This window comes from Cervus canadensis, chromosome 2 (genome assembly GCF_019320065.1).
Source record: "Cervus canadensis isolate Bull #8, Minnesota chromosome 2, ASM1932006v1, whole genome shotgun sequence".
In the NCBI taxonomy this organism is placed as follows: domain Eukaryota; kingdom Metazoa; phylum Chordata; class Mammalia; order Artiodactyla; family Cervidae; genus Cervus; species Cervus canadensis.
In genome coordinates this window covers 84,347,688-84,484,881 of record NC_057387.1, presented here as the reverse complement: position 1 = coordinate 84,484,881, position 137,194 = coordinate 84,347,688, and the positions used below count along the sequence as shown (strand labels likewise).

Below are 137,194 nucleotides of genomic sequence, written 5' to 3'. Positions count from 1 at the left end.
AGTAAAGGTAAGGAAGTAAATAAAGAAAGAATCGATATGCAAATTAAATAGAGGTAGATAAAGAAGATTTATATACACTAAAGATTAACTGCAAGGGGAAAAGAACAGTAGGAAAAGCAAACAAAGGAATAAATGTAGAAAGATAATAATAGGTTTAAAAGGTCAAAAATTAAAATTAAAAAAGAGAAAATTTTAAAAAAGGAAAACTCCACAGAACTGTGAAAGCTCAACATAGAGACAAAGGTTTATAACATCAATAAAAAGTGTAACTGAGAAAAAAAAAAAAGCTCAAAAGCTTAATTAGATTTCATAGTGCCAATAAAATAAACAACTACAACAGAAAGGGGAATAAAAGAAAAAAAAATCCAAAAGAAGCTATAGAACAAATCAAAACACAAGAATAATAAATGTTTTTCCTGAATCACTGCTGTCTGAGTCTCTCCCCTCATTGGGAGTCACAGTCCACCTCACCTCTGGAGGATGCCCTCCAACACTGTGCTGATCTTTGAACCTGCTGTGGGGGCAACTCAGATTCTAATCTAAGCTCCTCGCAAGCACCCCATGTCTTGCTGATGTGCTCAGGAGAAGCAGTCAATGTGAATGGCCTCTTTTGCTTTTTTGATGATCCAACAGTTGTTGGCAATTTGATCTCTGGTTCCTCTGTCTTTTCTAAATCCATCTTGAACATCTGGAAGTTCTTGGTTCACATACTATTGAAGCCTCACTTGGAGAATTTTGAGCATTACTTTGCTGGTGTGTGAGATGAGTGCAATTGTGCAGTAGTTTGACATTCTTTGGCATTGCCTTTCTGAGGCATTGGAATGAGAACTGACCTTTTCCAGTCCTATGACCATGGCTGAGTTTTCCAAATTTGCTGACATACTGAGTGCAGCACTTTAACAGCATCATTTTTTAGGAGTTGAAATGGCTCAACTGGAATTCCATCACCTCCAGTAGCTTTGTTATTAGTAATACTTCCTAAGGCCCACTTGACATCACATTCCAGGATGTCTGGCTCTATGTGAGTGATCACACCATCATGGTTATCTGGGTCATGAAGATCTTTTTTGTATAGTTCTTCTGCATATTCTTGCCACCTCTTCTTAATATCTTCTGCTTCTGTTATGTCCATACCATTTCTGTCCTTTATTGTGCCCATCTTTGCGTGAAATGTTCCCATGGTATCTTTAATTTTCTTGAGGAGATCTCTAGTCTTTCCCATTCTATTGTTTTCCTCTATTTCTTTGCACTGATCACATAGGAAGGCTTTCTTATCTCTCCTTGCTGTTCTTTGGAACTCTGTGTTCAGATGGATATATCTTTCCTTTTCTCCTTTACATTTAGCCTCTTTTCTTTTCTCAGCTATTTGTAAGCCCTCCTCAGACAACCATTTTACCTTTTTGCATTTCCTTTTCTTGATCACCTCCTCCTATACAATGTCATGAACCTCATCCATAGTTCTTCAGGCACTCTATCAGATCTAATCCCTTGAATCTATTTGCTACTTGCACTGTATAATCGTAAGGTATTTGATTTGGGTCATACCTGAATGGTCTAGTGGTTTTCCTTACTTTCTTCAACTGAGGTCTTAGGAAAGCCCAAATACTGCCTTTTCAGTCTAATCTCTATGCTTTGCCCATATATGAAAGACCTTTACACAGTATGAAAAAGAAGCATTGTTTCATTAATACCCATACCAAAGTCCAGTCCATTACCCTTTTCCCAGTTCCCCAGTGCAGAGCACAAGCGAACATGAGTCAGATGCCAAAGGTTAGCCTCAAGTGGAGGACTTTTGCCTTCCTCCATCCTCCCTATTTCATGCACTTTCAAATGTTACTTGTAAGATGCATGGAAAAGGCCAAATAGGTTATATGTCCTTTAAAATAGTAAGCCCTCTGGTTAATACTCATCACTGCATCAGTGTCATCATTTTTGACTCATTTTCAACTCTTGCAGTTGAAATAACTGTGCATTTTTCTCTGCCTCCTATTTCACTTTATTATTATACCATTAATACATGCATTGATTTCTCCTGAGAGGAGGAGATTTCACTTGTTATAAGGTGTGCAGGTGTGCAACCACACACAGAGGAACACGGACACTTTGAAGCTTCTGTAGGGAGCTGGTGAAGATGCTAAAGTGCCATGAGGAATGTCTGTTGGAATCAGGGAATTTTAACCTAAAAGGAGGATGTTAATGGGAAATTATGAACACTGTTGTACTTCAGAGAAATTCATTGTATTCTTTATGATAACAGTACAAACATTTGTTGAGGATTTCTTATATGACCTTTCCATCTCACATAGTTCATCATGCCAATTGAGGGATGAGTATTGAACATAGTTTGAAAGGTTTAGTAACTTGGTCAAGTCATACATGTAGTGAATGGTGTGGCTAGTATTGGAACCCAAATATTATTATATTTCCAATATAATAATATACTATTATAATAAATAATAGATTCTCCCAAAATGTGGAAGCAAAGAGGATGTCTCAAATTTCACCCATCCAAGGTGACAAGAGATTCCAACACTTGAGGAAGGAGTATGCTAATGATACTGCAATAATAACCCTCTGCGTGCTGAGATGGTCAAAGGAAAAGTCATTTCTCTTGGGGGAATCTCTCCTCCCATGTTCTCACTAGGATGAAGCCTCCTATGTTGTGGCAACTAAGAACCATCTGGATAAACCAATAATCACTGTATTTTCTAGCATAAGGGCGATGCTGCTTCAAGTTTCTGTGAAGAAAACCTTATCTACAACACCCTGGACCTCTTCTTTGCTGGAACAGAGACAACTTCAACCACCCTGCGCTGGGGGCTGCTCTACATGGCCCTGAACCCCGAAATCCAAGGTGAGCTCATTAGTGGATGGGCCTAGGCCAGGTCAGTATGCTTCCATAAATTAGTTCATCTATGTCTCAATATTCCTAAAGGGAAAGTTGGATCACCCTCACTAATAAGAGGAACCTGAGGCTCACACAGCTTTAGGAACTCGCAGCAGGAATGTTGTTGAGCAAGAGTTTTCCGCCTAATTTGTCTCACACCAGGGCCCACTTCCCACTCTCAACCTCCATGAGAAGCTAGTCTGGAGAGCCTAAGATAGCCATTTTGATGCTGGTTATTTCATTCCTTAACTCAACCAGACTCAAGGAGAGTTATGGGAAAACAGAATAATAGAACCACCTCTGCTTTTTTCAGAAAAAGTCCAAGCTGAGATTGACAGGGTGCTCGGCCAGTCACAACAGCCAAGCACAGCCGCGCGAGAGTCCATGCCCTACACCAACGCTGTCATCCACGAGGTGCTGCGAATGGGGAACATCATCCCTCTGAACGTGCCCCGGGAAGTGGCAGTGGACACCACCCTGGCCGGATACCACCTGCCCAAGGTAATAAGGCCCCACTCGTAGCCTCAGGTCCCCAAGCTCATATTTTAAATGGTGGGTTTCTCACCTGGACAAGTGACGTGTTTTCTTGTCTTAGCGAAACACTTCCATGGGGAGAGAGATATATAATTACTAACCTAATACTGGATATTTTTCTTCATGTGGGGTCTTCAGAACATTATCAAATCAATGGTAATTGGTGTTCTGAAGGAGAATGGAAATTCCTCCGTCAAGCACGTTCAGGCAAAGGCTGAATTTTCTCTGCTGTGAAATTTCTTATTTTTTTACTGCGTGATGTGCAGGCAGCAATTCTCCGTCAGCCTTTGCCATGAAGTCCTTTTCTTTGTCATGGGAGGGCTTCTGATAGGATAGTGACTTGCCAGATTTATTTTTGGAAAATTCTGCTTCACAATCCTGGGGCTATAGAATGTTAAAAGATGAGGGAGAGTTGAGACCTCCTGGGCCATCACGTTAAACAGATGTTTCTAACGTAATATCCCCACAGGTATTGACTTGACTTACAGTCCCTTGATGGGACTACCTCACAAGAGGATCAATCCAAGTCTGTGCACATTAAATATCACAAAAGGAGAGAAGTAATGAATGCTTTTTAAGGAGCGGTTATGTACTATGAACTATATAGATTCTTTCAAAATGTCTTAATTCTCAATCATTCTCATTTTACGAATTTACTTCGAGGCTCAGAGCTGTTTGATCTTGTATAAAATCCCTTGGCTACAAAGATCCCAACAAGAGTTGGGTTAAAGAACTAGAAGTGTTCTGATGCCCAGGTTCATCTTTTTTGTACTACACCATGTTCTCGCACAGGAGTTGCTTCATTTCACTTGTTTCCAAGAGTCTTCCTGCAACTGTTCTCAGCAGGGCCCTGTTAAATTCCCTCTCCTCAAAAGGCAGTCCTGCTCTCTCTCTGCCCATCACTCTTACGATCTCAGCAAACAGCTGTCCTCTGCCAGATACTGTCTCAGCTGAACACTGCAGATATACAGGACCTTGCTTTCTCGCCACCTTGGTCTATTTCTGTGGATCCATTCCAATCTGAGTCCTTCTGTGTATTGAACCTGGTGTTGATCTCAAGGCAAAACTGGAAGAAAAGAGCCCCTTTGGGCTCGCCTTGGTCATGATCCCTGCAGCCCTAGGAGAAAAAGCGATTCCTGCAGCAATTGCATTTACTATTTTCTTGCTGATTGGCCATTTTATGGGTGAAGTCTGAGGTCTAAATGATATTACAGGTGATCTTCACATATTCATAGCAATTCAGTTAGCTACAGAGAACCATGGGAGCTCAACAGACTGGTTCTGCAAGACTTTTTTTTCTGATGTAGTATTCTGTGAGGACTAGAACAAATCCCTGGGTGGGGAACTTGCAACTGGAAAACAATTACAATATAGAAATTCTGCCCACAAGAGTGAAAGTCCTGAGCCCCAAGGCAGTCTTCCCAGCCAGGGAGTCTGGCAACAGGAGGAGGAGCGCCCAGGAATCTGGCTTTGAATGCCAGCAGCTTTTGATTGCATGAATTCCACAGTGCTAGAGGAAACATCAACTCCACTCTTGGGTCATATGCACACTAGCACCCAGGGACAAATAGCAGTGACCTCATAAGAGACTGGACCAGACCTACGTACTAATATTGGAAGGTCTTCTGCAGAGGCAAGGGGCAACTGGGGCTCATGGCAGGGACAAATACCCTGGCACCAGCAGGTCTAATGAGGATCCCAGAGGCCACCATGCAGAAAGGTATGGGAACAAGTGGTATGACCGAAAAACTGAAAGAGGCTTGATATAGTGGGAGTGCAGGCAGAAGGACCATGACTCAGATAGACGGCAGGTGATGTGCCCTTAATATAAGAGTGCTGGGAAATATTGGAGTATATCCATCAAATGCCAGATGCAATGGGTGGATAGCAGTGACATAACCAAATCATGTCCAAAGCTAACTCTGCTTTCTGTGTGTGAAGCACTTTGAAGGTGGGAGAGGATATAGAGTTGTAGTTAGGCCTACTGTAGGAGTGTGGACAACCAAGGTAGTACCTTGGACCACGAAGTGGAGGACATAACATGGAGGTGATAGAATCAAGAGGAATTTCAAGGAAACTTGGCCAGCCTGGTTGAAGGATGGGAGACACTAAGGGAGGACTCCTGGGTTTCTTGCTGTGTACTGGGAAGGACAGTGGTTCCTTCCACTGGGTGACCTGATTCTATCATTAAATCTTCTGTGGAATGTGCTCGATAATGAAGGTAAGAGAGTTGGAGAATCTTAGATGAATGAGACATGTTTCATGTTGGAGAAGCTGCCATGTCACTGAGCAACTGGGTTGATTTTGGTCCAGAACTGCCTGCCCACTGTCACATTCTTCTCTTACTGATGCATACACCTTCCCTCCCATGTTCTGCACTGACAAGTGCCTGAAGAGACCCATTCTGCACTCGAGTAGTCACACTTCCCTGATACAGTTCCCAGCAGACAGTTTCAGTCCACCAGTGTAAGCTGTCCCGTGGCAGAGAGCATGGCTGGCCCCAGAAGGTGGTGAGCTGGGGAGGCTGAGGGAGTTCAGAATGCTGTCAGCCCTGGACCCCAGGCTGTGGGAGCTGGGGGACTGCCGCCCCTCTGCACACATGTGTTCAGTGATGTCTTGCATGAGTCACTTCTGTCTTCTCCAGGGCACCATGGTCATGACTAACCTGACTGCACTGCACAAAGACCCTGCAGAATGGGCCACCCCTGACACCTTCAATCCAGAGCATTTTCTGGAGAATGGACAGTTTAAGAAAAGGGAATCCTTTATGCCTTTTTCAATAGGTGAGTAACAAGAAATAGGAGCATGGGGATCGAGTTCCTCTCTCTGCCCTCCCCTACTCTTGTGCTTGTGATGCTTTGCTTTAGTTGGAATGTCTCCAGATAGCCCTGCCCAGCATGACTCACTCTTGCATTGTTTGCATCTCAAGGTTCCCTAGGCTGTGCCTCACCAAGTCTCATGCCCTTACTTCCTAAGCCCTGGCTTGGCTCTGATGGAGATTTCAGCTTCAAGTTGTTCTCTCACCAGAAACTTGGGGATAGGAGTTTAGCCTCTGCCTGTTACCCACAAAGAAGATTGGACACTCACCACCTTTATTGAGCTTTAAATGTTCTGAGATCTTTTAGGGCTTCCCACTCACAAAAACATAAAGCTAATTGCTGAGAAAGGGATGGGGGCGGCTGCTTCCTTAGCATTGTAGGCATCACAAGTGATTCTAAGTACCATGGACTTAAGTAGATGAGATTCTACTCTGTTAAGTTCTTCCTGAAGAGGTCCTTTTGCCTTTTTAAATGAGATGGTTAGATAAGCATCACTGACTCAAGGGACGTGAGTTTGAGCAAACTCCCAGAGATAGTGAAAGACAGGGAAGCCTGGTGTACTGCAGTATGTAGGGTCGCAAAGAGTCAGACACAACTTAGTGACTGAACAACAACCACCCTTTACAAATCTAAGTGATATATTGATGTGGTGCATAACTTGAAATATGAATGAGAATGCAGAGAAAACTCTTTCTTTCTTGTTTCTCAGCCAGCCAGTTGGGTGCAGTTGGGTGTTTTACTCATAAACTTGTGAAATGAGTAAGAAAAATTATTTTTGTATACCAGATAAAGAGTTAGTTATGTTGCTGAGATCATTTCAAATTGTTTCCTCAGTCCTTATATCTATAAATGTTTCCTGAGCACCTGTTATGTCTCAATTATGCAACCTTGTGAATATGACAATGATTAGGTAGGAAAAAAAAACCAGTGCAACTCTCATGGACCCTGTGTTCTAGTTTAACGTTACAAGGTTCAAATTCCAATCACCACACTGGGGATAAGGCTCAAAAGTGGAGCTTAGCAGGGCCAACTATGGGATCTACAGTCTTAAAGCTCACAAGACACAACTAGAACTCAGGGTTGACCAGGTTTATCAAATACAAAAGCCTGTGCTGTTCCTAGCAGTGTCTCCCCAAAAAAGTAACTAAATGCTACAGTAAGTTGACACTTGAAATTCATAATAGTTTTCTTATCATTGCTCCTGCTGCTGCTAAGTCCCTTCAGTCGCGTCCGACTCTCTGTGTCCCCATAGATGGCAGCCCACCAGGCTCCTCTGTCCCTGGGATTCTCCAGGCAAGAATACTGGAGTGGGTTGCCATTTCCTTCTCCTTTTCTTATCATTGTTAAATTAAATATAGACTGACTTTCTGTGACAGTATAGTTTTGCTGATCATGCCACAAAGGCACAGAAAGGGAGGGACTGGAATTTGAACCCATGTAGGAGTGATTCACAGCCCAGGCTTTCCTGCTTTAGAACACTGTCCTGGGTGTATCTGAACTCAGTCTGATTAGATCTTCTGTGTCTTTCTTTTTTTGTTGTTGTTTTTTCATTTATTTTTATTAGTTGGAGGCTAATTACTTTACAATATTGTAGTGGGTTTTGTCATACATTGACATGAATCAGCCATGGAGTTACATGTATTCCCCATCCCAATCCCCCCTCCCACCTCCCTCTCCACCCGATTCCTCTGGGTCTTCCCAGTGCACCAGGCCTGAGCACTTGTCTCATGCATCCAACCTGGGCTGGTGATCTGTTTCACCCTAGATAATATACATGTTTCAGTGCTGTTCTCTCGAAACATCCCACCCTCGCCTTCTCCCACAGAGTCCAAAAGTCTGTTCTGTACATCTGTGTCTCTTTGTCTTTCTTCCTCTGGTTCTATGCTACCTTTGCTCACACTGGACAAGTAACTTTCTAATATGAAAACAGACGTGAGATGTAGGAAAACCTTCCAGTCTTCCTGTGTGCAAGAGCTTTATATTTCCTATCACAGTACAAGTTTCAGCTGCTTTATTTTAACTATTATAATTATTCTTGCTTCACTGTTTTGTTGTTGTTGTTACTGAGAGTTATAACACGTCCTTTTAATTACATATTTCATTTGCAAGCAAATTATTGTATTTTATACTTAAAGCAACCCAGCTATTAAGTTGGGAAAGCAATTACTAGCTCCTTTCTCAGTGAAATGAAGTAAGAATTAAGAAAGTTTTTTCTCATCCAAGGTCATGTGCCCAAGGAATCTGCTTCAAAGGGCCAAAAACTCAACTTTCTGGTTTCTCTTCTTAAATTTTTGTTGAAGTATAGTTGATTTACAGTATTGTATTAGTTTTAGGTATACTGCAAAGTGATTCAATTATACATACATATATACATCTTTGCTTTCTAGGTTTTTTGCCCGTATAAAGAAAGAGAGTGAAGTCGCTCAGTCATATCTGACTCTTTGTGACTCCATGGACTGTAGCCTACCAGGCTCCTCTGTCCATAGAATTTTCCAGCAAGAGTACTGGGGTGGGTTGCCATTTCCTTCTCCAGGGGATCTTCCTGACACAGGGATCAAACCCAGGTCTCCCGCATTGCAGGCAGACGCTTTACCAATGGAGTCACCATTACAAAATATTGAGCATAGTTCGCTGTGCTCTATAGTAGGTCCTTGTTGGTTATATAGTAAGTTCTAATCTAGTGCTCTTGCTAACATAATTAGAACGTTATTCATTTTCCTACTTAATGGCCCTTCCATTTAAAGATTCACCAAGTTTAGAGCGTATGTATCTACTGTTATGTTGCAACATTACAAAGATAGAAAACTCAGTGACTTAAAATAATAAGTGTATATTATTGCTCACAAGTCTACAGTTGAGCTGAGGGCTTCATGTTTCTCTGCTGGGCCTCTTGCCCATTTGGGAGGTCAGTTGGCTGAAGGCTGATCTAGGATGACCTCAGCTGGGACAATAGAACTCCTTCCCAAGTTTCCTCCTCCCACAGTCTAGTATAGCTGGTGTACATGTGGAAGATAAGGCCGCAGGAGGGAAAAAAGCACACAGTGCCTCCCAAGGGCCAGGCTGGGAACTGGCGACCCTTGCTCCCACTGCATTCCTGTGTCCATGCAGGTCATACTGTGAGCCCCAGTTCCAGGGGAAGGGAAAATATCACAGTTTTTATGGAAGAGCTATGAAGTCACATTGCCAGGGATGTAGGTTCAGGGAAAGGGGGGGGGATTGGAGCCAGTGTTGCAATCAAGTGATCTACCTGTCTTTCTGCCGGAGAAGACTGATTCAGACAAAGTAAACAATTTGGGGATTCCCTCAGCTGTGACTAAATGAAGGCTAGCTAAAAACAGGAAACAGAAACTAGAAAAATCCACTGACTTAAAATGTCAACACTGCTGTCAAGTTTACTCCCACCATACTCCTGTCTTTGGGGCACCATTTCTTTGCCTCATTCTTGATCCAGCACTTTGTAAAGAAAGCTTCTTTAAAAAGGAATGGGGTGTGGAGAGCTGCCTCCCTTCTCTTGGAAAGGTGATCAGATGTGGAATAGGATACACACACAGTCCCTGGTGGCACGTATGGAAAAGAATCCACCTTCAATGTGGTAGACCTGGATTTGATCCCTGGGTCGGGAAGATCTCCTGGAGAAGGGCATGGTGACCCACTCCAGTATTCTTGCCTGGAGAATCCCCTGGACAGAGGAGTCTGGTGGGCTACAGTTCATGGGATCACACAGAGTTGGACACAACTGAGCCACTAACAGTCAGGGCAGATGACAAAGGTATTATTACAAACTTATTTTCTTATCTTCATTTAAGTTCTTCTCTTTTGATTCAACAAAGCAGCAGGCATATTCATGAAAGGCAAGAGGCTGAGTCCTCAATTTTCAAAAACATCACTGAATCATGGAGATAAGATAGAGAGATGTTTTCTCAAAAACTCTAGGTCAATTCTTTCATTTCTAGTGGGGTAACTGACCTGATTAGTTAGTGATTTCCAGTTAGTGCAAGCACCAAAGAGAAGGTCCACGTTTCCAGGATGAAGCCTTGAAATAAGGTAGCCCTCCTTTTCATGATTTATAAATCAAATTCATATCTCCTGTTTTACTGGTATCATTGACCAGCCATGCAGTATAGTTCAGAAAGAAATTATTTCACAGCTTGGCAAGAAAGAACTGTTTAGATCAGGGAGAATAATCTATTTACTCAGAGCCCAGAGCTGGTTACTGATGTAATAAATACTGTAACCCTGGATCCTGACTCTATGGGTCCAACTTTATCCCAATACCTGGATTCTTCTAGGAGAATCCTGGGTATTTCCAAAATAGCTTATGGTGCTGTTTGAACAAATTTCCTCATTTGCTGCAATTTTAGCCAATTTCCCCATTTTTCTATTAGCGATGGGTAAGAGATCAGAATGAGGGGAACAGAGATTATTCGACATGTAGTGGTAAGAAACACAGGCACAATTATATAAAAATTACATAATTCTGAAGCATATTTTGATTTATTAAATACATTTGCAGATATTCTCTAATCTTATTTCCTCAACAACTTATTTAATCACTAAGTCATGTCCAACTCTTGTGACTCCATGGACTATAACCTGACAGGCTCCTCTGTCCATGGGATTTCCCAGGCAAGAATACTCCAGTGAGTTGCCATTTTCTTCTCTAGGGGACCTTCCCCACCCAGAGGTCGAACTTGCATCACTTATGTCTCCTGTCTCTCCTACATTGCAGGCTGATTCTTTACAGCTGAGCCCAAAGAAGCACAACTGTAATTGCACTGGGAAATACAAAGTAGCAAAAGTTACACCCAGAATTAACTACAGAGGGTCATGTCAGTGACAGTGTGCAAGAGAATCTTTACAGAGATAGTGAGGAACTATGTCAAATGCTAACAAGGGTTTTTTCTGGATTTGGGGATTACAAAAATCTTATAATGTCTTTATACTTTTTACACATTTTTTTTTCATTTTTGCAGTTAAATATGTATCACTTAGGGAGAAAGTAAGTTATTAAAACACCCCCAAGAGAGATGATGGTAGAGACCAGTGTGGGGTGTTGTAGCCCAAGTCGGGGCAGAGGGCATCATGAAGCGGGGGGGCGGTGCTGGGGGAAGCCTGAAGCAGCTGATGCACAGCTGGGATGAGATGGGGTCGGCCCCGCACGGGGAGCCCTGGCAGGGAGGTTGCCAGTCATGAAGGAGGGAAACAACACAGGGAAAAGGTGCCTCATACTTGAGAAACCTGCTTTGACACATACTTTCTTTTTCTTTTCAATAATTTTTTTGAAAATTGAAAGAGGTAAACACAGAGTTTTGCTTTTGTCTGCTTTTGCCCTTTGCTAATGGATTTTTCTAAGACTTCTGGCGCGACCACATTTATAGGTCAACCTTGGCCCTCACTTGTTTCATCTGTACCCTGCACCTTCACCCTTGCTCACCTGTCTGACCCCTGAAGGCACTGAATGTGTGATTGTAGAATGAGCTTGGAGGGCTTCTGTTACCCCAGGTGGTTGTGATCAACTAAGCTAAATACATAGAGGCCCAGGGCCAGGCAGGCCTGCCCTTGGCTCAGGTTTTGCAAGACGTGGTGGAAGATTTCCGTCCTTGCTGGCGCAGACCACCTAAGCAGGTAACTCATATTTTTGTCTTTCAGGAAAGCGGATGTGCCTTGGAGAACAGTTGGCCAGGACTGAGTTGTTTATTTTTTTTACCTCACTTCTGCAAAAATTTACCTTTAGGCCACCAGAGAATGAGAAGTTGAGCCTGAAGTTCAGGGTTAGCTTGACCCTTGCCCCAGCCAGCCACCGGCTCTGTGCTGTTCCTCGAGGCTGAAGGTGTTGGGGCGGGGAGAGTGAAGGAAAGCAGGAAGAATAGGCCTCCCCCCTCAAGGCACGGGGCCTGCTCAGAAGTGAGGGAACAGCAGCCAGTGCCTCCAGGACAGATCATAGGAACCACACACAGAGGAAACTGCATTCAAGCTTTACCGTCTCCAGTGGGACCTTGAAGAAACAAGTTCCATTGTGAGTGATTCCATTTTCATCCAGAAGATTTAAAGTGGACAATGATTCCTTCTCCAAAGGAAAAATTGCTGTAAATATCAGAGGAAAGAATGGATTTTAAGTGGTTCGGAAATCATAAAGCACATCATAAAAGTCACAGCTCTGATCTGCCTCCTTCTGTGTCCTTCCTTAGACGAGGACTTGCGTCTGGCCTGTTGAGATGGCCTGGGTCAAAGTGGTGCCAAATGGTGGTAAGAGTTAGAAGTTGGGCCTGGGGCAGCCACTGACCTAGGCCAGAAAGGCCCTCACACTTGGTAGCACTGAGCAAGCTTATCCTGCTTCTCCCTCAGACTGGCTCCTAGGAAGTCAGCAGGGCAGGTAAATTCCTGATTGACATACAGGGTCCTATGGAGAAGCAATTTCTCTGGTTTACCCAAGGAAACACTGCCTTGGCCTTTGACACTAGAGCTAAGAGGAATATGACCAAAATAAACTAAACCTGGAAGGCAGGTTTGGGGAACAAATGTGGAAATGTTTTCTGTCTTTTATGTGCCTCTTTACCTTAAATCCCCTCTTGGGTATTTATTCCCAAGCCCCATGTTGGGTTAATGATGTGGTGGGTGTGATCTTTTCTTGAAAACTGATTGTCAGCTTTTGATTAAGTGGTCCCAGCCTTAACACAATTGATGAGCATTTTGCAGTGTGTGTTATAGGAAGAACCTTTTTTTAAATGTGTATATCTATGATAAATTTTTGCTTTGCCATTACCATCTATGGACAGAGGAGCCTGGCAGGCTACAATCTGTGGGGTCGCAGAGAGTCGGACACGACTGAGCGATTAATACACACACACACTACCATAAAGTTTTTGTATAGCAGCCGATATAGCTGTAGATCATCAACTTAGAGCAATCATATATATTGCTTGCTGATCTCTTAATTCCAAATGCATTTTAAACACCATGCATTTCTACTCTCTTCCCCTCCTTACTGTTTTTGCAATATATTTTACATCTAATTGCTTATGTATCTCTACACTGCTTTTTGTGGATGCAAGTGATTTTACTACCTTGTGAGAGTCACTCAGTTGTGTCCGATTCTTTGCAACCCCATGGACTGTGCGATCCAGGGAATTCTCCAGGCCAGAATACTGGAGTGGGTAGCCTTTCCTTTCTCCAGGGCATCTTCCCAACCCAGGGATCGAACTCAGGTCCCCCGCTTTGCAGGCGGATTCTTTACCAGCTGAGCTACCAGGGAAGCCCAATCATGAACTTTTTTCTTTACTATCTTAGTCTTTTAACCTACTCACCAGTTTAAGATTGGATAGTTTCCGACCTTTACTCTGTTTGCCTTTACCATACTTTATTGTTTCTGTTTTCTTTTTATTCTGCCTACAGAAGTTCCTTTAGGATTTGCTGTAAAGTTAGTTTGGTGCTAAATTCTTTTAAATTTTGCTTTTCATTTCTCCATTAAATCTGAACATGAGCCTTTCTGAGTATTCTTGGTTGCAGGTTTTCCCCTCTCATCACCTTAAATGTAACATGCCACTCCCTTCTGACCTGCAGTTTCTGCTGAAAAATCAACTGATGATTTTATGGGAATTTCCTTGTATTTTATTTGTTGCTTTCCCCTTGTTGCTCTTAATATTCTTTTTTTTTTTTTCATTTTGATTACAATGTGTGTGTGTGTTCCTCCTTGAGTTAACCCTGTATAGGACTCTCTGGAATTTCTGAACTTGTTGACTGTTTGCTTTCCCAGGCTAGGGAATATTTTCAGTTATTATCTTTTCAAATATTTTCTGAGGTTCTTTCTCTCTTCTGTTACCTTTATGGGACCCCTATAATGTGAATATTACAGTTGATGTTGTCCCAGAGGTCTCTTAAATTGCTCTTCTTTATTCTGTTCCATAGCAGTGATTTCCACTACTCTGTCTTACAGCTCACTGATCCATTCTTTTGCATCATCTGGCCAGCTATTCATTCCTTGTAGTGTTTTTTTTTCACTTCAGTTATTATATTCTTCAACTCTGCTTTTTTGTTCTTTATATTTTCTAAGTATTTTTTAAACCTCTAAGTTCTCATTCTGAATGTGAGAATGTGCATACATTCTCTTCCTGAGTTCTTTGATCACCTTTACGCTCGTTACTCTGAACTTTTTCTCAGGTAGGCTGCCTGTCTCTACATCACTTGGTTCTTCTGTGATTTTATCTTGTTCCTTTGTCCCATATGTATTCCCCTGCCACCACTTTAGTTTTTATTTTTATGCGGTAGCTTTGTTATGCTTTTCAGTCTTGGAGATGTGACCCTCTGTAAGAGATGTCCTATGCATCTGAGCAGAGCCCTCCCCTCTCATCACCCAAGGGTCAGGGACAAATTGGTCCCAGGATAGGGTATGGTGTACATGGTGGTTAACATGGGGCTTATAGAAAATATAGTTGTAACAGTCTATTTAAGATGATAACAGCTTCACTTACAAACAAAGCTTTTTTCTCTCCTGCCCCATTATATGGTAATGGCGCAACTTACATCTGTTTATATTGTGTATCCATTAATTAATCTTTTATACTGGAATGAAAAATGATTTCCCACCACTGTAATAGTAATATGGAATTCTGTTTTTGTCTATATATTTACATTTATCAATGAGTTTCATAATTTCTTATGCTCTTATGTTGTTTAATATCCTTCAGCTTTTATCTGAGAAAGTCTTTTGTTTCCTCTTTATTTTTGAAGGACAGCTTTGTCAGATACAGTATTCTTGGCTAGCAGTTTCCCGCCCCCCCCGCCCCCCGCCCCGCACAGCATTTTAAATATATTATCACACTCCATTCTAGAGGACAAGATTTCTGATGAAAAATCTGCTTCTAGTTTCATGGGGCTTCCCTTGTACGTAACAAGTCACTTTCTCTTTTGTTTCATAATTCTGTGCTTAATAATTTGATTATAATGTGTCTTGGTGTGGGGCTTATTTTATTTGGTATCCTTTAGGATTCATGGACCTGAATAGCGGTTTCTTCTCCCAGGTGTGTGAAGTTTTCAGCTATTCTTTCTTTGAATAAACTTTCCTCCCCTTTCTCTCCCCTCCTGTGCAGCTCCACTGTGTTTAGTTGCTCAGTCATGTCTGACTCTTTGAGACCCATAGACTGTAGCCCGCCAGGCACCTCTGTCCATGGGGATTCTCCAGGCAAGAACACTGGTGTGGGTTTCCATACCCTCTTCCAGGGAATCTTCCCGACCCAGGAATCAAACCGGGGTCTTCCACGTTGCAGGGAGATTCTTTACCAACTGAGGTACCAGGGAAGCCAGAGATATCTAGAGTAGAACTGTCCAATAGGATTTTCTTTGATGATGGAAATGTTCTTAATCTGCACTGTCCCTCAGGCACATGGCATTCGAGATAAGGAGTGGAGGGGGAAGAACTAGGGAAAGCATGCCCTTTCTTTTACTAGGCACCCATCACTATTATTCACATCTCTTTGGCCAGAACATAGTTAAATGGCCCACCCAGTTTTACAAGGTAATCTGCTGTGCTGTGCCAAGTCGCGTCCGACTCTTTGTGACCCCACAGACTGCAGCCCTCCACAGGCTCCTCTGTCCATAGAATTTCCCAGGCAAGAAGACTGGAGTGGGTTGCCCTTTCCTCCTCCAGAAGATCTTCCTGATCCAGGGATCAAACCAGCACTCCTGCATTAACAGGCAGATTCTTTACCACTGCCCCTGGAAAGCCCCACAAAGGAATTTGGCAAGTAGTTAATCCATACCTCCTTCCCATGCCTCCCCAGGCAGATTCTTTACCACTGCCCCTGGAAAGCCCCACAAAGGAATTTGGCAAGTAGTTAATCCATACCTCCTTCCCATGCCTCCCCCTTGGTAAATGTAACAAGCTAAAGTATGGGGTTCTGTGACTAAAGAAAGAAGAGAGGAATGAATATTAAACGACAGTATCAGATTTGGAAAAAAAAAAAAATTCTAGAGTCCATGATAATGCAAATTGGGGACAAAAATGATACATCAAAAATCACTTTTACACATCTTCTCATTCACCAAAAAAATTCAAATGAAAAACAAAATTAGAATTAATGCAATTATTTTTTTCTTTACCAGTCTAAATATTTAAGTTTTTTATTTAAAGCAGCAAATAAATGTGCACTTGTACCCACTAAAAATACACATCAGACACAGAATCAGAAAGTTTATTTACTTAAAACATCTGACAACTATCATATTGGACAATCATTTATTTAAAATAATATCTTAAATACTTACAAAAATAAATCCAGTATCACTTCAATTTTTTAAGTGTCAAAGTCTTTGCCATAGAAAATAGAAAAGAACCTTTTACAAACTAAAAATTACATTTAAGATACATCAAGTTTAATAACTGCACACTATTTTCTTTTATGTTTGTGCTTTACAAATTTACTTCTTTGCAATGTACAGGTTCACAATATGAATGTATGCATAAAACCACATACACACATTTTTACATAGGAATGTTATTCATTAAATACACATACAGAGAACCTAACACAGATAATATTGTGGCCTAAAAGCCATCCCATAGGGCCAGAGGAGTAGAAACAGGTATAGAAGTAGAAGTATTATTTGACATTCAACTTAGCACTCCAGTTATCAAAGATGATGATATCTTAGCAAGGGATTCTCAGTTTAATGTTTCTAGACAAGACATTAATTCTTAATGTATCTTAAATCGTTAGTTCAACAGTCTTTCTTCATTGAAAAAATACAATGAATTTCAAATATTTTGCATTACGTTAAGCAGAGGATAAACACTGTCATATGTGTACACACTTTTATTTTAAAAAGGTAAAGGAATTATTAATCTTAGAGAAAATGCTGAAAATTAAAGATCCTTCCCAAAGTGGTTTTACTTTATAATCACTGGGACATTCACTTCCTTATCAAATAGATAAATGCTGAATTTCTCTTCCCTGGTAATATGCACTCAAGCCTCACAACACAAACATGTAAAAATCATGGTTCAAGATGAATATTTATAATGCTTTACCACCCACAGGGTGTCAATCTCACTATATTAACCAGATGTGGAAAAGACTCTCACTTCTGATCAGTTCCTGGATTTCCATATGATAATCACAATAATACAGAACTTTAAATTATGTTAGTAAGTTATTAGTATAAATACATATCGAGCATGTTAAATTCTATCAACTAGAAAAGTGATAAAACAAAATTTGCTTTCTCTCTATTTAGGAAAAAGAATCTAGTCTTACACCCTTATTTAGAAATTGCATGAATTATTTAGAAATTTCAAATATAATAACTGGAAAATTATAAGCAATTGAACTGTGAAAATTCTAATTTATTGAAGTTGATATTTTACAACAGATTTCATTAAAAGGGAGCCTGAAGAGCTTCTGAAATCTCAATTACAAGCAAGTAGTAAACACTAAAGGAGCAGATGTCTTACATTGACCAAAATATACCAAAATGCCATAATAACTGGAAAATTTTAATTAGCATGCTAAAATAGTTTCAAAGACATATTTCATTTCACTAAAAGTCACAGGCAAGCAGAGACTGTAAAAATATAGGAAAATGCAACCCAACAACATAATTGCACCAGTAAAGAACACCAAAATCTAAGAGGTAGTAAAAAGAAGTAACCCTGTTAAAACAAAATATCCTGGCAGATGCTCCCTAATCTCAGAGACCCAAATAGAGTATGAAATTCTTATATTTTCACTGATTAGAAACATTTACTGGTATAGAATCTAAAAACCAAGTATCTGAATAATACCATAAATGGAACAATACTCGTAATTTAAAAAAAAAAAAAAAAGGCTAAGAGGCTAAGAATAAAATCTTTACCAGAGGTCTATAAGCCTACCAAGTCTGGCCTACTCTGGCCAGTTTCTGCAAAGTTCTACTGAAATACAACCACACCTATTTTATTTACATATTGTGTATGGCTGCTGCTTTTATACTTTCAGCTGAGATGAATATTTGCAAAAGATCATATGGCCCACAAACATTTACTGAAATATCGACCATCTGTCCCTTTATGGAAAGTTTGCTGACCCCTGGTCTAGACATGTGCTGATCGGTATTGTAACTGTTGAACAGTTCTGGTAAAATTAACTGTGAATGTCACAACACAAGGTATTCAACTAAAAGGAATGTAAGACGCTGCTTACATCACAATTCAATTCCTTTTCATATTTGATATCGTCCTAACATTTTTTTTTTTTCATTTTTCTTCTAACATTGAGTATTTCCAGACTTTTATAAAAAGATTTAGTACTGTACTGTCCAACAGAGGTTTCTGCATTTTATATCTGCACTGTCCAGTACTGTAGCCACTAGCCACATGTGACTATTGAGCACTTGAAATGTGTCTAGTGCAACCAAGGACCTGAATTTTTAATTTTAATCAATTTGCCACATGTGGCTTTTGGTTACATTATTGGACAGCACAGATTTTACTCAAATTAAAATTCTAAAGTGTGACTCTTAAAAATGACTAAAAATAATGGAGTAACACCTTTGAGAAAAAGAGCTTTGGGCAGAAAAGAACTAAATATGATAAACTCAGCCCAAGACAGGTTTCTTAATTAGTAAACAAGGTAAAACTTATTCCAAATTGACCCTTCACTGTATACTCTCTTTTCAGTGAAGAGGTAAACTACTCTTTTTTTTTTTTTTTTTAGTAGAAGCCCTCTAATTGCTTAAAAACAATAATAATTTTATGCTTAAAAGCAATAATAATTGTAATCTTCATTAATTATATTAAAATAGTGTGGGCATGTCACACAAAGTATATTTTTCAGCTTGCCTCCCATCAGAAAGTCATCTCTTAAAGTCCAAAGTCCATACCCTTAACATTTCAACCATACTATACAGAAGCCTTTGTTTATAGTAGGTACATATGAGAACTATGACCTTGTCTAAATCTGCAACATTTCCAAATAGTCACTTCTACTATGGAGAAGTCATTTCAATACAGTCAAATCTTCCAAATGTTATTTTCCACTACATGATAAAAATATACCCATTCAATGACAGAAAGGGGTCAGAGGTAATATCTGTGTATTTTTGTCAAAAAATATAACTCTTGTATAGTTCTCCATGTGCCTACCTGTCCACTATTTTTATATGGACCAGAACAGTAGTTTTAAATTGCATATAACTGATAACACATTGCAAATTAGTTACTGCTACAACTGAGAACATTAAAATATACAAAGTCAATTTGAAATAATATAATACTCTCCAAAGACAAATGTTTGAGATGTTTACCTTATTATATCTTCCAATTATTCACACGTCCTCCCCCAGATAGCTACTTCCAAATTCTGTTTCCATATTAATCTGGCAAGATTAATTGCATACATTTGATTTTTAAAAAGCTGCTATCCAGAAACATACACTTCTTTTCAACCTTGCAGTTAGTTGACAGATACAAAATATTTTAAGGGCACTTCTGTTTATGTGTTCTTTTGCAGTTTAATCAGCTGTCGCAGCAGGAACTTTAACAGAGAGATTTCTTCTGGTGCTGGTGATGTGCCGCTGCTGTGCTAGAAAAGACCGGGCGGGAGCACAGGCCCCCGTGTCTTTGCAAGCACCACTGCTGCTCACAAGTCTAGATTCCATCCCCAATTTCTGGAATGCTAGACTCTGAACAAAAATAAACAAACAACATGACTATTTAGAGTTTGCAAAGTGCTTTCCACCTATACAAAGTCATTTAATCCTCAAAACAATCCTCTAAAGCGGGTGTTTTCCTCACTTTATTTATAGAGAAAAATAAGAGTTCAGAAGCTAATCTGCACGTGATAATACCCATTAAGATAGGAGAAAACCAGGGCATAAAACCCAGTTTCTCTATTTTAATCCATTACATTTGAAATCTTTAAAAACAATAGCTTAAAATAATGTCCTAGAATTAAGCTTAATTATAACAACAACAACAAAAATTCCAAGCAAATGTTCATGTCGGGCCATTATTCCAGCCACTGTGAGCAGACACAGCACAAGAGAATAGCTCAGGTCAATGGTTCTTGAAATGTGGCCTGTGGATTAACACCTGCACCACTGGGAATTTAAAAGTGCGAATTATACTTATGGATTCTACCTAGACTGACTAAGAACCTCTGCAGGTAAGTCCAATAGTGTATTTTAACAAGTCTTCTGATGCATGCTGAAGTTTGAGAACCATAGAATACTTCAAATTTACTATGGTCTAGTTGTAAATCTGTAAATGACAAATTACTGTAGTCGTGGGCTGTTGTGTTCCTTACTAAGGAAAGTCATTACTCCTCTCTCAACTAGACCACATACCACAGTTACAGCTTCAGTAGTAACCAGTACATAGTGTTACCACAAGTGTTAGTCACTCAGTCGTGCCCGACTCTTTGCGACCCCATGGACTGCAGCCCACCAGGCTCCTCTGTCCATGAGATTTTCCAGGAAAGGATACTGGAGTGGGTTGCCATTTAAATGCTCAAAAAACACAGGCTGAGAAATGACTAAATAATGCATTATTTGGCTCTAGTATCTTCGCTAATTTATTATGTGTCAAGAGGCCACAGAGCAACAAGGAAAATAATAAATTGTCTCTGATCTTAACTAGGATGGATAACTCATGAGGGAAGGTGCTGGGAACATCTACACAATTTCTTTCCAGGTCTTGCTAAATTAAGGCAGACTTTATCAAACAGAGGAGGGAGGGAAAGAATACAGACAAAAAGTACAATGGCATGAGAGAAGAAGGCATGTTTGAGGAAGGATAACCAGTTCCACGTGATGAAGTACAGGGTTCACAGGTGGAGAGTCCAAAATTCTCTCATACTATCTATAAATACACAGATACACAGTAGCTAAGGTCGATAATGGCTATGTTATCATCTATGCTAGCTGGTTAGAATACCCAAAAGAACCATATACATCAAGAAATGCTACTCTTGAAAACATCCCACTAAGGATGACAAAATAAAATGCGTTTCAAATTATTTTATACTATTTTCTTTGTTAGGACAGACAGACAATTCTTGAAGAGCAGTGTCTGGACTACAAAAAATAAATACAATAAAGGACATACTGAGATCAGCTTTACGGATATTAAATGCTGAGCACTAGTAACACTTAATTTTGCATTATACAGATATTTGTATTTCCACAGAAACCCTTTATGAAGAACATATTAACTGCTTTAGCTCAAATGAGGCAATTTTAAAAATGTTTATGAATTGCACGAATGCTTCATGTACATTAATTTAAAGGTTGCCGGGTAATGAAATCGATTTAGTGGTTTTGAAAAAGTCAGAATCAACTAAAGACATTAAAATAAAATATAAAGTAAATCTGGATTATGACCAGTTTTTTTTTTTTTTTTAATAAAAGAGCATACGACAAAATACCTGAGTGCGACACACAGTCAGGGTAACTGTTCAATTATGCATAAACGTGAACATGTACTAACTTGTACAAGTTCTAATTTGTACTAATTCCTTCCACAGTTCATGGTCAAAATGTTTGATCAGCATGGTTCAGGACATCTAATCACTGGCTAAATTTCAACTCACCTTATTATACCAGGCAGAAACAATGAGTTTTTCTTCATAATCACGGAATTTTGCTACTTTACATTCACTCTGGAAAAAGATACAAGGGCTATTTAAAATCCCAGAAATAAACCCAAACTGCTAAAAATGGATACTTTTTTCATTATGCTTATGACCAAGAGAATGTGAATAATGTGCTGGGAGGCACATACAGCAGACAAAATGTAAAGCTGACTCAGGAACAGTACATGCCCAACCCCTTTAGGAAAGAGTAAGACTGACTAATAAAATCTAGGAACTTTACTAGGAGAACTGGTATTGAACAATAACAACAAAAACTGAGTGATTCTATCTAGAGAAAAAAGTAACCACTGGCTTCAGTGACAAAACAGAGCTGCACCTGTGGAGGAGTCAAAACTAAGGAGAAAAGGGATGCAGGGAAAAACAACCCAAAAAATCTTTTAAAATTTCCTGTAAAGCTTAAGCCTCAATTGCTCTGTCTCAGTCCTTGGTGACTGTATACTAGACTGGCTGTGGCCCTATCTGTGTGCCACCCTAGAGACTGACATTCATTTCTTAATTATTCTGGTACAGTGGATTTTGTAATTTTGTTGAGCACCAGATATAGCTGACTCACATAAAATGTTATAATCTAAAACATCTGAATGTTCCTACAGATGCTCATGAAACAAAAAGCGTACAGGAAACAAAGGAGATAAGATGCTCTTCTGGATCACATGCACTCCAGAACTGCCCAAGGAGGATGCAGATAGACTAACCTCTGCTATAAACACTAGCTTTCTCCTCTTTACTTCTGCAGTGTGTATACAGATATGCATCCATAAATTACAAGTCCATATGCAGGGTCTTAACTGAAGACTTCCTCAGAGCCCTGTATTAGAGGCGCAGTTTTATCATCACAGCTGTTAGGGAGCAGCATGTCAAGCAACGACACTGGTGTACCTGCTCATTGGCTTTCACTGGGACGTGAATAATCAGAGTGACTTAGAGTTCAGCAATCATTCAGTTCAAGTCCCATTATTTTACAGATGAAGAGACTGATGATCAGAGAGGAAGGTGATAACTTTAACACACATTAACACTAAAGCTGTAACCTTGGCCTCTGATTTGTGTGATACTGAATGCCGCAGTACAGAGATATAAGATACAGCCCCTGTCCTCAAGACACTCTAACACACGTCACAAAGAAAGGTGCTATTATGGAATGAATTCATGAGTTCAAAGTACATGGAGTCACTATGGAGAGATCACTAACTGTGCCTGAGACATACATGGAGAGCTTTATAAAAGAGGAGATATTGAAACTGGATCCTGAAGAAGGAAGAGTTATTTCTCCTGAGAGATACCTCTATCCAGTACTTTTTACAATGCCTGACATGGCCTGGACAAGCATTTATAGCAAGTGCCACCATAAGGCTGGTGTACATGCAGGATATTAAAGTCTTCAAGACTTTAAATATTTTTACCACACTCTAACGGCTCAGAAATAACGTGAAGAAAATGATGAATATACTTCCCTAAAACACAACCTTCCTAGTTGACTTACAGGGAGAAGAAAAGGGAAGAAGAATCTGGTTAACTGAGTACAGTACCTGTTTAAAAAGATAAGCTTTGTTTCTTTTTTTTTTAAAAGTCAACTCTCATCCATCCTTTGACATTTTAAAAGGAGCATGATAGCAGAACTCTACTAGAAAGAAGGACGGTCTATATGACTGGCTGTTACAGACGGAGAGACATACAACGCGGCGGGGCACACAGGCTTGGAAAGGCCCGCCTCGTGGGCCAGTGAGATGCTCTGTCATAACCACACTGAGGGCTGAAGTGTGCTACTCTCCTAAGTTCTTGTGAAACTTGGTCATTAATGGAAAACGCTGGCAGCAGTTAATTATCAGGATTATACAGAATTAAGAGGAGATGTATGAATATGGAAATTTTACCTCCAGAATCTCAATTCTTCTCTCTTTCTCTGCCAACTGCTTTCTAAGTAGCATTATTTCAGCTGATGCTGGATTTAATTTGGGATCTAAAGTTTTTATTACCTGTTTAAAGGAAAAAAACCAAATCTCTTATGTTTACTTTGTCAAATACTGAAATATGAACACAGTCTATAAAATCAGTGTAAATAAAGTGAAACATTATCCAGAAAGTGATCCGAGTTAACTGTAGCTTATTTTATAGTCTAACTTGAATAATAAATAACATTCTAAAGAAATTCAATATTAAAAATATGAAGATACATATTCCCAAATCAAATTTCCTTTCTTCAAGACACAGCACTCAGAAATAGTTACTTAGCTTTATAAAGCTTTGAGCACTCAAGCCTTGAAATAACCCTTTTAAACATTTATCTGACTTAGATAAATTAAAAAATTTTTTTAAAGTTTAAATCAATTCAATAATTATACAATCTGCTGAATGTACATGGTTAAGAGTAACAGAAATTTCTTAGCAATAATCTTTTTTATCACCATTATCTAGTTAAATGTAATTCAATACATAAGATCAATATAATAGACATTGATGATTTTGTGTGTAAATTCTAGAGTACTCAATTATATCTATGTAAATTACTATAAGTTGAGTAAAAACAGTTTGACCAGATGTTGCTCAGAGTGAACCAACTAGGCGGTCACCTAGTTTACAAGGTGGTTTCCTACTATGGCGGGAAATCAACTCAGAAATATCAGGTGTAAATTACAAGCAAAAACAAGTTTCCAATAATAAGGTCATCTGTTTGATCTAATTACAAAACTATTTTAAAGGATTTAAAATTTACTGAAATTCCAATACTTTGGCCACCTGATGCAAAGAACTGACTCACTGGAAAAGACCCTGATGCTGGGAAAGACTGAAGGCAGGAGAAGGGGACGACAGAGGATGAGATGGTTGGATGGCATCACTGACTTGATGGACATGAGTTTGAGCAAGCTCCAAGAGTTGGTGATGGACAGGGAAGCCTGCTGTGCTGTAGTCCATGGGGTTGCAAAGAGTTGGACACGACTAAGCAATTGAACTGAAAATTTAATGAATTCAGAAAATTTCATCTATGTTTACAGAAGTTACGGAAAACAAGACTAGAAGGTAATATCCCTAAAAATTACTGTGGTTCATTCAAAACAATTTAATAAGCACTAAATGCGGCAGGCACTATGGCAGATGGGACTACAACAGTTCACCAGAGTCAGGGGACACTCCCATATGAAGTACACATTATAAAAGTAGACATATTAGTGTTTAAATCACAATTTAATTACAAAGAACACATAAGAGTTTATTGCCTCTAAGTGCTAAAAGTATGGTTATGACTTTTTTATATTTTCTGAGTTTCCTATTATATACACATGGTACTACTTTAACCTCTGCCCTGAAGTAGCATAAGGGGAAAAAACAAAATCATATTTACCAAAAAAGAAGCTGTTTTTTAAATGACAATATTTGATGATGGCAAGAACATGGGATTCATTGTCACTGCTTTGTCTAAGTAGTTATAATACTTTTGGAATATCATTTCCAGCATCTTAACAATGTTCTTATACTTTGACCTAATAATTTTGTTTGATAGATAAACCTAGGATTGAGATTAAGACAATAAACCAAAATAAGGGGGAAAACTTTCTATATAAATATGCTCTCTGTAGCCTTATTTTTAGGAGCAAAAAAGAAAAAGACATGGAAACAAAATTTTCCCAACAATAGGACGTCGACTAGGTAAACTATGACACATCTACTCAACTGAAAGAATATCACCTAGCAAGTCTTTTATTTTGTAGTCTGCTTCATATACAAAGTGTCTTCTTTGCTGCTGCATTCCCAGTACTTAGCATAACATTAAATATTAAATTACATCTATATAACATGAGAACATCAAGTTTAAAAATACAAACCATATGATCACAACTCATATGTTTTATGATCATACAAACTAAGTGTGTGTCTGTATTATGGTAAACAATCACAGAGATAATAGGCATTGAAAAAAATGCACTGTTAAGAAAATATACCAAAAAGTTATGAGCAGTTGTCTCTGGGAACCTTACAATATATTTTCACCGAAAGCATTTATACTTTTGTAAAGGAGACACTGAACTGTGGCAGTCTGCCTGGATGTTTCACAAGCCTACCTCCCTAGAAGTTGGGAGCAGCCATATGCCTGAGTTCTGCCCAATGAAATGAGAGGAAAGTGGTTTACACCTGATCCATTGAGTATCTCCCATGAAATCTTGGCTGTCTTCCCCAATACACAGTTGGACAATGTCCAGTGAGTCTGAGAACTCCATACTGAAGAAGGCAGAGCCTCCATCAGCTTGGGACTCTGCATGATTGCGTGGAGTAGAGCCCCTCCTGTACTGATCAAGAAGTAAACCTTTACCTTGTTAAGCCTTGAGGTCATGGGGTTTACCTGCTGCTGCAGGTACAATAACATTCTTTGAAAATACTTATAGTTAATGAAGAATATATATTCATGGAAATAAAAGATTTTATGAAAACAGTACTTACAAATATTTAAGAAAAAGTATGAAATAAGGAAAAGAATAGTCTGGTGGACAGTAGACAAGTCTTTAGTTGTCTAATACAGACAATGCTAAAACAATTTAAACAAGTTTTCAAAACAGCAAATGTTAATTGTAAGAGCTAAAGATTACATTACTTACAGTAGTCATTTTCTCCAGTGAGGTTACTACAACATTTAAACTGTCCCTATGAAGTCATGTGCAGTTATTGCACCTGTTTCTATTTACTGAATAAAAGAAGAGAATTTTATGCAGAGCCTTAAAATACTGCTAATATGTCTGCCCTGGAAATAGGGACCTGACTGGCAAGGCAGGGTGGTAAGGAGCAAAGCAATGTGACATAGATCCATGAAGGTGGGTATGGATCCCATTAGAACCCAAGTCACAAAGACTAAAATGCTGGAAGACAAGCCACTCACATTTCTTGCTTTCTCTAAGTACATTTTGTATCTTTCCTCCATTGCTTTCATATCTTCATCTTTCTTCTGAAGAGCAGCTTCAAGCTCATTGATCTTTTGTACTATTGTTGAAAAAAAAAAAGAGACACGACCAATTTGAAATACTCCCTCCTCACATAAAAAGATTACATGTATTTTCTAAAGACTGATAAAGAGAAATATTTTATTCCTTCTTTATAGTGATTTCTTCTCTAAAACTTTTGAACTACACACAAGACATCTCTGTTCATTCTGTATTATTTTTTCTTAAAAATATCAATAATCTGCATTACCAAGCTATGTTTCTCCTTTCTAGCAAGTATTTCAATGAGCAAATATAGCTTATAATTTAAGCACAACCATCACAAAATAAAATGTTCTTTCTACATATTTGAAGTTCATTTTAAACTGATTACAAATTTTATTTACACTTCCATATTACTAATTCTATTACATTTTACAATGTTTGATACTCCTATATATCATTCAGTTTATTTTGTAGATTTACTTTTTGCTATAAGATATACTCATTTATTAATTACTTAAATCACTGAAAATTATTAATGATTTTTATTTGCAACGTATTTATCTTTGCATTGCCCAAAGACTAATATGCACAGTTCTAGCATCCTTCAACTAAAAAGGTATTTTTTTGTTTTTTTTTAAGGCAAGTCTTTAGATAAAGTCTGATTCAGGTTTTTACAGATACCTACCATTCTGGTTTACATCTGGCTGGAGGTCTTCAATGAGCTCTTGTTTCTTCTGTAGTTCTTCGTGGACCTCTGTTAGTTTTTCCCTAAGTAATGGAAAGAGCATGGAGGTTTGGAGTCAAAGAGACCTAAGAATGAAAACTGGTTTCTGCCATATCACATTTGTGGACTATGGACAAGTCACTTTCTGATCCATAGTTTCCTCATCTGTGAAATGGTAATAATACCTGGCAAGTATTCTAAGGGTTGGTTGTGAGGATGTAAACTGCCTGACACATGGTGAATGGCAAAAATTGTAGTTTTTTTCCCCCGGCCACCCTAACTTACCTAAGAAAGTTAAAATAAATATTTCACAGGTTAAACACCCCACACTGCCTGGCAGGCTACAGTCCGTGGGGTCACAAAGAGTTGGACATGACTGAGAGACTAACACTTTCACTTTTCCTTTCCACATAATCTAGTTATGATAATTGTCTATTTTGTAAATTCTTCAAATGACACTAGCAATTGAAAAATGTAGGAGTTCGGGATCGTGAGCAGGCAGGTTGATTCTTTTACCATGTTTTTCTTTTCACATTTTGGTGACAGTGCTGAACATCCAGTTGCATCAGGGTTTTTATTTTTTATAATAAACAAAATCAGAAAATGGTATTAATAACCTTTTACAATAAAATCCTTCCCCTCTCACATTTGAAATGAAGTTATCAGTTTTACTTACATATGAGCTTCCAACTTCTGCTTTAGTTTGCTGGACTATAAAAATTAGAAAAAGTTGCTGTAAGATAACTATTGTGACACAGGGAAGTCTTCCAGACATCAAAATCTCTTTACCTCCTTTTGAAGATGGATTATATAAAATAACAAATGTTTTAAAAACTTTTATTTCTAATAACATACTTTCAAAACATAAAATTTTAGGTACATTTTTACTTCAAAGAAGAAAGGAAAGAGAACAGAAAATTAAATTAGGCATAGTGCAAGAGTAGAACGAAAAATGCTCTGTATTTCTAAATATAATGAAAGTAAAATTTGAAGTGGAAGAAAAATAGCAAATGCAAGCTGAATGTGATATATTGAGGAGTATCAAACATTTAAACATCTAAAGAATTATCCATCTAAAATATAAAATTTAAGATTTTAGACCTTCACTGAAGAACAGACTTAAAAAACTAAATTATCTTTCTAATAAAACCTTACCGTTGAATGCAAGCACTTCTAATATTAACATCAAAATGAAGCAACTGGATTTCGTTTAAAAAATTTTTTTTAAAACACAAAATTTCCTCTTTAAAAGAACAGGAATTTAAGTGGCAATAGTAGTTCGGTATCATCTACCAAATAGACAGAAAAGTTTACAATATATAATCTGAAATGTATTTTTGATACCAATAATTTTTGTGGTTGTTTTTGGCTGAACCACACAGCATGCAGGGTCTTAATTTCCTGACCAGGAACCGAACCTGTGCCCTTTAGTGGAAACATGGAGTCTTAACCATTGGACCACCAGGAAAGCTCTCCAATAATTTTTTTATAGTGATAAATTTTAAATCTTTAAAACACTATGGTCCAAAATGTACTATCCCAAAATGATCCCACTTTAAAAATATTCTCTACTGTGGCTTAAAAATATTTGTATTAGAGAAGTACGATACCGTATATATGCACATATGAGATGCCGCCATGCATGAGACGATTTCTATTTTCCAAGCCCCCAGGGAAGAAAGAGAAAATCATATAAAGCACATAAAAGACAGAAAGGAAACTCAACTCTTTCAATCTGCCTTTTCATCTTATTTACTCTCACTCCATAGATTTCTCCCCCATCAATACAGGTATGTCACCTAACATTCTATCCAGTCAAAACCTATCTAACACACCCTATCTTTTTGTTGTTGTTTTAGTTAAACACATTCTTCCTCAATTATTACTTCTTCTTCTCTCTGCACAGACATCAAACTAGGGAAACACTGCTATATCTACTCAGTTACACTGTTTGATCTCTTTTAGGTTCTCTGATCTCTATACCCTCATAATTATTGACCATAAAACCATTAGAAATGGCAAGGCCATGAGTCTGTATGAAAGGAGGGAAGAATTAAGGGGAAATGTACTTTAAGACTGCTTTTAAATTTCTATCCTTTGGAGGCTGGTGTGACCTACTATTTCCAGAGTAGTCTTTTGGCAGAAATCACTTTCTCACTCTCTCTTTTCCTCAATTCTGACTGCTAATTACTCTTATTAGGGTTTTACTCAAGCCAGTCCTGTAGGGATCCCAGCACTACTGTGAAGGTTCAATTGTAGCATGCTATCAATCAGGAATTACATAAATCTAAGCGGTGGCTGTTGAAGAACAGCAGAGACAAATCACTTTCCAATCCATATTACTGATTTATAGGCTCCAAACTGGCAAAGTCACTGCATCTGTTATGCATATATATACGGTATTTAAGGGTACCCCCAATGATAAGGGTATTATTTTCAAATATAAGATTAATTTGGGCATCAGGACCAATTAGAGAGAGTTCACACAGAAGTATCATAATTTTTAAGTTACTTACACTTTCGCCTTCAGACTTGGAGCCTTGTTCTTGTAAAGACTTCTGGAGGTCCTCAATCTGCTGCTGCAACTCTCGGATTTGCTCTTTGCTCAGCCTATTATAAGATGGGTTACACGTGTTTATTTGTACTGAAAGCCAAAGTAGTGAAGGATTCCTGCATGTGTGCTAAGTTGCTTCAGTCAAGTACAACTCCTTGTCTGCCAGGCTCCTCTGTCTACTGGGATTCTCCAGGCAAGAATACTGGAGACAGTTGCCATGCTCCCGCCCAGGTGATCTTCCCCACCCAGGGATCAAACCCACACCTCCTGCATTGCAGGAGGATTCTTTACCTGCTGAGCCTCCAGGGAAGCCAGGTGCATTTATGCAATTTAACTCACAGAGTATGCATTTAATAGCAACAACCAAAGCTGAACAACTACCTGTGGCTAGATATATGTTATAGTAAACTACTTTCAAGGAAATATCCTTTAAAAAAAGATATTTTTATCCTAAAAACATATATGTCCACATTTAAAAGTTTAAGGTACTTAATGAGTCAGTGGCAAAAGCATGACATTTCTGCAGTGAACTCACTGGAATAAAAATGATAAAACTAGCTCAGTTTTCCTTCAGTTGTATTTTTAATGAATGGAGACTAGGTTTCCGTTTCTTGTTTCAGATTTCACAGGGTATTGCAAGAAAAGGCAGGCCACCATTTTCCAACCATTCCTTCATGACTTGAGAGACGGGCACTAGCAAGTAGTGAAGCCTTTTAACTTGGCAAATCTCATTCTTTAAAACCCTGCTTAGTCATTACCTCTACTGAAGCTACCAGTAAGACAGTATCTGTCTTTCTCCTCATATACATGACAAAACACCCCCTGCTCACTATACTACTACATTTTTCCATTGTTATATATATTACATAACGTAATAATTACCTATTCACATGTCTATCTTCCTATATTAAAAGCTAAAACTTAGCATCTCCAGTGCTGATACTGAATTATATAAATTAGCAATATTTAATGGTCTCTTCGGGTTTCCCTCGTGGCTCAGCTGGTAAAGAATCCGCCTGCAATGCAGGAGACCTGGGTTCGATCCCTGAGTTGGGAAGATCCCCTGGAGTAGGGAAAGGCTACCCACTCCCGTATTCTGGCCTGGAGAATTCCATGGACTGTATAGCCCACGGGGTCACAAAGAGTCGGACACGACTGAGTGAATTTCACTTTCAATAGTCTCTTCAGGAAGCTAAAATGCTATTTTTCTTTTAACTACAGTTGATGTAATAGTACACGTACAAGTTGACAGACAAAGTTCAAGTGTCAAAAATTCCTAGTGATCTCTCAGATCCAATAAAGGTATGTCAAACAAATCCAAATACTTTTATTGCCAGTATGCTATTTGTAAGACGCAGGATAGCAATAGTGGTAACAGCACAGACTCTGAAGTCTGATTGACAGAAGGTTCAAATGCAGGATCCAGAACTCACTGGCTGTGTGATATGAGCAAGTTTCTTAATGTCCTTGCACCCTCCGTTTCCTTGTTCATAAAATGAGATGATCATAGTTACTACTTCATAGAGTTATTGTAAGAATTTATGAATTAATATCAAAAAGAGCTTAGAAGCTCACTGGTAAGCACCACATGTTGTTGTTGTAGTATAGTCACTACATCGAGTCTGACTCTTTGTGACCCCATGAAATGTGGCCCTGCCAGGCTCCTCTGTTTATGAGATTTCCAAGGGATCTTCCCGACCCAAGGTTCAAATCCACATCTCCCACATTGGCAGGTGGGTTCTTTACCAATGAGCCACCAGGAAAGCCCAAGCACCACATAAACATTATTTTTTAAAAATATTTATAACTTTTAAGCACCTCACTGGTATCAAATAAATACACCATTTCTTTTAAACACATTATCTGTAATCTTCATTACAACCTGCAAATAGGTGCCATCTGCAACTTATATCTGAGGATACTAAGTGTGAATTTAAGTAAACACCCAGTTAAGTAAAGGTGGCATTCAAATTTGATTCCATAATCTATGTACCATCTGTGCATGGGACTGCAGTTGAAACCCAGATTGCCATTTATTCATTTGTTAAATTTTCTGTCATTTTTGAAGATATATGAATGAAATTCAAGAGTAAGCAAACTACTTAACAAAGTCTGCTAGGAATAATGGGTAGTGAGAGATGAAAAACCAAAAACTGAAACTCCCACAAATCCTAATTATTTGAACTACAATGACATCTTCCACTTCTGTGAATCAAGACTCTGAGGTTAGGCAGTTGAATGGCGATGGTCATCGTTATGAAGGAGGGCATCAGTCACCTCTGCTCCGTCTCCAGTTCATTCATCTTGCGGTGCTTCTGTTCCAGCTGCTCCTGAAGCTCCTCAATACGCTCATTCTCAGTACCTTCCTGCTGTAATCGAAGCATCTTATTTTCATGTTGCAGTCGAATGAACACCTCCCTGAGGTTAAAAATCAAAATTTCTTTTTAAATTTTTTAAATATAAGAGTTTAAAAAATTCTTTAGCTTTTACAAAAGAACATTTCTATCTACTCAACAGCTGTCATTTTGAAATGTTACTAAAGCCTTCTAGAAGTTTTTATTTTAAAAAAAATGTACACTGTAAGACTATGTCTCAAAAAACAAATAGTAAATTTTTAAAGGCACAAGATTACAGATCAATAAATGTTTATTATGCACTCTCTAAGAGATAATATGAATCATTTTTCTTTGATAATTTAGAAACTATTCACATTAAAGTAATATACAGCACATCCTTAGAAGACATATGAAGAAAAAGCAATAGATTTAAGAAATTACAGTCTGCCTAAAATTTTTAAATATACTTTTATGCTAATGACTGTCTTTAGAATTTGGTTTCTAGAAAAAATTTTATTAAATGTATATATTTTTTTTAATGCAAATGATAGGAATGGTGTTAAATGAAAAATAATGCTGCTGCCCTCCTAAATTCCATTACCCAAAAGCAACTAATTTCAATTAATCTCAATTTCTGTTCTTCTGAATGCCAGCATGATAACTTTAAAAATATAGGCTCATAGGGCTACTTTTAAATGATTAATATCACTGGATATTACTAACTAAAAAGTACAAGTTAGGTTCCAGCCCAGCTTGTATGGAGCTCTATCTTAACAGCAAAAAACTGAACAAAGTGAAAATCAACAACTTATAAAAACTATGAAAAATGCAAGAATTCAGACACAAAAGGCCACATATTGTATGGTTCCATAAATATGAAATGTCCATAATAAGCAAATCCACAAAGATAAAGAGTAGATTTCTGGTTACCTGGAGCTGGCATTGGAGGGGAGGCAGGAATGGGTATTTTTGGGGGAGGATGAAAATGTTCCAGAATTAGATAGCAATGATGGTTGCACAATTTCTGTGACTACACTAAAAAGTACCAGACTGCCCATTTGTAAATGCATGAATTATATCTCAGTAATAAAGAGTAGGATTTGAAGTAATTAATAACTAAAACTGTTGCCACAAAAAGGAAAAGAAGACCATAAAAATACCAGAAAAGTCAAATAACCAGAAGTAAACACAGCAGTAAAATACCAAAATAAAAGTTGGGTCAAGAGGAACCTCTAAAACGTGTATTTCAACTCTAGCTTACATTGTCCTGCAATTGACAGATCATCTCCTACTTTCTTCCACTGCTGGGAATTGAAAACTATGTATTAAAAAGGGTTTCTAGAGTTTAAGAAAGGAAATTCCTGTCCATTAACTAACAGTCATTTAAAAATGATACCAAAGAGTTTAAGGATAGAAAAATAAGTTCTACCCAATAAAGGCCATATTACAAAGAACCAGAATATGTTATTCAGCTAAAAGTGAAATTTTATTTCTGGTAAATTTTTAAACTGGCATAGTAGCAATAACAGCATGATTTGGAAAGTATAAGCAGATGAGACGAGGTATTTTCAAGCTCTATGATTCATAAAATGAAAATAAAGACAGAAAATTATGAAAAGAAGAATTCACATTTCTAATATTAAGTATGGGTTGTCAATTGATAAAAACAAATTTACCTATATTCCACTGGCATAATCTCGGCAGCAAGATTCTCATAACTTTTTGTAGAAGATGCATCTAAACAATATCAGCAACAAAAAAATAGATTAACATCTCATTATATCTACCATTAAAAAACCTTTTCTAAATGCAACAAAATCCACCTGCTTGGTTTAGGTGATCCTGTTGTACTTGTGAACATCGGAGCTCTTCATTTGTTTCTTTCAGAGTGTCACGCTGTTCTATTAGTCTCTAAAAAAGAATTATTTATATAAGCAAAATATTTAATTCTGTTCAAAGGCAATGTACTTTATAATTAAGATCATTTATCTTAATATGTTAATTTGATAATTGTTCCCTACTTAGTTAAAAATGACAATGTTTTAGTTTTAATGCTAAGGGGTAACTTTCTCTTGTGTAAATCACATAAATAACAAGATTTTATAGAACACAAAGCTTGTGATTTTCCCAGTAGATAGCTTACCTTTGAGCCAAATGAATGTAATTATACAACAGAGTACAAAAATGTAACTGGAGAGTAATAAAAGCTCGTGGACTTTGGAGGCAAACACAGCACGGCTTGAATTCAGTTTTACTATTTCCAGTTGTATTATTTAAGGCAAGCTACTGACTCTTTGCCTTTAGATCTTTATCATCAAAACAGGGACACTGATTCATAAGCCCCTGAAAGGTGTTCTGAGTAGTGAATGAGAAGTTTGTCTAATATCTAGAACACAGTCTGGTGTGTAAGAGACGCAAGAGACTTGTTATTTCCTTCAATTACTGTAAACAGCATACTGGAAGTATGAATCTGTGGAAAAACACTATCTCCCAGGGATAGTATGCTAGAACTTCATGTCATTAGCTATTTTACTTTACTGGACTGGATGCCGGACTAGATAAAGCACAAACTGGAATCAAGATTGCCATGAGAAATATTAATAACTTCAGATATGCAGATGACACTAACGTTGTGGCAGAAAACGAAGAGGAACTAAAGAGCCTCTTCATGAAGGTGAAAGGGGAGAGTGAAAAAGCTGGCTTAAAATTCTACATTCAAAGGTCGAAGATTCTGGCATCCAGTCCCATCACTTCATGCAAATAGATGGGGGAATAATGGAAACAAGGACAGACTTTATCTTCTCAGGCTCCAAAATCACTGCAGATGGTGACTGCAGCCATTAAAACTAAAAGATGCTTGCTCCCTGGAAGAAAAGCTATAACAAACCTAAACAGCATATTAAAAAGCAGAGACCAAGGCTTCCCCAAAGGAGGGACTTTGGTGAATGGTGTGTACATCCCTGACCTGTCTGAAGATGTATCTGCTGCCTTGGAGGATATGCAAAATCAAGTGAAAGCCATGTCTAATGAACTGTTGTTATAGTAATCTTGATCATACTGCTTTGTGGGCCCTGCTTCCTACAATGCCTTGTGAATTTTGTAACCCAGAGGTTGACAGCATTCTCTCATGTGGGTGGCAGGAGGGCTAAGGTACAATATCTCAATAAATGATGCTCGTTATGGAAACTAAGAGCATCAAGATGGGGGAATGAAGAAGGAATTCATAGGGCCTGGACTCCATCTCAGGCCTGTCTGTGCTGATCGTGCGCGGCCACCTCTCCAGTGGACTCTGAACTCTGTGCTTAGCGCCTGTGGGAATGACAATGGAAGGATAAGACCCCCCTCTGGGCAGGGGAATCTTGAAGCAGAGAAAACAGACACTAATCACCCCTGCCTCCGGACACTATCTATCAGAATGTAAGCACAGGCTTATCAGTTATTAACTACTTGGAATGTAACTGCGGGCTTATTGATTATTGACTGTTTGAACACATAACACGTGAATGATGGGGTTATTGTAGTTGTATTTACCCTTCCTTTGTTTATGTAAGTCTCAAGGGAATTGGGGTAGTGGGTTTGGTAGTATAAAAGATTTTCACAAATGCTGGTCGGGGTCCTTGGCTAAGAGGAGACTCTGCCTTGGGCCCGCCGGTGTAATAAACTGCACTCCACTAAAAAAAAATAAATAAATAAAAAAATAAAAAGCAGAGACATTATTTTACTGACAAAGGTCCATATAGTCACAGCTATGGTTTTTCCAGAGGTCATGTATGGTTTTGACAGTTGGACGATAAAGAAAGTTGAGTGCCGAAGAATTGATGCTTTTGAACTGCAGTGTTGGAGAAAACTCTTGAGAGTCCCTTGGACTGGAAGGAGATCAAACCAGTCAATCCTAAAGGAAATCAGGTCGGAATATTCATTGGAAGGACTGATGCCGAAGCTGAAGCTCCAATACTATGATGTGAAGAACTGACTCACTGGAAAAGACCCAGATCCTGGGAAATAATGAAGGCAGGAGGAGAAGGGGACAACAGAGGATGAGATGGTTGGATGGCATCACTGACTCGATGGACGTAAGTTTGAGCAAGCTTCAGGAGTTGGTGACGGACAGGGAAGCCTGGTGTGCTACAGTGCATGGGGTCGCTAAAAGGTGTACACGACCAAGCCACTGAACTGAACTCATTTTATTTTACAGCTGACAGTCAATGACAAATTTCTACACTCTGGAAAAAAGGCTCAGGTTTAAATGATTTTTCCAGAACCTGAAAAGTAACATAAAATTGTATTTTAAATTTTAAATGTTACTATATTTCAGATCAATAAATAAAACCCTATTAGGTCCATTATGTGGCTCAAATCAACAGTAAATTGGTAACTGATTCCAAGGGTCCTTAGGCCAGCGTGTACAGATGCTCTAGGGATCTCTGAACACGGTAAATTATAACTACAGTCAGGCATCAGGACCCCTGTAAATCTGCTCCTTCATAAATGCAATGTGAACACTAGCAATTTGTCAAAATCAACTTTTCAAAAAGTATGAAGATTAATCAAAGGTCTGCCATATCTGAGGAACACTTATTAAAGAAAATGTGCTAAACCTCAGAACATGAGCTTTTTGTTCTTTTAACTATCCTGATTACTATCACCCTCTCCCCAACCCTGGAGTAGCCTTGAGTAGCTTTGAAAAGCAGAGGTTACCACCACCTGGAGGGGCTGACTAGCTATGAAACTCTTCTTAAAAAGCCCCATGCTTCGAAAACTATCACTATTTGATGTGTCCGGCAGCACCTTGGAGAAATCCCAATCATGCTTTTCATTATTTGAGCTAATTTGGTGCTTGCTGTGCAGGAAAATATTCCTTAGGCATCTGTAAAAACAATCATCAGCAACTGCTTTCATTATAGCTGCTGAAGGCATGATGCCAGTTAAGGCAAACAAGACTCTTGCCAAAAATTTACCAGGAAGAGCTGAGAAACATGATATCCATAGAAGAGGTTAAAAGTCCTACCATATGGAGATCCAGGAGGTCAGCTATGCACAGAGCTGTGCGCATGCCCAGAAATACCCCGAGAGGACCCCAATGTCTCAGCTCTGGAAAAACTTGAAGCATAAAGGCAAAGGCAGAGTTGTAAACTTTCTAAGAATTGAAGATATTTTCCAAAATAAATACACATTGAGTCCTTTGGCAAAGATTGGGAGATCTATGGAAACAGCTGACAAATCATTAACTGATCACAATGGTTACTGAGCAGAGAATTTAGTGGCTGAACATTACAAAGAAAAAAAACTTTATGGAATTAGTCCAAAAGAGTCACTAAAAAACCAGCAAAAACAAAAACCCTGAGGTTGGGGGAAAATCTGATTTCCAGAGTTGAAACACATTATTATTTTTCAACAACAACAACAACAAAAAAAAAAAAAACATGCAAAGAAATAGAGAAATTCCTATACAGGGAAAAAAAAAACAAAAGTTAACAGAAAGAGTCAATGAGATAACACTAGTGGGTGGACATACTAGACAAAGACTTTAAGTGTGGTAAAACCAAAAATGCAGGAACATTTTCTCAACATATGTCAAGGCTGTATATTGGCACTGTGCTTATTTAACTTATATGCAGAGTACATCATGAGAAACATTGGGCTGGTAGAAGCACAAGCTGGAATCAAGATTGCCAGGAGAAATATCAATAACCTCATGACAAATATGCAGATGATACCACCCTCATGACAGAAAGTGAAGAAGAACTAAAGAGCCTCTTGATGAAAGTGAAAGAAGAGAGTGAAAAAGTTGGCTTAAAACTCAACATTCAGAAAACTAAAATCATGGCATCCAGTCCCATCACTTCATGGCAAATAGACTGGGAAACAGTGGAAACAGTGGCTCACTTTATTTTTTTGGGCTCCAAAATCACTGCAGATGGTGATTGCAGCCGTGAAATTGACACTTACACCTTGGAAGGAAAGTTATGACCAACCTAGATAGCATATTAAAAAGCAGAGACATTACTTTGCCAACAAAGGTCTGTCTAGTCAAGGCTGTGGTTTTTCCAGTGGTCATGTATGGATGTGAGAGTTGGACTAAAAAGAAAGCTGAGTGCTGAAGAATTGATGCTTTTGAACTGTGGTGTTGGAGAAGACTCTTGAGAGTCCCTTGGACTGCAAGGAGATCCAAGCAGTCCATCCTAAAGGAGATCAGTCCTGGGTGTTCATTGGAAGGACTGATGTTGAAGCTGAAATTCCAATACAGTAAAAGACAAGAACTATGTGTCATACCACTGGCCCAGAAATAGCAGTTGACAAAATACAGAACTCTTTCAGGATAAAAACATGAAACAAATTAGGAATTAAAACTTCTTTAACCTGACAGAAGGAATCTACAAATAAAATCCACAACTAATAAGACACATAATGGTAAAAGAATGAATGCTTTCTTCCTAATATTGGAAACAAGAGAAAGATACTCTCACCTTGCCATTTCTATTAAACAAAGTACTGAAGGTTCTAGCCAGGATAATTTGACAAGAAATAAAAGACATTCAGAATGCAAAAGAATAAATAAAACTATCCGTATTTACAAATGTCCTGATTTTGTATATAAAAATACTAATTCACTAAAAACTATTAGAAATATTAAGGGAATCCAACAAGGATGTAAGTAAAACACAAGACCAATGTCCAAAAGTAAATTGTATTTCTATAGTTAGCACTGACAGAAAGAATAAAACACTCATGAGTAGTTCTATAAGGTGCAAATCTTACAAAATGAAAACTACAAAACATTGTTGAAAAAAACTAAAGACATAAATATATGGAATGTTATGCCATATTAATAGATCAGAAAACATAATGCTATTAAGGTGGCCAGGTTTCCAAACTGATCAACAGATTCAGGAAATTCCTATCAATATTTCAATCTGGCTATTTTGCAGAAACTAATCTGACCCTTAGGTTTATATGAAATGCTAGAGACCCAGAATAACCAAAACAATAGCTTTCCAAAGAAAAAGTCGGAGAACTTATTTCAAATGAGTATATTTTCCAATTTCAAAACTTAATACAAAGCTGCAGTAATCATTACAGTGTGGTATTACCATAAAGTTAGACATATATATCAGTGACAATTCAAAATCCGGAAATAAACTCTAACATTTGTGGCCAAATGATTTCTTTTTACTTTAAGAAGATTAATAGGCTTTAAAAAAAAAAAAAAACCTGAACAGAAAATACAAAGTTCCCATCATCCCCTCACCCAACTCCCCAGTTTCCCTTATTATTAACATCTTGCATTAGTGTGGTTACTTGTAAGAAGTGATAAGCCAAAAGTGATACACTGTTATTAACTGAAGGACATAGTCTACATTAGGGTACATTCTTTGTTTCACTTTTATGAGTTTTGACAAAGGTATAATATATCCATCATTACAGGACCATGTCAACTGATTTTTTTTTTTTCTATTTATTTTTTTTATTAGTTGGAGGCTAATTACTTCACAACATTTCAGTGGGTTTTGTCATACATTGATATGAATCAGCCATAGATTTACACGTATTCCTAACAAGAGTATCAAGAATATTCAGTGGGGGAAAGAACAGTCATATCAACAAATGGTGCTGGGACAAATGAATATCTAAACACAAAGGAAGAAAGTTAGAAACCTATCTCACACCACATAAAAATGAATTCAATATCGATCACAGAGTAAATACAAGAGCTAAAAATATAAAACTCCTAAAAGAAAACAGAGGAATAAACCTTTATAACCTTAAGGTTACCCAATGGTGTCATAGAAACACCACCAAAAAAACACAAAAGAAGAAGCAGATAACTTTGTTTTCATGAAATAAAAAACTATTCTGCTGCTATACATACACACACACACACACACACACACCATTTAAAAATTGCAAAGATGACTCACAGAATAGGAGAAAATATTTGCAAACCATGTATCTGACAAGAGATTTGTATCTAGAATATATAAAGAACTCTTAGAACTCAAAAATAAAAAAGTAAGTAATAAACAAAGCATGGTCTAAAGAATTTGAAGAGGCACTTCTCAAAGAAATAAAATCAGAAATGGTCAGTAAGTTCATGAAAAGATGTTCAACATCATTTGTCATTAGGGAAACATAAATCAAAACCACAATGATATACTACTTCATACCTATTAGGATAGCCAAAATTAAAATTCAATATGATTTGACAAGAATTGGGAGAAATTGGAATCTTTTACAAACTGCTGGCGAGAATGAAAAATGGTTCATTCACTTTAGAAAAGTCTGGTAATTCTTAAAAAAGTTAAACACCTACCATATGACCCAGCAATACCATTCCTCAACACATATTCAAGAAATGAAGACATGTGTCCACATAAAAACTTGTATATAAATGTTCAGAGCCCCATTATTCATTTAATAGGCAAAATGTGGAAACAACCCAACTGGACTTTGTTTCCACTGATGAACAGATAAATAAAATGTGGTATATCCATATAATGGATTACTACTCAGCGATAAAAATGAATGAAGTACTGATACATGCTACAACACTGATAAACCTTGAAAGTATTATGCTAAATGATGGAACCCAGTCACAAAAACCGCAAAGGGTATGGTTATATATTCTGGACAGATGAGGCAAATTCATAGACAGCAAGTAGATTAATGGTTGCTAAGGCTGGGGAAAGAGGGACCAGATGCAGAATAGCTGCTATCAGGCACAGGGTCTCCTTGGAGTGATGACAGAACTCTAAAACGATGATGGTTTCCAACACTGAATACACTGAACACCACTGCACCATAGCCTTAAATAGGTGAAACGTATAGTGTATAAATTATAACCTAATAACGTTTTCAAAAATTGCATCTGTGGTCCTTGCTTTCAAGGAGTTGACAGTCCAGAACTGGAACACATACACTGAGACACGACTTCATCTTACCATATCAAGAAAACTTACAAAACTGCATAAAGAATTTCTACAAGACTTTCTTTTACATCACTAATTTCAATTTGGAGAAAGAAGAACTGGTTACATCATTTCCATTCTTAAAACAGCGAGGGTAATATTAAAACTAAAACAGGACATACATATTACACATCAATTATATTTATGTTTACCTCTTTTTCCTTAAGTAAAGCTTCGTGTTTTTCTTCAAGCCGCTTCATTTCAAATGCTAGTGTGTCCGCCCTTTTGGATTCAGAGGAAAGTTTAACATGAAGATCCTGAACCTTTTATCAGAAACAAAAGTAGAAAATAAGAGTATATAATATTGATAGCATTTCAGAGATCAATAAATGAAAAACTGAAAATAAAATTTATAGTAAGATTATAGTCTAATTCTAAATATTCGTGGAAATGGCATGTAAATAAAAAAATTAACATGTTTTAAAATACACAAATAATAATTTAGAAAAAAAAATATCAGTCTTCTACTGTTTCTCTAGGGTGTTTGATAAATAGCAAAAGAGAACATTTTAGGTTATAAGTCCAATCTCTAGATATTTATCCCTGGTTATCAGAAATGTTACTGAAACAATAAAATATTCCAATAGTATACAAGCTCAGAAGCTAATAAAAATACCACAAGGGAAGCCCAATAATACTGGAGTGGGTACTTTATTCTTTCTCCAGCAGATCTTCCCAACCCAGGAATCAAACTGGGGTCTCCTGCATTGCAGACAGATTCTTTACCAACTGAGCTATCAGGGAAGTCAAAAAGACCTAGAAAACACAAATTCAATGATCAACTCTTGAATTAAAATTACAGACAGAAGATACGTGTGATAATAAGGACACAACTGACTACAAATAGTGTTTATTTGGGGCTTTCTGGGTAGCTCAGCGGGTAAAGAATCCACCCGAAATGCAGGAGACTCCAGTTTGATTCCTGGGTTGGGAAGTTTCCCTGGAGAAGGAATAGACTACCCCCTCCAGTATTTCTGGGCTTCCCTGGTGGGTCAGATGGCAAAGAATCCACCTGCAATGTGTGAGACATGGGTTCTATTCCTGAGTTGGGAAGATTCCCCTGGAGGAGGGCATAGCAACCCACTCCAGTATTCTTGCCTGGAGAATCCCAATGGACAGAGGAGCCTGGCGGGCTACACAGTCCATGGGGTCGCAAAGAGTCAGACACGACTGAGTGACTAAGCACAGCACAGCGTTCAGTCACCACTACATCCTTCTAAAGGAGTGAAAGGTACACTCTTTCAATTTTATTGATTTAAAAAATTTAGATATTTTCTTACCTGTCTCTTGTATGTTTCTAATTGTGTGCGTGCAGCATTTGCCTTCTTTAATTCCTCTTCTAAGCTGACTGTATTATGCATGTACATCATGTTTGTTTCCTGTAAAGTTTTCACCTGCTTGCGAAGGTCATTCAGATCTTGTAGCTTCTGACGATATATCTCAACTGTAGACTCCAGTTTATTTGCTTTATCAGAGGTAGCTCTATAATAACAAAGATTAAACATTACTGTGTAAAAACAAGTAAATGCACATAACAGTGTTATTCTGGCTGTAAAACGAGTCTTCCAAATGAACTATCAACTGGTTAAAAAAAATGAGGGGGACAGAGACAAGAAATCATTAGCTTTGTGAGAAATCTTGAAACGGCCTCAGAAAGTTCAACCCTTCTGTTATAAAGTCATCAAAATAAAATGCTCGAAATCTGACACACTGTATTATCAAACTATTCTACAAATCACAACAATGTACAAAAAAAGAATGGTTTTATAAATACAGCTGAACAATTCTGAGCTGCCTGTAAGCTTACAGGCCAGTTGTGCTCTGTGTATAATATCTAATGCAGTTTAAGTATTTGATATATTCAGGAAGCTGACTGAATTTATAATTTGTTTGGCAAAGCACTTCCCTTTAGAGTTGTGCACCCCTGACAAACGGGATGGAGAAAAAATAAACAAACAGAATCACTTCAATATCACATGACGGTTAAAATTAATGCTTATAAAGATTTTGTTTTAAATGAACATTAAAAACTGTGTAAGAAAATGGCTAATTAAGAAAAATTAACAAAATAAAAAAATCATTTAAACAGATTCTTTGCTTAACATTTCACAGGCAAAGCTCATTATAAACTCTGTACTGTCAAAGAAAATAAGAGAACCTGGGATAACCTTGAAATAAATGTTAGGATTCTTGTCTATAGTGTATTAAATGTCAAAATATGGTTTGTGAGAATACATTTCTTACACAAAAATTTCACAAGATGTACTAATAAATAGAAGAAGGTCAAGTCAAATGTATCTAAAAATAACTCAGCTTACAAATTTTTAAGAAAAAGGTATCGTTTTCTTTAATCAGAAATAAGAAAAAGGTTTATGGTTCTAATACGAAAATCTCTCCTAACAGGAATCAAATATTATCCTGAAACTTCACATAACTATCAACAAACATACAAGAAGTAAAGACTAGGAATTTGGGTAAAAACTGATCAATACTTGATACACAGGTATAACTGTAAGATTTCTTAATTAAAATACAGAATACCAAAATGAGAAGTGACACAATTATATTTAGACATGCCATACCTAAGAACATCTATTTCATCTTTCAGGGCTCTTGTTTCCTCAGCAAGACTAGTCAATTCATCATTCCTATGTTGAAATTCAATTAATTGCTTTTCAAGTTCTTCACAGTGAACACGGTAATCATCTTTTGCAGCTTCAAGCCTTGCATAAAAAAAACAAGTATTTATAATGTAATTTCCATTATTTGTTTTTTTACTGAGACATGAGCTTAGCAAAACTTACTTCTAAAATGTTCCTTTGATTCCACATCCAAAAAAAGAAAAACTAAAGGAATAAGTCACTTTCTAGTCCTTAGTTTTAAAACAATAGCTTAAAAAAAAAAGTTGGAGAAGTCATACTTTCCAATTTACTACAAAGCTACAGTAATCATGATAGTATCATACTACCATAAAGCTAGACTATAGATCAATGACAATTAGAAGTCCAAAAGTAAACTCTTAACATTTATGGTCAAATGATTTTTTTTACTTAAAAAAATTAATAGACTTTTTTTTCAGAAAAACTGAACAGAAAGTACAAAGTTCCCATATATTCTCTCATGGTCATCTCATTCCCTAGTTTCCCTTATTATTAACATCTTTCATTAGTGTGGTTACTTCTAAGAACTGATAAGCCAGTGATGTTCTGAATTTTCATTATCACTCTGAAACACTGAGCCTGGTTCTCTAGTTCAAACAGAAATTTTAATTTCAAGAGAAAAAGAGAAACCATGTAAAGTTACCCAAAAATGTACATAGCATGCAAAGTGGTGAAATAGGAACTCTAAGTATAGACTGTGATAAAGAATAAATAGTTTGAACCCAAGAGCAACAACAAAAACTAAAATGACTATATAGTGATAAAAATATTAAAAAATTACTTGATCAGCTGACAATAATGCAGAAAAGAAAAATAAACACAAGAACAGATATGGCAAATGAAAAATAGCAAACTGATAGACCCTAAGCACAACCATATCAAAAATTATGTAAAGGGCAAAAGGACTAAATACACCAATTAAAAAGGCAGAGACTATCAGACTGGATAAGAAAGCAAGGCTCAAATATATACTAGTTAGAAGAAACATTTTAAATATAAAGACACAATAAGTTAAAAGTAAAAGAAAGAAACCAAGTATCATGCAAATAATAAGCAAAGAAAACTGGGGTATTTATATTAACATCAAAAAAATGGTTTAACACAAAAAGTATTACCAAAGGTATAGATATTTCACAATTATAACAGGGTCAATCCATCAGAAAGACATATCAAAAAATTAAATATAACTAAAAATAAAATTTTAAAAGAGATGAAGCAAAAACTGACAAGATCTGAGATCTACAAATCCATAATTATTGTCAAGAATGTTAACATCAGTCTCCCAATAAATGAAAGAACTAACCAAAAATGTCAAATACAGAAGAAATCTGAATAACCCTACTAATCAGCTTGATATAATAAATATTTGTGAAACATATCAGTAAAAAATTACAGAATACACATCCTTTGCAAGTACACATGGAATATTCACTGCAATAACACATGTGATGATCACAATAGGTATCATAAATATTAAAAAGAATGAAGTCTTATGGACTATATTCTCTAACCACAAGGAAATTAAATTAGGAATCAGTCACAATGAGAAGTTTGGAGAAAAGCCTTAAATATTTGGAAATTAAAAAATACATTTCTAAATGATTCCTGAGTCAGAGAAGAAATCAGAGAGGAAATTAGAAAATATTTTGAACTGAATAATAACAGAAATGCAATCAATCAAATTAGGGACACAGCTAAACCAGTGCTTACAGAGAAATTTACAGTTTTAAAGGCTTATAATAGAAATAAAAAAATGCTTAAAATCAATCATCTAACTTTAGGAGGCTAGAAAAAGAAGAGCAAATCAAATCCAAAGTAAGTAAAAGGAAAGGAATAAAGAACAGAGATCTAAAACTCACACTATGGGAAACTAATAAAGGCTGTTGGGATTAATAAAGGGTGTAAGATTAATAAAATTGATGAACCTCTAGCAAGGGTGACCAAGAAAAATGAAAGAAAACACAAATTACCAACATCAAGAATGAAAAAGGAAACACCACTACAGCTCCTACAATCATTAAAGGGACCATAAATAGAATATTATGAAAAACTTCATGTCAATAAATTAAACAACTTAAATCAAATAAATATATACCTTGAAAAAAACAATTTAGGAAATTGACATAATATGAAACAGAAAATCTGAAAAGCCTATGACCATTAAAGAAATTACATGTGTCATTAAAAGCCCTTTCACAAAGAAAACCACAGATCCAATTGTTTTACTGATTAATTCTATCAAATATTGAAGGAAGAAATAATGTCATTCTTACATAAACTCTTTCAGAAAATAGAGGAGGAGAGAGTATTTCCCAATTATTCTATGGGACTAGTGGAACTCTGATAACAAAACCTGAAAGACATTACAAGAGAAAAAAGTTATAGACCAATATCTATTATAAAGACAAGACACAAAAATACTTTCAAAATATCAACAAATCAAATCCAGTCATATGTGTATAAGATAAGAAAATATGACCAAGGTGGTTTTTCTCTGGAATACAAATTTTTTTAACATTCAAAACTTAATCGTATTAAGAGTAAAAAAGAAAAACCAAACCATCTTTTTTCAAGATGCACAGAAGTCCTAAGGCAAAAATCAACATTGATAAATGATAAAAACTCTTAGCAAGGCAGAAATAAAGGAGAATTCTTTCAATCTGATAAAAAGCCAATTTAAAAACTCTACAGCAGGCTTCCCTGCTGGCTGAGTGGTAAAGAATCTGCCTGCCAATGCAGGGGACACAAGTTTGATTCCTGATCCAGGAAGATCCTACATGCAGCAGAGCAACTAAGCCCGTGTGCCATGACTGTCGGACCTGTGCTTTAAAGCCCACGTGCCACAACTCCTGGTCCATGCACCTAACTCCCGTGCTCCGAAACAAGACACCGCAGTGAGAAGCTGGCACACAACTAGAGAGTATCCGCCACTCTCCATGACTACAACTAGAGAGTACTGCCAACTCTCCACAACTAGAGAGAGCCCACACAATAACACAGACCCAGCATCGCCAAAAATAGACAAATAAATATCAAGATCATGTCATATGGGCTAAAGACAGACAAATTGATCAGCAGGAAGGAACTGAGTTCAGAAAATGACCCACATTTTATGGCTATATCATTTTTCACAAAGGTGCCAAAGCAATTTGATGGAATAAAATAAAAATCTTTTCACCTGATGATACTGGAACAACTGGATACACATAAGGGAAATAAAAGTCAAGTCTGACACCCACATATTATACTATTTTCAAAAAAAATCAATTCAAGATGGATCACAGACCTAACTGTGAAAGATAAAACTATAAAGGTTCTAGAAGAAAATACTAGAGTATTTTCATGACTAAGGGGTAGACAGATTTCTTGGACAGTACATGAAAAGCACTAATCTTAAAAATATTGATAAATCAGGCTTCATCAAAGAACTTTAATTCTTGATAGATATCATTTGAAAAATGAAGTGGCAAGCTACAGAAAAGATGAAATATTGTTACATGCATATCTGACAAAGATTCTATAACCAGAATATATATTTTTTAAACTCTTACAACTCAGTAATAAAGACAAACAACCCAATTTAAAAATAGGCTAACAGTGTAGAGAGACAATTCACACAGTAAAATATAGCACAAATAAGCACATGAAAAGGTGCTTACCATTATCATTAGTTATAAGGAAAATGCATCTTAAAGCCACAATTCAACACTCTTAACCCATTCCCTGGAATAACTAAAATGAAGACTGATAAAGCCAACTTACGTTATATAGGCAGAGTAACTAGAGCAACCAGCAGCAAGCACTCCTGGTGGGAATGCAAAACAATACGACCACTTTGGGAAATGGTTTGCCGGTATCTTTTAAATATAACACAAACAAAATGTGTGACTCAGCAATGCCACTCTATGTAATTGCCAATGAGAAATGAAAAAATATGTTCACAAAAGTTTTATATTCCAATGTTCATATCCATTTTATTTATATTAGCCAAAATCTGGAAACTCAAATGTCCATCTAAAGGAAAATGAATAAGCAAAATGTGTTACAATGTGCAATAATTCCATTTAGCAGAATACTACTCAGTAATTAAAAAAAATGAACTGATATATTCAGCAACATCGGTAGATTTCACAAATATGCTGAGCAAAAGAAGCCAGTCACCAAAGAATTAATGTTACGATTTCTAAGAAGTTCTAGATGAGAGAAAAGACATCTATAGTGGAAAATAATTGGAAGAGTCTCTGGGACATAGGGGTTATCTGGGAAGGGACATAGGGGAACTTTCTGTAGTGACAGAAATGATTTATCAAATGATAAAAACGTGAGTTACACAAATGTATGCTTTTAATAAAAGATGCCAAACAGTGCTATTCACTCAACTCACAGTATGTAAACATTATCATAAAAAAAGAATTGTAAACATACTGAAGTGTAGCATTAGTTTGCACTGTAGCATTACCGTTTTATAGAAGGCATGGATTAGCAATTCTTACTTCAAATGTGTTTTGGGATTGAGTAAATGAATAAATTTGCTGAGGAAAATGGAAGTCAGAAATTGAGAAAATGGTTTCTCAATGTTGGCGAAGGGAGTTACAATATGGAAATGCAGAAAATCAGAATGTACCCTAAAGTCACTGGACTGAAATGGAAGATGATAATATGAATTCACTGTTCATAATTATAGCTATGAAAATAGATAGATAGATGCATAGACACATGTGTGCAAACATGGACTGGTATGAACCTGTACAAGTGTATTTTCCTAGCTCTGTACACCAAGGTGGCCCATAAGCAATGACAGAAAAACTCATCTAGACCATCCTTGGAAGAAAAGCCATGATCAACCTAGACAGCATATTAAAAAGCAGAGACATTACTTTGCCAACAAAGGTCCATCTAGTCAAAGCTATGGTTTTTCCAGTAGTCATGTATGGATGTGAGAGTTGGACCATAAAGAAGGCTGAGTGCCTAAGAATTGATGCTTTTGAACTGTAGTGTTGGAGAAAACTCTTGAGAGTTCCTTGGACTGCAAGGAGATCCAAGCAGTCCATCCTAAAGGAAATCTGTCCTGAATATTCATTGGAAGGACTGATGCTGAAGCTGAAACTCCCATACTTCAGCCACCTTATGTGAAGAACTGACTCACTGGAAAAGACCGAGGCAGGAGGAGAGGGGGATGACAGAGGATGAGATGGTTGAATAGCATCACCGACTCGATGGACATGAGTTTGAGTGAGCTCTGGGAGTTGGTTATGGACAGGGAAGCCTGGCATGCTGCAGTCAGTGGGGTTGCAAAGAGTCAGACACAGCTGAGTGACTAAACTGAATTGAAACCTTTGTTTTTAGCAGAGAATAAATCTAGACAGAAAAATTCATCTAGATCATAGATTTCTCTTTTTAGTGGAGAATTCTCCACTAAAAGGAATCAGGACTTCCTGGAGAAATGGCTGACTCTAGAGTTGAGGAAGAACAATTAGAGTCAGGAACATTTTGTTGTCCCAGAAAGAAGAAAATACTCAAAGAAGGATAGCAACATATTGTAAAGACACATGGCTAACTGAAAGGCTCCTCAGTGGTCAAATCTGGGACAATTTAAACATAAAAATAAATGATGATAGTAATGGAATTATAGTCCATTGAGTAAGAATCCATTTCTAAATGCAAAGCACGATCCTGGATTAGATTCTGAAACAAGAAAAAACTTAAGTTTTAAGGATACTCAGATAGCTGACAGAAGTTGCATATGATCTGTAGATTAGATGATTTGTTTCAAAGATCAATCACTAATTTTGATCACTATGCTGTGGTTTGTAAGAGAATATTTTTGTTCTTAGGAAATACACACTGAAGTACATAGGGGTAAAGCAGTATGTCTCCAGTTTACTCTAAAATGGTTCAAAAAACAAAACATATATACACATGTGACTATGTAAAGAGACTGCTAAAACAAATTAATAGAACTGTAAAACAAATGTTGAATCTGAATGAGAGATATACAGAAGCTCCCTGTCCTATTCTTGCAACTTTTTTCAGTAAGTCTGAAATCATACCAAAATAAAGTAACAAAAAACCACATACAGTACAACTGGAGCGCCTATTTATCAGGGTCTTACACTGCAGGGCTCAGAGGTAAGCACACAAAAAGATAATGTTTATCAAAGGTTAGATGTACACTTTTTTTTCAAAAGAAGAAATATAAAAGTTGATATGAAAATCATCCTTTTAGGGTGAGGTTTATATTTTTTTTTCCACTTATTATCAAGTTCCCTCTCCTATGCAAAAATTCCTCTTCCCCAGGTTTCAGCAAACATTCTTTTAAATTCCTCGTGGACTTGCTTATGGCCTTCGTTTGGCCCTCATCACACATTATTTTGAATTGTTTTGCTTTTTATATATGTATCCCACTTGCTTAACTGTATTGTTAGCCCTACAAGGACAGGAACCACTTATACTAGACAGTATTTTCATCCACTAAGTATTCTGAACATGTGTTGTAATGCTTAATCATCAGTTGTTGCTATTATGATTTTTAGCTACTTAGTTTAATAAAACTGTATAGAATGATTCCTATTAAAAATGCTACCTGAAGTTTTCTTCCTGTAATTGTTCTAGTTGCAACTGTGCATGAAAATATTTTTTTGCAACCATTGTATTTGGATCATCAAAAGATCCATCCAACTGGTCAAGTTTTTCATTCATCATCTCGTTCTCAGAAACCAGTGAATTCTTTTCATCTTGAAGTGCTGTCACCTAAAAAACAAAAACACAAGCATAAGCATCAATAGCAAAGAAGAGTTTACAGTGGCGTTCTAGATTCTAAATCTGACCAAGCCATTAACTAGCCTGGTCAATCAGACTAGATAAATTCTTAAGGATTCTTCTAGCTCTGGAATTCTGGGTCTAGGAGGTTTGAATCAGAAGAAATAAAATTAATTAATACAGAGAAAAGAGAGTTAATACATACAAGGGAGAATATCTTCCAAACTTCATGCTTGCTTTAGGTCAGAGAAGATACTGTTTTTTAGTCTCTAAAATTTTATGCACTTATGTACTTCAAAAAAATAATTTGTTTCCCTTTTAGGTATAAATTTATTTTCAGGATGCTGTTACCTAGTAAACTGAGATACACACAAATATGCACAAAATTACCATTTTAGGTTCATAGTAGAAAATTATCAGATTCACATCATATCTTTAGGGGATAACCACATTATTTGGTTAGTCAATCAGCAGCAAAAAAACTGAACCCAACTGCACGCTGAAACTATTAGCTTAAGATTTAAAATGGATATAAACATATAACTTTAGAATGACATCAATACCGGCACTGGATAAATTTTTTATTTTATTTACATATTTATGTTAACAAGCATTATTTGCTCCCTTAGATCTACTTCTTTTTCATTTAAAAATATCTTTAAACATTTAGAGTAAGGCTGCAACCTTTTATAAGGCATGTTTCCTGAGTAACTCAGTCGGTAAAGCATCTGCCTGCAATGCGGGAGACCTGGGTTCAATTCCTGGGTCAGGAAGATCCCCTGGAGAAGGAAATGGCCCCCCACTCCAGTATTCTTGCCTGGAGAATTCCACGGACAGAGGAGCCTGGCGGGCTACAGTTCGTGGGATCCCAAGAGTTGGACATGACTTAGCACTATCTTTCTTTCTTTCTTTTTTTCTTTTGTAAGATCAGACATCTACATGGGATTTTACTAAGATTAGTTTGAAAAAGGCTGACTTATCATAACTTAGAATACATTCTAAGTTATTCGGCTTCCCTAGTGGCTCAGCTGGTAAAGGATCCGCCTGCAATGAGGGAGACCTTGGTTCGATCCCTGCATTGGGAAGATCCCCTGGAGAAGGGAACAGCTACCCACTTCAGTATTCTGGTCTGGAGAATTCCATGGACGTATAGTCAGTCCATAGGGTTGCAAAGAGTTGGACACGACTGAGCGACTTTCACTTTCACAACATATAACTGCATAAGTTTGCTATTTATAGTTTGAAAAGGTGTAATCAATGCAGTCTAGTTACGTGAATGGGATTACATATTGACACACTGAGCTATTAACAGGAAATTAAAATCAAGTTATAGGGACTTCCCTGGTGGTCAGGTGGCTAAGAATCACCTGTGAATGCAGGGGTCATGGGTTTGATTCCTCATCCAGGAAGATTCCACATGCCACGGGGCACCTAAGCCCAAGCACCACAATTACTAAGCCTGTACTCCACACAGCCTACTGCAATGAGAAGCCCTCTCACTGCAACAAAAAGCAACTCTTGATCACCAGAACAAGCAAAAGCCCATGCTCAGTAACAAAGACCTAGAGCAGCCAAAAATAAATAAATCTTTTTAAAAAAATCAAGTTATATTATATAGTCTTAAATACAGTGTAGGCAAGTTACAAACGCTGTCCTCCAAATGAGTAACACAAAGTCTGAAAAACCATTCCCAGACAAACAGGAAACAGTTTCTCTTCCTAAATACAATGCATGCATCCATCCTTGTCATATAAGCAGTTTAGTGACTATTATCTGTCATGTAATACAATCCTGTATTGGGATACAAAAAAGAATGGAGGTTGCACCCTTTAAGATTCCCTACAGCAGAAATGTAAATAATTACAGGACGGAAAATGTGATGCTTTGATGAAATTATGCTATTGGGGGGGGCGGCGAGAGAGAAGAATATCTCATATTAGCTTGAGGGTAGGGGCTAATATTATGAGCCTGGTTATGAGACTGGTAGAGTAGAAACGATACCTTGTCTTCAAACTGGATAAGAATCCCCTCAAGAAGGGAGAAGAGCAAGGGCAAACTTCATTTTCAGTATCTAGTGGGTAGCCAACCTTGTTCCTAACCATGTATTTCACATAGTGGTTCCAGAGCCACTCCAGATGAGTGACTTAGAATGTGCAGAGGTGGTTCTAGATATCTCTTAACAAGATGTCATGGTGATACTTTGTTTAGGTTCACTTTGTACCTGCCTCTGTCCCTTTCTGTTTCTCTAGTTTTTCTGTCTCTCTCTATGAGCTACTTAAAGTTCAAAAAGCTAAAAAAAAAATAATGCTCTTTTCTCACATCACTCAGATTTAATATTATCATATTAGCTTATTTAAAATCTAAGCTTATTAAAAAACTTAAAACATAAATTTCTATAGCTGGAGTCCTGTTTCACATATAATTTGCAGACACCTTTAGGTTTGAAGATCACTGCCTCAGTATATGTGACAATGCTGGGTAGGAGGATGTTTCTAACATACTGTAAGCAAGAATAACCAGCCTCTGTTACTGCAGTAAGTGAAGGAGAGCTACTGATGGCTGCCAGGTATTAGGATTAATGGTTGAGTAGCGTGGCTGACTTTATTTTTCTAGGCTCCAAAATCACTGCAGATGGTGATTGCAGCCATGAAATTAAAAGACGCTTACTCCTTGGAAGGAAAGTTATGACCAACCTAGATAGCATATTAAAAAGCAGAGACATTACTTTGCCAACAAAGGTCCGTCTAGTCAAGCTATGGTTTTTCCAGTGGTCATGTATGGATGTGAGAGTTGGACTATAAGAAAGCTGAGCACTGAAAATTGATGCTTTTGAACTGTGGTGTTGCAGAAGGCTCTTGAGAGTCCCTTGGACTGCAAGGAGATCCAACCAGTCCATCCTAAAGGAGATCAGTCCTGGGTGTTCATTGGAAGGACTGATGCTGAAGCTGAAACTCCAATACTCTGGCCACCTCATGCGAAGAGTTGACTCATTGGAAAAGACCCTGATGCTGGGAGGGATTGGAGGCAGGAGGAGAAGGGGATGACAGAGGATGAGATGGCTGGATGGCATCACTGACTCGATGGACATGAGTTTGAGTAAACTCCGGAGTTGGTGATGGACAGGGAGGCCTGGCGTGCTGCGATTCATGAGGTTGCAAAGAGTCGGATGCGACTGAGCGACTGAACTGAACTGAACTGAAGGCAGAGGAAAGAGATGTTGATAAACTCATCCTAACTTGCCCCAAGGCCCCATAATCATTGGACCAAAACTATAAGATTACCTGAGTTTCTCAAACCTTACATCAAGTTTTCATGTGGGTTTTTTTCTTTTCTTTTAAAGTACACATAATCAGGTTTCCTCCTGACTTGGTCAGAATTTCAGTTGTTCCAGAGCCTGTAACCATAATTTGCACAGAATGCACATAGATCTTTATTTAAATGGGTTGTGCTTCACCACCAGATCTTTCACTACAGAGTTGTTGCATTTTTTATTCTGATTAAAACACGTTTGCTAACTGGATTGTGCAAACAAGCAGTTTTTTTTCAAGAAGGGCTGATGAATTTGCATCTGCGCTCTTCTTCAGTTAACGCAGTTAATGCTTCTTCAGTTAATGCTCTTCCTTGCCTCAGCATTTTGTGGATATCACGCCTCCATTTTCTGACATCAAAGTTGTAGGAGAGCCTGATTTTCTTATCTTTGTGAATGATTTAGCTTTTCTACATGTTACAGAGTTGTTTTGCCTTTATTCCTGAAATCTGAGAGCTTAACTAGGATGAGGTTTGATGTTAATTATTCACTGATTTGTTTCTAGCTGAAATTTCCTTTTAAATCTCACTTTGCTGTCTAACCACCTAGCCTACTCTACTGAAGTGTTCTTATGAAACTGTAATACTACATAAAGCAAAAGCTCTCTAAGCTTGAGTGCCTGTGTGCTAAGTTGCTTCAGTCATGGTCAACTCTTTGGGACCCTATAGACTGTAGCCTGCCAGGCTCCTCTGTTCATTGGATTCTCCACGCAAGAATACTGGAGTAGGTTGCCATGTCCTTCTCCAGGAGAACTTCCTGACCCAGGGTCAAACCCGTGCCTCCTGTGTCTCCTGCACTGGCAGGCAGAGTCTTTACCACTAAGCCACCTGGATAACCCTCTCTAAGCTCGGCTACTATCTTTTACATACGCTTATCTGTTTCTGCTTTTAGTCTGTAATGTTCACACAGATGTCATGCTTTTACTCTTTTCATCTAGTTCATGCTTTGCTGGCAGTCAAGATACCCTATTTGTTTTGGCAATGTTGAAGACTTCTTGGACATGCTCTCTAATGTACCCCATGGCCCAGTATGCTTTCCCCTCTAAGTTATAGCTGGGACTGTTTTTTCTCCACCACTCTATATAGCCTTGTGAATGGTGAGGGAAGGCAGTAGCTGCGGGGGCAGGGAAGAGCAGCTGAGCCAGTGGGCCCTCTTTTTTAATAACACATGGGCTAGGCTATCATTTCTGAGGTTTAAGTACCTCATACAAGCACAGTGAAAATGGTATTCCATTTCTGTGAAGAAATTCCTTTGGGCATCAGTGCTGCCCCAATTCAGTGTGTGGCCCTATACCCTTTGTTCATATCAGAAAGAGTCAGGCCCTTAGTTTCTTCTTGGCCATTATTTCCACTCATATCTAGTGCAAATAAAATGAAGAACTCAAAGAGTGAATTTCCTTCTGATTGAGATTACTGTGAGAAGTCACAAGATTTTTGTTGACTCCCCAGCAAGAGCAAGGAATGAAGAAAGAACAGGAGGTTCCTGCTCTGTAGCACCTCTGTCAATATCATATGCCTGCTTCTTTCCTTGATTACCAAGCTTTTTAATTAACTTTATTAGGTTAAGCCCTTGTGCTGTTTACCTGCCCTTGGTGAATTTCTTTGCCACCTATTTTTCTTTTTTGGTTCATTTGGTTGGGTATTAAAAAAAAATTCCCCAAAAATTTAAATGTCACTCTCCAGTTTTTTTGTTGTTGTTCAGTTGCCCAATCGCGTCTGACTCTGAGACACCATGCACTGCAGCACACCAGGGCTCCCTGTTCCTCACCATCTCCCGAAGTTTGCCCAAGTTCATGTCCATTGCATCAGTGATGCCATCCAGCCATCTCATCCTCTGATGTCCTCTTCTCCTGCCCTCAATCTTTCCCAGCATCAGGGACTTTTCCAATGAATCAGCTATTCACATCAGATGACCAAAGTATTGGAGCTTCAGCATCCTTCCAACAAATATTCATGGTTGATTTCCCTTAAAATTGATTGGTTTGATCTCCTTGCTGTTCATTGGACTTTCAGGAGTTTTCTCCAGCACCACAGTTCGAAGGCATCAATTCTTTGGCGCTCTGCCTTCTTTACAGTCCAGCTCTCATTACTGTACGTGACCACTGGGAAGACCATAGCCTTGATTATATGGATTCTTCTCCGCAGAGAAACATCTCTGCTTTTCAACACACTGTCTAGGTTTGTCATAGCTTTCCTGCCAAGAGGCTATTGTCTTCTGATTTCATGGCTGCAGTCATCATCCACAGTGATTTTAGAGCCCAAGATGAAGAAATCTGTCACTATTTCTACCTTTTCCCCTATTTGCCATGAAGTAATGTAACCTACTGTCTGGTTACATGTGATTAAAAATAAACATTTTTCAAAAATAATTTTTCTTATAAAATCAGGGTATGTATCATATACACCTGTGTGAAATTCATATTGTTAAATCAGTCAATTACTTTTTGTTCTGATTATATGCAGTAGTCATTTATTTCACATGTGTAGCAGATAGTTGAGGGTAGCCTCTACTTTGATATTGGAATTAAAATGCCAAAACTTGGCATGTCTATACTTTTCAACTAAAATCAGATCATCATGTACTCTTCACCATGTGTAACAAACACTGAAACATTTTAACCAAATTTTGTGTTCTTTTTTAAAAAAGGATTTCTCAGAAAACTGTACAGAGATCTTACATAAGGCTGGTAACACCTGAATGAGTCAGTCCTGTACTCTTTACATGAGGTATTTTGGAAAAAGGATATAATCTTACTTGAAAATAAAAATTTCAGATGCTGTGCATGTGGTTAAGAAGGAAGAAAGGGAAAAACATAGTGAGATACTAGTTTTGTTCAAATATAAACATTGGCTTTGTTCAAACATAGAGGAGGGATATTTAATGATGAAGTTAGGAGATTTGGATTCTGGTGCTGGTTGTCACTGCCCTGCACATCTGAATCACCCTGACCAAATCACTTCTCATCTCATTTGCAAACTCATGAAGGTTAGAAGTACTACCCACTCCTATAATTTTAGATATTTAAGCAAGGGTATTGCTACCACAAGCCTTATTCCTTGTCCTCATACTTTTCAGAGTCAATTATTTATGTAGCTCATTATTTGAATGAGAAGTGCAATTCACATGTAGCATATTATGATGGTATATTTAACATTTTGTATAATTTTTCAAGACTTATTGCATAATTTCATATTTGCACTTTCATTTAATAATAACAATATATGCAAACACATGCATAACCAATTATGTGCCTGGCCCTCTTTAAGAGCTTCAAATATTAATTCACTTAATCTTCATTATCACGCAAGGAAATATATACTATTATCACATCATTTCTCAAAAGAGAAAAACGAAGGATAGAGAAACTAAGCAATGTGCCCAAGCAGACATAACTAGCTAGTAACATGACCAGGAGTTCCCTGGTGGCTCAGTTGTAAATCCACTTGCAACTCAGGAGACATGGATTCAAACCCTGGGTCAGGAAGATCCCCTGGAGAAGGAAATTGGCAACCTACTCCAGTATTCTCGCCTGGGAAATCCCACGGACCGATGAGCTTGGCGGGCTACCATTAATGGGATCGCAAAAGAGTCGGACATGACTTAGCAACTAAACAACAACAACAGTAATATGATCAGGTTCTGAATACAGGAAGCCTGGTCTGACGATTCACCCCTTTAACTATTTAACTACTGTCTCTCATTCCAAGTTTATTTTGCTAACATGTATGTGCATACGAACCTGAGAATTATATACATGTTCACATACACATACATGTTAGCAAAACAAACTTGGCACCTGCATTTACTGGAGGTCAAGCACTTCTAAGTATTTCCATAAAGGACTCCACTTAATACTAATACCTTAAAAAGGAGATACTTTAGTTTCCCCTTTTTACAGAATAACAAATTAAGCCCTAAGCAACTGAAATTCTACAATTTGAACGGTCTTCTCAATGAAGTAGTTACACCAGCAATTTTCAACTCTAAGAGAAACATGATAAAATTTATGCTTCAATATTCAAGTCTATACCAAACTCTTTCAATGGTCCCTTCATGAAATAAACCCAATCTCCAAAACACTTTACCAATTAATTAATTTTAAAAGGCTTATTAATTCAAAGAGGAAATTACTCTCATATCCATACCTGCATATCTAGTTCTTGGCATCTTTGCCTCAGTTCCTCTTTTTCTGCTAGTGCTTCCTGAAGATCTTCTAGGGCCCTTTTAAGCTAAAATAGAAAAATGTCCTAATTCTTAGTAAATTATATTTTGAAATAAACTGAAAAATAAACTTTTATCACAACACATATATATACTGATGTTGGAAACAGTTTCAAAATTAACAAATGCATGTGCGTCTTCTCTTACCATTTCCCTTACTTCTCTTACCATAACCCAGGTTGGGTTACACAGAGGAAGAGAGTATCTTTTCCACCACAGAAAACAACTGTGTGAAACAACCAGGGAAGGGAGCCTTGAATACAGAACCTTTGAGTTCAATGTTAAAGGAAAGCAACTGTGATAAAAATCACATTTGCTTATTAGATAAATTAGAATTTAGCAGAATTTTTAAAATTGTCTGCTATTTAATTATGTAACTATATAGCATGAGCTACATATGTATTAACAAATATCAGGAAAGTTTAATGCCACTTGACTCTTCAAACACTATCATTAAAAACTGTGGAAATCAACACTACCTGCATTCATGAAGGAATGTATAGTAATATTTAAGATCTTACAAGAGAACAAACTATCTAAATTTCACGGAGGAAAATACCTTGTATGTGCTATCTGATGTAAGCCTTTAAGACAGTACTGGGTTTGCCAGAAAGTTCGTTTGGGTTTTTCCATTAAGAAGTTATAGAAAACCCAAATGAACCTTTTGGTTAACCCAATAACTGACAGAGGAACTCTATCGCTGTTACATTTTCCTCACATACTGAAATACTCACCTGCTGTTCTAATTCTCCAACAGCATCATTTGTGGGAGAGCTCACGATTTCTTTACTCATCAACTAGGATTAAAATAATAAAATTAAGTACAATAAACTGAGGCTTACACAGTGAAAGTATTCATTTTTTTTTTTACAAGCAAAAAGTTCTTTTACATAGTAAAAATAACAGTAAGGTGTTTCATGTTTAATTTTTCCTTGCCTTAATTTGATGACCCTTATATTATTCAAATAAAAAATAAATAGCAGCTTAAGCTAAATAACTCAATGTTCAAACATTATATTAGTGAAGACAAAAAGTAGAGTGTGCTTGAGATATGTAAATAGACATATTTAAAATACTAATGTACTAAAAATTACAATACAAATTCTACATAAAATTGAGCACATTGAATAATTTTAAAGAATGATTCTTCTGTAACATGAGTTGGCACGTTTAAAATATAGCTATTTGAGTGATGTGGCAAAATTCCTAATCCAAGAAGCCATTTTAAGTGTAGGAGCTACAATTATATGAGAAAAAAGATCCTGTAAAATAATTTCTTTTGCATATGCGAGACATGTATATTTATGCATAACGGTGTTTTGAATTCAAACCAGCAATGCAAACTCAGGGTATACCCACTTTTCAAGTCCTATATGCTGTCTCCCTTTAAGTCATGACTCTTCCAAACTAACCCTTCACTCAATTTTCCCTCAGGCCTCCTCTTCACTTGACTTCATCTCAGCCTTCTGGTCTGACTTTAAGAATGAACATGAACATGTGCCAAATGAATTTTGAATCTTTATGGCATAACTTAAGATAACCAGACTGGATTGAACCCAGGCTCTGAAATATAATGATGACTGTATTTGCTCACAGTTCTAACATTCTGAAAATGCACATAAGATACACACACACACACACACACACACACTTTAAATTTCAGAGAAGATTATTCTATCTGGCAGAAAAAAAAGAAGGTATAAAAATTCCGATCTGGGAAAATGCTGTTTATCCTGCTTAGCTGAAGTTACTTAAAGGAACTTAACAGTAATTTAACTTTTAAAATGCAGAGGTACTAAAATTGGGCTTGAAGTCCTTATAAGAAATTTGGGGGAAAAAGAATGAAGGGGAGACACAACAGTCAAAGATAAGTCAACCTACTGCAAAGGGCACATTTATACAGTAGTGAAATATACATCCATAAAGTTTTTGTGAACAGTTTTATACAATTTGGTTTAGGATTTTTATACATATATGATTATGATATAACTTACCTCTTGAATAGCAGTCATGACCACGTGTTGAACAGATTCTTCTAATGTCATTATATTCTGAATATGTTCTATGATTTAAAAAAAAAAATCAGATCTGATAAAAACTCTACTCTTTATCCACAGTAATTCAGCCATTCAATTAACCACATAAAAATTCATTCACTATACATAATTCTTTATGCAAGTACAATACTTTTTCCACAAGAAATACGTCCTTTGAAAACAAATACACATAATTGAAAATATTCATATAAATATTTATAAATGTTTTAAAGAAAATCTCTAAGTTTCTTATAAGGAAGAAAATGAGAAGAAATTGCAATTAATCTTAGAACAACTATGACAATTTCTTCTATCTTGTTAAAAATTCAACATTATGGGATGAATTCACATGCACAGGTATAGCACAGAGATATCATAAGTTCAGTTCCAGACAATAAAGCAATAATCACAATAAAGTGAGTCACATGAATTTTTTAGTTTCCCAGTATATATAAAAGTTCTATTTACAAACTACTATAATCAATTAAGTGACAATAGCATTATATCTAAAAAAAACAATGTACAAACCTGAATTAAAAATTGCTTTACTGCTAACAAAATGCTAACCATCATCTGAGAATTTAGTAAGTGCTAATCCTTTTACTAATAGAGGATCTTATCAATATCTTGATGCTGATGGCTGCCAGAAAAAACCATAGAGGGCGCTGGTCAAAGCTGGGTTGTCTGTGGCAACTTCTTAAAATAAGACACCAGTGAAGTCTGCCATATCAGTTGACTCTTCCTACCACAAACAATTTCTCTGTAGCATGCAGTGCTGTTTGATATCATTTTACACACAGTATAGCTTCTTTCAAAACAAGAGCCTATCCTCTCAAATCCTGCTACTGCTTCATCAACTTAAGTTTATGTAATTTCTAAATTCTTTGTTGTCATTTCAGCAATCTTCACAGCATCTCTGCCAAGAGTAGATTCCATCTCAAGAAACCATTTTCTTTGTTCATTCATAAGAACCAACTCATCTATTAACATTTTCTCATGAGATTTAGTCATATCTTTAAGTTCCACTTCTAATTCGAATTCTCTTGCTATTTTACCACATCTGCAGTTAAACCCTCCATTGAAGCCTTGAACTGCTTAAGTCATATACAAGAGTTGGAATTAGTTTTTTCCAAACTCCTGTTAATGCTGGTATTTTTATCTCTTCCCATGAATCATCTATGTTCTTACTTTTTCCCCTTAAGGGAAACATTCCTTTATCTTTTTAATTTTTATTTTACATTAGAATATAGTTGATTTACAATGTTGTGTTCATTCTGGGTGTACAGGAAAGTAGTTATACATATACATATACATCCAGTCCTTCTCATAGTCTTTTCCCATATGGGTTACTATAGAGTATCAAGTAAAGTATGGTAGTTTGCATATGTTAATCTCAGTATCTTAATTTATCTGCCCTCCCTACCTTTCCCCTTTGGCAACCATAAGTTTGTTTGCTAAGCCTGTGAGTCTGTTTCTGTTTTATAAATAAACTCACTTGTATAATTTTTAGATTTCACATATTAGTATATCATATTATATATGTCTTTCTCTGTCTGACTTACTTCACTTAGTAACAATCTCTAATTGCATCCATGTTGCTGCAAATAGTATTATTTCATTCCTTTTTATGGCTGAGTATCTTCCATTGTATATATGTACCACATCTTCCTTACCATCATCTGTTGATGGACATTTAGGCTGCTTCCATGCCTTGGCTATTGTAAATAGTGCTGCAATTAACACTGGGGTGCAAGTATCTTTGCTAATTAGTTTTCTTCAGATATATGCCCAACAGTGAATCAAATCTATTTTTCTTTCTTTTTTTTTTTTTTTTATGATGGTATCATGTTGGATCCTTTTATTTATTTATTTGGTTGCGGTGAGTCTCAGTTGTGGCTCCTGAGACCTTTCATTGGGGTGCATGGGCTTATTTGCCCTTAACTTCCTGACCAGGGATCCAACGCATGTTTTTAACCTCTATATTGTTCTCTAGAGTGGCTGTACCAATTTATATTCCCACCAACAGTCTAGGTTGACACAAACAAATGTAAAGATATACCAAGTTCTTGGATTGGAAGAATCAAAAATGACTACAATACCCAAGGTAACCTACAGATTCAATGCGATCCCTATCAAATTACCAATGGCATTTTTTGCAGCTCTAGAACAAAAAAATCTTAAAATTTGTATGGAAACACGAGAGACCCTGAATAGCTAAAGCAATCTTGAGAGAGAAAAATGCAGCTGGAGGAAACAGGCTCCCTGACCTCAGACTATACAGTAATCAGTTTGGTAATAGCACAAAAACAGAGGTATAGATCAATGGGACAGAATAGAAAGTCCAGAGATAAACTCACGTACCTATGGCCAATTAATCTATAACAAAGGAGGCAAGAATATAAAATGGAGAAAAGACAGTCTCTTCAATAAGTGGTACTGGAAAAACTGAATAGGTAAATGTAAAAGAATGAATTAACATTCTTTAACACCATACACAAAAATAAATTTTAAATGGATTAAAGACCTACATGTAAGACCATATACTGTAAAACTCTCAAAGGAAAATATAGGCAGAACACTTTTTGACATAAACTGCTGCAATATCTTTTTGGATCCACTTCCTTAGAGTAGCGAAAATAAAAATAAATAATAGGAGCTAATTAAACTTAAAAGTTTTTTGCACAGCAAAGGATATCTATGAGAAATAAAAACCTATGGAGAAGTACTCACTTGTCCAAGAAAAAACAGCCAGTTAATAATAGAGATGGCCTAATATGAAAGTTTTCTGATACCCAAACTCTTTTTTTATTGATAAACTATAGCTGATTTCATAATTTTATTTTTCTCCTTCCTGAATTAATTCTTACTGAATTTATCTTGTCTTATGTGCTCTCTTCATTAGTTAGATAACACTGAATATTTGCTAAGGTTCTGACTTAAAGTATTTTACAAACTTTAGCACCCAACATCCTCTTAAAAAGGTGATGTCCTAAAGCCAGTTTTGGCTGAGTCATGCAAAAAACATCAGGATCAAAAATCTCATCACCCAGACTGATGCAAGCTCCTGAGAGAAGTAGATGGTCTGTTCATCATTTTACTCATTACTTTCAACCAAAAACACTCTTTCAGTACTCAGCTGGATATGGATTACTGTGTTCAGATATACTAATATAGTCTTCAATTCCATTTATATCATCAGACTGCTTATCTGGAGAATGCACTGAAGGCATTCTTCTGAAAATAGCAGAATATCACCTGAAGAAGCCTGGATTATAATTTAGCAGCTGTATAATCATTTATGAAAATCTGAACCAACATAAGAGTCTGTATGTGAAAGAGAAAGCTTATCAAATGAATAAATACAATTTTTATTGAATACTCACTAAGTCCTAAGCACTGATTAAGCTAATTAAAGTACATTTTATTTAGCCACTGAATATGAATCTCAGAATCTAGAAATACAATTAGGATACTGAAGATCTGTGGCTTTTTAATGGCAGAGCTGTGCTTGAATTCAGAACCTCTGGCCTTCTGCCAACCCTCAACAGTACATTATTATGCTATTTCTTATAAGCAATGTAGATTGTTTCTAGAAAGTAGATATCCTCAAATAACTGAAATTCACTTACCTTGCTTCTTTTCACAGTTGACAGCACAACCTAAAATAAGCTGGAGCAATCTCCCAAGCTCCACAGAATCTGAACATTCAGTTATCTGGTTTAAATCAGGGATAAGTTCTTCAGAAATCTGTTGCCCCAAAAACTGCAGTGTTAAAAATAAATTAGATCACTCACTTAAGTAGGCTACAGAGAAGAGACTACATTTAGTTGTTATAAGGAAGATAAATTCTATAAATAGGTTCATGAAATGATTCAGATAAATTAACAAATGACAAAACCACAATTATTGACTAAAACAGTTAGCAAAGTTCAAGCAAGCTCCTAAAATTTTGAGAACCAACCAAATGCAACTAACATGGTTTTATACCAAGTATCATTTTACCCCACTGTCAGAGAGAGGAATTGTTTAAGCAGCCCCTGGCCTGATCTATTATGATAAAACTTATGCCTTTCCATAAAAAATAAACAGATTTATGTTAAGTCAAAGAATATTCAAAATATTTTGATACAGTCTCAATGAACAGAGAAACACAAAATAGACTGTCACACTTTGACAAATAAATAACAGATTTAAATGATTAATCTTTGCTGGCCCTATAATTTTTCTGCATGGTGTCCACAGGATCGCAGAGTGGGACACAACTTAAAGACCAAACAACTTTCATTTTATTTTTTTGTTGTGCCACACGGCTTGTGGGATCTTAATTTCCCAACCAGGGACTGAACCAGTGCCCTGGGAGTGAAAGTGCCAAGTTCTATCACTGAACCGCCAGGGAATTCCCAAGACTGTTTTCTTCAAATTACTAAAAAGTATTTTTGGCATTAAAAAGACAAAAAACAAACAAAACTTCAAAATGAGTTTTAGGCATTAGTGAATTGAAAAATTTTAGTTCTAAAATTACTTGGAAGAAACAAGTTCAATTGTACAAAAATTTTAAAAAAAAATTCTTTCACGGCAAAATCAGACCAAAAGCTTTCACACATTAAGCAATTAACCTTCTAATATCAAATAATCCTACTAGAGAATTTCTTATAATGCTGAATAAGAAAAGCAAAGTACTTGAATAATGTAATATCTAAGGTGACTTTAATACTACTTTTATTTTGCATTCTTCCTCAATTCACTTGCACAAGCATAATTTCATAGTGTAGCTTTGCTGTTGTTTACACTGGAAAGAAACATCAGAATAATACTTTAAATAGAAAAGTACTTCAATTTAATTATAAGATCTACTTTATAGATCTTATTATATAAGGTCAAATTATATAAAGATGTAAGCAATTTTATTTGAGAAAATAATCAACTTAAAGAGTAGCAACATATAAACATTATTTTACAAATCAATATATTAAGTTTTAGCCCTTTTATGTTCATAAAATTTGAGTGTACTAAAAATGGAGAAAAAAATCTTTCAATTATGAATTATACATCATAAAATGTTATAAACTAAAAGCAAGTCATTTTTCATTGTAAATATAATTATCACAGAGTATTTTATATTTAAACAGTCAGATGATTTTCATACCTCATTGTAGTAACTCATAATTCCTTGAAGTACCTTCTTTAAATTACTAGCCTAACAGAAGAAAAAATAAGGATTAAATAAATCATTTAAAATTAATAATGAAAGAAAACGCATGTCAAGGTGAAAGACAATAAAAACTTCCCAATAAAAAGGACAACAAAAATACGTATTAGAGTTCTATAAATACAAGTACATGGTAATTTTTAAACATCAAAGCTTTATTCAGAGTTTTATTGAAGAAAAAATGTTTTACTGCTTACATAGTTTAACCACAGTGATTCTATTTAAAATGAGCCACAACTAAGTTGTGGCTAAGTTAGAATCCAAGTACTAAGAAAATTTAGCTATGAGCATGTCCACCTTTAGTCATGAGTAACAACTAGAAAACAGGAATATTATCTTCAAACTTAGCCAAAAGACAATATAGAACTCTAATTGCAGAGAGAAGAAAAACAAAAAAGGTGAGCCCTACACTAGTCTAAGATTTCTCTCTACAGGCAATTTTCATACCATGGCATAGGGAGGTGGAAGCAAAACAAAGCCTGACATTCTAGTGGATTTGAGAAGATAGACATCAGAAGTTCAGGAAGGTCAAGGTAGTTGGGATTTGCAGAGTAGATAAATGAAGAGGTGAGAGCTATGGAAAGAAAGAGCTCCAGAAATCTGCATAGTAGTTCCTTTGACTCTTTGGCTGAACAATAATTTGCACGTGCATGGGTGAAACTCTATGAGATTAAACAAAAATAATTTCCAAGGAAACAACAATCCAGGGAACTATAAACTGAACAATTCCTGAAGATTGCACAGGGGCAGAAACAGTTGAAAGTCTCACCAGTCAGAGTGAAGAGACCATGACCAGGTTAATATAGATAAGCATTCAATAAAGACCTCAAAAAGGTCACAACTTAGTAGTGAGTCTAATAGTCCAAGAGGAGAAAATAACTCTAGATCTGCCTTCCACCTTCACAAACCATGAAAGAATCAAACTGATTCACAAGTATCTTAACTGCCTGTAAGAACAAAATCCAACACTCTTTAAAGGAATACAAAAAACCGAGCACTCAATAAGAAAATTCACACTATCTAGCATCCAATAAAAAATTACTACACACATGAAGAACCAGGAATATGTGAACTATAATTAGGAGAAACCACGGTCAATAGAAACAAGCCCAAAAATGAGAGATGAAAGAATTAGAATACAAAATGTTAAAATTGCTAGTTTAAAATGTTCAAGGATTTAAATAGCAGGAATATAAGAGAGCTAGTGATTTACTAAAAAAAAAAAAAACTAAATAAAAGAGACTGTTAATGGATTTTTTAAAAAGCAAGATCTATTAGGTATCTACAGCATTTTCAATATTAACAGAGAGAGACTAAAGAAAGAAAAAGACAATAGGCAAAAAAAATCCTAACAAAAGTGGTTATATCAGTATCAGACAAATTACACTTCCAAACAGAAAATATTACCAGGATAAAGAAAGTCATTTCATAATGATAAGTAGATTCACTCATCAACAAGACATAAAAAACTAATGTATATAAACCATATAACATAGATTCAAATTACATGATTAAAATATTTGCAGATCTGAAAGGAGAAACTGAAAAATCCACAATCATCATTAGTGATTTGAAAACTCCTCCTCCCTTAACTGACAGAATAATCAGACAGAAAATCAATAAAGATATAAAAGATGTAAACAGTACTATCAAAGAAGCTGAAATAGTCCATAGTTGTTGAAATGCAGAATGTATGTTATTTTCAAATGTACATGGAATATTCACCAAGACAGACTATATATTATGTCACAAAATAAGTCTCAGTAAATGTAAAAGAATTCAGAGTATATTCTCAAACCAAAATGGAATTTATAAATTAATAAATAAAAGATACATAGAAAATCCTCAAATATTTAGAACCTGAAATACCTATTTCTAATCTACTCAGGGGTCAAAAGAAAAATCACAAGGGAAATTATCAAATATTTTGAAATGAAAATAAGAACACAGTATGTTAAAATGTGTGGATGTGGCTAAGGCAATGCTTACTATTAGGGAAAAGTGCTGAAAATATCACTGAAGCTTTCACCTTAAGAAGCAAAAAAAAGGTGCAGACATAAAGAAGAAAGGAAATAATAAAGATCAGAAAGGAAATCAACAAAAAAGAAAACAAAAGCTACTCTTTTGAAAAAAAAATTCAAAAAATGGAAAATCAAACCAGATTTATCAAATTCCATTTATAATGAACTCTAGAAATTAAGGGTTTCCCTGATAGCTTAGCTGGTACAGAATCCGCCTGCAATGCAGGATACACCGGTTCGATTCCTGGGTTGGGAAGACCCCATGGAGAAGGGAAAGGCTACCCACTCCAGTATTCTGGCCTGGAGAATTACATGGACTATATAGTTCATGGGGTTGCAAAGAGTCAGACAAGACTGAGCAACTTTCACTTTCTAGAAATTAAACCTACAGTGACTAAAAGTACATCTGTGGCCATCCAGGGCCAACTTAGGAGTGAGGATTAACTAGGAAGGGGAACAGGTACATGTTTTTGGTTAATGAAAATGTTCTATACCTGATTATGATGGTATAAGAACACATATAACTATCAAAACTGAAACCATACACAACAAAATACACCCTTCAGTTAATTTAAAAAAGAAGATTTAGTTGAGCTTAGTGCTAATTTCAGAACCACTGTTTGGATCATGTACATCTAACATTCATTCTGCATACCTTTATTCTCCAGTTGTCACCAGTATCTTCTTTAATTCGACTTAACCAAGATTCATCGAACCAAGCTACATCACTACAACAAAAATACAAATTAACATTAAAATGTTTGTATGACATGAAAATACCAAATCTAATCAACAGAGTTATTTTCCATCTTAAAGGCTGTCCTCATTAAAAACAGTAAATATTATTTAAAATGAACCCACTGAATTTTTTGTTATTCCTAAGGGTTTCTTTTGGAATTTCTCATAGTAAATGAATTAAGTCATTAACATCTTCAATTTAACAAAATTTACTAAATAACTCATACTCATGCACCCTGGTAGCAGGTAGATGTAAAAATCCTAATCCTAAAGGGAAAAAAAAGAAAACAATGTATCTACTACACATCAAGCATCGTGCCTAATGTTTTTCCATATCACTTCATTTTTAATATAACAGTACCTTAGTAAAGGGTCTATGATCCCCAATCTTACTCCTTTAGTAAACTGAGGATAAGACAGTAATTTGCCCTAAGGGACACTGCTGCTGCTAAGTCACTTTAGTCGTGTCTGACTCTGTGTGACCCCATAGACGGCAGCCCACCAGGCTCCTCCGTCCCTGGGATTCTCCAGGCAAGAACACTGGAGTGGGTTGCCATTTCCTTCTCCAATGCATGCATGCTAAGTTGCATCAGCCGTGTCCGACTGTGCAAGCCTATGGACAGCAGCCCTCCAGGCTCCTCTGTCCACAGGATTCTCCAGGCAAGAATACTGGAATGGGTTGCCATTTCCTTCTCCTAAGTGACACTAGTACATAGCAAAGTTTAGAATTAAATTTGTTAAGTCCTAAATAGGCACTGAAGTCCAAGACAAAGCTGCTATATCAAATTATTATGTATTTAATAAGGCCTTGAAGAATAACATCTGATTAAAAATAGTCAACTATAAGAAAAGATTATATTCTAAACAATATTTGGAGGCTTATTCTGAGTAAAAAATTGAGTCAGATTAATATAAAGATGAATAATTTACTATCCTCCTAAGAGAAATAGCTATTAAAGGTAGAAAGTAAAGAGCACCCTTATGGCAGAAAGTGGAGAAGAACTAAAGAGCCTCTTGATGAAAGCAAAAGAGGAGAGTGAAAAAGTTGGCCTAAAAGCTCAATATTCAGAAAACCAAGATCATGGTATCCGGTCCCATCATTTCATGGCAAACAGATGGGTAAACAGTGGCTGACTTTATTTTTCTGGGCTCCAAAAGCACTGCAGATGTGATTGCAGCCATGAAATTAAAAGATGCTTACTCCTTGGAAGGGAAGTTACGACCAACTTAGACAGCATATTAAAAAACAGAAACATTACTTTGCCAACAAAGGTCCGTATAGTCAAGTCTATGGTTTTTCCAGTGCTCATGTATGGATGTGAGAGTTGGACTACAAAGAAAGCTGAGCGCAGAAGAATTGATGCTTTTGAACTGTGGTATTGGAGAAGACTCTTGAGAGTCCCTTGGACTGCAAGGAGATCCAACCTATCCATTCTAAAGGAGATCAGTCATGGATGTTCTTTGGAAGGACTGATGTTGAAGCTGGAACTCCAATACTTTGGCCACCTGAGGCAAAGAGCTGACTCACTGGAAAAGACCCTGATGCTGGGAAAGATTGAGGGCAGGAGGAGAAGGGGACAACAGAGGATGAGATGGTTGGATGGCATCACTGACTCGATGGACATGGGTTTGGGTGGATTCTGGGAGTTGGTGATGGACAGAGAGGCGTGGCTTGCTGTGGTTCATGGGGTCGCAAAGAGTCGGACATGACTGAGCTGAACTGAACTGAAAGAGCACAAATAACTATACTTAAAGGAAGTGAAAGGGTGAGTCGCTCAGTCATGTCTGACTCTTTGAGACCCCATGGACTGTAGCCTGCCAGGCTCCTCTGTCAATGGGATTCTCCAGGCAAGAATACTCTGGAGTGGGTTGCCATCCCCTACTCCAGAGCATCTAAGAAGAAGGTGATAAATGCTTTAAGGAGTAAACAAATACCAAGAAATAACAGAATATTAGTGCTAGCAGAGGTCTCAGAAGTCTTGCCTAAATTTTAACTTTACAGATAAGCCAACTAAAGTGAGGGAAAAAATTAAAGGGGTTCTTTCCAAGGCAGTATTCTGAATTTAAAAATGCAAAGCTGAAAACAGTGCCTTGCTTTTCAGAAATCATTCTGCCTCAAATGTGCTAATACAAAACAAGGATGTCTCTTCTGACCGGAGTAACTGGAAATGGCCTCATCATTTTCAATTCACTTACTTGGAATTTGCAACCGTTTTCTTCTGAGCAAATTAATGTTAATTATTTTTGGCTTTTCTCAGATGTTAAGGCTATAGCTACCAAAATAACTTGGCTAAGTGTATAAATGATGTATTTCTAACCAGGTATTTATCTGAAAAGACTGAATTTTTTAGTTGATAAAAGTTTTCAAGTAATTTTACTTTCTTCTGACATCAGATTAAGTTAAAAAGGCATGCTAATTGTGATAGTTAATTTTGTGTGTCAAGTTGGCAGAACCCTGGTACCCATAAATTTGGTCAAATATGTTTGGATATTGTAGTGAAGATGTCTTTGGGATGAGATTAACATTTAAATCAGTAGACTTACAGTAAAGCTGATTACCCTCCAAAATGTGGCTCATCCAATCAGTTGAAGGCCTAAAGAAAAAGACTGATTTCCCCTGAAAAAGAGCAAACTCTGCTTTTAATAGTAGATGCCTGTCAACTCTAGTTGTAACATCAACTCCTCCCTAGACTTCCAGCCTACTGGTCTACCTACTCTGGATTTTGGAATTCCCAGGCTGCATAAGGACATGAGCCAATTTCTTAACTCTCTCTCTAATCCCTCATGCGTGTGTGTGTGTGTGTGTGTGTGTGTGTGTGTGTGCAGTGTATTGTATATATATACATCTTATTCTATTTCTTTGGAGATACTACACCAGTCTGCTAACTGACTCCAAAAAAATCTTCACACATGATTCTGTAGTTCCATCATAAATAATTACCTTTAGAAAATGGATCTAGAGACAACCTCTTTCAGTATTTCCTCCTTTTGTCTTGCATTCCTACTTGTTTTCCTTCCCATCTCCAATCAACTTTAGCCCTATGTCTTAAGAGTCTGCTCAGGCTGCTACAGCAAAATACCACAGGTTGGATGGTTTAAACAACAGAAATTTATTCCTCACAGTTCTAGAGGGTGGAAGTCACAGATCAGGATGCTAGCAAAGCAGATTTCATTCTGAGATCCTAGGTGCTACCATCATGCAGTGTGTTCACATGACCTCATCTTTGTATGTTTATAGAGAGTGAGGCCTCCAAATTCTCCTCTTATAAGGAGTTCAATACTACTGGATCATGTCTCCCTACTCTTATGACCTCGTTTAACTTTAATTACTTCCTGAAAGGCCCTATCTCTAATATAGCTATACTAGGAGTTAAGAACTTCAACACAGGATTTTAAAGGGACACAAACTTTCAGTCCATGATACTCTTAGAAACACTTTCTAACCCTTCCATAAAAGTCTATCTCTTGTTTTCTTTCTTATAAACAAATTCATCTTTCTCAAACAATTATAACAGCAGCCAACCTTTCCCCCTACTAAACTTGATATTCAACTTCAGAACTTTCAGGATATATATCCTTCTTTTACTTTTTCTGCATTGCCACATCTACAAGCCTTAACTAGACACTTGGCTCCAACAATTAGCTCCATTTTTCAAGTATTTCCCAGAACTTCAATGAAACTTAAGTGATACCAAACAAGGAAACACAAGACAGTGAAATGTGGTCCAACTGTTTTCTAATAAAACCTAGTAAGAAACACTATATGATTATTTTTAACTCCATCCATGGTATTTGTCTTCACAATTCTATCAACTAAATACAGGTAGTAATTAATGCCTATTGCTACTAGACACAACATCGTTTTGTTGCTTCAGTGGACACCCTGACAACATTCCTCTTAAGTAATCAAAAGGTCTTGTGCATTTAACATATCAAATTGTCAGTACTTTGACATGCACATCTGGTCTCTCATTTATTAAGACTTCGAAGTAAAAATCTATCAGGAGGGGTTCAAGATGCTAGGCTGCAATGATTATAGCTGACCACAGGTACTGGCTTGAGTCAGGCCAAAGTGACAAAAGTCTGGACTTTGCTATTTTTATTCATTATTTGACTTTACTTAAGTCATTTCACCTTTACAAACCTCTGTTTCCTCACCTATTAGTTGAGGATAAAAATAATGCCTGTCTCACAAAACAGTAAAAATTAAATGAACTACCACATGTATAGGGTATATAATGTCTTACATTTAATAAACACTCATATGTTGCTATCATGATTTATTACTTTAAATGCTCAAATATATTCTGAATAAATGAATAAACAAATAATTTGTACATGATACTTAAGGTTTCCCTGGATATTCTACATTCTGTATTATTCTTTTCTCTCTTGTAAAAATGTCTAGTCAAAGACAACAGAAAAAAACAGAAAAGTTATGTGGTGCATAATGTAACAAAGCTGTCTTTCCATTTAGGAAAGTTGTATGCACTATTTATAGCTGTTAATTACAGTTGAATTACAACCCCCCAAAAGATGTGTTCAAGGCCTAACCCTGACTACCTATGAACATAACCTTATTTGGAAATAGGGTGTGTGCAGACATAATCAAGTTAAGATGTAATCAAGTTTAAGGTCACACTAAATTAGAGTGGATCCTAATCCATTATGACTGGTGTCCTTCTACGAAAAGGAGAAGAAACACAGAGGGAAGATAGTGATGTGAAGACAGAGACACAGATTAGAGTTACAATGCCTCAAACTAAGGGATGCCTGGAGACCCAAAGACTAGAAACATCAAGGTAGGATCCTGACGTAGAGGTTTTGAAGGGAGCATGGTCCAGCCAATACCTTGATACAGGACTTGTAAACTCCTGAACTCTAAAGAAGATATTTTTGTTGTTTTAAGCCACATAATCTGTTGCACTTTGTTACAAAAATCCCAAGAAATGAATACAGTTGTAGTTACAGGTTTTCTCCCATGTGTCTTTAAAATAGCAACAGTTCCTGCATTTAAAAGAGATATACATTATGTATTCAGACTAAAGATAAAAAAAGAACTGTAGAATCCTAGCAACAATTTCATGACTCATCAAGTCTAAGTTATATACTTTGGGAATTGATTTTTAAGACTGTATTATTTAGAAGTGTATCTGCCTCAGGTAACTAATGAAAGAATTATTCACTAGATTTTGCTATTTCCTTAAAAAAGCAAACTTTCCCATCTCATTTTCAGTAACAACTTTGATGTGAGTCACAACAGCCATCAAAGAAATACAAAATAAATTGGAACATATATAAAGTGCTTTGAAGTGTTCAAAGAAATAAAATAAAATTTGCTTCTTTTTTTTTTTTTAAAGCAGGAATATGATACACTGACCCAACTAAGGGAAAACATATGTTGTCAGTTTCACTGTCTGGAACCAGACTTCTAAAAAGTTTACAAAAATGGAAGGGAGTTCAAAAGAAAAATAAATTTAAACTGGTTCTTATAGGATAAGGAGGTTTACACATCTAAGTACATGCAAAAACAAGTAAATGAAATAAGAGGTTTAGGGCCAATTTTAGGTCACTGTCATTTGTTTTATGAAGAAAGAAAGCTTTCTGATTGGTTCACTCATATTATTCCTGAAGAAAAGCTATTAGAAGATGGTAAGAGACAAAAGAGAATAAAAAGAGAAAAACTGGAGAGACAGAATCAGCAATAACAACAGAATCCAACACAGTATGTTAAAATGAGTTGGTGATAAAGGATACAGTTTAACTAAAATTGACCTGACCCTACTCTAAACATCAGGTATAGTACTGGTATATAGGAGGTCAAAGAGCCATTTGTATATCATCATATAATGGTAAAAACAGCTCTCATCTACTATGTTGTGGTGTAAAGCTATGAAAGACGCTTCAGTACATATAAATAACATTTTTGGATATCGAAGTAAGTGAACGTTCATCAGCCTTACATCTATGCCAACCACAAGATAGCTATATCTACACCAACATCCACAACAATGAGAAAAGGCCAGACTGTACATTAAAACAATGATGAATTTACCAAATCAACAAGACCATGTTCACAATTCTTGTGTGCGAGCTAAGTTGCTTCAGTTGTGTCCAATTCTTTCTGACCCTATGGACTGTAGCCTGCCAGGCTCCTGTATCCATGGGATACTCCAGGCAAGAATACTGGAGTGGGTTGCCATTCCCTTCTCCAGGGGATCTTCCGACCCAGGGATGGAACCAGTGTCTCTTACATCTCCTGCACTGGCAGGTGGGTTCTTTACCACTAGCACCACCTGGGAAGCCCAATTCTTAGTTTGGACAAATTAAATCACTTTAAAACCAATCACGGTAAAAATAAAATAATTAAGAAACATTTTTAAGAAAGCAGGGAAGTAAGGCATACTTCAGAAAGACTGCCAAAAAAAAAATGTTAACATGCTAAATTTATCTTTTAAAGTGTTAATCTTGAGTTAACCATAAAATCTGTCTATTCAAATTAGATCATTTTAAAGATTCCAAGTAACTAAGATTATGATATTGTTTGAGTTATTTTTTTAACAATGGTAAAGAATTTCTGCTAACCCATTTTTTGCTAAAGCATTTTCCAGAGTCAATCATAAAAAATACCTTTACAAAAATGATGGCAATAATTAAACAATTTTTGACATCTAAAGCCATGTAGCAGAGATAGGATTCATTGAAGATATATTATCATGAATGTCAGCTAATACAAAATCAATGTGACAATTAATAAATTATGACTATAGCATTGGCCCTCTTTGTCTTATTAAGGGTACAATTCATACTGCGGATATTATAACCCTAATCCTCTTATAATGTTTGGCAAAAATCGTGAAATAATGGATTAAGGCTCTTTTGATATTGTATAATTACTTAAAACGGGCCCAACCCAAACAGAATCTCTTTACTAGGTAAGGTTCCCTAGCATTTGTGAGCTAAAATTTCATTTATAGAACATTTCAGTACTGGTGGATTCATACAATTACTATTATTAATTCAAATATAAATTTTAAATTTAATATTTTTTTCTAAAACCAGTATTTCATGCTTCAACTATCTAAAAAACAATAATCTCTAAGCATTGATACCTTAAAATGACAACAGTATAACTGGAGAAAACATTGTAAGAAATTACATCACTCATTTAACCTGCTTCTCTCCTAGTAACTATAACTTGTGAATATGACCAAAACAAGTTTAAAATTAAACCTCTCCTGAATAGATAAGAATCCTGATTGGTAATTTAATTAAGATGTATCTCTATGAATAAGCAAGAAATAATCAGATGGTAAAATTTTTTGTCCCCTAGATGCATGAATACCTTGATACCATACGCCTGTCAGCACTAAAAAGGACCAAGTTTCAACAGCCTTATGGTATAATTATTTTAGGAAGAATCTGAAACAATACTTACATTTGATGAAGAACTTGTGCCATGGCAACTCCACTAGTCAGCTGTTTGACATCCTGACAGGGTGCAGCGGTATTGAATGTCTGCAGCTAAAATGACATAAAGCAAGTTTATGTCAACTCCTCACTCCACTGAATTTATATACATAAATGAACACTAGAGAGAATACTCTCTGCCAAACAAAGGAAACTATACTAATGTTTCTATAACTGTGTTGTATTTTTATAAGAATAAACACTTAACATTTCATAAAACCACTGAATATTATACCTAAAATATTCAGATATATTTATGTCATATATGAAATACTTCAGAATTTCTGAAAAATACATGTAGAACTCTTAAGAGAGTCATACTTTCTGTTTTGTCAATTTTTAGGAGAATAACATCAGGAAAAGAACTTTAAAATAACCTAATATCTGCAAGTTAAAATTTAATTCATACCACTTGCTAGGAAAACAAAGGCTAGAAATGTCAAGTTTAACACTCTTAGTTTATCACTGAGCTCTAGGGAAGACTTCTGCCTGCTCCCAACAGTTATCCTTAGAGCATGAACAGCCCAGGCCCACCTACCACATCAAGTTGTTTCTATCTAGTTCGGTGTCAGGTACTACTAACTTTCCAAATCTCTGTTAAACATTCATGTATACTTTGAAGAGAAGTGAAATGGTGGCAGCTCTTTCTAATAGGTAAATACAAGACAGAGGAATTATTTAAAAGCAAATTACAACAGAGCTAAAATGGATTATATATTTTCTAGAAATCCAATCTCAATCTGCAAAGATCTTAAATTAAATATACTATGATTCCCTTTTCCCACACTTGTTCATCTCCTTTACTATTCAATTATTCAATTATAATTCCTTAGTCTACCACCATAAAACACCTTTAGTGGTTGCTGTATTTTGAGGTTCTAGAAATCTGTCTCTATTATCCTAATACAACAAGGAAGATTGACAGAAACGAAATCGAGCCACAGTTACTTTCAAAGCACAAAGATACTTTACTGAGCTTTCTACTGTATGTAGGGCACTGTAGTATAAGGTGGAATTACAAGGGAACATTACCAGGTTTCCACATTTAAGCAGCTTCAATTGAGAATTAAGGAGAGGAGAAAAAGACACAATCATTTCTAAAAGATGCCACTACTACTCCCATGACAGCAGTATGGGAGTAGTAATGTTCTGAAGTGTGTAACAGCCAGCTAATCTAATTAGGGTGTGTACTAGGAAAGACTTCTTAGAGATGATTCCAACGGATGGTCTTGAGTATAGAAAGGACCAGGAGAAGGAAGCTTTAGGAGATAGCAACATGGCAAGAGTACAAATACAAGAAAAGAAATGGTATTTTTAGGTAACACACAGTTTAGTATTGCTGGATTTCTATGCATTTCAGTGCTAAGGAGGACAACCAAGGGGCACAGGGAAGGGCCATGGTAAGAAACTTGGAATTCACCTTCAGGGTATTATCTATATTATGGGGAAACAGCAGAATAGTTTCTACCTCACAAGATGGTTGTGAGAATTAAATAAATTAGCAAACACAGTGTACTTAGATCTGTGTCTAGCACATGGTACAAATTCAAGCTGTTTGCACATCAGCTGTGAGTCAGGGTTTCTCAAAGTGTGGAGTCTAAGACAACATGTATCAGAATCTCCAGACAAATCAGAAAATCCCCCAGTGATTGTTAGTCACATCATTTGTTTAGAACTACTGCTCTGGATGATGAAGAATCACTGAAGAGTAACAAGGGAGAGACATCCTTAGTATGTTGTGGATAGCAGTAAGAGTGACAAGAGAATGAAAGAACAGCGTTATGCCTGTGTCAGTGAGAAGGCTCCGGAAATGGTCTTTGTGATAACCTGGGATGCCGAGATGAGTTACCGTAATGTAACTGTAATGAGTTACCGTAATACATCAATCCTCTATGAAACAGTTAAAAATGTATCCCAGGTACTTAGTGGTGAAATAATCAATGGTGAAATATTAGTCTTCGAGATCAGGACCAAGACTAGGATATTTACTATAATCACCTTGATTCAATGTTGTACTAGAGATCCTAGTCAGTTTTTGTTCCTGGGGACAGAACCGAAAACAGGTCAGGCAAGGGCTCTGTCCCCAAAGTGCAAACAAGATGACTTCAGAAAATGTTAAGTGTTTACAGACACAACAAAAAGGGGTTAACAGGTTACAACGGGATATGAGTAGGGTACTCACGGTCACAGCGTGTCTCTGAAAGATGACACCAGACCCAAGAAATGAAAGGTAAGAAGTCAATCAGCCACTGAAAGAACTAGAAGAAGGATATTTCAAAGTAGAGGAAAGAGAAGTTAAAAAGCTGTGATGCATTTACAAATAAAAACAAACAAATAAACAAAAAAAACCAAAAAACCCCACACAAATGCTTATCTTCCTAAAGAAAGTCAACGCAGCATGGGAGCACAGAGAAGCAAGGCATGAGGGTAGCTTGTAGAAAATCGGGGAGGCAAGCGAACACTTACAGTGACATGGCAGACAACCAGCAAAGGTCTCTGAGAATCATCCAAAGAAGTAAAGAAAAGCCTAGAGGCAAGAACCCACGAAACTAAGGCAGAAGATAATTTCACAAAGGAACCACCAATTAACATAAGGATAATATAAGTTTCCAGTTTGCCAAACCCAGTATGAGAAGGCCTTAGAGAAAAGAACTCAAGTGCAGTGGGCTGAGATGTAAATAAAAGTTCAAAAAGTATAAAGGATGAGTATTTAAAAATGAAAGAAATATGACTGAAGGAAAGTGGGGGGATACAGTGTGGTTCAATAGAGAGTGATGGTTTTCTGTTTTTCCTCTTTAGGAGAGGGAAGATTTGAGTAAGTTTACATGTAGTGAGGAAGGAGCTAACGGAAAGGAAAAAATAGATACTAGAGGGGATAAATGACAGAGCAAAGTTTTAGACAAGGTGGAAAGTGTGGATCTAGAGCCAGAGCCAAAGATAAGAAGGAGGTCACTTTCCTGATGGGGAGAAGGGTTGGGGCTCAAACAGGATACTGATTAAGGTTTGCAAAGAGCAACATGAGAGGAACTGTATGGTTAATCTTAATAATAAAGCTGGGCTGGGTATGGAAACAGGAGGATTTAGCTACAGCAGCATTTGAGAGGCAACAGTCTGCACATTAATTCCATTTTCTCCATAGTGTTTCAGCAGCCTGAGAGAGAACTGGAGAAGCAAACAACCGATTATACTCTGTAATCTATTATCATTCCTTATGTTTTAAATAATTTTTTCACATGGGACTTCCCTGGAGGTCTAGTGGTTAACACTCTGCACTCCCAATGCAGGGGGCATGGGTTCAATCCCATCCCTGGTGGGGGAACAAAGATCCTATATGCTGAATGGCATGGCCGAAAAAAAATAAAAATTTGACTGTTTTTAAGGAATTTTGCCTTCCATTATAAAAAATACAGATCTACCTACCACACCAATTACAATGGAAGATTCTTTGATTATTCTTGATATCCTTCTTCCTCAGTGTCTTATACAAAGTAGGAACTTCACTATTAATACTGATTAAAAGAATGGATATAGTCACAAAATATTTTAAATAAAATTCATGAAAATCTTATACTTCACCACCAACCCTCATATAAGTCAATGACATCATAAAGACTAAGTTTACTATATAAGTCAGATGTTTAGAGCAACAATGCAACAGATTAGGAAACACCCTTTAATTAGTCATTTACTAACCCACACCATTAGAAGTAACTGCCTTGTTTCATGACAACCTTAAATATGGCATCTAAATCCCATACTAAGTTTAAGTGAAAATGCGGGTGAATGGTCAGCTAATTGCTTTTAACTCAGAAACTCCAGATGCTTGCATTTTACTTGGAGCAAAAACTATTTACCTCCAAAGTGTAAAGGTAGCTTTACATTGTGGTTATTTACAAGAGACTTCACATACTGCCAGAAACGTTCCCTGATTTCTCATTCTTTTGAATTACATGCATTGAGAGCTAGAGAAACTCATCAATTACTGCCTCCTAATCTAGTCTGTTTACATTCCATTCTACACACACTACGCGACACAAAACTAGACAACTGCTTTAGGGGTGAGCATCACTTGACTGCACCTTGTGGACCATGGAGCGTCAAACTTGCCCAATATGGATTAGAAGCCACACCCGAATGTCAGCTCTCTCCGATCGCTAAGCACTTCCAAAAGGTGAGACACTTCTGTTGATCGCAATACTGAGGACAGATCCTGTCTGTCCAAACGCAACATAAATTAATAGGACTGCCAAGTGCGGATAAAGTGCAAACGAAAATGCCAAGTTTTTTTTTTTTTTCTTTAAAGAAAATGCTTGTCCATTGGAAGAGGAGGGGAACCAGTGAGAAAGAGAGAATACGAGCGCCCCACTCCCAATATATCTTCTGATCCACGCAGTATATATGTACGTGGAAACATCTCTTCTAAAAGGCTTCTACAAAAACGGATGTCCTGGGGTCCGGGAGAAGCCCTGACGCATGAACTAAAACCACTTCTTTGCCACCTGCGTCCAAATTAGAGCTAGGTTGTTGCAGTGGGAGAGAGGTTTCAGAGGGGGGTCTTCACTCAAAAGTAGCATAAAGGTCTCTATGAGAAAGCTGTTCTGCAGACGGAAGGCAAGGGTGTCGGTGGTCCAGAAAGTCTAGGGCCTGGGCGTAGAGCAGGGGGGAGCAAACGGCCCAGCGGGGAGTAAACGGATGGGCGCTGGGCTCCCGCCACAGCTGTCAGGAGCAGGAGCAGGGCGGTAAGACGAGTGTCCTCCTTCCCGCTCCCCCACCCCCACCCGCAGCTCCTTTTACCCTCCCCCCACCCCCTCTCGAAGACAGACACACACGTACTACACACTCACTCACCTACGCACACCTGCCCCGCGACCCGCAGGTGGCACTCTCGAGGTCAAGGGCGACCGGAGACGCGGAGGGCAATGCGCGGAGTCCGGGGCGCAGGTGACCCTCGCTCCGCCGCTGGCTCACCTGAGAGAACCAGGCACCCCCCTGCCCCAGGAACTCGCCGCGGCCCCTCGGCCCCCCTCGCCCCCTCGCACTCACCCAGATGATGAGGCTGTCGCACAGCGGCAGCTCGGACTGCGGAAGCGGCTGCGTCTCTTCCATGGCCAGGACCGCCGTCGACTACACCGCTGACGCCGACACCTCCCTCCTCCCCGCGCTCCCCCAGGAGCCGGCGTCGAGGACCTGCTCGCCCGCCAGGAAAGCTCGGTAGCCAGGCCCAGTGCCCTCTCCGCTCACGCGCGAAGCCTCGCGCGGCCGACGTCGCCGGCGTAACGCCCTCCTCGCCGCTGCCCCCGCCCCGCTCCGCAGTTCGCCCCCTCCCGCTTCTGGCCCGGACCAAGCCGCACGGCACCTGAGCCCCGCCCCCTCCCCTCCCCTCCCCTCCCCTCCCCGCCCTCCTCCCGCCCCTACTTCCTACTCCGGCACACCTCTGCCTGCCGCACTGAGTGACCTGGGCGCGCACCAGTCACAAAGAAGATAGGTGGCTGAGAGGGACGGGTGGGGCGGGGAGGGGGCGGGAAGAGCGGGAATTGGTTGAGCAGGAGGGATTGCTGATTGGACGCACCCTCTTGGATTTCGACCAATCAACGTGAGACAAGACTGAGCCTTCTAGTGAGAGCTAGAGCGGGTGGGAAGGGGTTTATGACCTGGCAGGTGCAGTTAGGGCGGGGGGCAGTGAGTGCGCGTGCGCGATGGGGCGTTAGTGAGGTCGACGATCGCGTAGCACCAAGGGCAGAAGTGGCCACGGGGGCTAGGAATGTGTAGGAGAAACTCCAGGCATCTTCCCGCCTCCATGCGAATGGGGCAGCTCCTGGCTACACCTGTGAAGACCGACAGCCTGCTTCCACAGCGTCTTCAGAGATAGATCCTACCAGTGAATAAAAACCATCCAGAGAGGGAGAGCTAATGTTCTAGGCGCTCGTTAGAAAAGGATATTTTAGTTTGCAGATATGGCAAAGAAAATTTTTCCTATGGGGTAAAATACTATAAAGCCGTTTAAATCAAATAAGCTCTCACAAGATCACAAAACCATGGACAATTTTATTTTAAATGAGGCAAAAGGGAAGGCCATTTTCAGGTAGGAAAACGAAAAATGATCTTTTCGTTTTCAAAAAAATATGAAAGATATCAATGTACAATGCTTCTTATGTTTCTAGAGCGGTTGAAAACTTGTCTTTTCTCAAAATGTTCATGGGGGAGGGGGAGGTGTAAAATTGGAAACTGAGGCACTGACTGATACATAACTTAGGCTATTGAACTGGGCTGGAATATTAACTCTCGCTTGATTTTCATCACTCATTCATAAACTCCTCAGTTCATGCTCTGTGTAAAAATGCAGCTGGCTCATTTATCTTATTGCATCTTTATGTTTCGACATTGAATGTTTAAAACTGATCACTGCAATTAAAAGCCCCCCAATTTAAATCAGTCTCATTCTAAAAATAGAGCACATGCATTTGCTATTGAGTCCCTTAACATTATTACAGGACTTTCTTACACTGTGTGGAGTCATTTTATACTTCTGTACACTAGCAACACTAGTAATATGATTTAATGAAAAGTAAAAGATCTAGGAATTGAAGACCTGGTCTGGGTCTTGACTTTACTCTTCACTGGCAATGTTAACAGCTTTCTTGTGTGGAACCTAACCTCCACCTTCCTAAAATGATGAGAATGACACTAACCTCCCCTGGGTACCTCATAAGGGCAAAAATGATAATGGATGTGGAAGATTTTTATGAATGAAAAACTCTTTTGCAAATATGAGTTACTGCAATCATATATATGCTTAGAAGTGTATTGAGAACATGTCACTAAGAGCCACATTAGTGACTACTGGAAATATTTAAGAAGGGGCAACTGAGAGGCAATTGAGTTATCTTTCTGGGATCTATACAGTCAGAGAATAGATGCCCAGTTCTCTTCATGATACTAGATTCAATAGGAAAATATTAATATGTGAAGGACATGATTGTGAATTTAAAGAAATATTTCAAATTTGAAAAGTTAGAAAAGTGTAAAACATTAATCATTGAAATAAAACAATACAAAATAATGTTGAAAAAAGTGCACTTTCATATACAACTAGAACAAGCATTTTAGAAAAATTGTGTGTTTTTAATTGTAAGATTATTTTGCAATACATTGGGCCAGGGAAAAAAAAAGATGTTAAAAGAAATGCCTAAAACAATATAGGCTGTTATTTTCCAGCTGTTGGCATTCATTTCTAAAAATCAGCACCCATATTTGGAGAATTGGGTAAAACTAACTTTTAAGCACTAGCAGTGGAATTATAACTTGGTACAATCTTCTGAAAAGTTTTTGAGGCTATCAAGAATCTTTAAAATATTCAAGCCTTTAAGTCAATTTTACTTCCAGAATCTATTCTAAGAAAATAATCAGATGCCAACAAAGTTGTTGATTGCAGTGCTATTTATCAAAGCAGAAAAAAGAAACAGCCATTAAATATCTGAAAGAGGAATGATTAAGTACATTATGATATATCCATACAATAAAATATATAGTAGCTCTTAAAATATTTTGAAAGAAGTTTAATTGCTCAGGAAAATGCTTACAAAATAATATTAAAATTAAAAAGTGATGATATAAATCTGTACATACAGTGTGGCTCTCTTGAGAGAGAGAGATGAATAGTAATATAATATCCAGGTTTTGGAATAATTGGTAAGTTTTACCTCTTTGTACTTGACAATAATTTTGAAATTTTCTACAGTGACTTTTATCATTAGACAAACTAAAGAACTGAAAATAATTAAAATTTTGAATATGGTTAGATCTCAACCGTGAAAGAATACATATATGAATGCAAACACACACACACACACCACTCCTAAGTGTTTGAACAGAGAGAGATTGAAAAGAAAGTTGATTATAATTATGCCTATGATCTAGCAATCCCACTCCTGGGCATATACTGGGAGAAAACCATAAATTGAAAAGCTTCATGGACCCTAATGTTCATTGCAGCACTGTTTGCAATAGCCAGGACACGGAAGCAACCTAATGTCCATCAACAGAAGAATGGATAAAAAAGATGTGGTACATACATACAATGGAATATTACTCAGCCATAAAAAGCATGAAATAATGCTATTTTCAGCAACATGGATGGACCTAGAGATTGTCATACTCAATGAAGTAAGTTAGACACAGAAAGATAAACATCATATGGTATCACTTATATGTGAAACCTAAAAACAATAGGATACAAATGAACTTATTTCTAAAACAGAAGTACAGTCACATGTAGGAAACAAATTTATGGTTACCAGGGAATAAGGGGCGGGCAATAAATTGGGAGATTGAGATTGACATAAACTCACTACTATATGTAAAACAGATAACTAATAATAACCTGCTGTATAGCATAGGGAATGCTACTCAGTATTTTGTAAAGGTTATATGGGAAAAGACTCTAAAAGAGTGGATATATATATATGTGTGTAACTGATTCACTTGGCTGTATACTGAAACTAACAGAACACTATAAATCAACTATATGCCAATAAAATTTTTTTTAAAAATTAAGTTCAAACTTTAGTGTTCTAGATACCTGATGTGACTTACTGCCTGGATGCTCTTGGGCAAGTCACTTAATTTCAGTAATCCCCAATTTCAATCTTTGTAAACTCAAATAATACTTATATGATTCTGTACATTTATACATTGATTAGGGATTTTTTGGTGTTACGTGGGTGAAATTTAACCTGGTAACTATTAAAATGTTATTTCAAGGGTATAAAATCTCATGGATTCAGAGAAAAAATCTGAAGAACTCCACATGGGAAAGGGCAGGTCTCAGAGCAGCTTATCAGATCTAGGTTGCAAAAGTTATAACAAGTCTTTTCAGGAGAGTGCCACCCAGATGAATATAATAAAAATGGTTTCAAGTCTTTTTGAGTCATTTTATTCAAGATTCAAGTTGGAGAAAGAGCATCTAGTGGGTCTATCATGACATATTTATCCAATCCTTTGCCAGAAGAAGATAAAGTGCCTAGAATGGCTGCCCTACCAGGACTGTAAACCCAAGCTGAAATCATGCAATGGTTGCCCCATGTGGATAGAGTAGGGGATATGGATGCCTGCAGACAAAAACAAAAACAGCAGTTCCCTCCACGTAAACTCATGGTTGCTGTGAATACCAAATGCATATAAAATGCCTAAAAGAACTCCTAGCTCATGATAATTGCTAAATCTATTTTAGTATAATTACTATTTACACTGCATGTATGTCTTAAGGTGTGTGTGTGTGTGTTTGCACTCATTAAAAAAACTGAAAAAAGATACATTAAAATTTTGGTAGAGGTTATTCACAGTGATTATTAATTTTTAAATTTTCCTCTCTTACCAAAATGAACTAATATTACCTTTTAAAAATAAAACCAAAAATTCTAAAAGAGAAAGATGAGATCAGGATGAAATTTTTAAGCTCTGAATTGGCCTCTTAATTGGATGGATATGTGATAAAAGGAGAAAAGCCCTAACTAGCTACCTTAAAAAGAACTGTAGACAGCTCTACTGATAGAGTATATCTGTGCCTTGACCATAAAGTTATGGAGTGAAAAAATGGAGAAGTCTAAGATTTTCCCTGCTGATATGTAGATACACTGAATGGCCAAGGGTGGACACCAGCTAGAAGAAAATCCTGGCCTGGACAGGCACAGATCTAGACATTCAGAAAGAACAGTCATTCTAGCAGAGTGACCATATCAGCAGCAAACATCCCAATGGACCTCCCCAGCAAAGCATTCATTCCTAAAGCAAACTATTGGGCCCCTACACACAAGATCCTACATCCAATCAGTATCTAGATCTATAATCAGCTGAATACAACAGGAGACATTTCTAGATTGTGACAATTTGTAGAATCTGGGAGATACTTTGGAATAAGAGTGTCCACCCCCTGGGAAAGGGGGTTTACAAGCCCTAGGTAGACTCCCAGGTAAGAGAAATGATGATGAAAATTTACATTTTAAAACAGCATCTAGTTCTTAGGCCTGTGATCAGAGTTGGTGCAAGTGCCTAGCTCTATAAAATACTGTACTGGCATTAGGGAAGCAAGACCGCAAGACCAACCCCATATACTAACCACAGGTGAGCTTTAGCTTTTTGATGAGACAATCTTGGACAGAATTGACTTGAGCACTCAGTGGGAGTCATCCCCACAGGTATTTTCAGACCTGGTGACTATTGAGAAAGAAACCAGAGAAAATGGGTCAGGGATGAGGACTACTTCCCACTGGGTATAAAAGGGAATACTTCACCTTGGCCAGGAACTGACTCCTGTTACGAAAATAATGAGAGACTTACATGATACTGAAAATATTGCTTCTGGGGCTTTTTATAGACTTAAGAGAATTTATATCACTTAATAAAACTTTTAAGTGCATTTTATTTCAGTACTTAAAATCAATATGATTACTAACCTGTTGTGCTACCCCAAAAGAGATTATTCTAAGATTTTAATGAAGTTCACGTTCAAGTTCAGATCAAGAGTGAAGGCATCTCAGTCACTGATGAATATACAGATACAATACAAAAGATTTTAAATTTATATTATAAGAAAAAAATTGCAAGAAGTGACTCTGAGATGAAGATTAGCATTCAGGAGGTTTCCTAAGTGCTCTTGAAGGTAGTCCATTGGATAAGAATCTGCCTGCAGGGCACAGGGGTTTGATCCCTAGTCCAGGAATTAAGATCCCACATGGCTTGGGGCAACTAAATCCATACACTATAACTACTAAGTCTGTGTGTTCTAAAGCAGGCACTCTGGACCAAGAGAAGCAACCACAATGAGAAACCCATGCACCGCAACTAGAGAATAGCCTCTGCTCTCCGCAACTGGAGAAAGTCCATGCACAGCAACAAAGAGCCCATGAGCCGCAATATTACCCAGCACAGGCAATACATAAATTAAATAATTTAATTACTTTAAAATAAAAAAGAAGTGCTCTTGGGAATAACAGCCGTGGAAGGGAAGGAAAGGAGGCAGAAATGAGTAGAGGGAGAAAGAAGGCTGAGATGGAGTCCTATTGATAGTCCCAACCAACCCCTGGGGAGCTCTGAAGCTGGGATGATGCTTCTGAGTTTTCTGAGTTTGAATGAAAGGGGTTTAATCCTTATGCCTCCATAGTCCTTGGGTATGGGCTATCCTGGAAAGGTGGCATGGCAGCCCAGGCAGTTCACAATGGCTGATGGCTGTCTGTGAACAGCACTCCCCCATGTTGGGATCTGGGCATCACATCACAGAATCCTCTGAATAGCAGTCATGCCTACAGTCATGTCAATGGAGGTGGGGGTGCCATTACTCAGAATGGTAAAGCCTGGTTCAGAAAAGCCTGGACAAGTAACCCCAACTGGAGCAATAGTATCATAACCACAAAATTAAAATGGTCACAGAGGAAGAATGCTGGCATCCTTAGTTCTTGCACTGAGAAGGCACCAAAATGGAAAGAAAGTATAGAAACAGTTATAATTTCATGTAAAGACTTGATGTCAAATAACTAAACAAATACTGCCTTGGAGAATTTAAAATTGGGGTGCCTGGGGAAATAAAAGTTACAAAAGATAAATCACAATGTAGGATGATATTATCAATTGTATTTTAAACTGATGAGAAAGAATGATCAATTTGTCATTTATTGAGTGAAAATGAATATCACCATTTCATTTACTAAGCATATTTAAACACACTCCAAAGCTAAGGCAAATACAGCTAAACCTGATTATTTTATCTTGCCCTAAGGTGGCACAGTGGTAAAGAATCTGCTTTTAATGCAGGAGACTTGGGTTCAGTCCCTGGGCTGCGAAGATTCCCTGCAGGAGGAAATGACAACCCACTTCAGTATTCTTGCCTGGAGAATTCCATAGACAGAAAAGCCTAGCAGGCTACAGTTCATAGGGCCACAAAGATTTGGACATGATTGAGCAACTAACACACACAAGGAACTAAGATGAGAAAAAAATTTAATAGCAAGGTATATATTTCAAAAACCATGTTTCAAAAACCTAAAAGCAACAGGTAACAAAAATAAATATTTAGTAAAATGTATTGATAATAATGTAACCAACCTAAAGCATTTTGGTTTAAACCAAACCAAACTTAACCAACCAACTTAAACATACAAATCGTCTGCTTTCAGGCTCAGCTTCCCTAAGCGAATCACAAGATATGTCATCATTTTACACTCTGTTAGAAGAGCTGATCCCCACTCCTCATTCTGTTGGTGACCTGTTTCTTCTATACAAAAATCCTTCTAATCCATTTAAGCAGATTTTTAAAATAAAATCTAAACACTGACACATAGTGGCTAATCACTTAATCCACAGATGTTTGTCTCTAAAAAGCAAGCAAAATCTAACTTTACAGTATAACTATCCAAGTTACCTCCTATTGTCTTCAAGGATATTGAAGATTAATATTTTAAAAATAAGAAGTTATTTAGTTTACACCATATAAATGGAAAGTGAATAAAATCACATTCACGAGACAAGGTTCACAGAAATAATAAAAGTATGGTTTCTAAGGATGACAGGGATCACTGTGCTAGAAATACTGCTTATATCTTTTTATAGCTTGAAAAATCTATATTTGAAACCATTATGGCTAAACATGGTACTCTGAAACCTCCAACATGTATATCAATTGAGAATAAGGAAAGTGATTTTTGCCTGAGGAGGTATACCTGTTCACTCTCCATGTGTTAAATACTGTGACTTAAGATACCAAAATGCTAGAAGGAAAAAATTTATCAGGAAATTAAGGACAAAAGAAGAAGGTGGGCTATCTAATCAAGACCAATAACAAATCAGGCTGTAAAAATAAAGACAGAAAGGCCAGAAAAGACGTGTGATGGCTTTGTTAATATGAGCAAGTATAGGAAATACCTAGAAGTCCAATTAATGTTAATAAAATTTTTGAAATGATTTAACCAAATAAATAAATACTCTTTTATGTGACTTGGAAATATTTTCCAGATAGCCTAAAAATAAAACAAAACAAACATAAATTTAAAAACTGATCAGGGCTTATTCTTTTACAGTAAAGAGAGAAGCTGCACATTTCATTAAAGTACTTGAATAGTGTTTAGTATGAACATGATTGGTAACCAAGAAGATATCTAGTCCTGAGGCTATAAAGACCTACAACAGCAGCAATAGTAATAGCAGCTAAAATTTATGGCATAGTTATTAGGTGCTAAGCACTATTCAAAGTGCTTCATCTTTGCCAATTCATTTATTAATATCTTTAACAAACTGACAAGGTAGGTAACACTTTTAGTCTTTATTTTACAGACGAAGGAAGTGATCATGAATAAGCTGCATACTTCAGAAAATGTGTTTCCAAATGTGAAGAGGAGACATCTACTAGGGGATATCAACACTGTTTTTTAAGCTTTATTATAGTATAATTGATATACAAACATTTACACACATTTAACATATGCATATTGATCAGTTTGAATATCTGCGTATACCCATCATGCCATCACCACAATCAAGGTTCTAAACCTAGCCACCATCTCCAAAAATTTCCTTTTGTTCTTTGGTGTTTGTGTGTGGTTTGTGGAAAGAACTGATTTTTTTTTTTTAAGATAACCATTACAGAATGAAATATAGCACATACAATTCTTCAGTCATTATTGTTTTTGTATTGTTCCTTGCTACTGAAATATGACTTCAGGCAGTCAAGTTTCTTTTAGTTAAACACTGTGAAGCAAGTGAAGTTTTCATATCCAGATGAGTGAAATTAATTGTTGTCTTTTTAAAAAAATTTTTTTTTCATTTATTTTTATTAGTTGGAGGCTAATTACTTTACAATATTGTAGTGGTTTTTGCCATACATTGACATGAATCAGCCGTGGATTTACATGTGTTCCCCATTCCGATCCCCCCTCCTGCCTCCCTCTCTATCCCATCCCTCTGGGTCTTCCCAGTGCCCCAGCCCTGAGCACTTGTCTCATGCATCCAACCTGGGCTGGTGATCCGTTTCATCCTTGATAGTATACTTGTTTCAATGCTATTTTCTCAGATCATCCCACCCTCGCCTTCTCTCACAGAGTCCAAAAGTCTGTTCTGTACATCTGTGTCTCTCTTTCTGTTTTGCATATAGGGTCATCGTTACCATCTTTCTAAATTCCATATATATGCGTTAGTATACTGTATTGGTCTTTATCTTTCTGGCTTACTTCACTCTGTATAATGGGCTCCAGTTTCATCCATCTCATTAGAACTGATTCAAATGAATTCTTTTTAATGGCTGAGTAATATTCCATGGTGTATATGTACCATAGCTTCCTTGTCCATTCGCCTGCTGACGGGCATCTAGGTTGCTTCCCTGTCCTGGCAATTATAAACAGTGCTGTGATGAACATTGGGCTGCACATGTCTCTTTCAGATCTGGTTTCCTCAGTGTGTATGCCCAGGAGTGGGATTGCTAGGTCATATGACAGTTCTATTTCCAGTTTTTTAAGGAATCTCCACACTGTTCTCCATAGCGGCTGTACTAGTTTGCATTCCCACCAACAGTGTAAGAGGGTTCCCTTTTCTCCACACCCTCTCCAGCATTTATTGCTTGTAGACTTTTGGATAGCAGCCATTCTGACTGGCATGTAGTGGTACCTCATTGTGGTTTGATTTGCATTTCTCTGATAATGAGTGATGTTGAGCATCTTTTCATGTGTTTGTTAGCCATCTGTATGTCTTCTTTGAAGAAATGTCTGTTTAGTTCTTTGGCCCACTTTTTGATTGGGTCATTTATTTTTCTGGAATTGAGCTGCAGGAGTTGCTTGTATATTTTTGAGATTAATCCTTTGTCTGTTGCTTTGTTTGCTGTTATTTTCTCCCATTCTGAAGGCTGACTTTTCACTTTGCTTATAGTTTCCTTTGTTGTGCAAAAGCTTTTAAGTTTCATTAAGTCCCATTTGTTTATTTTTGCTTTTCTTTCCAATATTCTGGGAGGGGGGTCATAGAGGATCTTGCTGTGATTTATGTTAGAGAGTGTTTTGCCTATGTTCTCCTCTAGGAGTTTTATAGTTTCTGGTCTTACATTTAGATCTTTAATCCATTTTGAGTTTATTTTTGTGTATGGTGTTAGAAAGTGTTCTAGTTTCATTCTTTTACAAGTGGTTGACCAGTTTTCCCAGCACCACTTGTTAAAGAGGTTGTCTTTTTTCCATTGTATATCCTTGCCTCCTTTGTCAAAGATAAGGTGTCCATAGGTATGCAGATTTATCTCTGGGCTTTCTAGTCTGTTCCATTGATCTATATTTCTGTCTTTGTGCCAGTACCGTACTGTCTTGATGACTGTGGCTTTGTAGTAGAACCTGAAGTCAGGCAGGTTGACTCCTCCAGTTCCATTCTTTTTTCTCAAGATTGGCTATTCAAGGTTTTTTGTATTTCCATACAAATTGTGAAATTATTTGTTCTAGTTCTGTGAAAAATACTGTTGGTAGCTTGATAGGGATTGCATTGAATCTATAGATGGCTTTGCCTAGTATACTCATTTTCACACTATTTATTCTTCCAGTCCATGAACACGGTATATTTCTCAATCTATTTGTGTCTTCTTTGATTTCTTTCATCAGTGTTTTATAGTTTTCTACATATAGGTCTTTCCTTTCTTTAGGTATATATACTCCTAAGTATTATATTCTTTTTGTTGCAATGGTGAATGGTATTGTTTCCTTAATTTCTCTTTCTGTTTTCTCATTGTTAGTGTATAGGAATGCAAGGGATTTCTGTGTGTTAATTTTATATCCTGCAACTTTACTATATTCATTGATTAGCTCTAGTAATTTTCTGGTAGAGTCTTTAGGGTTTTCTATGTAGAGGATCATGTGGTCTGCAAACAGAAAATCTGCTGACTGAGGCTAGTGACTATACACATGACTGAGAGATCTTGAATGGATCAAACTCTTGACATTTTTTATCTGAAGATGAGTCTGACTTATTGTTTCAAATATGATTTTTCTTATAAACATCACATGATTTTTCTCAGCAATAATTAAGTTGGCTATTTGGACTGAATAACTGGTCTACTATTGGGGGTGTATTTTTTATGTTCAAATTGTTTTTATTGATTGTAGTCATCATATTCATTCTCTCTGTATGTATATTTCAATAGTAACCAAAATAATTACTCTTTCCCCTTAAATCATCAAAGAATAAGAATGCTCTCTTACATAATCTGGCTGGCTTCCCTGGTAGCTCAGATGGTAAAGAATCTGCCAGTATTGTGGGAGACTCAGGTTTGATCTCTGGGTCAGGAAGGTCCCCTGGAGAAGGAAATGGCAACCCACTCCAGTATTCTTGCCTGGAAAACCCCATGGACAGAGGAGCCTGGTGGGCTACAGTCCATTGGGTGGCAAAGAGTCAGACACGACTGAGCAACTAACACATACACTTACATAACCACCTATAATTATCACATTTGGGAAATTTAACATCAATACAATATTATTATTCAATCGTGTGTGCTCGATTGCTCTCTGCAACCCCATTGACAGTAACCCACCAGGCTCCTCTGTCCATGTAACTTTCCAGGCAAGACTACTGATGTGGGTTGCCATTTCCTCCTCCAGGAGATCTTCCCCATCCAGGAATAGAACCCACAAGTCCTGAGACTCCTGCATTGGTAGGTGGATTCTGCCACCTGGAAAGCCATTTCAACCTACAATCCTTCTTTAAATTTACCTAATTGTCCTTAACTATTTTTCTCCCTCTGGAATCCTCATTGACCCTAGAGACTGTAGCCCATGAGGCTCCTCTGTCCAGGGGATTTCCTAGACAAGAATACAGGAGTGGGTTGCCATTTCCTCCTCCAAGGGATCTTCCCCACCCAGGAAATGAATCCACGTCTCCTGCATCTCCAAGTTGCTTTGGTCTCCTTTAATCTATGTCAATACCCTAGCCTGTGTGCATGTGTATGTGTGTGATTTCATGACAACAACATTTTTGAATGGCCCCTTCTAGTAACATTTGTCAGATTATCTCTTCATAACCAGATTTAGTTTAACCATTTTTAGCAGAGATTATATATGAACTCAGTGAGTGTGTCACATTGGCAGGAACATGACATTGGATTGTCTGATTATGGGAGATGTTAAATGTTATAATTTAGATAGTATCCATCAGATTTCTCCATTGTAAAGATTTTTTTTTTCCATTGTAATTACTTAGTAACTTGACACTGTGTGAATATATGGTTCCCCAAAAGTTTGTCACCCGGTGCTTTTAGCATCCATTATTAGTTATTGCCTGAGTTGATTATTACCATGGTGGTCACAAAATGGTGCTTTTCCTTTTCCATCATTCTTTTTAAATCTGCTAACTGACACTGTTTTGTTAAAGAAGACCTTTCCTCTTATCTCCACACCCACTTTTAACTTTTTAAAGTATAAATATGGACTCATAAATGTGTTTTTATTCAATATGATACAATTAATCCTCGTCACTATTTTTTAGTCATCAAACTATCCCAAGTTCAGCCAGTAGGAGCCCCTTCAAGTTGCCTTCTGTGTCCTTTCTGCATACCTCTTCTGTTTTTATGCACTTCTCTACAGAAGAAGTTCCAAGTTCCCTTTGTACTTTCCTGTCCCTATCTTGACATCAGTCATTTCTCACAGAAACCCTGGCTCCATTTTATGGGGAATGGTATTTAGTAGGGCTCAATTTCTGTGACCAAAGTGGGTTATATTTCTTAATTATAATTTTGTTTTTTCAACATTAGATTTTAGTTCTGTGTTGAAATAATACATCCCCGTAAAAACTAAAATATGGAACATAATAGTCATTTACATGTCAGGGTGAAAGTATTTATCAGCTTGTATATATATATATATATATATATATATATATATATATATATATATATTTCAGCTTGTATATTTTATAAGAGATTGGAAGCAGAGAGAATGAGGACACTGGACAATGTGAAGGGAGGGGGTTGAGGGTGGTGGAGAGGTGAAACAGGTTCATGGATGGAAAGAAAGCTAATATCAATTACTTCTATTCTGGGAACATTTGTGTAAACTATTTAAATTAATCCTTACAACAATCCTTATTTTCACAAAAGAAGAAGTAACTTCTTCAAAGTTGTAATATGTATAGCAGATAGTCTAGAACTGAAATCCTTTTTGTTTGGCTGGAAAAGCCTCATCTGTGCCTTCTATTACCCTAAGTTGTTCCCCAAGGCAAGCAAGGAGGTTGATGAGCTAAAAAGACAAGTTTCGCCTACTTCAGGTTTGAAACATAGTAAACTTGCTCAAGCTGCTTACCCTGTTTCACTTGAAGTTGTTCATTGTGACTTGCATGCATAGCCACCCTCACAAATACTGTCCTTCAGTTGAGAATAAGGTTCAAACATTTTTCCAGTGCTCAGGAAGTTTGTGGGGAAACAATTCGATTTCATTTGCTTTCACTGCTGATTCAAAAAGAACAGATAGGCATCTCAAATTGAATGTTTCTCAGTTGGATTATTTATTACAAGTTCTGCCTGTTGCCAGAGTTTGTCTAGTGCTCAGAAAGCTTGTTGAAGGCTTGTAAGAGATAACTGAGGCAAGTTACCTGAAAAACAAGGTTGGGAACAAAGCCCATAAGAACATGTTTGTTTCCCCTTCTTATTAATACATTGGTCAACTCCCGAATTCTCTTGGTTCTCAGTTCTCTTCACTGTAAATGGGGATAATAGCTTCCCTGCCTGAAGAAAGGAGGCAGAATATCTAGGACATCAATAACCACGCATTAGGTATCTTCTATTCAGTTCAGCTCAGTTCAGTCGCTCAGTCGTGTCCGGCCCTTTGCAACCCCATCAATAGCACCAGGCTTGCCTGTCCATCACCACCTTCTGGATCTTGTTCAAACTTATGTCTATTGAGTCGGTGATGCCATCCAACCATTTCATCCTAGTTGTCCCCTTCTCCTGCTTTCAGTCTTTCCCAGCATCAGGGTCTTTTCAAATGAGTCAGTTCTTCACATCAGGTGGCCAAAGTATTGGAGCTCCAGCTTCAGCATCATTCCTTCTAATGACTATTCAGAACTGATTCCCTTTAGGATTGACTGATTTGATCTCCTTGCTGTCCAAGGGGCTCTCAAGAGTCCTCTCCAACACCACAGTTCAAAAGCATCAATTCGTTGGCGCTCAGCTTTTTTTATGGTCGAGCTCTCACATCCATACATGACTACTGGAAAAACCATAGCTTTCACTAGATGGACCTTTGTTGGCAAAGTAATGTTTCTGCTTTATAATATGCTGTCTAGATTTGTTACAACTTTTCTTCCAAGGAGCAAGCGTCTTTGAATTTCATGGCTGCAGTCACCATCTGCAGTGATTTTGGAGCTCAAGAAAATAAAGTCCGTCACTGTTTCCACTATTTCCCCATCTATTTGTCATGAAGTGATGGAATTGGATGCCATGATCTTAATTTTTTGACTGTTGATTTTTAAGCCAGCTTTCTCACTCTGCTCTTCCACTTTCATCAAGAGGCTCTTCATTTCCTCTTCACTTTCTGAACTAAGGGTGGTGTCATCTGCATTTCTGAGGTTATTGATGTTTCTCCTGGCAGTCTTAATTCCAGCTCGTGCTTCATCCAGTCTGGCATTTTGCATGATGTACTCTGCATATAAGTTAGATAAGCAGGATGACAATATATAGCCTTGACATACTCCTTTCCCAGTTTGGAACCAGTCCGTTGTTCCATGTCAGGTTCTAACTGTTGCTGCTTGACCTGCATACAGATTTCTCAGAAGGCAGGTGAGATGGTCTGTCTGGTATTCCCCTCTCTTTAAGAATTTTCCAGTTTGTTGTCATGCACACAGTCAAAGGCTTCAGCATAGTCAATGAAGCCTAAGTAGATATTTTTCTGGAATTCAATTGTTTTTTCTATGATCCAATGGATGTTGGCAATTTGATCTCTGAACATTTCCTTTGACACTGAAAATGTGGAGAACTATAAGGCAGAGTATCTACTCTTACCATGCTGGCCATCTAGTTGGGGATGCTGAACTTACATATGAAAAAGAGCAAATAAATTTTGTAACACACCATATGAGTGTCAAAGACAAGGGAAATGATTAACTACCAAGGACATTATTAGTGTACCAATTTAAAATAATAATAAATACAACTTTATTTTGTTTCAACCAATGTTTTAGAAATGAAGTAAGAAACAAGGAATGAAGAGACAAAGGAAAATGCAACAAATGAAGAGAAAAGGGAGAAAGGAAAGGGAAAAAGAAAAAACACGGTGAGCAATAATGATAACTACATAGGTAAAAAAGTCAATGTTAATGTATTTTTACTTTGTAACTCCTTGTTTTTCATATAAAATAATTATTATAAGTCTACGTTGATGGGTACACAATGCATAAAAGGTAACGTAACAATAACATAAAGGGAGGATCAAATTGTATAGGAGCAAACATTTTCTACATAGCTGAAGCTTAATTGACACTAATTCAAACTAGATTGTATGAATCAAAATGCTACTTGCAATCTCTAGGGCAACCACTAAGAAAATAACTTAAAAATGTGTAGAGAAAAAGAGAAAGGAATCAAAATGGTATACTAAAAACTACATATTGAACATGAAAGAAGGCATTGAGTTGAGGAACAAGAAAAGATATAAGACATGTAGAGAATCTATGCAAAATAGAAATCCTCCCTTATCTGCAATTACTTGAAGGAAAATGAAATTAAAACTTCAATCAAAAGGCAAAAAAAAGGCAGAATGGTTTCTAAAAACATGATCCAATCATATGCTATCTATAAGAGACTGACCTTACATTCAAAGGTAAGCCAGGTTGAAAATTTAGAGATATGAAAAAAATATTCCATGCAAACACTAATCAAAACACAGCTGGATTGTCTATATTAATATCAGACAAAATAGAGTTTAAGAAAAATTATTATAAAAGATAAAAGGCTATTACATAGTGATAAAAAGACCAATCCATCAAGAAGACATATTAAGTATAAACACATAAACCAAGCCACAAAATATATGAAGCAAAAACTAACAAAACGTCAAACAGTAATAGTAGAACACATATATACCCCACTTTCAATGATGGATGGAACAACTACACAGAAATCAGCAAGGAAACAGAAGACTTGAACAACATTATAAGACAACTAGAGCTAAGAGACATACATAGAACAGAACACCCAACAACAGCAGAATAAACTTTCTTGTCAGGAGCATGTGGGACATTCTCCAGGAAAGACCATATATTAGGCCACAAAATACATTTCAATACATTTAAAAAGACCAAAACCATACAAAACATGTTTTCTGACCACAATGGAATAAAATGAGAAATTAGTGTAAAAGTCCTAAAAGAAAACACAGAAGAAAAAAAAAGAAAGAAAACACAGAAGAAACACTCATGACATTGGGTTTGGCAATGATTCTTGCATAACACACCAAAAGCACAAGCAACAAAAGCAAAAATACAAATGCAATCACACTAAAAATCTTCTGCACAGTGAAGGAAACAGAGTGAAAAGACAGAATATAAAGAAGGAAAAATATTTTAAAATCATATATCTGATAAGAGATTAGTATCCAAAATACACAAGGAACTCCTACAACTCAACAACGCCCCCCCCTCAAAAATAAATAAGATTAAAAAATGGGCAAGGAACTTGAATTAACATTTCTCCAAAGATAGGCAACTGGTTAATAGGTATATGAAAAGATGCTCAGCATTATTAATCACCAGGGAAATGCAAATCAAAGTCACAATTAGATATCACTCACACCTGTTAGGATAGCTATTATAAATATATTTCAAAGGTAATGAGTGTTGGTAAGAAGGTGGAGAAATTGGAATTCTTGTACACTTTTGGTAGACGTAAGATATATAAAAGGGTGAGCCTGTATGGAAAATAGTATATTTCTTTAAAAAATTAAAATTAGACTTACCAGGGAATCATATATCAAAATAAATTGGATTCAGAATCTCCACAAGATATATGCATTCCAAAGGTCTTTGCATTATTGACAATAACCAAGATATAGAAATAACCTAAATATCCAACAACAGATGGAAGAAAATGTGATGTATACACACAATGGAATATTGTTCAACTTTAAAAAAGAAGGAAATCCTGTCATATGTGACAATATAGATAAACCTGGAGGACATTATGCTAAGTGAAATAATCCAGTCACAGGGGATAAATACTGCCTGATTTCAGTTAAATGAGGTATTTAAAACTGCCAACCTAATAGAAACAGCGAATACAGAGATGGTGGCCAGGGGCTGGAGGGAGGGGAAAATGGGGCAGCGCTGTTGAACAGGTAAAAAGTTTCAGTGTTGCCACCTGAAAAACTTCTAGAGATCTGCGGTTCAACACTCTGCCTATAGTTAACCTATAATAATACTGTATTGTGCACTTAAAGTTTATTAACAGAGTAGATATGTTTAGTGTTCTTTAACACACAAAAAGCCTTTCTTAAAAGATAGAAGAAAAAGAAAGGTGCCAAGGAAGGGAGGGAATAAGGGAGGAAGATAACAAACAAGAGAACTGTCAAATTCACACATATATGGAAATTAAACACACTAACCAATGGGTCAAAAATGAAATCACAAGAAATTAGAAGATACTGTGAGATGAACGAAAAAGAAAACATAACACACCAAAACTTATGGGGTGCAGTTAAAGCAGCTCGTAGTGTTGTAGCCATGCGTTCTGGGAAACAAACTCCATCAGAAGGGCAATGCAGATAGTGGGGTGCTGTTTGTTACACCTACGGGCCCAACGCAGAGTTTCCTCTTAGCCAAGGACCCCGACCAGTTTTTTGTGAAAACTTTATATACCCTAAGTGTATGTGCACAAACCCCCTCCCCAAATTTCCTGAAACTAGTCTGAACAAAGGAAAAAGAAAGATACAATCAAAGTTAACCTGTGATTCATATGCCTTAAGCCTACGTAGCTAACAGCGGACAATTATCAATAGGCCTGTGGTCATACCCCAATAAGCATAATAGAATGTATGATTCTATTCAGTTACACAGATAATTAGGGTATTCTTTTAGGCAAGGGAGAGTTTAGGTATGAGCCCTGGGCTCTTCCTTTTCCAGTTGGTATGTCGTTTCCATAGATATTGGGCATATAGCTCAAAGTCCACAGTCTGGCCCAAGATGAAGTCCTGCTTTCAAAATAGAGCCTGTTCTGTTTTCTCTTTCAGTAGAGGAAAATTTGTGGTTTTAAAATGCTTACATTAAAAAAAAAGAAAAACTTATTATCAATAATCTAAACTTCCCAAGAAACTAGTAAAAAAAAAAAAAAAATCCAAACTACCAAACTGTCAGGAATCCTCTGGCCCTTATTAATTCCTGAATATTCAGGAATTAAGAGGAGAGGTACTCCTTTCCCAGGGCTGAGGAATGCAGGCATTTCCTTTGTTAGTTTCTCATTATGGTGATAAGCACCCTCTTCTCTCTTTAAGGGATTGCCTTACGTTTTGTAAGTCTGGAATTTTAATCTTTATCTTTGCTGAGAATAACTACATTATATATGTCCATGCCATGTTGATTAAAACACCTTTGCTCCATCAGAGCTTTGGTCCCCATGTCTTTCTTTCTTTCTCTTCCTCTCTTTCTCTTTATCTTTCTATTTCTGGCTGATTCCCTGGAGCGCGAAAGCCGGCTGCGTAACCCAGGGAATATTAGCCTCTTTCCTTCTTTCACTTTCTCATCATCGACTCCGGACCACCAGGTTCTGGTCCATTAAAGGACCAACACCAAACTAAATCCAAAGCAAATAGAAAGAAAGAATGAAAATTTGAGTAGAGATAACTGAAATAGAAAAAAAAAAAAGATTCTAAGATCAAAAAGAATAAAATACTTAGTAAACTAAGGAGGTATGATTCATATATTAAAGACAAGACAACAAAATATTGCTCAAAGAAATTGAAGAAGACCTAAATAAATGGAAAGGCATCCCACATTCATAGATTGGAAGACCTAATATAGTTAAGAGGCAATATTCCTTTCTGGTTCAGATGGTAAAGAATCCGCCTGCAATGCAGGGGACCTAAGTTCAATCCCTGGGTTGGGAAGATCCTCTGGAGAAGGGAATGGCTACCCACTCCAGTATTCTTGCCTGGAGAATTCAATGGAGAGAGGAGCCTGGAGGGTTACAGTCCATGGGGTTGCAAAGCATTGGACATGACTGAGGAACTAACATTCACATTCCTCAAGTTGATGTACAGATTCAGTGTAATCTCTATCAAAATTCCAGTTGCCCTTTTGAAGAATGGACAAGCTGATTATAAAAGTCACATGTAATTGCAAAGGATGCCAAATATCCAAAATCTTGAAAAAGGACAAAATTCTTCATATTTCTCTATTTCAAACGTACTACTAAGCTACAGTAACCAAAACACTGTTGTGCTGACGTAAGGACTGACATACAGATCAATGGAATATAATTCAGAATCCAGAAGTAAACCCAGATATCTATAACATACCAAGAACATTCAATGGGAGAAAGGATAGTCTTTTCAAAATATAGTGCTGGGACTGAAGGAGGAAACAGACAGAACAGGCTCCATCTTGACAGCAGTACTCCATCGAGGGCCGGACAGTGGACTTAGAGTTATATGCACAGTACCTATGGAAATGACATACCAACTGGAAAACCAGTCCCCCAGAAGGAAGAGCCCCAGGGTTCGTACCTAGACTCTCCATTGCCTAAAAGAATACCCTAATTATCTGTGTAACTGAATAGAATCATACATTCTATTATGCTTATTGGGGTATGACCACAGGCCTATTGATAATTGTCCACTGTTAACTACCTAGGCTTAAGGCACACGAATCATGGGTTAACTTTGATTGTATCTTTCTTTCCCTTTGTTCAGACTAGTTTTAGAGAATTTGGGGAGGTAGGTTTGAGCACGTACACTTAGGGTATATAGTGAAAGTGAAGTCGCTCAGTCTTGTCTGACTCCCAGTGATCTCATGGACTGCAGCCTACCAGGCCCCTCCGTCCCTGGGATTCTCCAGGTAAGAATACTGGAGTGGGTTGCTATTTCCTTCTCCAATGCATGAAAGTGAAAAGTGAAAGTGAAGTCGCTGAGTCGTGTCCAACTCCCAGAGACCCCATGGACTGCAGCCTACCAGGCCCCTTTGTCTATGGAATTTTCCAGGCAAGAGTACTGGAGTGGGTTGCCATTGCCTTCTCCGAGGGTATATAAGGTTTTCACAAAAACTGGTCGGGGTCCTTGACTAAGAGGGGACTCTGTGTTGGACCCACTGGTGTAACAAACTGCACTCCACTATCTGCACTGTCCGTCTGAGTGAGTTTGTTTCCTGGAACACGCGGCTACCACAGGACCATTGGATATCCACACAAAAGAATGAACTTAGATATCTACTTCTACCATATAAAAAAATATAATTCAAAATTAATCAAAAGACCTAAATGTAAATGCTAAATTTCTACAACTCTAGGAAAGAAACATAGATGTAAATCTTCATGACTTTGGATTAAGCAATAGTTTCTTAAACATGATACCTAAAGCACAAGCAACAAAAGGAAAACAGGAGATAATTTGGACTTTATAAAAATTTAAAACAGCACTTTTGTTCATCAAAGGACACTATCCTTTAAATAAAGACAACTACAGTAAGAGAGAAAATATTTGCATATCATCTATTTGTTAAGAGACTTGTATGCAGAATATATAAATAACTTGCCACACAACAACAAAAAGATCAAACAATCCAATTTAAAAATGGACAAATGATCTGAATAGACATTTTTTCTAAAAAAGAAATTTTAATGGTCAACAAGCCCGTATAAAGTTGCTCAAAATCATCAGTCAGTAGGAAAACACAAATGAAAATCACAATGAGATGCCACTTTACTCCTACTGGGATGGCTGCAAGCAAAACCAAGCCAAAACAAAACAAAACAGAAAATAATAAGCATCAATGAGGTGTGAAGAAATTAAAACACTCATACATTGCTGATAATAATGTAAAATGGTACACCCACAAATGCAGCTTAGTCGTTCCTCAAAAAGTTAATTGTCCCATTAGCATCTGACCTAGCAATTCCACTCCTAGGTATATATCCTGCAGAAGAATTGAAAACAGGTGTTTAAATAAAAACTTGTATGTGAATGTTGATACCAACACTATTCACAATAGGTAAAAGGTAGTAATGACCCAGTGTCTACCAACAGATGAATGGTTACACAAAACACGGTATTTGTGTACAATGAAGTGTTATTCAGCCATAAAAAGAAATGAAGTACCAATTCACGTTAATATTTGGATGAACCTTGAAAACAAGCTAAGTGAAAGTGTTAGGGGAAGTACACTGAAACCGCCCACCCTGGCCAGGCACCATAGTAACCACTTGCATGAGTTGTTTTATGACAGGAGATCCTGATAAGGAATATAGAACTAATAAGCCACCACCAACCGGAAGAGTTCAGGAAAGGTTGAAAGGAGACACCACGTGTCCGTCCACTTCCCAGAATCCCTCTTGCTAGCATCCATCTTGGCTGAGCGATGCGTGCGCCACCAGGAAAAACTGAATTAGAATGATTGGCCAAAGACCACCCGGAAACTAATCCCATCACCATAAAACCCGAGACTGCGAACCACGGGCAGAGCTGTTCTCCTGGGTTCCCTTCCCTCCTGCTCTCCACCCGGTGCCCTTTCCAATAAAATCTCTTGCTTTGTCAGCACATGTGTCTCCTCGGACAATTCATTTCCAAATGTTAGACAAGAGCCTGGTTTCGGGCCCTGGAAAGGGTCCCCCTTCCTGCAACAAAAGAAGGCAGACACAAAAGGCCACATATGCTATGATTATATTCGTAAGAAATGTCTGGAACAGACAAATCCTTAGGAACAGATAGCAGATTAGTGGTTGCCAGGTGCTGGAGGGGGAGGGGAATGGCTAGTGACTTTTCAATGGGCACAGCCTTTCTTTGTAGGCTGATGAGGATATTCTAGAATTAGATAGTGATAATGCTTGAAAAACACTGTGAATGTACTAACACCACTGAACTGTATAATTTAAAATGATAAACAGGGTGTTGTTACATGAATTTCACTTCAATTAAGAAAATACAGAAAAAAAAAAAAAGAAAATACAGGAGAGAGGAAGCATTTGATGATTCTTATCTTATTCCCAGTCTTATCCTAGGCATTTTGCATTTCTTTTCTCATTGATCCAAGTGAACCATAAATTCATTTGTCCATAAATAGGTTATGACTTAACTGAAGAGAATTTCCCAGCTGGAATTAAAACTTTCGAATTTGCATGATTCTACCTCCTCTGTGAAACATCCCCTTAACTCTTCTAAGACCAAAAAAAAAAAAAAAATTGTTTACAGATTTTGGAGCATTTTTCTACCTTTTTCCAGCTTCTAAAACCTGCACATTTTACCCCTTGGCTTTATTTTTTACATATATTTTCTTTTACAATGTGACATGTTCGTTGCCTGGTTTCTGAGCTCCTCAAGATCAGGACTGGTCCTTTGTGTTTACAGGTCTGTGCTCAGCATATCAAAGAAGGCAATGGCACCCCACTCCAGTACTCTTGCCTGGAAAATCTCATGGACAGAGGAGCCTGGTAGGCTGCAGTCCATGGGGTCCTTAAGAGTCGGACACGACTGAGCGACTTCACTTTCACTTTTCACTTCATGCATAGGAAAAGGAAATGGCAACCCACTCTGGTGTTCTTGCCTGGAGAATCCCGGGGGTTGGGGAGCCTGGTGGGCTGCTGTCTATGGCGTCGCACAGAGTCGCACAGGACTGCAGTGACTTAGCAGCAGCAGCAGCTCAGCATATAGTACATGCTCAGTGAAGGTTTTCATTGGCCAGCTGGAATAACATATTTGGTTCCTGTAAATATACTACATTAATGGCTCCTAAAATAGCCATGCCTGTTTGACTTGCCTGTGCTACACTCAGCATCCATTTCCCAGAACGAAACTAGGTCACATCTGGGACGCATGAACAGTTTTAAGAAAGTTCCGTCTGAAATTCAAAACCCTTCAGTGTATATCAAATGTAATCAAGCTGATGATGCCAAAAAAACTGTAAAGGATTAAAACTTCACTTCATTCTTACATTTTTGGTCTTTGCTCTTTTACTTCATTTAATAAGTTTTACAGCCACAGAACGATTTGCACATGTTGAAAACCAAAACAGGATGAAAATGGCAAAAAGGAAAGCAAAGCATTTCACTTTGTGCATCTTTGTCTTTGTGAGCTCTCCCCTATCCTGTGGTTATTTTGTACAAGGTCTGTCTGTTTGATTACTGTGACAGTTTTTGGGCAAAAGATCTAAGACATCTCTGCCCTCCTGTAAAAATGTGCATCAACAGAGAAAAGAAAAAAAAGTAGATCTCTTTCTATAAAGAGGATCTGAGAATGAGAGTCTCTCCTGATGGCAGTAACATGTAGGATATTTCAGTAAGGGAAGCACTTGAAATTATGTGCGTTTGGGGTTTTCTAGGGACAACAGCAGAATTTGCTGTGTGGCCACAAACCTCTTGTTGTCCCTGTGCTGGAACACTCTTAATGAGTTCTTGTTATGGTCTCTCTTGTTTGTGATTCTTAAAGTATCTTTATTTTGAAAAGGAGACAAAGTACTTCCTTTCTGTTTGTACATCCTCAGAAAATTATAAATCATTCCAAAATAGAATAGCACATGAGCACTCTAGGCATTCCATTAATTATGTTTATGTCCACTCACCTCTATCCTACACCCAGGTATCTGAAATGGCACAAAGAAAATTCACATACTTGCTTTCTGTTGCATCATTTCTTTTTGAATTTTTTCTGAAACCTAGAACAATAGTTTACATCTTCATAAATGCTGGCATTTTATTGTGGTTGTGCAGGTTAAACAGCCTGATTAATCCTGCTTATTCCTCTTTCTTCTGCTGACATTCCATACTGGAGAAAGGAGGTCATCTGATGGAAAGGATTCCAATCCTATGTCTCAACTTCTTGTGTGTGAAATCTGTTCTCCTTTATCCTTCTTATATCCCTTACTTCAGATTTATCAGCATATATTGAATATCTGCTATAAATATTGACTGGTCTATGGTTGGCCTGTAGTTGGGGCTCAAAAATCAACTCTATTCAGTCAGGGCCCTGATCAGAAATAGAAAATATGCTCACATTGGATTCTGGTGAGAATTTAATGAAGGGACTGCTTACAGAAATATGAATGGAGTTGGGGAAACCAACAAGCGATCCTGAGATACCCTGTGATAGCAATGTCAAGCAGGTGTCACCTCCTGCGGCCTAAAGAAGGAAGGGGAGGCCACAGTCTTGGAGCCTGGAGAGAGTTCGTGGTCTGGAAGGTAGCTGCCCATCAGGTGCTACAGTCATAAAGGGACCAGCTACCATAAGACCCTCGGCATTGAAGAAGTGGGGAGAGGTTTCTCCTTGTTGGCTGAATGGACTAGGAATCCTGAGGGCAAAGGGAGCCCAGGTGATACAGCCTGCAGGGCAGAGAGGTGAGGGGAATGGATCTCAGTGACCAAAGGGAAGATAAAGAATATGCTCACTTCACAGTTTAACTTTGGAATAATTCAGGAAGCAGCATTATTATCCAAAGTTTACAAATGGAGACACTGAGGCAGTCAAGTTTAAATAACTTGCTGAAGGCCTTATGGCTACTAAGTGGCAGCATGTGTGTGCACGCTAAGTCACTTCAATCATGTCCGACTCTTCGCAACAGTATGGACCATAGGTAGCCCGCCAGACTCCTCCATCCATGGGATTCTCCAGGCAAGAATACTGGAGTGGGTTGCCATTTCCTCTTCCAGGACTAAATGGCAGACCTAAAATTTAAATTCACACCTTCTAGTGCCACTTCTACTTCTTTATACTAAAATGTTTGTCCTTCTGACCTTACACTTCACTCACATGACCAGCCTTATATTTTTGACAATGTGAGCCTTGTAAACGATTATGACTTCCATATTTAATTTGGCTGTTAGGAAATTCAGAGTCAAATATTAAGCCCCCATTGCTAATTGTGCAGGATTTTGTGGCTTGCATATCTCAGTGGCCTTACCTACCTTATTTTCCTTTTGCCTTGTCTTTTAAAATCTTTTTATATTACATGTCTTTTTTGAAGAGGTGAAGGATAAACAAATGAGTAAATGAGTAGCTAGTATCTGAATAACCTTGGGGATCTGTGCTTGATCAGCCTTTCCCCTAATAGACCATCACTGTGTAGGGACTGCTAAGGTTGACCTCCATTCTCAAACACACACATCTGTTAACTTTGTGGTAGAGTTGGCTTTATTATCACAGCCTTTTTCAATAAAGTATTCCTAGCAGCCACTACCCATCAATTAATATTGACAGTGGAGTTGAAACCTATTTGCTATGCCCAGTGTAATATGACCAGTAAATTAACCAATAGTTCTTCAAGACCTCTAATATGGAAATGCCCTACCAAGAGAGTGGCTTTTATGTTTAATCACAGATATCCTGAGAGCCTTTTATTTAAGCTTACTGTATGTGATGCATGTCATTATAGTCTGACTGCTTCCCATGCTTCAAATACTTTAGTAAAAGGCAATATGTGCAATATATGAGTGCACTCCTCCAAATAATTAATTTTTATTCTTTAGACTCAAGTATGTGGCATTATTCCAACAATATCTCAAATGGTTATTTTAAAAAGTTGCTTGCTGTTTGTTTTTTTTATCATCCTAGATAAAGGCCTCTTTGGCCTTATTAATAGAGTTAGCGTTGTGAAAGCTGCCGGGTCACAATAACATTATCTCACATCCTGAAGCAGCACGGCAAGACTATTCAGAAAGGAGTGGAACTCATTTAAGCAATTTGAGACTTGGATTTCATTCAAGTGCATTTAGTGAAAGTTTCAAAGGACTATTATTATGAAGCCTTGCCCGTGAGTTTGTAATGGCACTGGAACAGTATAACAATCAAAATATTACAGATAATAGCAGTTTCTTGGTCCGATAGCATCACCAACTCAGTGGTCATGAATTTGAGCAAACTCTGGGAAATAGTGAAGGACAGAGGAGCCTGGCATGCTGCAATTCATGGGGTTGCAAGGAGTTGGACATGACTTAGCAAATGAAAAACAACAAAAGCAGTTTCTTAGAATTCCATATATATTGGTAGATTTTAATGTATTTTCACCTATGTTATCTCATAATCTCCAAATGAAGCTTTAACAAGTTTCATACTAATGCACATATTTAACTGTAGGTATAAAAACATATAAACAAAAGGAGTTTAAGTCTGTGGAGAATCTACCCACACTCACTGATCGGCACCATTAATATGTTCTTTAATCAAACCGTTCGCCTTCTACTCTGTTGTGTGAAACAGGTTCACTGACCTGTGAGCTTTGATCATGAGAAATGATTATTCTTTTACCCCAGTGAAAGCCTGAGCACTTTTTCTTTCTCCTCCAAGTCCAGTTGATGAAACTTTGACATTGACACAGATGCAGCTACTTCTGATTCAGTTATAGTCTGTTCTTTGGTGTGTTTGAGACCTAAAATTAAGAAAATGTTCAGGATCCTGACACCTTCCAATGCAGAATCTTCCTGGTAGTTCTTCTTTTCCATGTTCTTACTATTCCTCCATTTGTTTCAAAGATAAACAACGGACATTTGATGATGTTTTCACATTTAAAAATTGCTTTCTCTTGTAACACTTCATTATTTTTCCATATTACCCTGTGTAGTGGATATCAAGGTTCATACTTTACCAAAGAAGATATTAATGCTCTGGCATTCAAAGCTAGATCGGCTATGAGAGAGTCAGCTGAGCCAATGGTGCCATAATCATCGGGGTTCATCATTTATTGTTGATTTTAAAATATCTGTTTTTCATCTCTGTGTGTATCACACAATACCAGACATGGGGAGCAATACACAGATACACAGAACACTTTGGGACATGTCCTCCAAGCCCCAGGGGTAACTTACTTGTAAGGACGACCTCCAGGTTTTTCCAAGTGCTGCTTTTTCTGCCTAGAAGTTTCTTCCTAACTCGTCTTAATTTCTCTAAAATTCATGAATTGAGTAGTAGGTCTGTATTTACTGCTGTATTCCTGTCACTAGTGCTCTGTACATGGTAAATGCTCCATCAGTATTTGCTGACTTAATAGGTCATCTTGCCTCATTCTGTCCCTGCCATAATTTCACTTCCTTGCTGCCCTGTTGTAACTACAGCTCACATTTCTCTTGCTTTGTAGTCCTACTGCCATTTCTGCTTCTGATTCTGAAATAAACTCCAGAAAACAGGTGATACAGAAGGTCTCAAAAGTCTTTTTCTGTGACAGTTTGTCATGTTACCTGGCTTGGGCCCACTGTCAGGCCAAAACAGGAAGAAGTGATCAGGACAATACTAAGAACTAAACACAAAACCTGATAAAATTCACCAATTTAGTAAAAAATTAGCCAGCTTCTAACCTTTTTTTTTTTTTACTAGAAATAGTAGAATCATAAATCATACAGTTGCAAATCCAGATTTTCAGCTACATTAATTGGTAATGCTCAGTATATAACATCTATGACAAAGTTAGAAGAAATGTATTGCTTTCAAAATAAGGAAAACAAATTTTAAAGGTTTAACAAGAGGAAATATCATAACTCCATGATAATGTTCTGTTGTTGGTACATAGATGTAATCTAAGAAATACTATGTACATGTTTAATTCTTTGAAACTTGTTTTCATCATCACCTTCTATTCAGACATCTCTAGATATCTGGCATGAGCACTGGGGATGGCGCATTGTGTGTACAACAAACATTTTTGAAATGAATGAATACATACACCACAACTGACCCTTGACAAGAAATTTATGGTGTAGAAAGTGGATCATTTTTCAGCAATTATTCCATTGGAACCTCATAACAGCCTAGTGGTTTGGATAGAGGGATAACTACAAACTCTATCTTGAAAATAAAAGAAGAGCAATTCAGAATGATTAATTGATTTGTCTGAGTTCACACACAGTATGTAATAGAGCTGTCTTTTAAATCCAAGTCTTGGTGCTGATGCTTTTCTGACTTGACCTTCAAACTTAAGTTTATGTATGGTATAAGGACTGAGAATTCTTTAACAAGTCAACTGGCACTCCATATATTTGTAAAATGTCAAAATAAAATTGTTCTAATTTTTAAAAATTAGAATCATTGATCTAAATAAACTCAGACACTACTAAAATAAATTTAGAACCTGCAAATAATTGAACATACTGTCTTCAGACTAAAATGGGAGGAAACCACAGGTGTGTGGAATAAAAACAATCATGCTGTTACCGAAATGTCAGCATCTCTTGGTCTGAAGGACTAAGTAATTATCACAAGAGGAAAGGAAAAATAAACTATAATTAAGCAATGACTGTAATGGTGTTCTTCTGGTGATAATTGTTTGTCTTTATTGCATTCCAGCAATTCTACTCTATAGATGATATAGAACCTACTATTTTCATTTCAATAGTTACATTTGATCCATGCATTTTTAAATCTATGATTTTAATAAACAAATTGCTTTCTTAAGGTATTTTAAGTTTAGTAAACCTTTACTTTTACATAAGGCACAATGAACACTTTAAACAACCAGTACCCCATTATTTAACAAAAACAACAGACCATTGTTAATTCACTTGGCCCAACAATCAATAGACATTAATAACTCTGCGGTAATTAGAACTGTTCAGAGAAACAGAGCAACGTTAGGAGCTCTGTGTTCTGAAATCCTCGGGCTGAGGCTCGTAGTGGTGCCAGAGAGAAAGTTCTAGGCTCGAGTAGTAGGATGGCCTTCTTATTTCTTTGTTCATTAAAAAAAAAAAATATTGTAACGGCCCTCACTTCAAAAAATATCTTCAATTTGTTGACAACAAAAGTACAGATATAATAAATATCCGAGCAGTCACTGTAATTAACCAATCAGTGAAAGAGGAGAGGAGAAATTATTTTATCAAGAATTCACAGGAAAATACAACTCAGTGCGTATATGTGGTCCTGAACTTCACAGCAACTGAGCAACAGAAGGAAACATTACTCTTACTGTTTAGCAGAGCCTGGAGTTCTGTGAGGCATTGGATATAAGTCTGTTCATTGAAAAGGCTTTACATAAATAATGCAAATGAGAGCACACTTTACAGCAAAAGCATACAGGTATCCCTCATATGACTGCATTTCATAGATATGGCCTTGGTGAAATCCAAAACAAACTGGAAAGATAAGACTGTGGCGTGGACCACAGTGATATGGCTTCCTGGGGACGGGTGCCAGCAGAGACAAGCTTCTAGGAGAGGGGGGAAGGAGAGCTGAGGCAGCTGGGGCTGGTTCCCACTTCACACAGACGTACATTTCTATGCGAACCAGGATGCACCTCCTTCCCTATTTAAAGCCCTTCAGTGATAATCCATTGCATTCATGACAAAACCTGAAATTCTCATCATGGCCTTCGAGGCCATTCATGATTCAGTCTTTGCCCATTTACAGTTACATTTCCCTTGGATCTCTTTGCTCTCACCATGATGGATCCCTTCCATTTCTGCAAATGCATGAGCTCTTCCCACACAGTGTTTCTTCAGAGGCTGTTCCTTCTGCCTAAAATGCTCTCTCCTTGCCCTTTTTGTCTGGCTAATTCTTGTTCATTTATAAGATTTTGGCTTATGTATTCCTGCTACAAAGAAGATCACACGGCCACTGCCTTGCCTCATTTATAGTAAATAACACCTGTAATTCATTAAATAGAATGTGGCATTTTTCTTCATAGCTTATGTGTAAAAACCTATTTGTGCTTTCATTTACGTTAATTCTTCTTATGTGTATATGCATGGAGTAGTATACATACATACATATATTTTCTAGCACCAAGAGAACCTAGAACCACATCTAGCACCCACATCTTGGTTTCTAACATCTTTCTCAATAAAAGGAGTAAGGGATCCTTGGACAAATGATGATTCTAGGGGCAGAGAGAATGTAGATGAGCCTAGAGTAGCATCTCATAGTGACAGAAAACAATGAAGTGCTTTTAAAAATGGTGATATGTGAAAAGGACACAGCAGTCAACCTTAAAGAGCTCCCAATGGCCAAAGCTGGAATAGCTTTGCAACAGAATATTGATAAATAACAATAATGATAGTATTAAGTTATAATTTAAAGAGTAAAACAAGCACCTATGAAGCCATACTGATATATGTGATCAAATAAATAAATAATTGGAGGAGAAGAGACAAATGTTTCTTATAGAAGAACTGCAAATAAGGGCAGTTGCTCCCACACACCAGGAAATAAAACTTAATTCCTCTCGCCCTGAGTGTAGGTTACACTTAATCACTTCCCTTCTAACTAATAGAATATGAAAATAGTTACTATAAAAATAGTAACTTTACAGTAGAGAAATATGACATACACCATCTTCACTAAATGATCAAGGTTAACACCACTGGTGATAAATCATGTTTATAATATGTGTACCCTTGACATGATGTGAGAAGGGCACTGTACCTTTAGATTATTCATCCAAAAAGTCCATCACTCCAGTCTATTGTGAGAAAACATCAGACAAAACCAAACTAAGGGATTTTATACAATCTACCTAATCTTTAATTTTCAAGAGTCTCAAGGTCATAAAAAAAAAGAGGTCTGAGAAACTGGCACAGATTGGAGGAGAGTAGGAAGATGTTGCTGACTAAATGCAATGTTCTGTCCTGTGTGGAATCCTGGAACAAAAATATTAGTGGAAAAGCTGGTGAAGTCTATTAAAATCTGTAGTTCAGTTAGGAGTATTGCACCAATGTTAATGCTTAGTGATAAACATTCTATGGTTATGTTAGATGTTAACATTAGGGGAGATGGGGGAAGCATATACTGGTACTCTCTGCACTATTTGCAACTGTTCTGTAAAACTATTTCAAAATGAGAAGCTAAAAATATCTTCTTCCACTGAACTCCATCAGCAGGAATCATCTTGGCAGTATATCCATTCCTAGAAGAGAATGCTGTTTTCCAGACATGCTGGATAAGACTTTGGTTTCTAGAGCCTGGCTGTATATTTAATTCCTGTCCTGGCCACTCATCAGCTATGTTATGAACAAGTTTCTTAAGTACTCCATGTTTCAATGTTCTCATCTGTAAAACAGAAAATAGGTGGCTATGAGAATGGCAGGGTTTCATATCTATAAAACATAAATAACAGTGGAGGGTTAGTTATCATTGATTTAATTCCCATTCAACAGATCATTGTTGAATGATTGAAGAATGAATGATGCAATGTTTTTGCTAAGAGGGAGTTGTGATTCAATTAAAGTCAGAGAGAGTTTGGAGAAGAAGCTGAGGGCACAAAGTGGAGGCTTCATGAGGCACAGTGGAGGGGTTGGCATAAATATGCAGAAGTATAAGAATAAACTGTGGGAGATGGGGCAGTGAAACAAGCAGTAATACTGATATGGAAGTGTGTCTGAGGGCCCTGAATTTTGACTAACAGTGAGGAGCGAGTAGTCTCTCTAGGGCATGCTGCCTTAGGTAGGTTCTTCACTTGAACCCCACTCTGCTCTGCATTTGCAGGAGGCTGTCCCCTGCAGGCTGCATTTCTCAGCCTTCCACTTCTGCTGGTTTCCAGCTCAATATGGTCAATTGGGCTTCCCAGGTAGTGCTGTTGGTAAAGAATCTGCCTGCAACGCAGGAGACCCCAGTTCAATTCCTGGGTCAGGAAGATCCACTGGAGAAGGGATAGGCTACCCACTTCAGTATTCTTGGGCTTCCCTTGTATTCCCGGGCTTCCCTTGTGGCTCAGCTGGTAAAGAATCCGCCTGCAATGTGGGAAACCTGGGTTTGATCCCTGGGTTGGGAAGATGCCCTGGAGGAGGGAAAGGCTACCCACTCCAGTATTTTGGCCTGGAGAATTCCATGGACTGTATTGGACTGTATCAGCCATGGGGTTGCAAAGAGTCAGACACAACTGAAGACTTTCACTTCACTTTCATTTTCATGGTCAATCAGAGGCAATGTTGAGACACTGCTGGGGCAATGACTCCAGAAGCAGTGACATTTCGCCCATGAACAGTCCTGCCATGGTCTCAGTTTTTGTCCAGGGGCCAGTCATGTTACCTCCTCCTCTGTCCCTGTAACTTAAGAGTCTTAATGGCCTCCTCCTGTGAGTATTCTCACAGAACAACTCCTTCTGTGAGTTATTCTCTGGGTTGCCTCCCTGTCCTCTATTTGGCTCTCAGTCCCTCCATTACCGTGTAACTTATTCCCAGTTTTGAAATCGCTATTAATGAATGCCCAGGTGGTTTCTGTTTCCTGGTTAGATTCTGGCAAAAACAAAGCTTGTGGTGAAATCCCTGTTTTCCAGACTGACCGAAACTCTGGGGCAAGACTTCCCAGTGCTCCATGGCTTGTTTTCCTAAGTATCTGTGACAGTCAGTGTGCTGGGAAGCAACCTGGGCTTCAGGTACTGTGAAGTTTAGAAGAAGGCGATGCTTCTGGGAGCCAGTCTAGAATTACTGAAGCACCACTGCTTTCCAGACAGTCCCAGACAGGTAAGAAACATCTGATGGGAGGAAGAAGTGTCAGAATTCCAGTGACACACAGCCCACCCCAGTGATGGGTCATCAGGGTTTATATGGGCAAAAGAGCCCCCCTGATTAGAAGTATGCTAGAGTATTGGAGTCAGAGAAGGGGCATCCATACCATTCCAGGCGCTTTAAATAAACCTGACTTAGCCATGCTGGTACTTCATACACAAAGATGCTACTATCATTAGCATTGTGTCTCCAGCATTCATTTAGACAGCCTCTCACACGAGTTCTTGCTCTCTTCTTCCTCGTTTGGGCTCCATTTCTCACACTTATGGCTCACCTTACCCTTGGGAAGGGCAACCTGGCTTGGCCAGTTGCCCTACCTTGACCTTAGTGTCCCTTCCAGGACATCATTCTGGAATTTGTCTCTCAGCTCCTCATACCCCCACCACAGTGATGCAGGACCCTCCTTCCATACAACCACTTAGGACCTCACCAGGTTCTTCCTTTCATTTCAATTAAAAATAGGAAACCAAATGAAAGATAGGTGTGAGAGTGTGGTGATGAGGTTGGCAGCAATGGTCAGATTAGAATAATGGAAAGGGAGATGCGGGCAAGCAGTTAGCTAGGAAGCTGTTAAACATAGTTAGAACCTGGACTCTGAGAGTGGAAGAAGTGAAGATGTATGGGAACTCCAAGAGATTTCTTTAGAGAGAGATAATCATAGTAATAATATTTAATAATAAAGACACAGCTTACAGAGTATCTAATCACTTCCTTTTGGCCTCAGTTGGATGGTTCCATAAACATCCTTGCCTATCTGAGGTACAGTAGCAGTGACAGGTAGGGTTTTTAGGGTGGAGGGGTTTTTGCATTTCTATCATTTCCACTGGTTTTCCCCTACAATTCTTTGATCTTGGACAGTTCACGTTTTCTCATTCCTATGGAAAGGGCATTGCAAAAGCAGTTTTATGAGAAGTCTGTTAGTTCCTTCTTTCCACCAAATTGAGTCCTCAAGGAAATTCCTATACAGAAATTCTCAGTTCTCTACTGAAAGAGGTAATTTATGGCTATTAAATATTGATCACGGCACTTAAAATCTGTTTTAAAACAGTACCATTAGTTAGTGATTTAGTTAGACAGTGCAACCACATGCACTCTCATGCAAGCCAGGCTCATACATGCCTTCTTCCTGTCACCTAAAAAGGTGAGCCTGATCATGTTCACCTCCCCAGAGGTGACTCTTCAATGAAAAATAATGAAAACATTTGTCACCACAGGCTGATGCTGAGAAGTTACCTGTTCAGCCTAGAGAGCAACTTATTTTTAGCTAGGAAGCCAGGAAGACAGTGTATCTGAAGTGTGATATTGTGAACAGTATGGGCTTTGCATGGATGAAGACCTACTTTGAGTACTGGTTTCGCTATTTACTGGCTGTGTGACTATTGGTAATTTATTTAACTTCCCTGTGCTTCAGCTTACTTACCATTTGTTATTTTTCTATCACAAAAATCAGGATAATAATGCATCCCTTATAGTGCTTTTCAAAGGATTAAATGAGTCATACTACCTGATCTGGCATATCAGGTATTTAGTGGCTTGTTATTATTGCTGATGATGGTGTTTTTAAGTGTATTTCCTGAAGGACAGGCTCTCTCATTCCTGTACCATAGAGCCCCTCTACCAGAGATAAAATGAAGTTAGACTGCGATGGTTCTTTTTTGGGGGAGCCACACAATGTGGAATGTGGAATGTTAGTTCCCTGCCAGGGATCGAACCCATGACCCCAACATTGAAAGCTCAGAGTATTAACCACTAGAATGCCAGGAAAGTCCCCTCCAATGGTTCTTAATGACAGCTGCACTTTAGAATTACTTGGCAGAGATTTTCAAATATACCAATGCCAGGCCACATCTCAGAACAATTCAGTCAGAATGTCTGGAGGTAAAATCCAAACAGGTTCTTCTAATATGCAATTGGGAGTGAGAATCACCAGCTTAGATGAACCATGGATCTGAAGTTGGATGGCGTGATGGCTAATTTTGTGTGTCAACTTGACAAGGGCCATGGGGATGTGGTCCAGATATTTGGTTAAATGTTATTTCTATGCATGTCTGTGGGGGTATTTCTGGATAAGATTAGCATTTGAATCTAGTAGACAGAGAAAAGCAGATTACCATCCCCAGTGTGGGTGAGCATCATCCAGTCTTTTCAGGAAGTGAAGAGAACCAAAAGGTGGGGGGAGAATTCTCTCTAATTATATAAGCTGGGATATCGCCTTCTGCCCTTGGACTAGGATTTATACCATTGGCTCTTTCTGGTCTTTTTGACCTTTGAACTTGACTATACCTCTGGATTTCCTGGGTCTCCAGCTTACAGACAGCAGATTGTGGGATTTCTTAGCTTCAATAATTTTGTGATCCAATTCTTTATAACACAGTACAAAGTACATATACACAGCTCCCCTGGTGGCTCAGTGGTGAAGAATCCACCTGCCAGGGCAGGAGACACGGGTTCGATCCCTGGGTTGGGAAGATTCCCCTCAAGGAGGAAATGGCAATCCACTCCAGTACCCTTGTCTGGGAAATCCAAGACAAAGTAGCATGGCAGGCAAAAGAGTCAACGGAGTCCCAAAAGAGTCAGACACAACTTAGTAACCTGACAATAGTATATATATATGTATTCTGTTTCTCTGGAGAACTCTAACACAGACAACAGTCTTATGATCCTTTGTGTTCTACAGATTTGAGAAGACTAGTATTCTTCCTCTCTTATGAGGAATAAAAGAGGCAATTTCAGCTTATTATCACCTTATATTCAGATCTAGGGTGGAAGGATTTTACTGAATCTATTTGCATAAATATGATTTGATTAGTAGTATGTGGCAGAGTTATCCAGTGGATAAATGTAAATTAAATCATGTTTATATTTAGGGACTACTCATGGATGTTTATATATTGATGTATACCTATTTATCCATTATAGTTGTTTCTTTTTTTGATGCAATAATTCCCGTATTTGGCCAGTGGAAACACTTCAAGTTGGCTCTAGTGTTATTTTAATATGACCCAATAGTCTTTGATAATACTTATCCAATGTAAGATATTATCATGATTAGTTATTTTTATTGGTACATAGACTATAAATACTTGAAATGAGAGCTGGGATTAAAGCATTGTATGAGAAACAATAATTTTTAGAACACTGAATTAAGTACAAACACAAAAGCTTGAGAGGAGAGTAAAATAATAAGGAAAGGTTTAAAAGGGTAACACATTGTTATCTCATTCTACATTTACAATCATAAAGGTGTTTTTTTTCCTTAACCACTTCCTCACCAACTCAATCACCTTTATAACAAAATCAACATTGTATTTATTTCTGGTAGATTTCATAAGCTCCCAGAAGTTTCCTGGCAATACCTTGTATTAAAAAGAGCAGGTGATACCAAGGCCAAGTATATGTTCCTGATATAAATAGCAGGAAGTCTATGAAGTGTTTGTTTTAAGAAGAGTAGGTTTGAAACATATGCTTGAATATATAGAAACATAATACATTCTCCAGTGCAGTATAACACCTGTGTAGAACAGCTAAGCCATATGTTTCAGAAATTATACTTTGAAAATTACTATGTAGATATCAAAAAAGGAAAATGCACATTTACAAAAAAATAAACACATGTTTGCTATTAACACAACTCAACTGTATGGTTTCTTCAAATCCTTTTTAATTGCAACAAGTTTTTAAAAATCTAGGATATGAAAAGAAAAAAAAAATCTAGGATATGCCAAAACTTCTTCTAAAACCACTAACATATAATAAGCCAAAAAATATAAGAAGTCTATTGTCAAAAGGATGATACTAAAATTTCTATGCAACATTGAGATTTAAATCAACCTAATTTTAATGCAACTCACAAAATGTAGTATCAGAAACTCCATGTGTCACAAAATAGTTATTGGCATATATAGTTCACATTGAAATTTTGTTGGTCTCAGCTTTCTACTCTTTTTTTTTTTTTTTTTTTTGCTTTCTACTCTTTTAGCTGAAGATCTAAGATTGTGTTAAGGTTGTTCATGTTGCAGGTATGGTTCAGGGTTAGGGTGTGCGCAAGAAAGTAAGGTTAAGAGAGGTCCTCAGGCTGCTGTGTGTGACTGGAGAGTTTCCTACCTGGAATATATTATAGAGCAGAGGAAGGCTTAAAGTTGGAATACATGGAAATACTAAATTTGATAATATTACCAAGAAAGGCAGGATTGTATCTTCAGCTGTATTTAACACTAGCTGCTACCCTAATGATTTGATCTATGCTGCTCTGAGAGCTAAAATTTAACTGAAAGGATAATTTGATTGAATTGAAAGATTTATTATAATGTGTTCCTAAATAGACACCTTCTTTGAGCCTATTTTTAAGGACTAGTTTGTGCACACTCAGTCGTTTCAGTCATGTCAGACTCTTTGCGACCCTATGGACAGCAGCCCACAGGCTCCTCTGTCCATGGGATTCTCCAGGCAAGAGGACAAGAGGACAGGAGTGGATTGCCATGCCTTCCTCCAGGGGATCTTCCTGATCCAGGGATGGAACACGCGTATCCTGCTTTGCAGGTGGATTCTTTACTGCTAAGCCACAGGGGAATCCCCAGTGACTGGTTTAGACCTTGACAACTAATACTCACTTGTAAGGTAATATTTGATATAGCAAAGTAGTGAATATAGTACATTGATAAAGTAAAGCAGTTTGTTTCTATACTTAGGTAAAATAACCAGATTTCATTTAATAGCTATTAGTTTGCTGAATAAACCTCTTATTCACAGATAACATGAAAGAAACATTCATACAACTCAGGTTAAAACATTACAAACTCTTGGTCAGTTGGGTTCAAATTACTGTAGTGGTTCTATATGAGTGCAATAAAATGGTCACTACCAAAATGAAATAAGTCTGGAAGATGCCTCACAGCTTCTCTCTCTCTCTCTCTTTCTCTCTAGGAGATTCACAGTGCACACAGAATCAGATTATTCTAGTTCAGTTCAGTTCACTCGTTCAGTTGTGTCTGACTCTTTGTGATCCCACAGACTGCATCATGGCAGGCTTCCCCGTCCATCACCAACTCCCAGAGCTTGCTCAAACTCATGTCCATCAAGTTGGTGATGCCATCCAACCATCTCATCCTCTGTCATCCCCTTCTCCTCCTGCCTCCAATCTTTCCCAGCATCAGGGTCTTTTCCACTGTGTCAGTTCTTCACATCAGGTAGCCAAAGTATTGAAGCTTCAGGTTTAGCATCAGTCTGAATTATTCTAAGATATCCTATAATAACAAAGTCTGTTTTAACTGTTTCCCAAAGTTAGTTGTTCCTGGATCATTTTCCCAAGGAAAACCTTTATTCTGGCAAACCCTGTTGGCTCCTTATACAAGAGCTCTTCCCTCCTCCCCTTTTCTAACAGAACAATGATTTCATTGGAACAGCAACATGCCCAGTCCCAATGCATCTTGCGTTCTCTAAGCCAGTCTTGAGAATCCCTAGTGGCAGACCTGTGATGCAGAACCTGGCCAATGAGACCTAAGGAGAAGTGTCCTGAGAGATTCTTCCTTTATTACCAAGTATGGCATTGCGAGCCAGGCCTATTACCCTATTATCCTTCGGATACTGGTCTGTGAAAAATAAGACGCCTCTAAAAGTGACAGTCAGGAGTTACAAACCTGAGGTCAAAAGCCTTCTGGCTGAGTCTTGGGAGAAACAGAAAGATAAAAAGGACTTGAATCTTTGATGAAATTGTTGAATCCACAAGTCAACTTGATGACCACACCTGTCTCCATGTTTCTTAATAAAAAAACGCAAATTTTATATAAGCTACTCTCAAACGTGATTATTATCACTTGCAGCTCAAACCATCCCAATTGACAAACATTCTCTCGGGCAATGGGATTAAGAGGGTGTCTTGCTGATTTCCTGTGAGATTGAGTGCTCAACACACACTAGCCGGGGAAGGAAGCATGAAGGGTTGTTCAGGGCTGGGACCAAGGGGATTAATTTAACAAGACTGAGCCTGCTGTTCAGATCATGGCAAACTTAGCTTCATATGAGTCAGGCGTGGTGCTAATAGTATGAGGTCTATCCATTGTGAAGTACATCAGTGAGGATAAAAAAAGCTTATGCTGAGGGAAGAAACAATCTTAAAAATTTAAGTCTCATTCAAGCTGTAAGTCCGTTGTGGGTTGACTAGGGTCTCTACTCTGACTCATCTTCACTCTGGGGCCCAGGAGGAGGGAGAATCCTTGTCTGGACCAGTGCTGGTTGTTATATAAGAGAAAAGAAAGCTCTGGGGACTCTCACTTGACAATCAAAGGCTTGGTCCAGAAATAACACCCATCATTTCTCACAGCTCATTAAACAGACCTGGTTACAAGATTCCACTCAACCATAAAGAGGCCAGGACCGGGAAGCACTCAGAGAACATCTTCACTGGCTATGGCTCACAGTGGTGGGGCTGGCACTGCAACAAAACTTTCTAGCCAGAAAGCATGCTTGAGTCCCTTGGATTCTCTCTGGGAGGTCTGTCTGGGCAAAAGCCAGGCCTGGGTTGGTGGCTGGAGGATTTCAGGGAACTGCATTTGGCCTTGGGGGAGAGAGCTCATAAGCGCTAGACAATGTGTCAGGGTTCTATCAAACAGCCCCAGATCCAAGCAGGACTCTGGCCCCAGGAGGGAAACTGGAGGCCTAGATGTTTACCCCAAGTTTCTGTTTGCTGAGTTCAGGTAGATAAACCTTCCATATGGTTTAATTTGAGAGGAATTTCTGGGGCCAGGTGGGATGGGAGAGAGGATTTGTAAGTCAGAGTAGCAGGAAGGTGAATTTAACCAACTTATGGTTGAGGGAGAGCCAAGGTTTTACCCAGGGAGATAGTTTCAAAAGTCAAATCTGAAGGGATTAGTGAGGCCAGAAATAAGAGAATAAGTAAACAAAGCCCGAGTTCAGGAGGATTACATGTGGAACGCAATGTAATGTGAGGCATGGACTTTGACAAGTGGCTTAGGAATAATGCAGTGAACCATGTGAGTGGACTCAACATTTCTTTCTTTGTGTCCAGCATAAGGAGAATTGTGCAATTTCAAGGGGTCATGCCAGACTGGACAAACATGTTTGTTTCTTAGGGGAGAAGCCTGTGATTTAGTGAGGTTCCCAGTGCCTTAGGCCTAAGGGCAGAAAGACAAATTCCAGACTCACTGGCTGGGGAAGAGCTTCTGCTGGTCTGAACTGGGTGTATATAGCCTGGGTGTACCTTGGGGATGGAGCAGAGCTGAATCTTCAGGTGAAAGACCTTTAGTACCTGAGCTTAGCAGAGCTGAGAAAGGAGGGCTGGATGTTTCATCACTTACAGACGACTTTTCAAGACAGACCTACATTCCTGGCATCCTTGGACCTTTCTCAACACCCCTCACTGGGCATCTAGAATGAGATTTCTGGGCATTTTAAATCTCTTTCTATGTATGTCCCCGTTCTCAGTGACTTGCACCTGGCCCCTTGATGCACTGACAAGAACTATTCTGGCACTCTTGACCTAATAAGAACCCATTAATCATTGGTTGTTATGGATGGAACATAGAACTTTTATCCACAGAAACTGGATATAAAGTTATCCAACCTGACTGGAAGCAATGCTTCTAGAAACTTTATAATGTAAAATTGGATTGATTGAGGAGAAAAACTGCTATTTGTTGCAATTCTATTTTATATCAGGCACTGGGCCAGGTGGGGCTTCCCAAGTGGCACTTCCCACCTGCCAATGCAGGAGATGTGAGATGGGGGTTCTATCCCTGGGTCTGAAAGATCCCCTGGAGGAGGATACAGCAACCCACTCCAGTATTCTTGCCTGGAGAATCCCATGGACAGAGAAGTCTGGTGGCCTATAGTCCATAGAGTCACAAAGATTCGGACGTGGCTGAAGCAACTTAACATTCACACACACGCTGGGCCAGGTACTTCAAAACATCATCCCATTTACTTCTCACACTAGTCATGAGGCAGATTTTCTTTTCTTTCACTTTGTAAATAAGGATCAGAGACCCATAGGTTAACTAGCTTGCATGAGTTTATACACTGTGTGGATCAGTAAGCAATGAAGCTGTGTTCTGAAGGCAGGACTCCATGGTTCAAGGCTTTATCACTTCATCACTCTGCAGACAATCGAAATAACACAGTACTTTGATCAACCAGTGAGCATCAGAAGCGGCCTCCTAGATATTATTTATACATCTGCTAAAGAGGGGAACCACAGAGGAGAGAGCAATTAGCTTACTAGTGAATCATCCTCTGTTGCACAAATAAGCTAATTGAATTTACTTAGGGAGAAGCAAGGCCTCCCTGTTTCTGCTACCCAGTCTTGGGCTGGCTAATTTACCTCTTGGAGCCGTGGTTTCTGTATCTATAAAATGTGATCTCCCCCTTTGTCAGGGGTTCCCTTATCAATCTATTTATAAGGAGTAGCTGAGATTATATATGTGCAATCAATATGGATATTGAAAAGAAATATTCAAATGGAAGGCATCATTATTGACTTTGCCCACAAGACATTATAAGTAAAATATTTTCCACTTCAAATGTGTTAAAATTGTACAGTAGGGAGCCAGGCTAACCCTAGATTTTAACGAGAAAACACTTCTAATCAAGACATCAGGCATAACTTAAACAAACAAAATTAGGTCTTTAGAACAACTTATTCTAATATGTAATTTTAAATGATTTTCTGTGTAGAATAGAAATTGATCATAAGATTAATGAGTGAGCTAATCATAAATTAGGAAACCTGAATTTATTAGCAGTAGTCTTTAAGTTACTTTTGCTTTATAAATTGTATATGATTGCCAAATATTTAGAAGTACAGGCAGAAACATCCTTTTAAAAATGTACTGCTTTTTAAGTTCTCTCTATGAAAACTAGGAAAGGAAAAAAAAAACATTTTTTATATGCAAGACTTCCTCCTATTAACCGTCAATAACAGTTAAGTGTATTTTTGGAGACATGAGACAGCACAAAGATGCTTCTGTAATTCATTAGAAGGCCCTTCTTAAGTATAATTATATTATATAGCTCTGCTTGGTCATTAGTTTCTTATTTAGCAACAATGTCCTTCATTTTAAATCCTTTGATGGTAATCATTTGTAACTATGCCCTTGAATTCTGAAAGCCTGTGTACCGAAGCCCTGATGAACAATGGGTATTTCTGGACAACGATGTAACTGGTTTCCCATAAGAGATCATACAGGAAATGGCCTGTAACAACACCAACAATTTGCAAAAGGTTTCTGAGCTTGAAGTACAACCCCAAATGTGGTGTGTGGTTATGCATGTGTATGTGTGTGTGCACTTGTGCAATAAAAAACTAAAAGCAAGTCGTTAGATACAAGGCACGACTTTCTTAATGGCTTAATAACCATGTCACATTTTAAAGTTTTTGATGCTGCCTAAATTAAGGTGTGTTAACACATATCATAGATTGACCTGAAAGTGAAACATTTTGGAGATATTTTTAGTCTTACCTGTCTTTTTTGTGCAGAAAAATGTCTCATGTTTGTGTATTTACTCACATATATATATATTGAGCACCCATATGCATTGGGAACTATTTAGGTGCAGAGAACACAGGTCTTGGTTTCCACAAGAGCAACCAGGTCAGCAGCAGGGGAACAAATAAGTCAACCTGAATAACCTGATTATCCTCCAGCCTGTGAGAAACAGAGGATCACGTTAATGTTAAGACTTTAATGCTCCAGCTTGTTACCCTCGCCTGCAGATCGAGTGCCTCCTCAAAATTGAGTATTTCTGGGGATGCCCTACAATATTTTGACCACGCCCCTTGGAACACACTCTCTCTATCCTTCTGCCTGCTAGTGCAACTGGCAACAACATAGACTGCGCTCTGATATGAAGACCAACTGCCCATTGGGATCCCCCTGAGAGAGGGCATCGTGTTCAGCTGCTGCGTTTGGACTCTAGCGTCAGGTCCCGTCGTTTATCCCTGCTCTGCACCATGTCACACATTCTGCTGTCCCTGTCTTTTCTTCCCTGTTTCCCTCCTCTCCCAGCTTTTGTTCTCCCAGGTTCTTTGGAAAGCCACATTTACATTCTTCACACATGGCAAGTGTTTTTGGTCAAAAGAAAAAATCCACAATGTGCTCCTTAGCACAGTGATTAGTGATCTGACTTCAACTTGAAAGAAAAGCTTGCGGTAGGCAGCCAAACCAAACAAAAACTGCCCGGAACCACTCTGGACACACTGTAATTCTTATTCATAAAAGCTAAATACACTTAAACTTTACAGGTGTGCATTAAATAAAACCCCCCTTCCCAGTGCAAGAAGGTGAGTACTGGAATCATTAAAATTTTTATTATTGAGTCACCAGTGGTTAAAGAAAGCCATATAGACATCTACATTTCCCTAAGACACTAGCATTATAGTAGGAACCAGAATTATTTTCTTAGGGATTAGCCATCTGGCCAGGTGGCACCAGAGAACACTATGGAAAAAACACTTGCAGGGTGCCTATTATCCACTGAGGTAGGGCCTTTATGTTTTCTTCACTGAATCCTTATGGCCAACATTAGGAGGTAAGTAACAGGTAGGTAAGGACTGACACAGACAAAGACTGAGGCTTACAGGTTAAGTATCTTGCCCAAGGTTTTTCAGCCCTTCTAACTTACTTCAGCTCCTTATTCTTAAGGTGCCAGAGCATTTCTGGGATTCCCATGTTCCTTGCCTCGTTTGTGTGTTTTCCTTTCTCTATAAAGCAGTGGGAACCCCAGGTCAGGTTTGGTCTGGATAGGAGTTGCCTCAGAGAATGCCCAGTAGCTCTGCTAGTCACCCACATCACAAGCACTCTAACCAAAGAGCAGATGGATAGTAGGGACAGATTCCTTTGTAGCTGTTATTAATACAATAAGGAAACACTCGAAGTTTTGCACCCACACAGATCTGGACTTGTATCCTGTCTCTACTACCACCTGAGGGACTCGGGGCAAGCTGTTTAACTTTTCTGAGCCTTAGTTTGCTTAACTGCAATGTGAAGTTAATGCTACCTACTTCTCCACACTATGGTAAGGATTACAGGAAGGACTTGGCAAACAGTGGCTAATTATTCTGCCTCCTACCTCTGCAGTTCCTCGCCAGGCACAGCTCCTGCATTCATCACTGCTTTGCCCGAGTCGGGCCAGGCCAGCCCTGGTCTCTAAGTCAGTGTTGATCAGCATTAGGAGCCTAGGCCTGTGAGACTGTGGTCCTGACATCTCGCCTAGATCCTGCTGTACCTGACTTCTCCTCAGTCTTTCTCATCCCTAGCTCAGGTTCTGTCTGGCGTCTAGGTGAATGAACTGGTCTTCTTCCAGCTGCCAAAGCCTGCTGGATTGGATGGCCACACTTACTTTACACCCTAGTCCATGCCCAAGATCTTGATATATTTTAGATGCTATAGAATGCTACCTACAGAGCTGGCCTCTGCAACTGGGTATGATCATCCTACTCATAATTTGTATTTTTATTGTTCTGAGCATCTCCTCAGAAGTTAGAAGTGAAACCAGGTCTAGCCCGCAATACAGGAGACCTAGGTTCAACTCCTGGGTTGGGAAGATTCCCTGGAGAAGGAAATGGCAACCCACTCCAGTATTCTTGCCTGGAGAATCCCATGGACAGAGAAGCCTAGCAGGCTACAGTCCATGGGGTCACAAGAGTCGGACTCGACTTAGCTACTCACCACTGAGCATCTCCTAGGTGGCATGTCCTGCAAAAAGACAGGTATGGTCCAGACAATGGAGCTAAATGCTTTACAGGTATGATTTCACTTAATCCTTGTTATGATCTGGTAAAGTAGGTACCATGAACATCTTCATTCAAAAACTGAAACTTGGGAAGACTGAGGGCCTTTCTTCAAGTCATGCAGGAAGTTAGAGGTGAAACCAGGCCTAGAATCCCATGCCAAGGGTCACAGCCATTATACCGTAATGCTCCATCCAATCTGTCAATCTTCCACTTTTCTGGGTGTTTGATATGCTCTGTGGCAGCAGGTGCCTTCTTTCAATGTGGCAACTCTTACAATGCACTGTGATTAATTTACTTGTTTCTGTTTTTCTCTAGATCGGGAGAGGCCTGAGGGCAGGGATCATGTGTTTGTTTATCCCTGTGCTCTGGTGGGTAGCACAATACCTGGCACAGAATAAGAAATAAGAAGTCCAAAAGAGGTTTGCTGACTGAGTGGTAGTGGTTTTTTCTTTTCTACCTGCTGACTTATGTTGCTGAGGTTCCATATGCCTTCTATCCAAACTCATCTGAAGGATGACAGCTCTGGAATCAACACTAGCAGTTACTCTGCAGTCCAGAATGGTGTGTGTGTGTCTGTACATATGCGTGTATTTGTGTTTGTATGTATGTGTTATATCAACTAAAGTAACTGTAGCTGTGTTTTCAAAAACTTGTCTACATCAAAAACTTTAAGCCACCATGCTTCTTTTCCACACACTTTGCATGACATAAATACTTTTAAAGAATATAGTCTACTGAAAGAATAGAATGCTGCCCAATTTGGGTTTTGTCTAATGCTTCCTTCTGACTAGATGCAGGCTATGCGTTCCCAGCCAGAGTGATGTGTGTCCTTTTCAGGCTGACACATCTGGAGGCCCCTGATGTCTATTTACGCATCTGAAGTTAATTTTGATCAACCAGTCATGATGCTGTCCTATGTCTTCCCTGCATGGTTAACATTTTTTTTTTCCCTTCATTTAACTGATAAACAATCTATGAGGAGACATTTTAAGACCACACACATATCCAGTTACTCATCAAAATTTCCTCCTGGATTCATTGATGATTTCTGCCTGTACCTATCTTTAATATGATGTTTGCAAGATGACTCTTCTGCAGTTAAAAGGAGTGTTGGTGGTGGTTTCATCATTAAATTGTATCCAACTCTTTGCAATGTCTCAGTCTAAATTGGGTCCTATGCAGGAGGGAAAAATGCCATAGAAGACATTATTGAATTATTGACAAAATCAGAATATGAATGGAGGATTACATAAAAGCACTATATAAAAATTAAGGCTACTGAAATTTACTCTCAAGTGACTCATAAAAATCTGTGTGTATATGTATTCATATGTGAATGAATATATATGAGTATACACACATACACGCACACACACAGAGAGAGGGAACATATAAATGAGAAAGCAGATGGATGGGATAATTATTCAAAGGTAATGGGTGTTCCCTCTATTATTCCTATTCTTGCAACTTTTCTGTAAGTTTGAAATTATTTCCAAATAAAAAATTAATAACAAGTTTTTAGCCAACTCTAGAATAAACATTAGATGTCCCACATGAAGTGATGTAAGTCTTTAGTGGCTGACATCGAATCAATTACCAAGGACCATTTCTCCTGGATGGAATGATCCCCAAGTTCCAGTCCCATCGAGATCCTATGATACCTGGTGAAACTTCTGTCTCCATGATGGTGCCCGCGGCAACTACCAAGTAAATAATGGTTGTATTTTGAAATGGAAGACTCTAGTTTTGGTTGCACATGTCTCAGCTCTCTTTATTTAAAGACAATGCAGAAATGAATGAAATGATACCTAAGGGTCTCGAATGTAAGGTGAAATGACAGAGGTCCCCAATGCAATGATACGAGACCTGGCATCAGCCCCTGCAAGCTCTGCTCAGTCCCCTTTCATGATGGCTGCATACTCCTTCTGGTGTTCAACCAGCTTCAGGAATACTTGATATTTCTTGTCATAATATCTGTAGGAAAAAAATAATCATGTTGAATGATCTCAACAAAACTGTTGTACAGCTTCCTCCGAGGTTTAGAAGAACAGGAATGTGTCTGTTACGGTTTTGCAGACACTTCCCACTTTTTGGATACGGACAGCGCCCTGAGTCATATGTTTCATACCCACTATCTTTAACATCCATGGGTGAATCCACATCTCCATTTTAGAGGTAAAGGTTTTAATCTGAGAGTTGCTCAAGGAGGCAAATCTAAAAGAGTGTCACTAAAAATGGGCAGAGCTGGAATTCAAACTCAGGGCTACCTGATGTTAAAGCCTCCACTATAACATAGTGAAAAACCCAGGGTTGACACAGGACTTTTCACATTCTCAGCTTCAATAAGTATTTCATGTATGACTACTCCACCCCTACTCCAGTTTAGTGACTGGTTTAAAGTCATAGCCTGCCCAGAGATGAGACTAAGTGTTTTAATCACCCTTTGCAGATTCTGCACCTGTATTTCCTTTGCAGACTGCTTTATCTGGGAGTAAAACCCCATGAAAACATGACTAATGCCTCTCCTGGAGCTGCACCCTGCCTTCCAGGCATCCCACAGAGGACCCTGCTCCCCTGTACTCTCTGGCTGAGTCTTCAGATGAGACATGTTAGAACTAGTGCTGCCCATGAGTCAGACAGCAGAGCAGCTGAAGCTACCTTGGCATCACAGTCTTCAAAAGGACAATAGTAGCTAAGACCAGTTATACTTGCAGATGGCAGCTTGGCCCTTATTCCTTTTTGTTGGGAGAAAGGGGTAAGGGGTTAATGAAACCTGTCTAACATGTCTTGGTAGATTCTGAGTTTCTTTGAAAAGAAGTCTTCATGAAGGAACTTTGAGGCAAGCTTGGGAATTGGGGGTGAGAGAGTGTAAGAGTAACCCTGGACTACACACAGGGACTTCTACCTGTAACACACAGGACTAAATGGATTAATAGGAACACAACCCCCCCAGTCCCATCCCACCCCCCATCCCTAGCATTTCTACTTTAAGAACTCTGGTAACTGAAGAGCTGTGATGGGGCCAAACACAGGGTTAAGAAGTGGACTGGGTTTGAATCTCAGCTTGGCCTCATTGCTAGTTGTGTGACCATGGGTATTTTACTTAATCTGTTCGTTCCTAAATGTCCTATTTGTAAATGGGACAGCTCTCAACCTCAGACAGCTCTCTGCCTCAAGAGAGCTGTTATGTGAACTAAATGAGGTAATATTTGAGAAGCTCTTAGAAAAGCACCGGGATCATAGCAAGTGATATCAATGCTGGCTACAGCTACTCCTTAAAAACTAACGTTCCAGTATTATCTTCAATCTCACTATATGTAGGTTCTACTAAAACTCGCTCTATGAGCCTCCAAATTTATTAACCACAGAATGATTTGGGGAACATCAGTTTGCTTCTTCTAATGTTACTCTCTGACAATCTAATGTCAATAATTTTTTTCACTATATGAGATGGATTTTCTGACTTTGGGGAAACTTCTAGAAGGGAGCTTGGGTCAGTGTTCCTTCTCAAACACTTGAAGATTTCCAGCTTTAATACTGAAACCTTCGCAGCAACTTTGTACAGTGGGAAAAGCATTGGCTTTTCAGGCAGAGAAGCCTAGGTGATTTTGGGAACTTCTTTAACTGGTCTGAGTCTGTTTCCCTGCTGTTAGAGGGATGATAACAGTACCTAATGTCATAGAGTGACTGAACTTTAAACATGAACATGAACATGAAGTACTCTGTAGGCTGTCAAACTCTTATACATGTGAGCTAATGTTCTCATATCCTAGCATTCTGAAATGTCAAGAGATGGATAGACTGTTACTCAGGCATAAAAAAGAATGAAATAATTAATGAAATTTGCAACCACATGGATGGACCTAGAGATTATCATACTAAGTGAAGTCAGAAAGAGAAAAATACCATATGATATCACTTATATGTGGAATCCAAAAAAATTTATACAAATTAACTATTTACAAAACAGAAATAGACTCACTGACATAGAAAACAAACTTATGGTTACCAAAAGAGAAAGGGAAGGAGGGATAAATTAGGAGTTTGGAATTAAAATACATCCACTACTATATATAAAGTAAATAAGCAACAAGAACCTACTGTATAGCACAAGGAACTATACTTAATATCTTGTAATAAACTATAATGGAAAAGAATATAAAAAATCTATATATATGTGTGTGTGTATATATATATATACACACACACATGTATGCACACATATATACAATATCTGCATAACTGAATCACTTTGCTATATGCCTGACACATAGCACAACACATTATAAATTAACTACACTTTAACCAAAAAAGAGAGAGATGGATAGACTATATTTTCCCTTTTTTATACATGGCAAGCTGAGGTCCCAAGGCACTTCTTTCCCTGTGCTTTTTATTTTTCAATCTTTTTTTATTGTGGTAAAATATACATACCACGGCTTCCCTGGTGACTCAGATGGTAAAGTGTCTGCCTGCAATGTGGGAGACCTGGGCTCGATCTTTGTGTTGGGAGGACCCCTTAGAGAAGGAAATGGCAACCCATTCCAGTACTCTTGCCTAGAAAATTCCATAGACGGAGGAGCCTGGTAGGCTACAGTCCATGGGGTCGCAAAGAGTCGGACACAACTCAGCAACTTCACTTCACTTCACACATACCACGATATTGACTGTTTTAGACATTTTAAACTGCACAATTTAGTAGTATTAAGCACATTCATATTACTGTACAGTCATCCATCCATGGAACTGTCTTCACCTTGCAAAACTAAAACTCTACCCATTAAACAGTAACTTCCCTTTCTCTCCTTCTTCCTAGTCTCTAGCCATCACCTTTCTATTTTCCGTCTCTATGAATTCGACTATTCTAGGTCCCTCATGTAAGTGGCATGCTATTCTAAGTCGCTTCAGTCATGTTTGACTCTGTGCAACCCTGTGGACTATAGCCCGCCAGGCTCCTCTATCCATGGGATTCTCCAGGCAAGAATACTGGAGTGGCTTGCCATTTCCTTCTCCAGGGAGTGGCATGTAAATGGAATCATACAATATTTGTCATTTTGTGACTGACTCTTTTCACTAACATAATGTCCTCAAGGCCCATCCGTGTTGCAGCATATTTCAGAATCCTATTTTTTTAAGGCTGAATAATATTCTATCATATGTACATACCACATTTTCTTCATGTATTCAACTGTCAACGGACACCTAGGTTGCCTTCATTCAGCTACTGTGAATAATGCTGCTATGAACATGGGTGCATAAATACCCAGAAGTGGAATTTCTGGGTTATATGATAATTCTATCTTTAAATTTTGAGGAACCACTGTATTATTTTCCACAGAGGATGCACCATTTTACATTCCCACTAGCAGTGGGCAAGGGATCCAGTTTTTCTGCACCCTTGTAAATAAAAGTGAAAAGTGAAAGTGTTAGTTGCTCAGTCTTTGTGACCCTATGGACTGTTGCCCGCCAGGCTCCCCTGTCTATGGACTTCTCCAGGCAAGAACACTGGAGTGGGTAGCCATTCCCTTCTCCAGGGGATATTCCCAACCCAGGGATTGAACCCAGGTCTCCTGCATTGCAGGCGGATTCTTTACTCATCTGAGCCACCAGGGAAGCCCATACTAGCTATTTTTTACTTTTTTGACAGTAGCCATCCTAATGACTGTAAATTGGTATCTCTTTGTGGTTTTGATTTGCATTTCCCTAAAGATGAGTGATGTTGATCTTTTCATGTGCTTACTGACCATATATTATTTTTGGAGAAATGTCTATTCAAGTCCTTTGCCCATTTTTGATTTGGGTTGTTGGTTTTCTTGTTGTTGAGTTTTAAGAGTTATCTGTATATGGATATTAATCCTTGATCCTTCCATCTTAGATCTGTGTGGCACAGACCTCAGTGAGTGTTCTGTTCAGACAAGAACGTGATTTGAGTCAAGGAGATGTTGAGAGGGGCCCAGAAGAGAACCGGCTCTCTTTCCACTTGCAAATCTTCGGGCCACCTGCAGATGGTGCTAGAGCACCGTGTGTGGCTCCCTCACGGAGGCCCGCTCCCAGCTGACAGCAAGAAACCAAGGATTCTTCTCAAAAGAACACGTGGGATCTACTCAAAGAACTGAAAAACAGGCTTTCCTCAAAAGTCTTCGGAGGGTCAGTGAGGAGATGGAACGAAGAATCTGTTTCTAATTTCAACAAAAGAGGGATGTTGCTAGCCCAGGGCTCCCACCGCCACGGGGAACTCAGATCTCTCCATGTTCTGGCATCGAGCTCCCGCAGGTATTTAGAGAGGGGTTTATATTCAGGGGATTAACAGCTCCCATTTGGAGATCTTCTAAGAAAATAAAAGGTGGATGGCTTTCTCCATGGACCATTCCACTCTGCTTTGGTGGGACCAGCACCTTTTCCTGTCCATTACATAAGGTAGAATTTGCTTTTATGTCTTAACCTCAAATACTTTCCTAAAACGATAAAAGCCACTGGCACAATTGTTCCTTCATCTCTGAACTGACAACCAGTGAGTCAGTATAGGTTCTTTTCATCTCTCAAATGGATTGTTGAAAAGTTTTTCATCTGGTCTCTCTGCTTCTACCCTTAGGCCCTCTCATGCATCCTCTAAGAGGATCTTTCTAATATCTGCATCTGAACAGGTCCCACCACTCCTTAAAATTCACTATCTCCATTCTGCTGGTAGGATGAAACCTGAGGTCCTTAGCTCTCTCACAGCTCCCTGTGAGAGGAAGCCTCTGTTCCCCCTACACCCAGTTCCACTTCCCGTCATCTCCCATCTCATACTTTGCATTTCAGGATTATGAGTTGTTTAGAGTTTCCTGAATATACGATGCAGTTCCCACCTTTATAACTTTGCTTTGTTATTCCCCCTACTGACAAAGTTCTTTTTGGTTTTGGTTTGACAATTTCTTTTAGGCATTTAAAGTCAGGTAGACTTAACCTCCTCTCAAAAGCTTTCCCTTACCCCTACAGGGTCAAATTTTCTTCTGCTTTGGGTTACTTTATCACCTAGTAATACTTTTATTATATAACATACCTGTTTGTCCTGAAGTGATCTATTATATAAATAAAATTGTGTCTTACTCTCTTCTAAGTCCTGCCTAGATGTCAAAGAGCATAATGGCTTGAAGACAGGAGGGACTCAATAAATAAGTGTTTTGTGAATTGCAGTTAAAATATTAATCAAAGTCATGTTGGTCTACTGTATAGCACAGGGAACTATACTCAATATTTTGTAATAACCTATAAAGGAACAGAATCTGAAGAATACACACATGCACACATACACGCATGCATATATATAACTGAACTGTTGTATGCCTGAAACTAACAGGATATTGTAAATCAAATATACTTCCATTTTAAAAGAAAGTCATGTTGTAACCCTCAAAGTCATGTAATGCAAAGGCAAAGGGTGGAGGAACAGATAGATGCTACTGTGCGCGAAGACGTGAGATTTCCATTTTAGGACAGATGAGACCAGATTTGCTGTTAATGACCTAAGGAAAAGAACATTGATTTGAAAGTTCAAAAGTTAATATCTGACCCCCAGATCTGGCCCTTCCTAGCTCTGTGATCTTAGGGAATTGAAAACGACTTTACCTTTCTGAGATGTAGTTTTATCAACTTTTAAATGAAAAGGCTGGCTTGCTGACCCCTGTGGTTTATTCCAGCTCTAGAGTTGCATGTGTCTATTGTTTTCATTCCTCAGTATTATGCATAGAAAACATATAAACTTACCTTTTATCCTCATGTCTAGGAAACACAACTTTTCCCACTTTGCTCATTTTTGCCATTGCCTCCTGTCAAATAGAAAACAGAACACAGCTAAGTTGGAAAGTTGGGACCTAAGTGAGGCCTATCACAGGCAAAAACATGTTAATGAGAATTTACTTCCCCTTAAGAGATTCAGTGAGTTCCATTTTTTTTTTTCAACTTAATTTCTCTGGTGTTAAGATTAAAACCCAGTGAATATTAAAAGTTACATCTACCACCACACAGCTTGGGCTTAATAAATGATTGCCTATCGAGACTTCCAGTGCATAAACAACCTGGAAGGCAAAGTACTTTTGTGATGGCTCGCAGGGGGTTATGGGAGGGAACTATTTCCCCTTCCCATTGCCTGGACATGAAGGCCTGAGAAGGCAACATAATCTGCCACTGAGCCTGTTGTCCACTGAACTCACAGAAGCCACTCTGCACCCAAACTTTAGGTCCGAATATTTAAGACCTCTACATTTCACTTTCAGTTCTTTTCCCAGTAGTCTCTGCAACTGTGAGTACAGATGTGAGACCTCTGGGCTGAGTCTAACAGACTCGACCTCAGGACATTCTTGTCTTTACAATGGGGCAGGGGGGCAGTCAGCAAGTTGCAGTGTCTTGGGTAGACATGGTCGGAAAGAACAGCAGCAAGATCAACCACAGATTGCATTGGCTCCATTGTATGAATGGAGAGGTCAGGTTTCCTTGGGTGGTCTCCCAATGTTGTTAAGTTCGTGGGAAAGTTAGGGGAGGAGAGTGAACCCATACTTTGTGGAGTCCGAAGACTTGACTTTGGGAGATTGCAAGCAATAGCATGACAAAGCTCCTCAGAAGAGGTCCTGTCTTGGGAACAGCTGTAGAACCCTTATTGTTAAGGATGTAGTCATTCTGGGGTCACATGTGTACAACTTCTTACTCTATACATGTATTAATTACTCACTATGTACCAGACACTGCTAGGAATACAGATTTGTGTAAGACACGCTCTATGGCCTACAGAAACTCACATATTAGCAGAGGAGGAAAGAAATGTAAGAAGCTGGCTACCTCACAGAACGTGAAAGGCCCTGGGTATCTTCAAAACATGCCCAAGTGTTTCCTTGAACATCCTTACCACTTGTGATTTATTTATTCACATACACATACATATGCATCTATATAATTCTATAAACATTATGTGTATTATTTATCACTAATTCTTGTGTGACAAGTCATGTACCTACTAGTTTATATTCCTTCTCTGCCTCTTCATCCTTCGTTCTAACCAGAATGTAAGCTACATAGGCTGGGAGATATGTCTATTTGCTGCTTAATCTCAGTACCTAGAATATTCATAAAACATATTGAGCCCCTTCCACATGCCAAGCACAGCATTCAATATATATGGAAAACAGAGATGAAGAATAAATGGTCCTTTCATCAAGAAGCTCACCATGGAATGGAAAAAACATTTACTATGATCAAAATAGAATGTGATAAATACCATGCTAGAAGCAGATAAACTTCTTTTCAATAGTTATTCAAGGATCAAGAAACTTAATAGCTTTTCATCTACTAATCACTTACACATATTTTCAATCTGGCAAATACGTTCTACCAGCTCTTTCCCAAGGATGCCAGGGACATTCTGACTAGTTATCTGGTTTCCTAGTGTTCAGTGGTTTTAAAAGTGCTGTTTGGGAGATCAGAGATGCTGAGAGTAGGAAGCCCACTGACAGAAGGAAAAAAAAACAGCAGTCTTACTAAGGAGGAGGTTTGAAAAATTACGAAAAATTATTGAAAAGGGAATCAAGGTGAAAGGATAAGAACCAACAAAGGGCAGCCTAGGGACATTTTGTAAAAAAGCATCCATATCTTGGTGTGGTCACTGCTGTTCCACTTAACAAGAATATTTAAAGAGCTCTGCTCACCCCAATGTATGTCAGAACATTCTCCTTCAAAAACTGAATTCTGATTTCCTTTAAAGCAGGTCCCATGTGCTGCTGAGATGGTCGCAGTCATCCCCCCACCAACTTTGCCACTAGGTCTCCTGTTTTGGGCTTGCTTCTTCCTTCACATGGTGCTCTGTTCTGCTCTGCCTGTTTTAGGGCAGATTTGCCTGCTCTGAATCTTGAAAATACCCTGGGGGAATCCTCAGCATTGGGCTTTGGCGTTAGACTTGAGCCGACATTCCAAGACTGCCTTCATGGGTGGGATCCAGGAAACTTGTGTTATATAAGCATCATAAATGTCACTTCCCTTCCCACCGTAATAGATGTGTAGACACAAGACAGATAGCAAGGAATTCTTTCTTCCTGTCTTCATGTTACTTTTGCTTATTTTTAAAATAAATGTTTGAGGAATAAAAGCAATACCAAGAGGTTATTTTGTTTCTCACAAAAGTACAGATTTAAGACATTAAGCTGAACTCAGGTATTGATCCCACAGAAGGTCTTCCCTGACTCATCCTCACTGCCTGCCTCCCACCTAGAATGAGTTATCTGCTACTGTAGAAACTTGAGCTTCCATCTATCATAGCATTTCTAACACAGTACCACAATTTTTTGTTAGCACATCAGCTGCCCCAACTAGACTCCTGCTCCTTAAGCAGCAACTGTTTTAACTATTTCCACTGCCAAACTCAGCATCTGGTGTATTATACCTGCCCAGCAAATGTCTATGGGATGAATGAACTTAAGGACCATACATGTGAAGGAATGTTAAAATGGAAGTTTTGTCTGAGAGCTAAAGTTGACAGATATAAGATACCAAAGTGAGCTGGAAACAGACCACCCTGAAAGGGTAGCTGAGGACCCATAAATCAATTCTGAAACCTTTCATCCATGTGGAAGGTCAGAAAAAGAGATGGAATTTTAGGAGGGAGCCATGTGTGGACTGAGCATCAGGGCTCCTTCCAGGGAAGGGGGTGAGAGCATGGTTTCACTGACATCAACTGGTATCTGGACACATGTCCCTGAGGTTGGGGGACAGGGTGGGCTGAGCGTACCTCCTGTCTGGAGGAGAAGTGCTGGCTGGCAGCTTTGGTGTAGAAGTGAAGGAGTGTTGCCCTGGGATCAGCCAGTACTGCCAGTGTCTGTCAGACTTCAAAAGGCATGACTGTTTTCTACAGACTCGAGGTGGCCACAGGTGAGAGGGCTTTGTGGGTTGTCTTAGATCCTGGCCAGTATGACTATCTAATGAGAGGGAGCCTGCTACAAGGACAGAAAGCTCAGCTCAGCACTCTGTGATGACCTCCATGGTTGGGATGGGGGCGGGACGGCAGGGAGGTCCGCGCGAGAGAGGATATATGTGTACAAAGAGCTGGTTCAGCTCACTGTACAGCGGAAACTAACACAGCATTGTAAAGCAATTATATTCCAATTAAAAAGAGAAAAAAGAAGCTTGAGGCAACCAACCGGATTTTTAAGGAATTAAAAGAGCTACTAGAATAGAGAAGGACAAGGACAGGATACAATGAGATGTCTACAGAAGTGGAGAGTCTCCCTAAAAAATCTGCAATGGAGCCTAGCTGTAAACACATTTTCAACTTAGCACAAAGTCCATTTATGACAGTGCTATTCAAGATAAGAACTTTCCTACACCCCTTAACTCTCTTCCTTTCTAGCTTCCAACCACCTCTGAAGAACAAGAAGAAAGCTAACATATACTTGGAGAGAAAGTGAATGAGGAAAAAAAGAAGAATCTAATCACAGCCATCTCTTCACATCTCCACCAGTCCTGGCTGGAGGAATGAGGAGCTCTCTTATCTTTAGATGAACATTGAAGTGATGAGCATCATATATTTCTTGGTATTCTAATGTTGGAATTTTGGTTATGTCTCATGACTTACATGGAGAAGGCAATGGCAACCCACTCCAGTACTCTTGCCTGGAAGATCCAATGGGCGGAGGAGCCTGGTGGGCTGCAGTCCATGGGGTCGCTTAGAGTCAGACAAGACTGAGCCACTTCACTTTCACTTTTCACTTTCATGCATTGGAGAAGGACATGGCAACCCACTCCAGTGTTCTTGCCTGGAGAATCCCAGGGACGGGGGAGCCTGGTGGGCTGCCGTCTATGGGGTCGCACAGAGTCGGACACGACTGAAGCGACTTAGCAGCAGCAGCATGACTTACAGCGACCATGAAACCCATATTATCTAAGTGACTTTCTGCTTACTTAAGAAACTAATGGGGCTACCAAAATTTTTAACTAGGGCAGAGAGAAACTAGCTAAAGTGCACAGATATAAAGGGACAGTGAGAGGAAAAAATACAGTTGTTTTTCAATTCTGTCTCAAAAATTGTGTTTTATGTG

The 137,194-nt window shown here is 38.0% G+C and overlaps 3 protein-coding genes across 10 annotated transcripts in view; 1 reads left to right on the top strand and 2 right to left on the bottom strand.

The window, feature by feature from the left end:
• LOC122436913 (cytochrome P450 2J2-like) overlaps nucleotides 1-12,392 on the top strand; it is a 74,376-nt gene extending 61,984 nt beyond the window's left edge. The window contains exons 6-9 of the mRNA XM_043461173.1: nucleotides 2,713-2,854; nucleotides 3,201-3,388; nucleotides 6,066-6,204; nucleotides 11,890-12,392. Of these exons, the coding sequence (XP_043317108.1) occupies nucleotides 2,713-2,854; nucleotides 3,201-3,388; nucleotides 6,066-6,204; nucleotides 11,890-12,068 (648 nt within the window). The 3' untranslated portion in view covers nucleotides 12,069-12,392. The remainder of the gene's footprint in view (nucleotides 1-2,712; nucleotides 2,855-3,200; nucleotides 3,389-6,065; nucleotides 6,205-11,889) is intronic.
• A 3,936-nt stretch (nucleotides 12,393-16,328) lies between these two features.
• HOOK1 (hook microtubule tethering protein 1) lies at nucleotides 16,329-81,139 on the bottom strand. Its single transcript, XM_043461171.1, has 22 exons — nucleotides 80,821-81,139; nucleotides 75,746-75,831; nucleotides 68,225-68,297; nucleotides 65,486-65,536; nucleotides 63,969-64,101; nucleotides 60,298-60,365; nucleotides 59,038-59,100; nucleotides 58,228-58,311; nucleotides 50,600-50,766; nucleotides 43,939-44,079; nucleotides 42,637-42,838; nucleotides 41,509-41,619; nucleotides 34,214-34,301; nucleotides 34,067-34,127; nucleotides 32,332-32,472; nucleotides 30,017-30,110; nucleotides 28,177-28,211; nucleotides 27,462-27,544; nucleotides 26,731-26,831; nucleotides 23,738-23,839; nucleotides 21,801-21,869; nucleotides 16,329-19,893 (listed from the first exon to the last, which is right to left on the bottom strand). The coding sequence occupies exons 1-22, from the start codon at nucleotides 80,881-80,883 to the stop codon at nucleotides 19,723-19,725; spliced, it is 2,187 nt and encodes a 728-aa protein (XP_043317106.1). The 5' UTR covers nucleotides 80,884-81,139; the 3' UTR covers nucleotides 16,329-19,722.
• A 45,740-nt stretch (nucleotides 81,140-126,879) lies between these two features.
• Nucleotides 126,880-137,194, bottom strand: part of FGGY (FGGY carbohydrate kinase domain containing) — a 483,924-nt gene continuing 473,609 nt past the window's right edge. For all 8 annotated transcript variants that reach the window (XM_043461161.1, XM_043461164.1, XM_043461163.1 and 5 more), the window contains 2 exons: nucleotides 132,882-132,943; nucleotides 126,880-127,109 (listed from right to left, as the gene is read on the bottom strand). In XM_043461161.1, coding sequence (XP_043317096.1) covers nucleotides 127,028-127,109; nucleotides 132,882-132,943 — 144 coding nt within the window. In that variant the 3' untranslated portion in view covers nucleotides 126,880-127,027. The remainder of the gene's footprint in view (nucleotides 127,110-132,881; nucleotides 132,944-137,194) is intronic.

Bases quoted from the DNA above. Each gene is read 5' to 3' on its own strand.
- HOOK1 (XM_043461171.1), bottom strand. From the start codon at position 80,883: ATGGAAGAGACGCAGCCGCTTCCGCAGTCCGAGCTGCCGCTGTGCGAC. The intron at 58,312-59,037 runs GTGAGTATTTCA...TTTCTATTTTAG, and splicing joins TTGGAGAATTAGAACAGCAG to CTTAAAAGGGCCCTAGAAGA. The intron at 34,302-41,508 runs GTAAACATAAAT...ATTCTTTTTTAG, and splicing joins CTTTACTTAAGGAAAAAGAG to AGACTAATAGAACAGCGTGA.